Below are 135,640 nucleotides of genomic sequence, written 5' to 3'. Positions count from 1 at the left end.
GTCCTTTCCTTTTTCTTTTTGATCAAACTGGCTACTGGTTTATCAATTTTGTTAATTCTTTCAAAGAACCAGCTTCTGGTTTCACTGATCTGTTCTACTGTTTTTTTTTGGTTTCGATAGCATTAATTTCTGCTCTAATCTTTATTATTTCTTGTCTTCTGCTGTTTTTGGGTTTTATTTACTGTTCTTTTTCCAGCTCCTTAAGGCATAAGGTTAGGTTGTGTATCTGAGATCTTTCTTCCTTCTTTAGGAAGGCCTGGGTTGCTGTATACTTTCCTCTTATGACTGTCTTTGCTGCGTCCCAGAGGTTTTGGGCTGTGGTGTTATCGTTCTCATTGACTTCCATATACTTTTTAATTTCCTCTTTAACTATTTGGTTAGCCCATTCATTCTTTAGTAAGATGTTCTTCAGTCTCCAATTATTGTTACCTTTCCAAAATTTTTCTTCTGGTTGATTTTGAGTTTTATAGCGTTGTGGTCTGAAAATATGCACAGTATGATCTCAATCTTTTTGTACTTACTTAGGGCTGATTTGTGTCCCAGTATGTGGTCTATTCTGGAGAATGTTCCATGTGCACTGGAGAAGAATGTATATTCTTCTGCTGTAGGATGAAATGTTCTGAATATATCTGTTAAGTCCATCTGGTTCAGTGTGTCATTCAAAGCCAATGTTTCCTTGTTGATTTTTTGATCAGATGATCTGTCCATTGCTGTGAGTGGGGTGTTGAAGTCTCCTACTATTATGGTATTATTATCGATGAGTTTCTTTATGTTTGTGAATAATTGATTTATATATTTGGGTGCTCTCACATTTGGAGCATAAATGTTTACAATTGTTAGGTCTTCTTGGTGGATAGACCCCTTAATCATGATATAATGCCCTTCTTCATCTCTTGTTACGGTCTTTATTTTAAAGTCTAGATTGTCTGATATAAGTATGGCTACTCAGGCTTTCTTTTGTCAACAATTAGCATGTAGATGGTTCTTCATCCCCTTACTTACCATCTGAAGGTGTCTGTAGGTCTAAAGTGGGTCGCTTGTAAACAGCAAATAGATGGATCTTATTTTCTTATCCATTCTGTTACCCTATGTCCTTTTATTGGAGCATTGAGTCCATTGATGTTTAGAGTGGGTACTGAAAGATATGAATTTATTGCCATTATGTTGCTTGTAGAGTTGGAGTTTCTGGTGGAGTTTTCTGGTCCTTTCTAATCTTTGTTGCTTCAAATATATATATATATATAATATTTTATATATATATATATAATATATTATATATATATATTTTATATATATATATATTATATATATATAATATATATATTTTATATATTATATATATTTTATATATATTATAAAATATATATTTTATATATATTATATATATAATATTTATATATATATAAATATATAATATATATTTTATATATTGCTTCAAATATATATATATATATATATATTTTTTTTTTTTTTTCATCTTTTCTCCCCTCAGAAAGTCCCCCTTAAAATTTCTTGCAGGGCTGGTTTAGTGGTCACAAACTCCTTTAATTTTTGTTTGTCTGGGAAACTGTTTATCCATCCTTCTATTTTGAATAAATACAGCCTTGCTTGATAAAGAATTCTTGGCTGCATATTTTTCTGATTCAGCACACTGAATATATCCTGCCACTCCTTTCTGGCCTGCCAAGTTTCTGTGGATAGGTCTGCTGCAAACCTGATCCGTCTTCCCTTGTATGTTAGGGACTTTTTCCCCTTGCTGCTTTCATGATTCTCTCCTTGCCTGAGTATTTTGTGAATTTGACTATGATATGCCTTGTTGATGGTCGGTTTTTGTTGAATCTAATAGGGGTCCACTATGCTTCCTGGATTTTGATGTCTGTGTCTTTCCCCAGGTTAGGAAAGTTTTCTGCTATGATTTGCTCACATAACCCTTCTACCCCTATTTCTCTTTCTTCCTCTTCTGGGACCCCTATGATTCTGATGTTGTTCCTTTTTAATGAGTCACTGATTTCTCTAATTCTTAAATTGTGCTCTTTTGCCTTAATCTCCCTCTTTTTTTTTTTTTTTTTTTTTTGCTTCATTATTCTCCATAAGTTTGTCCTCTATATCGCTGATTCTCTGTTCTGCCTCATCCATCCTTGCTGCTGCTGCATCCATCTGTGATTGCAGCTCAGTTATAGCATTTTTAATTTCATTCTGGCTATTTTTGACTTCTTTTATCTCTGCAGAAAGGGATTCTAATCTATTTTCGACTCCAGCTAGTGTTCTTATTATCGTGATTCTAAATTCTGGTTCAGACCATTGCTTGTATCTATGTTGGTTAAATCCCTGGCTATCATTTCTTCCTGCTCTTTCTTTTGGGGTGAATTCTTTCATTTTGTCATTTTGAAGGGAAAAAAGGAATTAATGAGGTAGAAAAGTTAAAATTAAAAAAATTAAAATTAAAAAAATTAAAACAAAAAAATGTTAAAATTAAAAAATTAAAAACACAAACACACACAAAAATCGAATAAATGATGCTAGATTCTAGGTGTGTTTTGTCTGGGTGTTGAAAGTGGTTTGACAGATTAGAGAAAAAAGTGGGGGGGAGAAAAAAAATAAAATCGTTTGAGAATTTGAAAAAATGAATACACTGAAGTAGACTAAAATGAGATGATGGGGGTAAGATAGAATTTGATAAAATATACACAAAAGTAAAGAATAGAGTAGAAAAAAATTAAAAATATTTTTAATAAAAATTAAAAATAAAGATGAATTTTTCTTTTTCTGTATTTAAGAAAAAGAAAAGAAATGAAAAAGAAAAAAGATGAAAAAAGAAAAAAGAAATCATTTGAAAATTTGAAAAAGTGAACACACTGTAGTAGACTAAAATAAAATGATGGAGGTAAAATAGAACTTGAAAAAATTTACATAAAAGCAAAAAACATAGTAATAAAAATTAAATAAACATATTTTTAATAGAAATTGAAAGTAAAAATGAAGTTTTTCTCTTCCTGCATCCAAGAAAAAGGGAAGAAAAAGAGAAAAAAAGAAAAAGAAGAAAAAAAAGAAATTGTTTGAAAATTTGAAAATGTGAATACCTTGAAGTAGACTAAAATAAAATGATGGAAGTAAAGTAGAACTTGAAAAAATTTACACAAAAGTAAGAAATATAGTAATAAAAATTAAAGAAAAATATTTTTAATAAAAATTGAAAATAAAAATTAATTTTTTCTCTTTATGTATTCAAGAAAAAGAATTATAAAAGAGAAAAAGAAAAAAGAAAAAAAAGAAAGAAAATTGAATAGATGAACCTGCTAACAGATTGAAGTAGGACTGAAATTGCTTCGTTTTCCCCTAGAAGTCAGTCTACGTAGCTCGTTAGAGTCCATAAATTAAGCTGGCGGTGAGACATGTGTTCTTCAAGAGTTAAGTTGGCCCAGTTGGGCGGGGCTCAGTGTAACAGCTCCACTCCCCAGTAGGTGGCGCTGCTAGCCTACTGGGGTGGATTGTTGCGGTGCTTGTAGGTGTGTATGCACATGCGCGGGAGTGGCAAAAATGGCACCACCCAGCTACCCAGTCCATTCTCCCGATCAGCAATTGCGCACCCGTCCTCTGTCTTCAGCTCTCATCCACTCCCCGCTTTTTTACTCTTCATGACCAAGCCCCAGGCAGTACCTCTCTCCCGAGTTTTGTCTCAGATGCGGCTGTTTTCCCTGGCCCCTTACTTCCGAAGGACTGCGGCTTTGACCAGTTCTGCCCCTCTGCGGGAGGGTCTCACCGTGCAATGGCCGAATGAGCAATGGCCGAATATCGGCTGCACCGAGGAACGCCTGTGGGACCCTGCTGCTGCCGGTGCCCGGAGACTGCGGCCAGGTGCCAGCCCGGCCCAGAAAAAGTTCATGAGACAATGTAGCAGCAGTGTTTCAGGGATTATGGAAGATCACAACACACATCTGGCACCAGGCTTCACCCTTAATGACCTTGCCCTAGCACCAGCGAATGTGGCTGCCTTCGGGGTCTGCTGGCACCAGGTGGCTTCAACAGTCTCTACCACATGTCCTTCCAGCAGTGGAACTGCTTCTCCCTGTGTGGCCCAAGAAGCTCCCGGACCCCACTCTGTTCCTGGGGATTCGCTCTTCCCACCAGAGCACCGCCAGGTAGTGAGCCACGGAGTTGCAGCCTTTGCTCTCCCCTTGTTTACAGTCTTAATGGAATTTAAACCCTCTCCTTTCTCCTTTCTCCTTTTCCCCTTTTTAGTTTAGTCCCTGCGGCTGTTTGCAGTTTTCCACTTTCTCTCCAGCTGGTTTTGGGGAGGGGTGCTTTTCCCGTATTCTCCTCTCCTCCCTAGTCTCCGTCCTCTCTCTGCCCACTTTCCCTGCCTTTTGCGTCTTCTTGCTCCCCAAATTCACCTTTCTGCGCTGCGTACCTGCTGAATTCTGTGGTTCAGGTTGTGCAGATTGTTGTGTTAATCCTCCAATCAGTTTTCTAGGTGCGTAGAATGGTTTAGTGTTGGTCTGGCTGTATTTCATGGACACGAGACATAAAAAACTTCCATGCTGTTCCGCCATCTTGGCTCCTTCCTCATTATAATGGGTACTACTAAGAAAAGAAACAGGGTGCCTGGGTGACTCAGTGGGTGAAGCGTCTGACTTCGGCCCACGTCATGACCCTGCACTTTGTGGGTTCGAGTCCTGTGTTGGGCTGACAGCTCAGAGCGTGGAGCCTACTTTAGATTCTGTGTCTTCCTCTCTCTCTGCCCCTCCCCTGCTCAGTCTGTCTCTCTGTCTGTCTCTCTCTTTCTCTCAGAAATAAACATAAAAAAAAGAAAGTAGCAAGTGTTGGCAGGGATGTGGGGAAATTAGAACATTGTGCACTTTGGTAGGAATGTGACAGGACCCCGAGTGTTCATTGGTGGATGGATGAATAAGAAAAATGTGGTATGTTGGAAGGAGGGATTAAATAGGTGATGGGGATGAAGGAATGCACTTATGATGAGCACTGGGTGATGTGTAGAATTGTTGAATCACTATATTGTACACCTGAAACTAATATAGCACTATATGTTAACTAACTGGAATTAAAAAAGAAACTTGGAGCTCCTGAGTGGCTCAGCTGGGTAAGTGTCCAACCCGTGCTGTCAGAGTGGAGCCTGCTCTCTCCCTGTCTCTGCCCCTCCCCCCCAAAATAAATAAACTTTAATTTTTTTTTTTAACGTTTATTTATTTTTGAGACAGAGAGAGACAGAGCATGAACAGGGGAGGGGCAGAGAGAGAGGGAGACACAGAATCTGAAACAGGCTCCGGGCTCTGAGCCATCAGCCCAGAGCGTGACACGGGGCTCGAACTCACAGACTGCGAGATCGTGACCTGAGCCGAAGTCGGCCACTTAACCGACTGAGCCACCCAGGCGCCCCCAAATAAATAAACTTTAAAAAGAGTTGAATTATTTTTAAAAATGTATATATATGTAATGGCATATTCAGCGTTAAAAAGGAAGGAAACTCTAACATACACAACAACATGGATGAACCTGGAGGACATTATGCTAAATGAAATAAGCAAGTCACCAAAAGGCAAGTACTGTATAATTTCACTTATATGAGATACTTAGAGTAGCCCAAATCATAGAGACAGAGGTAAAATTGTGTTTACTAGGAGCTAGAGGGATGGGAAGTGGGAAGTTATTGTTTAATACATATAGAGGTTTTTCAAAAATATTTGTTCTTAAAAAATGTCTATTTTGAGAGACAGCATGAGCAGGGGAGGGACAGAGAGAGGAGAGAATTTTTTTTTAATGTTTATTTATTAGAGAGAGAGAGAGAGAGAGAGACAGAGCACAAATGGGGGAGGGGCAGAGAAGAAGACACAAAATCCGAAGCAGGCTCCAGCCTCTGAGCTGTCAGCATAGAGCCTGATGGGGGCCTCGAACCCACAAACCATGAGATCATGACCCAAGCTGAAGTCAGACGCCCAGCCAACTGAGCCACTCAGGTGCTCTGAGGAGAGAGAGAACCTTAAGCAGGCTCCCTGCTCAGTGTAGAGATGGACACAGGGCTCTATCCCTCCCAGGAGGGAGACACAGACCATGAGATCATGGCCTGAGCTGAAATCAAGAGTCGGATGCTTAACCAACTGACCCACACAGGCACCCCCAGTTTCAGTTTTATAAGATGAAAAGAGGGGCACCTGGCTGGCTTAGTTGGAGAATGTAACTCTTGTTCTTGGGATTGTGAGTTTCAGCCCATGTTGAGTATAGAGATTACTTTTTAGAGAATCGTTAAATTTTGTTTAATGTTTATTTATTTTTGAGACACAGAGAGACAGAACATGAATGGGGGAGGGGCAGAGAGAGAAGGAGACACAGAACCTGAAGCAGGGTCCATGCTCTGAGCTGTCACCACAGAGCCTGATGAGGAGCTCAAACTCATGGACTGTGAGATCATGACCTGAGCCGAAGTCGGATGCTCAACTGACTGAGCCACCCAGGCGCCCCTTTAAATAATCTTTTAAAAAGTAAGATGAAAAGAATTCTGATGATAGTGATGATAGGATGATAACGATTGTACAATATTATAAATGTATTCAAGTATGACTTAACTGTAGACTTACAAATGATTAAGATATATAGCTTTTATGTATTTTACCACAATTTAAAAAGTTGGAAGAAATGTTCACAGTATTCTTTTAATATTCTTTCTAGGTCTATAGACTCTGTTGTGTTTCTTCTTTCATTCCTGATTTTGGGAATATGTGTCTTTTTTTTTTTTTTCTGGAAAGTCTGACTAGAATTGTCCAATTGAAAAAGTACTTTTCAAAAAACCTACTTAGAGTTTTATTGATTTTATTTTATTTTTTCATTTTCTGTCATTGATTTCTGCTCTTATTTTTTTTTAATTTTCTTTTTTTACATTTTATTTATTTTTGAGAGAGAGAGAGAGACAGAGCACAAGTGGAGGAGAGACAGAAAGAGGGAGACACAGAATCCGAAGCAGGCTCCAGGCTCTGAGCTGTCAGCACAGAGCCCAATGCAGGGCTTGAACCCATGAACCGTGAGATCATGACCTGAGCCGAAGTCAGTTGCTTAACCGACGGAGCCACCCAGGCGCCCCTCTGCTCTCATTTTTTATTTTCTTATTATTTTAATATTAATTTGCTCCTTTTTAAAAAGTTCCTTTAGGTACATGTTTAGATCACTGATTTTAGACCTTTATTGTTTCCTAATATAAATAACTAATGTTATGCATTTTCCTCTAAGCAATGCTTTAGTTGCATCCCACAAATTTTAATATATTATATTTTCATTTTGATTCAGTGAAAAATATTTTCTAATTCCTTTGTGTTTTTTTTATTTGACCATTGGTTAATTGGGAATTTATGGTTTAATTTCCAAATGTTGGTTGTTTTTTTTTTTTTATAATTTTCTGTTCTTGATATCTAGATTAGTTCTGTTTTGGTCAGAGAATATATCTGTATTATTTCAGTCCTTTTCAGATTTATTGAGACTTGTTTCATGCCCAGAATATAGTTTATTTTGGTCATATTCCATAAAATTTGAAAAGAATGTTTATTCTGTTGTTGGGTAGACTCTTTCAGAAATACCAATTAGGACATGTTCATTAATAATGTTAAGAGGTTTTTTTGTTTGTTTTGTTTTGTTTTTTTGTCAGTTAATGAATGTCAAAATATCCAAATACAATTGCGGTTTAGTTTATTTTTCCTTTTAGCTCTATCAATTTATCCTTTATGTTTTAGAACTCTGTTATTAGATGCTTTCATATTTGGATTTCTTTTTTAATGAACTTAAATATCTTTCCCTATTCTTGCTAATATTCCTTCTTATGAATTCTATTTTGGGTATTATTCATATAACTACTCTAGTTTTTTTCTTTGTGTTTGAATGTTATCTGTTTTCTCCATGTCCTATTCTTTGGTAATGCTAGAGGAATCCTAGGTCCAGACAAAAGTCAGTAATTAATTCTGTGTTCTTTGTCCAGCGTCCTCTTGAGATCCAGAAGCTCAAACAAATCAATGCTCCAGGGAGTAGGCCAGAGTTTGTTTCAGGCTTATTTCCCAACCAGGGGATCCATATCTCAACACCTGACTTTAAGCACAGGGATTGGAGCCAGTCCCCCATGTCACATGGAATATTGTTAGTTGTCTTACTTGTAAAAAAAAAAAAAAAAAGCCAAGCTCCCCGATACCTAGCCTGCTTTGGGCTCCAGTGCTCAGCAGACTTGTACCTTCTGTACTATCTATAGTGTTGCATTCCCGTCTTGTTTTTGGACCCAAACATATATATCTTTTTTTGAGCTGACTATATCTAGAGTGCTTCTCTTTTAAAGTTTTATCTGTCATTGTTATATATTAGAGTGCTGAAGTTGGAAGAATCTTGAAGGATGTCTTAGAGTTCTTTCCTTGTAAGCTACAGAACTTACCTCTGGAATTTGCACATAGGAAGACTTAAGATGGAGCTCGTGGGGTAGAAAGACATGGCTGGAATAGATATGCAGATCTGGGCAGCAGGAACTAATGGAGACCCGGGTCCACGTTGTTCCTAAGATGAATTCCTAGATTTCTAATCATGTGCAGTCATTTTTTCACTATCCTTGAGTCAATTCCAGAAAAGAATATCTGATTGGCATTTCTTGGACCATCCATATCTTTCTTGGAGTAATTTGTTTCACAGCCTATCCAAGACCATGTGCGATGAATAGAGAAGGAACTTCAAAAAAAACTGGACTGCGGTTTCCAGAAGGCAGGAATATAGATGTTGGGCAGCACAAACTAGAGATGCCCATTTTACTTACTCTGCCATGACGTAGGTGTGAGAACAATAACATCTGGTATTTATCAAGTACTTTCACGTACTTCCTGTGTGCCAGTCATTGTTGTTGGTCTTTTCCACCTAATAGCACCTCTAAATCGTCACTATACCCCATGAGGCATGTATAACTTTCATGCTACTGATGAAGATGTTGAGGGTCAGAGAGGTTGAGTAACTTTCCTAAGGTCATATAGCTCGGATTTGTATCCAGTTGGTTGGGTCTAGTGTTCTTATCCTGAGCACTGAGCCACACTGCCTCTGGACTCAACTGCCTCTTCGTATGGTTGACTGAGAATTAAGACAATGCAGGGAGAATACCTAGTAGTGCCTGCTCAGTCTAGGGTGACTGTTCAGTGTCCAACCAAGTTGGTCAGTGTGGGTCCAATGGGGCTCACTGGGTTTCCTCCATATGTGAGGAGAGAGAGGATATGTGAGCTGCTTTTATTTTGAATCCCCAGGGCAAGTTTTGTAATAAGAGGGAATTCTCAAAATCAGAGGCCAGAGTTGAACTGTGTTACAAATTATCTGCCTCCCATGCTGTTTGTCACCTTTATTTCCAGCTGAGGTGCAAAATGAAAATACCCTGCAGTCACTTCCTTCTTAGAACCACTGGACCCAAAGGAAAGGCCAAGGAATACAGATGCTGCTGCTTTATTGCAGAGGATATTCAAAACCAAACGTCATCTTTTCCTCATGGGAAAAGAATATGACCTTTGAATAAAAGGGACACTCAGGATAATAATAAGGAATAATAATTCCTAACATTTATTGATGGCTTAACAGTGTGCCAGGATCTAGGCTCAGCTCCTTATATTCTTTCATTTTTATCCTCATAATAGTCGCATCAGGAAGGTGTTATTACCACTCCCATTTTATTGATGAGAAAACTGAGGCTTGTGAGGTTGAGTAGATTTTTGTCTATATAAACCCTAAGAGGGGGCTTCACACCGTCTCTGACTCTCCACCCCAAAGTGTGCATATGGTATTGCGGACAAAGAAAAGAGCAATCTTTTCTTTTTTCTATGCCTCCAGTCCATAAAATGATACACATGCTTTTCTTTTCTTTTCTTTTCTTTTCTTTTCTTTTCTTTTCTTTTCTTTTCTTTTCTTTTCTTTTCTATTTTCTCTTCTTTATTTCTTCTTTCTTTCTTTCTTTTTCTTTCTTTTCCTTCCTTCCTTCCTTCCTTCCTTCCTTCCTTCCTTCCTTCCTTCCTCCCTCTCTCTTCCTTCCTTCCTTCCTTCCTTCCTTCCTTCCTTCCTTCCTTCTTTCCTTCCTTCCTTCCTTCCTTCCTTCCTTCCTTCCTTCCTTCCTTCCTTCACATGCTTCTATTTGACAAACCTTCAAAGCATTTTCTTAAACACGTGTGCCCAAGGTTGTCTTGTTCAGGAAAGGGATTGGGGCATGTTTTGTTTTGTTTTTTTGCCAACGGAGATTTAATTTACACAGCAGCCACCTGGGGCCCAGTCAGAGCTGGGGAGATCTATAACCAAAGACCCCACTACCTCTTCCCTTGAAGACCAGTCCCCATAAACACTTAGATGGGGCTCCTTGGGTTGTGCAGAGAATGCTCCAGTCAAAAGGAGATTTGGAAATAATACTGTCCCCAAAGTTGGGGGAACTCTGTGGCCTGGAGATGGTTGGCAATAGGGGGTTTTGGGGGGCACCTTTTGCTGGGATCTTACAGCCTGTTGAAATGTACACTTTAAACAACAAATGCTCCATCCACGCTGTAAGTCTGCATGCCAGGGCAGGCATAACTCATGTTATGAGTCAACCTGTTTGGAAAATAGCAACAATTGCTGTGACAAACAGAAGAACAAATTGAGAAATATGCAATTTTCCTAAACATATCAACGCTACAATCATTTTTCTCAGAAAAAACTCCACAACATATATTTCTCATATATGAGACATATATTTCATATATTACCTTTGCCAAAACCCTAACGTGTTTGGACACCTTCACATCCAATGAAGCGGATCCTAATGCTCTCAGCCTCCTCCGTTGCCTCTCTCCCTTATCCATCAGCACATGGCTTGTCCATGCCAGTTACTTAGCTTAATCTGGATTGCAAAGGCAGACTAGGTTTGAGTGCTGACTCTACCCCCAGCCAGCTTTGTGGCCAGGAGCAAGTTGCCTCACTCCATGAAACGCTGTTTTAAAAGTCTGGATAGCATGGCTCGTTAGCTCACAGGTTGCTGAGAGCTCATTAACATACATGATGAGCATGGCATGGTTTCCTAACTCAAAACAGGTACCACGGTGAAGCCTCACAGCCTGTGGTCCACTTTTGCCTGGAATGGAGACAAGGAAGGAGTTTGCTGCCTGACAAAATAAGAAAATGTTTGCTTCTGTCAGGGCGGGGTGGGGGGGGGGCGGCTGGTAAGAATGCAGAACTCCTCGGGGGGAGGGGGAGGAAGAGGAGGATATGCAGGCCAGGGGAGACAGAGAAGAGCTGTGGGGAGTACAGACAAGTGATGAAGACTTCTAAAGTCATTGTTGTTGGGTATGTGATAGAAGCCCTCCCCTCTCTCCTAGAGAAGCTTCTATAAATTCTACTTTGTACATGGTCACCTCTGGGTGAGTGAGTTTGTTTGGGGGTGCCCTAAGAGGAAGATAAGGTGAGTGACAAGTCAGCTATTGCATGGGTGGGAAGGTCAAGCCCCACGCTGGAGTGGTGTGTGCCTGGAGCTGCAGGGAGCTGCCCCGGTTCATGTGCGAGAGGTGTCCCAGGCCCCTCCCCAACCCCCCAGTTTCCATTAGCTGCTGTAGAAGTGGCTATTGAATTTTTCTGAGCATGCACTGTTGTGTTTGGTGGCTGATCGAGTGAAAACCATTTTGGTTCCAAGTGACAGGAAACCAAACTCACACTAGCCTAAGAAAAGCCAATCACTGTGGCCTTGGATGTGCTGTGCTCTGACTAGCTGGACATAACATTTCAGATGCCACAGGGCAAAGGGTGGCATCCCAGTTGGGCCGGATAGACCAAGAGTAGAGGATAGGTGGGTCCCTAAAACAACAGGGCTGTTACTACAGGAAGTTGGAAGGGAGGCAGCAGAAGTGAAAAGCCACTGTTCACCAAGGTTGCCAAACGAGAGAAGTAAGTCTTCTCTGCTCCACAGTTTCAGAGATTTTCCAGCTCCCAAAAAACCTAGGGAGGCAGTTTTCTCCAGCAGGTCAACTGATCCCCAAAGGGAGATGATAAGTTGTCAGCAACAATTTGTACTAAGCACTTTTCTCCAAGGCAAGTGTTTGTTTTTTAAATTTCTACAGAAAACCACTGAGATACTATTAGGTGCTTTGGAAACATTTTTCAAAAGAAGGAAAAATAGAGGTCTCTCCAAGGATGCCTTCCAAGAAGGCACACACTGTTTAAATGCCAGTGCTCTGCCTGGCTTTAGTGCCACTCCACTGCTTGCTTCAGAAAGGACAGGGATCAACAAGCAGTTTCGGTATTTTTCCATTGTGAATTGTGGTGTTTATCTCGTTGAATCCATTTCCCCAGTGATGCTGAATTCCTAATGAATATTTAAATGACTGGAACATTTTAAGGACAAGAATCAGTCAAGCCTTGGAGCCTGATCACCGGCTGCTCTGAGCCTCTTGGTGTTACTTAGGCTCTTGCTTAATTTCGGTGAACTTTGTAATTTGTTCCATAAACGTGGTTGATTTCATATGTGCACTTTGACTGGGTTATTGTTGTCATCCACTGTTGTTGAAGTAGACTCCCAAGAGGTCAGTTTTGGGAATATAACAAAAAAAGCTTGAGTTTCATTCCAGCAAATGGTGGGTGGAGGTGGAATGCTTGGGCCTGGGGTCCTATCTGTGAGTGCTCTGCTCCCAGGTGTGGCCACCACTCTCCTGTGTAAGAGAGCCTGGCCGAGTCCCTCACCTCAGTGCTGGGACTCAGTCTTCCCACCCAGGAAGAGAGAATGCTTACTGTGTAGGGCTGTGGAAGGGTCTTTTGAGGATTAGATGAGATCAGGTAGACAAGGGGGTCAGAGCCATATATAGCATGTAGCAGAGGCTCCATAATTAACAGTTGTCTGTAAAGGAGCTCACTTTTTGCCTTTCCTTATTTTTATTGTTTCCTAACAAAATAGCAAGTGCTTATTGTAAAAAATTCAAATAACACAGGAGTGTATAGAGTATGCCTTTCTCAGGTAAACCTGGTCAAGAGTCCTGACATTTTTACTTGTGCAAATGTATGTACACACACTATACACACATGGCACAATTGTTCACGTGTATATGATGTGAACATCTTTACAAAACCAGCTCCTATAGATGGATGTAGATAGAATCTCCTTCTTTCTAAAATTGTTCAAATAGTTTGGAGGGATGGGGCAACTGACTTTTTTTTTTAATTAAAAAAAATTTTTTTAACGTTTATTTATTTTTGAGACAGAGAGAGACAGAGCATGAACGGGGGAGGGTCAGAGAGAGGGAGACACAGAATCTGAAACAGGCTCCAGGCTCTGAGCTGTCAGCACAGAGCCCGACGCGGGGCTCGAACTCATGAACTGAGAGATCATGACCTGAGCTGAAGCTGGATGCTTAACCAACTGAACCACCCAGGCGCCCCACTTTTGATAACAGTTTTATAGATGTATAATTCACATGTCATACAGTTCACCCATTTAAAGCATACAATTCAGTGGTTTTCAGTGTATACACAGACTTGTGTATAGCCATTACCACAGTCAATTACAGAATATTTTCATTATGTCAAAAAGAAACCCCACGCTCTATCACACCCTCAATCCTCCAGCCTGCAGCCCTATGTAACCACTAATATACTTTCTTTCTATTTCTCTGTATTTGCCTACTTGGACATTTCATACGAATGGAATCATATAATATATGGTGTTTTATAATTGGCTTATTTCACTTACCATAATGTTTTCAAAGTCCATCCATGTTGTAGCATGTATCAGCACTTCATTCCTTTTTATGGCTGAACAATATTCCATTATACAGATATACAAGATTTTTTTTTATCCACTTATCAGTTGATGGACATTTGAGTTATTTCCAGCTTCTGGCCATCATGCATAAATATGCTATGAACATTCACGTACCACTTTTTGTGTCAACATAGGTTTTCATTTCTCTTGGATATATATCTAGTAGTAATATTGCTGGGAAGTCTATGTTTTACTTTTTCAGGAACTGTCAGGTTTTTTTCCAAAGTGGCTGCACCACTTTACATTCGCACCAACAGTGTCTGAGAATTCTGATTTCTCTGTAGCCTCACCAACACTTGTTGACTTTTTGATAATAGCCGTCCTAATGGGTGAGAAGTGGTATCTCGCCGTGGTTTTGATTTGCATTTCCCTGATGACTAATGATGTTGAACATCTTTTCATGGGCTGTCAGCCGTTCATAATATCTTCTTTGAAAAACCCTCTGCTCAGATTCTCTGCCCGTTTAAAAATTGGAGTTTTTTTTATTATTGAGTTGTAAGAATTCTTTATGTATTCTGGGTACAAATCCTTTAACAGATTTATGATTTAAAAATATGTTCTCCCATTCTGTAGATCGTCTTTTCACTTTCTCGATGGTGTCCTTTGAAAGACAAAAGTGTTTAATTTTGATGATGTCCAATTTATTTTTTTTCTTCAGTTGCTTGAGCTTTTGATGTCATGTCTAAGAAACCATTGCCATATCCAGAGTAGTGAAGATTTACCCTATGTTTTCTTCCAGGAGTTTTATAGCTTTGGCTCTAACATACAGACCTTTCATCTATTTTGAGTTAATTTTTGTATATGGTTTGAAGTTAGGATCAAATTTCATTCTTTTGCATGTGGTTATCCAGTGTCCCAGCACCATTTCTTAAGAGAACAGAATTTTGGATCTTTCTCCCTATACTGAATTCTGTCTTTAGTCCAAACACTCTTTCAGTTGTTTTTTTTCCTTCCGGTTATTTCTTGGTTTTCATGCCTCCAATGACCCTCTGCTATGTTAGAATCTGGTTTCTCTGTTGATCTAAACCCAACTGCTTTATTTTTTTAAATGTTTTTTGAATAGGTAATATAATATATGCAAATTTAAATTTAAATACAAAGTTAATAGATAAAAAGGCTGTATAGTGGAAAGGTCTCCCTTTCACTGCTGTCCCTCTGTTACCCCAGGCCTCCCAATGTAAAGGTAGTTACTTCCTGGTTCTTGCTATTTTATGCATACACACACACACACACACATATGCTTATACATGCTTTCTCTTTTCTTCACAAGTTGTAGTATAGCACATATACTCTTCTGAGTCATGTTTTTCATGATTTTTTTACTTAAACAGTATGTGTTGGAGATTCTTCTATTACTGTACTCCAAAGATCTTTTCTAGGACACACAGGGCTCCATTGTATGAATGAACCATGGTTTATTGAATCAGTCCCTTGTTAGTGGACTTGGGTCAGCTTGTTATTATAAGCCATCCTGCAAAGAATTTTTGTACATGTAGAAATTTGTATGTGGGAATGTATGTCTTTGGGATATGAGGAATCTATTAAATGAGGTGAAACATCTTTTCCTATGTTCAAGGACCCTTCATATTTCCTTTTCTGTGAATTGTCTCTTCATGTCCTTTGCCTCTTTTCTGTTGGGTTTCTGGCCTTTTTCTCATGGATTTGTGGAAGCTCTCTGTAGATAAAAGATACAAGTTGAAAAGGCTTTTCCCTATATGCATTTTAACTTCAGTGTTATTTGCATTTTTAAAAAAAACACAAAATCATTTTTATTCTTATGGAGTTGAATTTATCCATTTGTTCTTCTACGTCTTTGGGTTTTGAGTCATACTTAAGAAGTCCTTCTTGATTCCAAGCTTAAAAAATATTTCAAGTTTGTGATTTTATTTACTACATTTAAATATTTGATCCATCTGGAATTTATTCTAGGATAAGGCTAGATAGGAATCCAGCTTTCCTCCAGATGGCTACCCAATTGTCTGCAATAACAATTTTAGAAGAAACACTCTTCTCCACTGATTGGAAAAGCCCTTTATCATACCCTACATTGCTCTGTTTGTCAATTTCAGATTTCTATTTTTGACTACAGCTTTTTTATATTTCAATATAAACTTTATAATCAGTTTTTCTTGTTTCTAAAAAGGCCTGTTGGCATTTTAATTTAATTTAACATGACATTTATAGATTAACTTAGGGAGAGTTGATGTTTTATGATGAGCCTGCCTGTAGTGTCTAGGACAAGGAGGGAGGTATGAGGAGAGGGGCTTTTGAACTGCCTAGAAATGTTCCTGGATTTACAGCACAGCTTGTCACAAGACCAGGCATGATAACCCTTCAGTGATGACTGAGACCCCTTTAATGTGTTTAGCAGACATCCTGTGAATGTCTGCTTTGTGCCCATGTGCGGCTGAGGCCTCGAATTAGCTGTTCTTCCCATCTTAGTATTAAGATGTTTTAGTGCCCGCTACTGCTTGGCTAAACATCTACATTTTCCTGTCCGTTTTGCAGCAAGGTTTGTCCATGTGAATGGAGGATCATGTGAGGCTTCTGAGAATTCTTAAAAGAAAGGGGAAAACCCTTTTCCTTGTCCCTTCCTCTGTCTGGCTGCCTGGAACACAAACCTGATGGCTGTGACTCAGAAGCCATTGTGGACCAGGAGACCCAATGCTAAGATGGTGGAGGTAGATGCAGTCAGGGTCTCTGGTGACTGAGGAGCGCCCACAGCCTGGACTACTATATTAGGGTTCTCCAGAGACACAGGACCAAGAGGAGATATATATGCATTTGTGTACATATATGGGAGAGAGAAATGTATTATCAGGAATTGGCTCATGTGATTATGGAGGCTGGGAAGTTCCACAGTCTGCCACCTGCAAGCTGGAAACCCGGGAGAGCCAGTGGTGTAAGTTCTAGTTGAAGCGCAGCAGAAGACTGATGACCCATGTCAGAAAGAGTCAGGCAGAGAGTGTGAATTCTCCTTCACCCCTGCCTTTTGTCCTATTCAGGCCTTTACCAGGTTGGATGAGGTCCACCTATGTTGGGGAGAGCAGTCCAGTGTACTCAGTCAACAGATTCAAATGTTAATCTCAGCTAGAAACACCCTCCCAGGCACGCCCAAAATGACACGTAAGCAAATATCTGGGCACCTTGTATCCCAGCCAAGTTGACGCCTAAAATTAACCACCACAGCTTCCTGCTTCTAACTCCTTTCAACTGCTGTTACTTTGGGTTTTTCTCCAATGTGCCGCTGAACTTGATTCCATTCATCTTGAGCACACAGGCAAGAAAAGAGAGTCTTCATTGGGGGGCTCTTCCTGCAGAGGAGTGGGGAGACCAGCAGGCATCCTCAGGATAGAGCGCCACATGACAGGAAACACCCATGAGGTTGTACTGCTGCTATAGGGGGCATGGAAGGCTCAGAGCAGGGCTTGATGGCTAAGTGGGACCTGAAGGCTAGGCAAGATTTCGTCAGCCGGAGAACACAGCCTGGGCATTCCAGAAGGAGAAAGAAGCACGAAAAAGGCAAAAACAAGAAAGGCGCGGTCCACGTTCAGGAACTGTGAGAAATTTGGGGTAACCAGATTGGGTGTGTATAGGCAAGGTCTAGGTCGGTGGTAGGGCTTAAAAAGCATGAAAGACCATAATGAATCTGGGGCACAACTTGGGGTACAGTAATTACTGTAGTTCAGAAATACACTTTTAGGTTTAACATAAATGTTAATGGAGAGAGAAGCACTTTATAAAACATTTCTGGCTGGGGTTCTCTAAACCGAGGTGTCCCCATATAGGATACGCTCACATCAATGTGAGAGGTTCACTTGGCTGCAATTTCCCCGCCCCGCCGGGGACACAGCATACTACGTCGGTCTCCACAGAAGGTGTCTGCAGATTGAACAAGGCACGAAGCCTGCTACAGCCTTTGGGAGGTGTGGCCTCTCCCTCACATCCTCCTCTGCCCTCAGAACCTCCTTGACTACCATGCTGGGCTGGAGCCTGCGTACTCCACCAAGTGAGGAGAACCTGGATTGATTTTTATCCAGAGTAAAAGACCTACTAACGTGAGTGTGGGGTTTTAATAAACAGATATACATAGAGAAGGGCAAGTAATTTTTATTTTTTATTTTATTTTTGTATTCATAACCCAAATGCTGCCTGCCTTTTTTTGGTTCAAGGGTGCAATTAAACTATTAGCAACAAAAGGCCAAGTTTGCTCCAAAGTGTCTTTCTGTGTGGCTGAAGGACAAGTGCCCTTCAATGTGCCCTCTTCTCTAGACAGGAGTGATGGGGGATGCACCCCAGTGTTCTCCCCCACTGCTCTGGGCCTTTAATAGGCTTTTCTCCATATTCAGTCACCTCCAGAAGGTTCCAGGGCCACTGTCTTCTAAGGCCTCTGTTGCTGCTGTACACACCTTGGGGTTATATGCCCTTCCCCCTTAACCCTCCCCGCAGCCCAAGAGTAGACACAGACTGAGAAGAAGAATGGATTCCTCTCCCTATACCACAGCTCAGATGTCAAGGGCTTGCTGATGGCTCTGGGGTAATTGGTCACACTCACAGAGTACTGGCCACAGGATGCTTCCCAGCCTAACCCCCAACCTGCTTCCATGCCCTGGAGACCAGCTTCTCTCACACTCCAGGAGTGTGAGACTAGCCCTGCTAGTCTCTTTGGACTCTGTGAGGCTGAGAAGGAAGGGAAATTCCACCTCACCTGCCTTCCTATTCTTGCCCAGCATGACTGAGGGAGGGAAGTTCCATTCCCCTCATGGGGGAGTCCTCACCTCTCCTTACAGGGATGTGGTCTCTCCCTAACACTCCAGTACCGCCTTTCTCAGAGTGCAGTTGGCTTATGTGCACTGGAATCAATGGACGCTTATGTTAAAATGCAGATCCTGGGTCCCATCGCAAACTCATTAAATCAGAGCACAGGAGAGGATCAGAGACTACAACATCAGTGGATTCCTTGAAGGAGACAGAAAGTTTTGGTTCAAAATATTATATACTGGGGGCATGACTAACACAGGCTGGAGTGAGCTTCCCCTAACTTGATACTCCCATGCAAAGCAAAGGTTGGGGCTTACCATTCTTCTTTAGTCTTCTGGGTCTCCGTTCTTGACCTCTTTGGAACAGCCGCTCAAACAGGAACACTTACTTTCAAAGAGGTCCATCGTGATGCTGGCAAAAGTAGTCCAATACCTCACTTAGAGGAGTATTTCCCACGGTAAATGTGATCGGGGGCGTGCAGCTCTACCCACAACTGGGCCCCTTGTATGTGACCACAGAGTAAGAGGCCCAGCTTCTCAAATGTCTTCATGTCACAGTCTTTGCTTTTCATTTGCGTAATCAAAGAGTAGGGTCAAGTGGTTTCACTAGGACGGGAGGGCCGTGGGCCTCATCGTTTCTGGGGACAATTGCAGCCAGACTGAAGGTGTAAATGGGAGAGTTTCAGGCAACCAGGAACAGATAGATGATCATCCTATTAATGGGCCAGATGTGGTAGTTTCTGTTTTCTTTTTGGTTTTTGGTTGAGACTGTGTTTTTCAAAGAATTAAGCCCACACTTAAAAAACTTTTTTAAGTTAATTTATTTATTTTGAGAGAGCCAGAAACAGTGCAATTGGGGGAGGAGCAGAGAGAGAGAGGGAGAGAGAGAGAGAGAGAGAGAGAGAATCCCAAGCAGGCTCCATGCTGCCAGGGCAGAGCCTGAGGTGGGGCTCGAACTCACAAACTGCGAGATCATGACCTGAGCCCAAATCAAAAGTCAGACGCTTAACCAACTGAGCCACCCAGGAGCCCTGAGTTCACACTTTAAAACCAAAAGTTTTAAATAAAAATCTAGATTTCGACTCTTCTGGGCAAATTCAGAGCATTGATACCATGGGGCTTGCCTCCGCTGGCTTCATAGCAGCATGGCCCTGTAAGGCCATTCCAGCCCTTACTCCCCACGGTGTCCCTCACAAGGCCAGTGTCCAAGGTTGTCATTATGCTGTTAGCTGTCTTGTTTCTTTTTACCTGCCTAGTGCCACTTAGCCTGTGCTGTCCTCACTCTGTGGCCTCCAGGATGGCAGTGGGGGCTGGGGGTATGTGACCTCTGGCCCACATGGAGGTTAATTCAGGTCTCCCTTCCTTTCAGAACATCCACTTACAGCCAGGACGGGAGCATCTGGTCACACTGCTATCCAAATAACCACAAATAGGTCATGACCTCATAAGCCGTGAGTTCGAGCCCAGGCTCTGTGCTGACAGCGTAGAAGCTGTTTGGGATTTTCTCTCTCCCTTTCTCTGCCTTTTCCCCACTCACATGCTTGCTCTCTCTCTCTCTCTCTCTCTCTCTCTCTCTCTCTCTCCCTCTTTCTCTCTCAACATAAATAAACATTTTTTAAAAAACCCAACCAGCAAAGGAAACAACCAACAAAACTAAAAGGCAACCAACAGAATGGGAAAAGATATTTGCAAATGACATATCAGACAAAGGGCTAGTATCCAAAATCTATAAAGAGCTCACCAAACTCCACACCCGAAAAACAAATAACCCAGTAAATAAATGGGCAGAAAACATGAATAGACACTTCTCTAAAGAAGACATCCAGATGGCCAACAGGCACATGAAAAGATGTTCAACGTCGCTCCTCATCGGGGAAATACAAATCAAAACCACAATCAGATATCACCTCACGCCAGTCAGAGGGGCCAATATGAACAAATCAGGAGACTATAGATGCTGGAGAGGATGTGGAGAAATGGGAACCCTCTTGCACTGTTGGTGGGAATGCAAATTGGTGCAGCCACTCTGGAAAACAATGTGGAGGTTCCTCAAAAAATTAAAAATAGACCTACCCTATGACCCAGCAATAGCACTGCTAGGAATTTACCCAAGGGATACAGGAGTACTGATGCATAGGGGCACTTGTACCCCAATGTTTATAGCAGCATTCTCAACAATAGCCAAATTATGGAAAGAGCCTAAATGTCCATCAACTGACGAATGGATAAAGAAATTGTGGTTTATATACACAATAGAGTACTACATGGCAATGAGAAAGAATGAAATATGGCCCTTTGTAGCAACATGGATGGAACTGGAGAGTGTGATGCTAAGTGAAATAAGCCATACAGAGAAAGACAGATACCATATGGTTTCACTCTTATGTGGATCCTGAGAAACTTAACAGAAACCCATGGGGGAGGGGAAGGAGAAAAAAAAAAAGAGGTTAGAGTGGGAAAGAGCCAAAGCATAAGAGACTCTTAAAAACTGAGAACAAACTGAGGGTTGATGGGGGGTGGGAGGGAGGGGAGGGTGGGTAATGGGTATTGAGGAGGGCACCTTTTGGGATGAGCACTGGGTGTTGTATGGAAACCAATTTGACAATAAACTTCATATATTGAAAACAAAAACAAAAAACAAAACAAAACAAACAAACAAAAAAAACCCAACCAAATAACTACAAATAGACTCTTTCCCACAAAATGTTCAAACAATCTGGGAAGAAAATTTCTCTATGCTTCATGCCAGCCACCTGGGCTAGCATCTTCTTGTCTTTTACCTGGATTTGGCCAATGGTGTATTTCTCCTAAAAGCACAGCACCCACAGGTGAACATGTGAAACCTGAAATTTTCTCCCCTGTGGTGTCTGCAAAGTGCAGGGGGATTTGTGCATCAAGTCTCAGTATTACTTTGCCTGGGATATGTGTCCACACTAGCCTTTGCTAGCAAGGAAATACAGAGGCCTTTGGGGTCCCCCCTCCATATACCGACTGCTCAAATGTCCTAGCAGCTTACTTTGGAAACTAATTTTTAACACAGTTCTCTTATATATGGACTTTTCACATATTGTCTGTCGATGTTTTTAAGGGTGAAATTACCAAGAGGGCAAATATAGCCAGTGAGGCCCCCAGCAGCAAGCCCAGAGAGGCTCCTAAAAAACCTATTCTTTTTAAATTTTAAAACTAGAAGAAATAAACTTAGAGATTCCAAATTTCACTTAAAAACTAATAAGGTGGAGCTATGCTTCTAATTTTATTAAAAGATAGTAAAGATGTCTTTTACTAAAGAGAATTTCTTTACACATTTTCATGTTATACAATGAAATTGATTTGGCATCTTAATAAAGTTAAAATGTGAGTTAACTAAGTGGCATTTTAAAAGCATTAAAAGGCACCCGAATGTCTAGCTTGTTGAAGCACAGAGGGCTTTTGCCTTCAATCAGGAGCAAGCCATGTTTCCTGTTTCTTTGCAGGGAGACAGATGTTCAAGAAGACATAAGACAGAGGAAGATGGAGGCAGATCCTAGCATATTTCTTTAGACTGAAAAATGATCACATTTCCAAAGAGGAAGCTCTTCTTAATGACAGAGAAGGGCTAGGATATATGGGCAGATGACTTTTATATCAAATTCTTGATTTTATTTTTATTAAAAAATTTTAAAGTATATTTATTTATTTATTTATTTATTTATTTATTTATTTATTGAGAGAGAGAGAGAGAGAGAGAGAGAGAGAGAGAGAAGCATGGAGGGACAGGGAGAGAGGGAGAGAGAATCCCAATCAGGCTCCGCACTTTCAGTGCAGAGCCTGATGTGGGGCTCAATCTCAAGAAATGTGAGATCATGACCCAAGCTGAAATCAGGAGTTGGATACTCAACTGACTGAGCCACCCAGGCACCCCAAACTCTTGATTTTATTTTAAATGTTTGTTTTAAAAGCACCCTCAACCCCAACACACACACACACACACACACACACACACACACACACACACACAAAGTAAAAATTCTACCACTGAAAAATATTTCTTCCATACTGGGAAGAAATGAAAGTCTTGCAGTCCCACCCCACCAAGCCTACCACACAGAGGTAACCTTGTGATTTGTTCTGGTGATGCTGATTCATACGTCATTTAACTCTGAAACTGGAACACAGCACCTGGGGCATAGGCATCTCCCAGCAGTTTTGCATGCTCGAGTTTGTCTTAGAATCATGTGCAATCTTGCCTTACTTGCCCTTCTGCTCTGGTCAGGGAGAGAAGGAGAGCAGGTGTAGGTGCTGGTGGGGGGGCTCCTCTGAGGGCACAAATACAGGCTGGGGGGGCGTGTCAGAGGAGGGCAAGGCAGCTACCTGGTGGGGCCCTTGCTCAACACGGGGTGGGGGGTGGGCTGCAGAGCCTGAAGAGGGGCCAGAGTCCTTAGAGCTGAAGTTACTGCACTGAATGCTGATGGGAAAGCTTGCCATTTTATTTCTTAGCAGAAAAAGTTATGGTAGTGAAAGTGGGAATCACTATTCAAGGAGGAAGAAATTTCCTGATTCATGATAGAATTCCTGGACAAATGTCTTAGTCACTTGGGAAGAGGGTCAACACAAAAAGCCAAGTTAAAAAATAGATACATAATTGGGTACATACAACATGGTCTTAGTGAAATCAATTTCTCTATATATCTATCTCTTAATGAATATTCAGACGTAAATGCAAGAAACTCAAATTGAAATATACCAAAATGCTATCAAATGTATACCTTATTCCCACTTGTATTTTTCCATTTGACTGTAATGAAAATGTATTTCTCTTATAGTAAAATGCTTATATGAAACCAGAATTCTACATCTTAAACTGGTCTTTAAGACAGAGAAACTGAATCTAGGGTTACTGAAGACATGTGAGAACTGGCACCAGATGCCAGGGGGAAACTTTTTTAACCTCAGGTTCTCAGTGAGGATGATTAAGTATTTCCAGAATCCTAAAGCGATCGTAATCTCTGAGTGAAATCTGGTAAGTGAAGCTTGGGCTGAAAATGAAAATTATATCCCCATATCCTCACATGCGAGAAAGAACTTGTACAGGTGGTTTCATCGTGTCCCAGATGCCTTTGAAGTTCTGGGGTGCAGGAGGTTTGAGGCCACCTGGAGTTATGGGAAGGGTGGCCTCCCCAGGTGCAGTGAAGCCGCGGGGAGCAGGGTGGTTGCCTCCCCAAAGGGGCTGCGCTGGGAGCCAGCCGGTGGCCTTGCGGAGGCCCTGAAAGCCCTTCTCTTTCACCAGGGTGCCCAGAGTCTTCTGTGAAGGAACTCATCTTTCCCCTACAAGGTGTGATGCATTTTTACCATGACTTCACATTTAACGTCATTAGATTGATATCTGCATGTCTCTATAGCTAAGAAGGGATGCTACAGTTGGTGCACAGGACCTGAAAGTACAAAAAGCATCACTTTGACACAGCTGATTTTACACTGCCCATGACTAACCTTCTTTAACCCTGCAGGGCTGTGTGTTCCTCCAGAGGGACAAGCAGCCACTTTACCCGTCTGCCCTGGGCTCTTTCTGGCCCTCTGCAGAACAGCTTGTTGGGCTGGCTCATGCAAAAGAGGGCAGATACTTTTCTTGTTATGAAGAATAACTGGCGATTTGACTTTAGGGAATTGTATTTGAACACTTAAAATATTAATGCATTGGGAGCAAGAAATCAACCTGTAGAAATAGCCAGGTTTCCAAATACTGACATTAACTCTGGGTTCAGATTTTCAAGGGCCACTCTTCTCCCTCCTGCTCCCCTTTCCCCACAATCTTTAATTTTACCTGCTCCTAGCTCTTTCCTTACTAGAGAATGGAATCTCAGATGCTCCTGGCAAACTCTTGTGTTATTAGTACAGGATGGCTTTCTGTTATTAGATTGCATTTTATTATTTCCTTCAGCTCAGCGCATACCTGATATTGGAGGACTCTCCCTGTGGGTTGAGATTGAAAGATGCTGCAAATGATGATGTGCTTTTATTATTTTTTTGGGGGGGGGGCTTGTTCCCTCGCAGCCAGGTGAGAGACCTTATGGTGGGCAGGCTGAAGGATAGGCCTGTATTACCTTAGACTGTCAGAGCCCAGCATCCTGGAATGACTGCTTTTGTTTGCCAGAGGCAGCTGCTGTGTTGTTGACTTGAGGTGCCTGTCTGGGTGAGGAGATCAGTAGGCGTTCAGGACGGCTATCCTGGCCTCTTCGCACAGTGGGTCTAGTTTACCATCACCTCCTAGGGAAATAGATACATTTTCCTTTGACCAGCTTTCTGTACAATTTCATGTCATGTGAGACACGTACGATTTCCACTAGAAGACAAGTCTCAAAGTACACAGTCACTTAAATTGTTAACTAGCCTTAGACAGAGTATAATAACAGCAAAAACTTTTACTTCTGAGCAGAGTGTGGTATGTGCGATGCCAGCCTGCCAGGCAGGAAGCTCTCCAGGGCAATGAAATCCCTAGAATGTCACTGATAATGCCATGCACTGAGGGCGTGTCGACTCTAATTGTCTTAGCAAGCCTAGGTAGAATAATCAAATGGAACAAACCTGTTTTGAAGGCAAATGATAATAAAATACACATTGTTAAAATGTGAAAATAAAAAGAAAGAATAAAAGAAAACCCCCAAACCTATTACCCCTAAGTGCCTGTTATATCATTTGAAATCTGGGGCTAAAACTTCATTTTTCTTTCTGTCCCTCTTTTGTGTCCAGTGTTCTGGGAAGGAACCCAGAGCATCAAGCACTTTGTGTGGTTTAGGATGTGCTTACTCATGTACACAGGGCTTTGAGTAAGAATTTAAGACTCAGAAAAAAGTCCAATTTGAATCTGGTCCTAACCCACTGGCCACTTCAACTAGAAATCGAGCCCACTTCAGAGAAGGCAAAATGCTGCTTGGGAGCAGTGCTGAAGGACTTACCAAATTCCAGGTCTTTGATGTTGCAGTAAAAGACGACTTCTTCATTCACCATGAGTTCTACCACATTCCAGTCTTCTATCTTTTCTAGGATGACGTTGTGTCCATCTCTGGCCAATACAGCTGGAAAAGATGGAGAGGAGTGTGGGTGGCATGAGGACAGGCTCTAGATTACCCTGCCATGCGGATGTTCTCATGGATGCCAGCAGCTGGCTTGCTTTCCAGTTGCCCATGGCTATAACTCCAGTTGCCCTGTTGGATACCTACCTGGTGCTGGCCCGGTGTGCCCTCACCTTTTCTGGAAAGCACAGCCAGAGACCTGAGCAATTCAGGTTTTGGTTGCAATTTGCCCCAGACCCATAGGATATGTGGAAATAGGAGATGTCTCTAGGAAGAGTTTTTGAACTTTTTTTTATAGAGATGATACTCAGTGCTGGAGGGGATGGGGGGAATTAGGTAACTTCTTATCCTGCTGATGGAAATATAAATTGGCCACCTTTCTGGAATTAATTTGACAATACAAGCCTCAAAAGCCTCAAAAATTTTTAGAATTACAGAATAAACTCTGGCCAGGGGATATGCGCTTATAAGAAAGCTTCCTCAGGAAAACAAAACAAAACAAAACAAAACAGAAATACAGGCAGACTTTTGTAATGAGAGGTTCCTTTCTGCAGTTTTATAATAGAAAATACTTTGTATAACCTATTGTTCAAATCATAAGAAGATGATGGGTCCACATGATGAGGTTTTTTCTGATCATTTCAGAAAATGTTTATTCATTTTTTTAATAGCAAGAAAAATATTTGTAATATGTGCAAACAATCAGGGTACATGTATAGCATATATGAAAACACATCTTCACTACTAATTAGAGTATGTATATGTAATAGGAAAAGAAAAGAAATACTCAGTGGTTATCTCTCTGGTGAGAGTGTGTGAAACTTCTTTGTCTTTATTCTTCCAGCATTTTCCAGATTTTCTATACTAAGGAGAAATAAAATGCTTTTTATTTTTTGTTTTGTTTTAAAGCTAATGAACTGAACTTTTTTTATTCACACCTTTGGAAGTTGCTTTTTGGTTATCACTTCCCTAGAGATGAGCCATGGAAAAGTTGTTAGATCTATTCTCTAACGTGGAAACGCAAAAGTATAGGAGTTTAGGAGAAATGATGTGCATGAACAGCATGGGATTCTGTTTTCTCTAACATGTCTGTCCTCCGTTTTCCTGACATGTCCACCTTGTAACATTGGTGGTAGAGTCGGTGTGCTCAGTCACCATCTTTGGTAGTCTTCATGCATCAGTGAGAATTTTGGTTAGGTTGGGATGAGGAATCCGATGAAGGGCGTGGTTTTTTTTTTTTTTTTTTTGAGTCTTAGCATTGCAATCAGTCTTATGTGCAGAAAAGCAGACAATTATGTCAGTTAATTGCACTTAATTACAGAGACAATTGCTGCTTCAAAATGTTGGCGTGTCCACTTCTTCATCTTTCAATCAGCTCAAGAACATCCAGCCCCAACTGTGAACATTTTAATTGCGTGATTTTAATTTCACTTCTGGAAAGGAACTTCAGAGAGTAACTCAGTGAGGATCTCCATCAACGAGATAGGGCTCCTTGGGCACCCAGCGGGAGCCCTAATTGACCCTGCATCGGCTAACGCCTCTCTCTCTACGAACACCCGCATCTTTTCCTCTCGCATATTTATGTTATTGTATCCTATTTAAGTGTCTTGTATTAAACATCTTTGGAGGAAGGCACTGAGCTTGGACTAATGCCTTGTTGAAACGAAGCGGTCCATGCAGTTTGGGATGGCCAGGGGACAGTCTAGGAAGCAGAAAGGCAGTCTATAGGCAGAGATTTCTGGGAAGCAGACACTCTCCCAGCAGCACCCCATCAGGAGAGGGGATGTGTAGCCTGAGAGGGAAAAGTTGCAAGTGAGTGGGTAGGGGGCAATTTGGCCTCCAGAACCTTGGCTTTACCTTGTCAGAAGATGTTCCTGGGAAATGTACTTCAATTTGGTAGGAAGAAATCAGGAACAAAACAGCTTCTCTGTTCCAACCCCATCTCTGGAGGCAAGGTGTTACCTCTATACTACTAACACACAACAGCGACTCTCTAAGGCCTGGGGGTTCTGGAGAGAAGGAAGCACAGACTGTGTCTGGAGTTGCTCACTGTAATGCAGTGTGAGTGAGGAAGGGCTCTGCACGAGACCTGGGAAGGCGCACACCCTTCGGCAGTCCACAGACCTTTCCTTTCTCAGAGGGCAGAGCCCTGTCTGACTGAGTCTCACATAGCATCTGGGTCTGGGGTTACTTTTATGAGAAAGGCAGCACTCTTTCATGGCAAAGCGAATCTAAGAAACAGGATTTGATGTACCAAATAATCCACCCTGTGGAAGTGGGGGTGCCAAATAATGAGAGTCTGCCTCCTACTTGAGCAAATCAAGCCCTACAGGGAGAGACCCTCTTAAGACAGCATACCACTTCTCACTTCACTTTCTACATGGTTCGCAAAGCATGGGCTCTCGGGGTCTTTAAGGGAGCACATCTCCCTCACTGACCCTAATCCCCCCACCCCAACCCCACCAGATGCTTGGTGTTAATATAGCTTGTTAAATAAACAAACTCAATTCAATTGTGCTGGGAATCTCCAATGACTCTCTTGGATCCTGAGTGACCTAAGTCTGATTCTTATTAAAGCGATGAGCCACCCCAGACCCCACATCATATATTCCCCCACAGGATGCCTGCCCCCTTGTCATCAGTCTGGGGTGTGTTGAGCCCAGCTGTAGGGTGGTCAGTGTGGGCTTAAGGGATCAAACCTGGAGAAGCACCAGAATTCCTGCAGCTCATCCAAATGCCGCCTCTCTACATGGAGGACCCATTCTTTCCTACGAGCTGCTGTGGGGTTGTCTATTCAAAGAAAGGTCAGATAAATACACTCCATGCAACAAAGTCTTTCCAAAGGCGGTAGCTAAACTCCAGCATAAATCAACCAGAAGCTGTAAGGCCACCCGCAGAATGCCTGCCTCTTTGAAGTGGCACCTCATCCTTCAAGGGGGATCTGGGTAAGCTGAAGGGAAACAGAAAAGCCTCCCTTTTCTCAGTGCTGGCGGAATTGGGCACCATCTGGGAGGGATTTAAACACTGCTAGTTAGGAAGTCAAGGCAAACAGACAGACAGACATCTCCCCCTTCTCTGCTGGGCACAGATGAAATGCCTATGACCATTGATGTGAGCAGCTAATGCATAGCTAGGGACAGGAGAATGGCACACAGGGTGTTGTCGCTAAATAAGCATAGATCCCATTTTTATGGGTTGGTTTCAATTCCTTTTAGTTCCTTTTAGCAGCTCATTTGGCAGACTTAAGGACAGTAGACAAGGAGCAACCATGGTCAGGAGATTACTTAGGACTTTGGTTAAGCATTACATAGTTTAGTTTCATTAATATTGAGTCCATAATAGAGACATTTTTGCTGAACCATTATAACTTGTGGGTAATAAAAAAAGAACAAAAATTTTCAGATTCCTTAAGGCACAGTAAGTTCAGGAAATATCAGGCATATTTCCAAAGCCAGCAGGACTTCAGGAAATGATAAAGGGCTATGATTTTTAAAGAAACATACAGAATTCAGATGCAGATTTTACAGTTGGGGACCTGTGAATGCACCACTCTGCTTGGTGTGATGTTAGTATTGACTCTAAATTGGTGGGGGGAGTGTGGAGCAGAATGGGGTCGCGGGGGTGGGGGGGGACCAGATACTCCCTGCTTCGCTTTTGTTAACACCCTGGCATTTGTCACCAGTCCTCAGTGAATGTTGGCTGCTGGTACGATATGAATCATCATTCAGGGATACACAAACTAACTTTAAACATCAGCCACCTGCTGATAGCTTGCAATGCACTTCTTCAACCATAAAAATTCTCCCCTTGATCTTCTCAAGATACTCCTTCCCCTCCCCTACTGCGGGAAGAACTGCTTGTGCCCTTGGCTTCCTCATCTCTCCCTGCATCTTAACCTCCTGCCAATGAAGGCTTCAGCCCACCTTCTCTTGATCCTGTGCTCTCAGAGGTGGAGAACCATCAGCACATTCAGTGGCTCACACAGTTCTCCCGCCCCTCTTAGTAAACTGATAGTCTGACTCATCTCCTTTCTTACTTCTTTTTTTAAAAATGTTTTTATTTATTTTTGAGGCAGAGAGAGACAGAGCATGAGCAGGGGAGGAGCAGAGAGAGAGGGAGACACAGAATCCAAAGCAGGCTTCAAGCTCTGAGCTGTCAGCACAGAGGGGCTCAAACTCATGGACTATGAGATCATGACCTGAGCTAAAATCAGACGCTTAACCGACTGAGCCACCCAGGCGCCCCTCTTACTTCTTTAAAATACTTCTGCTGGAAAAAAATAAAGAAACTACCCCAAACTATTTTAAACTCTAAAATTTTATCAGATTAATTTTTTTTAATGTTTACTTTTGAGAGAGAGACACACACAGAGCACAAGCGGGGGAGAGGCAGAGAGACAGGGAGACACAGAATCCGAAGCAGGCTCCAGGCTCCACACTGTCAGCACAGAGCCTGATTCAGAGCTCAAACTCATTCATGAACCATGAGATCATGACCTGAGCCAAAGTTGGAGACTTAACTGACTGAGCCACTGAGGCACCCCATGAATTTTTATCAGATTATAAATGTGATGCAGACCCACGATTTTTATAAAACCTTACAATTATAGGACAGAACATTTTAAATCACCCATAATTCTTCCTCCTCCCCCCCCCTTTGTCCTTTTCAGTGGAAGTTGGATCACAGTGTACATGGAATTCAGGAACACACCTCACTCCCTTAACATCATGTCGTGGTGATCCAGCTCTGTCAATATATACATGGACCAGCTGCACTGCATTTCATGTGACAGCTGTACTGCAATATATTCAAGCTGGTCCTTTCTCTGGTTGTTTTCAATTTTCCACTATCAGCAAGAACATTGCAGGAAACATTCCTGGGCATCCCTCTGTGTACATGTACGAGTTTATGTATACATGGGAGAGACTGAGAAATGGAATAGCTGGGTTCCACGGTATATGGTTAAATTTTAAGACATGGCCAAGTTGGCCTCTAAAGTTCTGTATCATTTTGCCTTCCTATCCCAAGTCTCTGAGAATATTTTTTTCTATGTCCTTCATTAACCATGAATTCACCTTTACTAGAAATGGCTCCTATTTAACAGTTTGGTGCCCAGTAGCCATTTTCGTCTTGAAATCATCTCACTTGCCTCTGTCTCTGGGGTCTCTCTTGCCTCTGCGCCCCTCAGAGGGGCCACTGCCAAGGTCCTGCTGTTCGCCGGTTCTGTCTTTCCTTGATTTCTCTCCAAGTCTCACCTCCTGTGGATCCAGTGTTCAGCTCCATTCAGGTTAATTTTATTTATTTATTTAATGCTTATTGACCCTTAAGATATACCTGGCACAGTTCTGGACACTGGGACACAGCAGAGAACAGGGCAGACCAGAACCCCTGCTATCCTGAAGCAAACCTCCCGGCAAATAGGTGAAATGTACGTTTCACCTAGAAAAAGATGAAGTCTTGATCAATGAGGGCCTAGAAAAAGAGTGTGCTCAAACTTATGAGCACTAGGAAGAAGTAAAGAAGGAAGGAAGGGAGATAGGGAAGAGGCAGGCAGAGGGAGGTGTTGACATTTTTGATAGGGATACTCAAGGAACGGCTGTTGATGAAGGTGACTTTTAGGAAACACCCAGAGGCTGCGAGGGAGTGAAGAGTGAGGACAATGCAGGAATCTGGAGGAAGAGCATTCCAAGTGGAGCAGCTGCCACACCTGGAGGTCAAAGTGCACCAGGGGTGTTCAAGGGCCAATGAGGAGGTCAGCGTGGCTGCAGCTGAGTGACTGAGGGTACAGAGTGTGTAGTGACAGAGGAAACGAGGTCAGGGAGGACACCTATAGGTCACTGCAAGCCTTTGACTTCTCCCTTGAGTGAGCTGGGAGCCACCAGGATGTTCTTGGAGGCACAGGCCATGCTATGACTCAAGTTTAAAGGCACCACCCGGCTTTGGTGCTGAGGACAGACTGCAGGGGACAAGGGTGGTCACAGGGAACTCAGTAGAGAGATAGGGGCACTTATCCAGGCAGGAGATGATGGTGTTTGTGATGAATGTGAAGCAAAGAGAGGACAGAAAGTTGCCTGCAAAGTTTTTGGCCTGAGTAACTAAAAGAACAGAGCTGTGTGAACTGAGAGGGAGAGAATGCAGAGGGGCTGGTTTGGGGTGGGTATTAGGTTTAGAAACTTCAGACATATTAGTCTGAGATGCCTACTAAACACCCCAGTGACAATGAGAAATCCTGATGGGAGAGAGAAATTTGGGAGCCATCAGCACATAGATGTTATTTAAACTCATAACTGCTTCTGACTCAAATCTGCCTTTGTCTTTCCCCTGAACTTCAGAACGTAATTTCTAACCTCTTAATATCTCTTAATAATTAATCTTTTCTCACTTCTCCTCCCTAAATCTCTTCCTTGAGAATTGGCCTCTTAAGGCACATCCTTAATCTCATGATTCTTTAGCTCAAGAAACTTTGCTGGCTCCCTGTTGCCAAGGGTAAAACAGTCGTGACTCTCTTGTTACATACCATCCTCCAGCCAGACCCAGTGGCTTGCTGCTCCCCAGCTTGCCCCACGTGGCTCCCTCCTTCCCTTCCTAGTAACCCTGTGCCCTGAAATAATAAGAACGAAGGCTTGTTGAACATTTACTATGTGTAGGTATGATATTCATGACTCTGCATTTTCCCACTGGAATCTCACATCAGTGAGGTAGGGATCTGCTCCCATTTTACCAATAAGTAAACTGAGGCTTGCAAAAGTGAAATAACTTGATCTTGGCTTTGGCCACAGAGCTACTAAATGGTGGAGACCCATTCAAAATTAGATTGGTTGGACTTCACAGTCCTTGCACTTGACCTCTGCTCATGCCATTTTCTCTGCCAACTGTGCCAAGAGCACAAGTAGGAGACAGGTGACCAGGTGATCCATGGGATTTGTGTACAAACTAGATGGGAAGTATCCCCCACTTCAATACCTGTTATTTGTAGGTTATAACGAAATGTTTATTTATGCGTTCTCCTTTAATATAATTCTTGGTAGGGAAATGATCTATTTGGACTCTATACAGTCATGCTGGCTATGGCAGCAGCAAGAAACATAATTAAAAAGGGTCTGCAGGCATCAGCACAATGGCGGAGTAGGCACTCCAAACTCCCATTCCTCCATAGAGACATTAACGTTCTGTTGTCAAAAAAACAGCAGAAACTGTCAGAACAAACTTTGTCAGAACTCTGGAAAACAAAGTTGGCAAAAGAGTAAACACTGGGTCAAGACAAAGCCAACTTTAAGATGCTAAGACAGCTTTGTGGCATCTTTACTTGTCCTTGCCTCACCTCCTCCCTCACTTGCTGGCAGCCTTGAAGATAATAGCCCTTGTCCCCAGTGTGGGTCCTCGTCCCCATGTCTAGAGGGAGCAAAGCAAACCATGTTTTGCAAATTCCTGTTTGTCTGTTCCTCCCTGTCTGGGGGCTCCCTAGGGACTGGCACAAGGCCCTCGTCTATGTTTCACCTAATGTGGAACTCACACAAGGTGGAAAAGCTGTGGGCGGCGTGCGGGGAAATGAAAAACGCATAGCTGTCTGGGCAAAAGACTGTTGAGACATACAATAAACCTCATGAAGCCAGGGAGGGAAAGCTGGTGAGAAGTTTCTGATGGGAAATTAGAGCATTTAAAAGCACTGAAGACTGACGACCCAGGCCTGGGCTCTCTTCTCATTCTATATGTGATCCCCAAGTCCATGACTCAGACCATTCTATCTCTAGTTCAGACTTTTTCTCTGAGCTCTAGAACTGCAGAGCTAACTCAGTACCTCCATCTACACAGCTGAAAACACATGAAGTTTAATATGGTCGAAGTGGAGCATGTTCCTCCAAATTACAGTCCATCTGTGTTGTCATCTTCAGTGTAGAGCACTTCCACCCATCAGCACTTAGATCAAGCCAGACACTGACTGGATCCAGAGGATATGCTCCTGACCCTCACCACCACTCCCCCCCCCCCCCTCCACCACCACCTCTTTCCTCTTACTTTTTTTTTTCCTTCCTCTTACTTTAATCCACTGCCCCTCTATGGCTGTCCTGGTCCAAGCTACTCTCATCTCTCCCTTGTACCACCCGAAGTCTCTTGACTTGTCTCTTCACTTCCATTCTTGGCCCCCTCTGCTCTGTTCTCCTCGGACAGCCACAGTTTGACCCGCCCCCCGCCCGGCCCCGCCTGAAACTTGCATAGGGCCGTGCAGGATCTGCCCCTGTCTACCTCTCCAACCTCATCCTTCTTGCAGTTCAACAAATACCTCATTTGTTCATGCTTCCAGCCTTTGTAGTTTCTCTGTCTGGCATGCTCTTTCTTCTCTTTACCTGGTTTTCTCTCCCTACTTTTTAAAGCTCAACTCAAGTATAATTCCAGTGAACAAACCTTTCCAGATCTTCCCCTCTCGCCTCCAATTATAGCCAGTGGCAGGCCCCACTCTGATCACATTCCTCTGTTGGAGGCTCAGCACAACTGTTAACTAGTAGTCAACAATGAGAGAGTCATTTTAAGGACATGTACCTTTGTTTGCAAGTATGTCCCCAGTACCTGGAAGAGTGTCCAACACATATTAGATGCTCAGTAAAGGTTTGTTGCATGATTGAATGCTGAAAATGTAGACTCTCCACCATTTTCCAGCCACATGACTTTGGAAAAGTCACTTAATATTCTTGATCTTCTGTTCAAGCAGGGTTATGTGATCCTTCCCATTCAAATAATTTGTATAAACTGCCTGGTACCCAGTGGGCTCCCAGTACATGTTTGTTCCCACTCCTATTTTGAAGCAGTAGAAGCCAGAGGAAGATGCTAAATCATCCTGGGGAAGTAGAGGCTCAGGGAAGACTCTCCAGAGGTTATGGTGCTTGGTCTGGGTCAGCGGAAGGAAGGAGGTATAGGCAGAGGGTACCGCCTGCACAGGTGCTCAGAGGTTGGGGTACACCTGGGCACACGCAGTTGGGTGGCCCTCTGGCGCTCGGCTGCCCACCTTGCAGGCCCTCTAGGCGGAAGGTGCGGTACTCCACAGACAGGCCGACTGCACTGTATGGCCCATAGCGCAAGATGACTAACGCGTTCTTCGGCATGGCTGCCGAGCACCCAGCCTGCGCGAAGGCGCAATACAGACTGCTAGGCAACTGCTCTGCAGGCCCTTGGGAGAGGGTGTGGCCACGGGGCAGTGGGCGGGGCCAGGGCGGGCAGGGGTGGAACTTGAGGATCCTCCCCACAAGTCCCTTCCTGAGAGTCTGTGTCAGGGGTGGGGATGAGGGTTCTTCCTTTCTGGGTGTCTGCCCCACCATCACTGGGGTGCAAGAAAGGTGCGGTGGTAGTTTGAGGCGACAGCCAGGTAAATGCGGGATTTCTACTTGGTATGGCAAGTGTTAGTGATAAATAACAAGAGCCAACATTTATAGCTAGTTACAGAAAGTATTGTCAAGTGACATGCTAAGCACTTTCCATATATTATCTCATTTAACCTTTTTACCATCCTTCTGAAGTAGGTTGTATTTTGTATTTTGTATTTACAAAACTAAGGCTCAGAGGGACCAGGTAGCCTTCCAAGGCAAGTCAGTGGTATAGGATGGATTGGAACCCCTTGTAAGGTGCCTATATAAAAGAGGTGGTTTTTGTTTTGTTTCGTTTTGTTTTGTTTTTGTTTTTTATCAATTCTTGAAACTGAATTTAAGTCCTTCATCTGTTTTCTGAAAAATGTGAGTCATTATCTCTTCACATATTGCTTCTGGTCCCATTTTCTCACTTTTTAGGGACTTCAGTTAATTTTATGTTAGACCTTCCAACCGTATTCTTCATGTCTCTTCTCTGCTGTGTTTTTCTCTTTTCAATCTTCTTTTGGACTGTATATTATGTATGTGTGCATTCATTCATTCATTCATTCATTCATTTTTACCTGTAATCCAGTTTACTAATTTTCTCTGTAGCTGTGTCTTAACTGCTATTAAAGCCATCAATATGGTTGGGGCTTTTTTTTCTTCAGTTATTTGTGTTTTAATTCTGGAATTTTACTTTGGTCCTTTTTCAAATCTGCTGTGACACTTTCTATACTTTTCAGTTTCTTGCCAAGTATTTTAGGTTTGAGGTTATCTTCTTGATCATAATAAAGATACTTATTTTATAGTCTGCATTTGAGAATTCCACTATCTGGAAACCCCATGTTTCTACTAGTGTCTGCTTATTTTGTCTAGAGCTCTTGGTTTACTTTCAATGTGTACTGGACATTGTATTTGAAAAATTATTTGTAGGAACAATTTGAGGTCAAGGGTGATGTTATCTTCCTCTATAGAAGACTTTTTTTTTTTCTTCACTGCTTGCCAATTCCCAGTAACACCAGTAACCCAGGATCATCTTAATATGACTTCAGGGCTTATGGTTATCTGAGTCATCCAGATGGCTTGAAACTGGGAGCAGGCCAGGTGGAGATTTGTTCACTTATATTTTATCCTCATTTCTGCCCTAATGAGGGTGGTTGCTTGCCAGGATTCACCCGTGGTGGTGCTGGGCTCCAGTTTTTATATGCCTAATGCTGCAAAGACAAAAATTGCATCTTGCCTTCTAGGTTGCCTATTCAAGATCACTAGACAGCTCCAGAGTAAAAACATCTCCAGTGCTATGCTTACTTACTCTCATCCTCTCCCTGATCTTGATCTAGGTTAGGTCTTTTATGATTTCAAGAAGATTTGTAAAAACAGATATGCCAGATTTTTAAAAATGTCTTCTGTAGGAAGCTTTGTCTGAATTAGCTAGTCTACCATTATTAGAGGCAGAAGATGCCCCTGTTGAAGTTTTGTTGGAGTTGAATTGAATCTAGAGATCAATTTGGGGAAAACTAACATCTTTCTGAGGCTTTCATATTCATGATCTTGAAATACCTCTCCTTTATTTAGATCTTCTTCAATGTATTTTAGTGCAGTTTATAATTATCTGTGTATAGGTCTTCATGTCTTTTGTTAGATTTATTGCTAGGTTCTACTGTAAATCATGTATTCTGTATTGTGATTTTATTGTTTGTTGCTGGTATGTAAAACAAAATTGACTTCTATATGTTGATTTTATGTAAGCAGCCTTGATCTTTTTAGTTGATTTCTGTTTATTTATATATAGATTCTTTTGGATTTTCTTATTGGCAATCACTTTGCAGAAAATGGTCGTTTTTTTTTTCTTTTATTAAGCTTTTGTTTCTTTTTCTTCTTATCTTGTTGCACAGTCTAGAACCTCTAGTTAAATGATGAACAGAAGTGGAAATAGTACATATCCTGTTTTTATTTTGTTTTATATTATTTTATTTTTTTAATTTACATCCAAGTTAGCATATAGTACAACAGTGATTTCAGGCGTAGATTCCTTAATGCCCCTTACCTATTTATCCCATCCCTCCTCCCACAATCCCTCCAGTAACCCTCTGTTCTCCATATTTAAGAGTCTCTTATGTTTTGTCCCCTCCCTGTTTTTATATTATTTTTGCTTCCCTTCCCTTGTGTTCATTTGTTCTGTGTCTTAAAGTCCTCATATGAGCGAAGTCCTGTCATATTTGTCTTTCTCTGACTAATTTCGCTTAGCATAATACCCTTTAGTTCCATCCACGTAGTTGCAAATGGCAAGATTTCATTCTTTTTGATGGCCGAGTAATACTCCACTGTATAGATATATACCGCATCTTCTTTATCCATTCATCCATCGATGGACATTTGGGCTTTTTCCATACTTTGGCTATTGTTGACAGTGCTGCTATAAACATTGGGGTGCATGTGTCCCTTTGAAACAGCACACCTGTATCCCTTGGATAAATGCCTAGTAGTGCAATTGCTGGGTCACAGGGTAGTTCTATTTTTAATTTTTTGAGGAACCTCCATAGTGTTTTCCAGAGTGGCTGCACCAGTTTGCATTCCCACCAGCAGTGCAACAGAGATCCTCTTTCTCCACATCCTCACCAACATCTGCTGTTGCCTGAGTTGTTAATGTTGGCCATTCTGACAGGTGTGAGGTGGTATCTCTTTGTGGTTTTGATTTGTATTTCCCTGATGATGAGTGATGTTGAGCCTTTTTTCAAGTGTCGGTTGGCCATCTGGATGTCTTCTTTGGAGAAGTGTCTATTCATGTCTTTTGCCCATTTCTTCACTGGACTATTTGTTTTTTGGGTGTTGAGTTTGATAAGTTCTTTATAGATTTTGGATACTAACCCTTTATCTGGTATGTCATTTGCAAATATCTTCTCCCATTCTGTCGGTTGCCTTTTAGTTTTACTGATTGTTTCCTTCGCTGTGCAGAAGCTTTTTATTTTGATGAGGCTCAAGATTGCTTTGGCTATTTGGGGTCTTTTCTGGTTCCATACATATTTTAGGATTGTTTGTTCTAGCTCTGTGAAGAATGCTGGTGTTATCTTGATAGGGATTGCATTGAATATGTAGATCGCTTTGGGTAGTACTGACATGTTAATATTTGTTCTTCCTACCCAGGAGCATGGAATATTTTTCCATTTTTTTGTGTCTTTTTCAATTTATTTCATAAGATTTCTATAGTTTTCAGCGTATAGATTTTTCACCTCTTTGGTTAGGTTTATTCCTAGGTATTTTATGGGTTTTGGTGCAATTGTAAATGGGATCGATTCCTTGATTTTTCTTTCTGTTGCTTCATTGTTGGTGTATAGGAATGCAACCAATTTCTGTGCATTGACTTTATATCCTGCCACTTTGCTGAATTCATGAATCAGTTCTAGCAGTTTTTTGGTGGAATCTTTTGAGGTTTCTGTGTAGAGTATCATGTCATCTGTGAAGAGTGCAAGTTTGACCTCCTCCTGGCCAATTTGGATGCCTTTTATTTCTTTGTGTTGTCTGATTGCTGAGGCTAAGACTTCCAATACTATGTTGAATAACACTGGTGAGAGTGGACATCCCTGTCTTGTTCCTGACCTTAGGGGGAAAGCTCTCAGTTTTTCCCCATTGAGGATGATATTAGCGTTGGGCCTTCATATATGGCTTTTATGATCTCGAGATATGATCTTTCTATCCCTACTTTCTTGAGAGTTTTTATCAAGAAAGGATGCTGTGTTTTGTCAAATGCTTTCTTTGCATCTATTGAGAGGATCATGCGGCTCTTGTCCTTTCTTTTATTGATGTGATGAATCACATTGATTGTTTTGAGGATATTGAACCAGCCCTGCATCCTAGGTATAAATCCTGCCTGGTCATGGTGAATAATTATTTTAATGTATTGTTGGATTCAGTTGGCTAATATCTTGTTGAGGATTTTTGCATCCATGTTCGTCAGGGAAATTGGTTTATAATTCTCCTTTTTAGTGGGGTCTTTGTCTGGTTTTGGAATCAAGGTAATGCTGGCTTCATAGAAAGACTTTGGAAGTGTTCCTTCCATTTCTATTTTTTGGAACAGTTTCAAGAGAATAGGTGTTAACTCTTCTTAAATGTTTGGTAGAATTCCCCTGGAAAGCCATCTGGCCCTGGACTCTTGTTTTTTGGGAGATTTTCGACTACTAATTGAACTTCTTTACTGATTATGGGTCTGTTCAAATTTTCTATTTCTTCCTGTTTCAGTTTTGGTAGTTTATATGTTTCAAGGAATGTGTCCTTTTCTTCCAGATTGCCCATTTTATTGGCGTATAATTGCTCATAATATTCTCTTATTATTGTTTTTATTTCTGCTGTGTTGGCTGTGATCTCTACTCTTTCATTCTTGATTTTATTTATTTGGGTCCTTTCCTCTTTCTTTTTGATCAAACTGTCTAGTGGTTTATCAATTTTGTTAATTCTTTCAAAGAATCAGCTTCTGGTTTCACTGATCTGTTCTACTGTTTTTGTTGTTGTTGTTTGCTTGTTTGTTTCAATAGCATTGATTTCTGCTCTAATCTTTATTATTTCCTGTCTTCTGCTGGTTTGGGGTTTTATTTGCTCTTCTTTTTCAAGCTCTTTAAGGTGTAAGCTTAGGTTGTGTATCTGAGACCTTTCTTCCTTTTTTAAGAAGGCCTGGATTGCCATATACTTTTCTTTTATAACTGCCTTTGCTGCGTCCCAGAGGTTTTGGGTTGTGGTGTTATCATTTTCATTGGCTTCTATGGACTTTTTAATTTCCTCTTTAACTGCTTGGTTAGACCATTCATTCTTTAGTAGAGTGTTCTTTAGTCTTCAAGTATTTGTTACCTTTCCAAAATTTTTCTTCTGGTTGATTTCGAGTTTCATAACATTGTGGTCTGAAAATATGCACAGTATGATCTCAATCTTTTTGTACTTACTTAGGGCTGATTTGTGTCCCAGTATGTGGTCTATTCTGGAGGACATTCCATGTGCACTGGAGAAGAATGTATATTCTTCTGCTGTAGGATGAAATGTTCTGAATATATCTGTTAAGTCCATCTGGTCCAGTGTGTCATTCAAAGCCATTGTTTCCTTGTTGATTTTTTGATCAGATGATCTGTCCATTGCTGTGAGTGGGGTGTTGAGTCCCCTAGTATTATGGCATTATTATCGATGAGTTTCTTTATGTTTGTGAATATTGATTTATATATTTGGGTGCTCTCACATTTGGAGCATAAATGTTTACAATTGTTAGGTCTTCTTGGTGGATAGACCCCTTAATCATGATATAATGCCCTTCTTCATCTCTTGTTACGGTCTTTATTTTAAAGTCTAGATTGTCTGATGTAAGTATGGCTACTCAGGCTTTCTTTTGTCAACAATTAGCATGATAGATGGTTCTTCATCCCCTTACTTACCATCTGAAGGTGTCTATAGTCTAAAGTGGGTCGCTTGTAAACAGCAAATAGATGGATCTTATTTTCTTATCCATTCTGTTACCCTATGTCCTTTTATTGGAGCATTGAGTCCATTGACGTTTAGAGTGGGTACTGAAAGAAATTAATTTATTGCCATTATGTTGCTTGTAGAGTTGGAGTTTCTGGTGGAGTTTTCTGGTCCTTTCTAATCTTTGTTGCTTCATATAAATATATATATATATATATATATATTTTTTTTTTTTTTTCATCTTTTCTCCCCTCAGAAAGTCCCCCTTAAAATTTCTTGCAGGGCTGGTTTAGCAGTCACAAACTCCTTTAATTTTTGTTTGTCTGGGAAACTGTTTATCCATCCTTCTATTTTGAATAAATACAGCCTTGCTTGATAAAGAATTCTTGGCTGCATATTTTTCTGATTCAGCACACTGAATATATCCTGCCACTCCTTTCTGGCCTGCCAAGTTTCTGTGGATAGGTCTGCTGCAAACCTGATCTGTCTTCCCTTGTATGTTAGGGACTTTTTCCCCTTGCTGCTTTCATGATTCTCTCCTTGCCTGAGTATTTTGTGAATTTGACTATGATATGCCTTGTTGATGGTCGGTTTTTGTTGAATCTAATAGGGGTCCACTATGCTTCCTGGATTTTGATGTCTGTGTCTTTCCCCAGGTTAGGAAAGTTTTCCTCTATGATTTGCTCACATAACCCTTCTACCCCTATTTCTCTTTCTTCCTCTTCTGGGACCCCTATGGTCCTGATGTTCCTTTTTAATGAGTCACTGATTTCTCTAATTCTTAAATTGTGCTCTTTTGCCTTAATCTCCCTCTTTTTTTTTTTTTTTTTTTTTGCTTCATTATTCTCCATAAGTTTGTCCTCTATATCGCTGATTCTCTGTTCTGCCTCATCTATCCTTGCTGTTGCTGCATCCATCTGTGATTGCAGCTCAGTTATAGCATTTTTAATTTCATTCTGGCTATTTTTGACTTCTTTTATCTCTGCAGAAAGGGATTCTAATCTATTTTCGACTCCAGCTAGTGTTCTTATTATCGTGATTCTAAATTCTGGTTCAGACCATTGCTTGTATCTATGTTGGTTAAATCCCTGGCTATCATTTCTTCCTGCTCTTTCTTTTGGGGTGAATTCTTTCATTTTGTCATTTTGAAGGGAAAAAAGGAATTAATGAGGTAGAAAAGTTAAAATTAAAAAAATTAAAATTAAAAAAATTAAAACTAAAAAATGTTAAAATTAAAAAATTAAAAACACAAACACACACAAAGATCGAATAAATGAGGCTAGATTCTAGGTGTGTTTTGTCTGGGTGTTGAAAGTGGTTTGACAGATTAGAGAAAAAAGTGTGGGGGGGGGGAGAAAAAAAATAAAATCGTTTGAGAATTTAAAAAAATGAATACACTGAAGTAGACTAAAATGAGATGATGGGGATAAGATATAATTTGATAAAATATACACAAAAGTAAAGAATAGAGTAGAAAAAAATTAAAAATATTTTTAATAAAAATTAAAAATAAAGATGAATTTTTCTTTTTCTGTATTTAAGAAAAAGAAAAGAAATGAAAAAGAAAAAAGATGAAAAAAGAAAAAAGAAATCATTTGAAAATTTGAAAAAGTGAATACACTGTAGTAGACTAAAATAAAATGATGGAGGTAAAATAGAACTTGAAAAAATTTTACTTCTTTTATCTCTGCAGAAAGGATTCTAATCTATTTTTGACTCCAGCTAGTATTCTTATTATTGTGATTCTAAATTCTGGTTCAGACATCTTGCTTGTATCTGTGTTGGTTAAGTCCCTGGGTGTCGTTTCTTCCTGCTCTTTCTTTTGGGGTGAATTCCTTTGTTTGGTCATTTTGAAGGGAGAAAAGGAATTAATGAGGTAGAAAAGTTAAAATTAAAAAAAATTAAAATTAAAAAATTAAAAACAAACACACACACACACACAAAATCGAATAAATGATGCTAGACCCTAGGTGTGTTTTGGTCTGGGTGGTGAAAGGGTCTTGATAGAATAGAGAAAAAATGGGGTAAAAAAAGGATATCAGTTGAAAATTTGAAAAAATAAATACACTCAAATATAATAAAATGAAATGATGGAAGTAAAATTGAATTTGAAAAATTTACAAAAAAGTAAAAAATATAGTTGAAATAATTAAAAAATATATATTTAAAAAAAATTGAAAATAAAAAGATTTTTTCTCTTTCTGTATTCGAGAAAAGAAAAGAAAAAGAAAGAGAAAAAAAAAAGAAAATTGAATAGATGGACCAGCAAACAGACTGAAATACGATTGAAATTACTTTGTTTTCTCCTAGAAGTCAAACTATGAAGTGCTTTATAGTCCATAAACTAAGCAGGCAGAGAGATTTGTGTTCCTGAAGAACAAGGCTGGCCCAGTTGGGCGGGGCTTCGTGTAATGGTCCATTCTCCACTAGATGGCGCTGCTTAGCCTACGCTTTGGAGGGAGTGTGTATGCACATGCGCGGGAGTGGTGAAAATGGCTTCACCCAGCTACCAGTCTCTAGTATTGGAACTCTGTTCTCCTCAATCAGCAATCAAACACCCATCTTTTGTTGTACTTTCTGTCTGGCTTCCATCCACTTTCCGCTTTTACACTGTCCATGACCAAGCCCCTGGCAGCACTTCCCTCCTGAGTTTTATCTCAGATGTGGCTATTTTTCCCAACCCCTTACTTCTGAAGCACTGCGGCTTTGACCCATTCTGCCCCTCTGTGGGAGGGTCTTACCAAGCAATGGCCGGGTGTCAGCTGCACCCAGGAACGTTCACAGGACCGTGCTGCTGCAGATGCCTGGAGACTGCAGCTGGGCACCAGCCTGCCCCAGAAAAAGTTCGCGTGATGGTGGCAGCAGCAGTGTTTCAGGGATTATGGAAAATCACGGCACACATCTGGTACATGGCTTTACCCCCAGTGACCTTGTTCCAGCCCCAGCAAATGTGGTTGTTCTCCCAGGTCCGCTGGGGCCTTTGGGGGAGCCACACAGCCTCTACCAGGTGTCCTCCCAGCAGGGGAACCACCTTTCCCCATGTGGCCCCGAAGACCTCTAGACTTCATTCTGTTTCTGGGGATTCGCCCTTCCCACCAGAGCACCACCAGGTATCAAGCTGCAGGGTTTCAGACTCTGCACTCCCCCTGTTTATAGAGTCTTAATGGAAGTTAAGCCCTCTCCTTTCTCCTTTCTCCCTTTTTAGTTCAGTCCCTGTGGCTGTTTCCACTTTTCCACTTTCTCTCCAGCTACTTTTGGTGGGGGGTGCTTTTCCCGTATTCCCCCCACCCATCTCTGTCCTCTCTCTGCAAGCAAAAACAGCTCCCTGTCCTCTGTGGCTTCTCTCTCCCCCAGTTCACTCTCGGCGATGCGTACCTCCTGAGTGCTGTGGTTCAGGTTGTGCAGCTTGTTGTGTTAATCCTCAAGTCAGTTTTCTAGGTGTGCAGGATGGTTTAGTGTTGGTCTGGCTGTATTTCATGGAGGCGAGATGCACAAAAAACTTCCATGCTGTTCCTCCATCTTGGCTCCTCCAGTGCATATCCACCTTTATCCTACATTTCCCTACTTAGGATGATGTATATTGTATGTTTTATGCAGATGTTCTATGTTGCTAAGTTATTTTCTAATTCCTTTTACTATGAGTTTTTTAAAATTATGAATGACTGTTAAATTTTACTGAATGCATTTCAATGATCTATTAGAGTGGTTCTGTAGTTTTATTCTTTAAGCTATTCATGGGTAAATGACATTTAGCTATCTTCTTTTTTTTAAGTTTTAATTTTAATTCTAGTTAGTTAACAGCATCATATTAGTTTCAGGTGTACTATACAGTGATTCAACACGTTTATACATCGCCTGGTGCTCATCATCTTCTAATATTAAACTACCTTGCATTCTCAGATAAACCTGACTTGGCCATGGGTGCAGTACTGTTAGAATTTGTTTGCTATAGTTTCATTTAGATTTCTGGATATTTATGCATGAGGAAAGTGGGCCTTTAGTTTTTCTTTATTGGATATCCAAGTCTGGTTTGGATACTAAAGTTATACTAGCCTCAGAGAATAAATAAGGGCGTTTATACAAAGAGGGAATATTCCCTTATTGGTTTTATATATGATTGAAATGATCATTTCTTTGAATGTTTGGTAGGAAATGTCTACAAAATTTTACATTCCTCTTCCCCCACCATACTTATTTTTCTGAGTGGGAATATTTTATTTTATTTATTTTATTTTATTTTTCTAAGTGGGAAGATTTTAAACTACTGCTTCAGTTAATTTAAGATTTATAAGGCTATCCAGAAATCTTATTTCTTCTTTTATTAGTTGTAGTAAGTTATACTTTTCTAAGAATTTTTATCTAAGTTTTCAAATTTATTGGAATAAAGTAGTTGATATATTCTCTGGTTACCTTTATAATGTCTACTACAGTTGTATCTACCTATTATTAATTATATATTTCTGAATTTCTCATTTTTTCATTGTTTTTACCAGAGCCTTGTCTATTTTGTTATTGTTTTCAAAGAACCAAGTTAAAAAATATATATTTATCACACTGTATTTTAGTTACCAGTTTATCAGTATCCCATTTGACTGGGGGCTCCTTGAAAGCTAGAGAGTGTCACATTCATTTTGCCTTGAAGTAGGCAACAGATTATTTGCTAAATGAATAACAAACAATATTTCTATTCAAATTGTGTGTATTTATCCATGATTATTGAGTGTTAAATCTCCAAATATGTATGTAGGTAGGTATGTATGTATTTATCTATTTATTTATTGTCAACTTAGCTAACATACAGTGTAGTCTTGGCTTCAGGAGTAGATTCCAGTGATTTATCACTTACAACACCCTGTACTCAACCCAACAAGTGCCCTCCTCAATGCCTTCCACCCATTTTCCACACCCTCCCAACCCTTCATGCCCATCAACCCTCAGTTCTCTGTTTTTAAGAATCTCTATGGTTTGCCCCTCTCTCTTCTTGTATCTTATTTTTCATTTCCTTCCCCTATGGTCATCTGTTAAGTTTCTAAAATTCCACATATTAATGAAATCATATGGTATCTGTCTTTTTCTGACTGACTTATTTTTCTTAGTATAATACCCTCCAGTTTCATCCACACTGTTGCAAAGATTTCATTCTTTTTCATTTCCAAGTAGTATTCCATTGTGTATATATACATACCACATCTTCTTCTTCTTCTTTTTTTACACTTATTTATTTTTGAGAGACAGAGCACTAGTGGGAGAGGGGCAGAGAGAGAGAGACAGACAGACAGACAGAATCCAAAGCAGGCCCCAGGCTCTGAGTTGTCAGCACAGAGTCTGACGTGGGGCTCGAACTCACAAACTGTGAGATCATGACCTGAGCCAAAGTTGGACGCTCAACCAACTGAGCCCCGACATCTTCTTTATCCATTCATCAGTTGATGAATATTTGGACTCTTTCCATACTTTGGCTATTGTTGATAGTGCTGCTATCAACATTGGGGTGCATGTGCCCCCTTTGAATCAGCACTCCTGTATCCTTTGGATAAATTCCTAGTAGTGCAATTGCTAGGTCTTGGGTAATTCTATTTTTAATTTTTTGAGGAACCTCCACACTGTTTTTCAGAATCCACAAGTATTCTATAATCTGATTTAAAATCCTCAAATTCAAAGAAGAAACTTATACCAAAGCTTTGGCTCAGCTTGTACTAAATCATTTAAAAAATTTGTAACTTTGAGGCATTTTATTATAAGAAGCTGGCACTCATACATAAACTAACAAGAACTTAAAATTCATTACACATTTACTTCATTTTTTTAGCTTGACTGTGTAGTAAATCTTTAGCTTCCTTGATTTTGGCTGCTATATAAGGAGATTCTCCCTTGTCTGGGTGATTTAAAAGGATACTTCATCAACAAGCATCTCTTTCCTTTATTGGCAGTAGGGCTTGTGCCTAATATTAATGCTGCTTCTCATTTTGTCATTTTGGGTTCAAATGCACCTCTATAATAGCCACCACTGAAAGCAGATTTTTGTAGACTTTGAAAAATTTGTTATGCTTGAGGTTCCATATATTTCATGGCTTGAAGAACATAGCAGCCTGCAAATCCTGCAGCAGCCATGGTCAGTCCAACTGCTGCCCCTATACTGGCCATGATTCTGGCTCAGCTCCCTGACCTCCACTGAGCACAAGCATGTGGTCAAAGAACCAACTTTTGCTTTTTTTTTAGCTTCTCTGTTATTTTTTGTTTTCTCCTTCCTTGATAGTTGTCTTATCTTGGTTACTTTCTTTGAGTTTACTCTTCAGCTCTTTTTCCTACCTTTTTTTTTTAAAGTTTTTTTTTTTTATTTTTGAGAGAGAGAGGGAGAGAGGGTATGTGCATGCATGTGCATGGGGGAGGGGCAGAGAAAGAGAGAGAGAATTCCAGAAGGTTCCACACTGTCAGCACAGAGCTCGACGTGGGGTTCGATCTCACAAAACACAAGTTCAAAACCTGAGCCAAAACCAAGAGCCAGATGCTTAACCAACTGAGCCACCCGGGTGCCCCACTTTTTCTTACTTTTTAAGAAAAAAGTACACTGAAGTGTACACTTAGCTCATCAATTTTCAGTCTTTCTTCTTTTCTGATGTATTTTAAGGTATAAATTTTCCTCAAAGTATCACTTTTTCTGTATCCCAGAGATTTGGTATGAAGTGTCTTTATTATCATTCTGATCTAAGTATTTCTAAATTTTCATTATTGTTTTTTCTTTGACCCAAGAATTTTAGAATAATGTAATTCTTTGATTCTGGAATATTCCTAATTATTTTCTCTTTGAATAGTACTTTCCTCCATTGTCTCTAACCTCTTCTTCCTGAACTTCTACATGTATCTTCCTTGTATTTTTATTTCTTTCTTTATAATATTAAACATATCTATTTTACAGCTTCTGTCTGAGTCATCTTTTCTTTCCAGTCTTTGTGGTATTCACTCTGATGTTTGCTTTATCTGCTGCTTTCCCTCTTGTGAACTATTTCTTGTGCTGTTTGTATTTTTTGACTGTGAGCTCATCTTTAATAGAGTGTTTTCCCTCTGTCTCCCCTTTGTGGAAGGTGGTTTTGTATTGGACTCTGCTGAGTCCCTTTGGATCTTACTGACCCAGGAAATTAAAAAAAAAAAATTATTGGCTTAGAATTCTTGCTTTGCAAATAAGTTGTATAAACTCAGGCTCCACATCTACACATGACACACATTTATAGTTTAATTTCTCATGGATGTCTTTTTTCCATCATCTATAGCCCTGAGTGAATGGCATGGTTCCTCAGTGCTCCCCTAGGATGATAGGAAGAGTTTTTCTAGTCTTTTTATTGTTGTTGTTGTTGTTAGAGTTGGGACACTTCTATGAGGTTTGGATTTTGTGCAGGGAGTTTAGCTGCATCTTCTATCTTGCATGAGCTGAGGTCATGTTCTCTCAACTTGCAGCGGTGGTAAACCCTGCTGTTAGCCACTGGAATTTGTGTCTTGTCTGACACATCTTTAACTCCTGCTCACTGTTCTGTTTTAGGCCTTCTTCTCCTTCTCCTTCTCCTTCTCCTTCTCCTTCTCCTTCTCCTTGTGCTTCTCCTTCTCCTACTCCTTCTCCTCCTCCTCCCCCTCCTCCTTCCCCTCCTCCTTCTTGTAATGTGAGGATTTCTTTTCTTTCTTTTGAATTTGACTATATATTTCAAAGAATTTTCTCTGTGCATATGTTTTTATAGGTAGAAGGGCCCTTCTGGATCAGTTCAATCTCCCGTTTTGTTGTTCTTTAATATAAGAAATAGAGACAGGGGCACCTGGGTGGCTCAGTCAGTTTAGCATCTGACTTTGGCTCAGGTCTTGATCTCACGGTTTGTGGGTTTGAGCCCCACATCAGGCTCTGTGCTGACAACTCAGAGCCTGGAACCTGCTTCAGATTCTGTGTCTCCCTCTCTCTCTGTCCCTCCCCTATTCATGCTCTGTCTCTCAAAAATGAATAAACATTAAAACAAAAAGAAATAGAGATCAAGGACAGAACCCTGGGGTCCAATATCACGTAAGGGACAGAAATAGGAAGTGAAACCCCCAAGGAGATGGAAGAAACAGAAGGAATAGAACAAGGAGAGACCTGGCCCTTAGAAGAAGGAGAGCAGTTTTTAGAAAGGTTCTCTTATTTGATATGAGGCCAGCTTTCCCAGAGATGGCATATTGTTTATCCTGCAGACTCAAAAGGCCTCCTTGGAAGGAAAACTCAGAGAACTATAAAAGGAAGGAGATCAGCTGAATTTATAAAGGGAATGAAGGGCACTAGTTCCCGCCCCCCCCCCATCAGGGATTAATTTGGAAAATTCTGGTTCTTCTTGTGAACCTGGGAGGGACTCTTCTCTGCCTTTTTAACTAAATGTACCAACATCCACCTCACGGAGACTCCAGAGACAACAAGGAGGGAGTTGCATTAGTTTGTATGTTGGGGGCTGGCTTGCCTGTTTGTATTCTTCTCTCTCTATTTTCTTCATCTTGTTATTTTAGGGCCACGTGTGATCTGTGTGCTAAATAAGAGCAAGCTGACATTACTCTGACCCTGTTCGTTCCTAACCCCACCATTCCTCCTGGAATATTCTTAGCCGTTGTCTTTTTGGATAATGCCTTTTCTGCTTCCCAAGTATACAAATTCAGACATGTTAAGGTTCCTTTTAGGCTCTGATTGGAAAGCATTTGGAAACCCAGTTCTGGTTCTGTGGATTTTTGTGGCTGCAGAGGGGATCTTGCAGCTTGGAATGTATCTTTGGGCTGTGCAAGGTGAAGGAACCTGTGTGCAAGTATCTGTGAGCCTGCAGTGAGCGATTTTTACGTCACTTTCTAAGTTTTCAAACAAGGACCATCTGTGTCATCTCACCACAGTCCTGGAAATGGGTGGTGCTGGTGTCAACATCCGCACTTCACAGATGAAGAAACAGGGCTAGAGAGGTGAAGCAACATCCCCAGCGTCCATGGCAAGTTAGAGATAGAATTGGATTTACAGTCTAGGCATCCCATCTCTGAGTCTGGCATTTCCCCCTCCATTCCATTCTGCTACGCATGTTTGTGGAGGCTTAAGTGGAGACACTGATCTCTACACCCAGGTTTCTGCCAATGTGATCACAAACAGCCCGTGAAGCCCCTCTGCCCCTCACCCTTTCCCCATGCCACATGGTAGGAGAGACTCAAGTTCCTTCCTCCCTTTCTCTCCTGGTCCCTGTACCTTTCAGACATCCACTGCTGCTGCTGACGGACCTCAGACAATGCCAAATGAATTGTTAACCCAGCTCACAGAATTTACAACAAAATTTTTATAGCATTTCTGGGTAGAAACAATGGCTAACACCATCTTTCTTGGCATTACTTTTTATTGAATACAGGCTTACAGTCTTTAAATATTTTGAATATAGTACTTTCAATATACAGTCCTTTAGTCATACATATATTTCTTTAAAGCACAAAACTATAACTTAAAATTGAAAGACTATAAATACACATGTATATATTGCCATAAATCTAGAACAATTTTATAAAAATAGAACTCAAATGTCAACTTTATATATTTTGGCAACTTAGCAGTATTGTAAGGTGGCCACAAGCATTTTTATTATGCATCACTGCCCTGAAATGACTGTCTTCAGATTTCATTCTCCATCTCTCTGGGGACACTTGAAACAGTCTCCATTACCAGGGTCCCCCAGAGATGCCCATGGCGATGGCTCAGCATTGCCTTTGCATAAAGACTCAGGGCATCCACCTGTTCTTGGAGGGGGAAGACCAGCTTCCAGATTCTTCCTCAGAAAGAGGAGGTATTCCCTCCTGCCAAATGTCCACAATCCTACACTTCTTAAAGCCCTCACAGTGTATGGTTGATATTTGAATATACAGACTCAGTTTCCTTTAGAGAATGACAGACGTGAGCTTGGTTCTTTCAAACCAGTGTAAAAGTTTGAAATAACTTCACCTGAACAATGCCTGCTGGGGTAACATCATACTGACAGTGGACACCAGAGCCCAACTGCTTGTGCAAGGCCCTTTACAGACATGATCTGCAATCCTCAAAGCATTGCAAAGTTGGGACATTCTTGTCCCCATTTGATGATGGAGGGAATTGAGTCTCTGGATATTTAGGTCTCTTGGTCAGGTCAGTGGGGTTGCCAGACCCCAAAATCAAATGTCCAGAAATCCGTGGAGGGAAATCAGAAGAGAAATCAGATCTGTACTGTGGTCATTTGGTGAGAACAGACAAGTGGTTTTGGGTCAACTTACATCAGGTGGACAGAAATTCCCCAGACATTCTCAGGACTCTTAGAATGCTACTTCCCAAGGGGAGCAGGAAGGTGGAGGTCTGTAGGAGTATGCACCTACAGACCAGTGACTTTGAAGGGCAGTGAAGAATCTCCTAGATTATCCAACAGAAATCCTCAATCTAAAACCAGGGCTCAAGGAATTTACTGTTCTGGGCGGTTTGTGTTTTCAGAGCTGAACAAAGGTCCCCCATCGCAGCCCTGCCTACTTCAATACTGGTCAAAGTGCAGAAAGCTTGCATGGTTGTCCAAAGGGACATGTGCAGGGTCCCTGGGCTAGAGTGCAGAGCTCAGAATGCCTCAGAGCACAGTGGGAATGGGGCGAGGGGTATTTGCAGGAATCTCCTACTGGTTGCACAGCAGAAGTTAGTGGTGAGAGCCAAGCTCTGTGCCTCCTCTGGACAGAGACAGGCTGCCTCATCTGTTTGCAGTGTGGCCTTTCTACTTCCTTGCCTTTTAGATTTACTATAAAAATAGTCCCCAACAGGAAGTGATTCTCATATCTTCTTGGTGATCACAATCTCTCGGGACCACCTTAACTTTGGCTTTGTGCACTCTCCACCCCTCCATCAGGGTTGTCTCTGGATACAGCCATTCCCTCCTCCTGGCCCCACTCCCCACCAGCTGTCTCCTCTCCCCACCCTCCCCTGCTGGGGGCAAGGAGAGTCCTGTTCTGCACTCCTCTTCATGGGGTTTAGTTGGAATCCCTGGGTAACATCCTCCACATAAAGGGGCCCAGCTGTCTGCAGGTGTCCTGCTTGGATCACTGAGACAATTTTCTGAAATTAATTATACGGTAGTTTTCTTAAAATCCTCTCTTAAAAATGAATAAAACAAGGAGTGCCTGAGTGGTTCAGTCGGTTAAGCATCTGATTTAGATTCAGGTCATGATCTTGGGGCTCATGAGTTCAAGCCCCATGTCGGGCTCTGTGCTGACAGCTCAGAGCATGGAGCCTGCTTCAGATTCTGTGTCTCCCTCTGTATCTGCCCCTGCCCTGCTCACTCTATCTCTCTCTCTCTCTCTCTCTCAAAAATGAATAAACATTAAAAAAATTTTAAAGATGAATAAAACAAAACAAATGAACAATAACAACAGAAAACCCCCAAAGTAACCCTCTCCTCTGTAGAAGGCAGATCACCTATAAGGGCATGATTCCTGTGAAGGGGAGTGGGGAAGGAACCAGAAAAAAAAATGTGAGTGGCAGGATCCTTGGGGACGTAGACTGGTTCTCCCCCCCCATCCCTGCTGCTTGGTGGGCACTGTGCTGCTTACTCTGCTGGACTGTCCTTAATGCCCCCCCACCCCAGGGAAGCAGAGAGCAATACCACTCTAGGGCAATGGCAGATGGTTCTTTTTCCCCTTTCAAAATAGCAGGACCAGATTTTCCAAACTCAATGGAAGACTGCCCCTAGGAGATGAGATGAAAACCAGGAGACATGTGGTTTTGGGCCTGGGTCACTACATTTTAAAATAACTTGGGCTGTGTGTGTGTGTGTGTGTGTGTGTGTGTGTGTGTAGGGGAGGGGGTGTTTACAGCACTGTCTGGCTCAGTGCAGGCCACCCTGAATGCCATGATCAGACTGCTGTGAATCTGAAAACAAAGGCCCCTACTCTTCCCCCCAAAAAAGAGGTAATGACCTGGAGTTAGCCTCTTTCTTCATGATTCATGTAGGGACACTGCATGTAATAGGTTGACTCATTCTTTTTTGGGGTCAAAAATCTCACCTGGACATACTAGGTCCTGCTAGGGTAGCAAACACCAACATTAAGCTTCTGATACCACACAGGGAAGGCAGTGTAGACTTCCCCATCTCACCAAGGCTGCCTCAGAGCCAGGCCAGTCTTATTTCCCAGTACACAGGCTAGAGGTAACCTTGGTAAATAATGACAATTCCCATGAGTAATGAGGGACACTTTCCTCCTAACACTCCTGCTTTGTGTGATGCCTCAGTGTGGTCTCTGTGTTGGGCCCTGAGGATGGGAGCTACTAAAAGCTGGGGAGAGGGTGGGAAGCAGGGGTTTGGCAGGGTCTAGCAGCGGCAGAATGCTGGGTTTGGGGAGGTGAAATCTAGTGGCAGGAGTCAAGGTTGGTGCCCTTGAATGGGCCTTGTTGCTTTTTCTTGTGTTGCCAATGGCTTGCCCACCATAGACTGTGACAGACTACACAGGTCCCGCATTTCAATGAGGCTTTCTTCTACCGCTTTTGCAAACTTGGTAGAAGATGTCTCTTTGCAGCCATGAAAGCTGGAGATGCAGAAAAGGATGCTCTCTGGCTGGGGGTTGTAGCAGGCCCCGTACCCGTCAGGCACCACGGGACCATAGCAGCAAAACATCTCCATGGTTGTGGGCACCTAGAGGAGAGGACAGGTCAGAAGTTGCTTGTCCTGAAATGTAACCTGCGAACTTGCTAGAATGCAGGGCGTTTCAACAACCCAGAGGCCTCAACGGGATATTTGCTTCTCTTTTCCACCTGGGCGTTTGACTGAATTAACCAAATGAACCAATTGCTTCAGCATGGTTGGCCACAGGCAGAGTCATAAAAACAAACCTATCTAACCACACGATGTCAGAAGAAGAGGGTCCATAAGCCACTCCCTGGTAGGAAATGTGCTGTACTTGTAGAGTCAAAATCTCCCAGAGTGACCTGTGCTGGGTCTCAGGCTGAGACTCTCCTTCACCGGGAAGGCTGTTTGAGGCACTGAGGCAATCAGGGTAATTAACTCAATGGGACCCTGGTGGTACCCAACAGTTAGATGGCTTCCCAGAGGGAGTAATTTATGAACAGAAGGAAATCTGGCCTGTCTTCTTTGTCGATTTTCCCCACATCCTTAATTACTGTCAGTATTGCCTGGCTGGTCTGATTTTCTCCCCATAGCCCCGCCATGCACAATTACCCAGCATTGGGCATTTCAAAGAGTGCCATCAACTGGAGTTTTAGTTATGCACCTAATACATTTTGAATTCAGAGTGCTGAGATTTTGTAATCGGGATCACAAATCAGGAAAATGTGTCTCTGAAGGCCTTCAAGCCATAAATGTTCATTTCTAGTTGGGAGGGAAAAAACACCAAACCACCACACCCCAAATTAATTTTATTAGCTGGTCTTACGGGGAAAATAAAACACATTCTTGAGTACTTGCAGGATGGGGTTTGTTTTAAACCTAAGGTTTCTGGTGCTCTGTAGTTGGGCCTTCAGAAATGACAGCGGCCATTTTAATGGGGCAGAACAAACCATTAGTCTTGCTAATAGAGTCACCTCATTGTGAGATAAATTTGCCGTGCAACAGCTGAAGGCCGTAAAACCATTCCAAAGCACTTTTTCCCCACGGATGGTTTCCTGAAGAATTTATGTTGTTGCGTCCTGCCCTCGTTTATTCACGTCTACGAGCTCACTGCCGTAATGACAAAATCAAATTACTGAGTGGGCTTTTATCCTCAAACACAACTTTGTCAGCCCCTTTTATTGCCCATGTCCAGCCTTTAGCAGATGAGGTAGAGTTTTAGTAAGCTGACTTTTGGGGGTTTATTTTCCTTCCTAAACTGCTGCCTTCTCTAGTGGATTTCATTCTCTCCAACAGTGGTCCTCCAACAGAGGGAGGATGTAGCACTAGTGAGGAGATGCTGGGATGGCAGCCAATCACCTGCTGTTGGCCACACAGACCTTTATAATAATGTCTGTGACCTGATTAGAGGATCCTGTCCATGCCAGGCACTGGGCTAGGCTTTCTACCCACATCGTCACCTCTTGTTGAGTCAGGACTTCACTCTAGTCCTATTGGGCTTCAGAACCTGTGGCCAGCATGGTGGAACACTACCCCTCTAGTAACAGATTAAAGGTAATAAGCAGTAATGATTAGGGCACCAGTACCCATCCAATCCACCTCTGCCAAGGTGGCGCCCATGATTACACCCATTTAGGCAGTGGGGAAACCAGCACTCTGAGCATTTAAGTCATTTTGCAAAAGGTCATGCAGCTTGTAAGAAGCAGATCTGGGACTTGCCTGACTCCAACCAGTGAGCTGTAGTCACTTGGTTACACCAAGTGGCTTTTTAGAAAGCGCACTGGTTACACTAAATGGCCCCTTGGGTGACAGCTGCACTAGGGCTGTACCTGGCTGGTTGAGAGGATGAACCGGTTACTCATCAGGTATGTTTCATCCGTGAACATCTCGGGCAACTCCTTGCACATGTCCCGGGCCAGCTCCCGCAGCCCCAGCAAATGATTGTCGATGGCCATCCCTGTTATGGCCTGGGTAGTTAGGGACAAAGAACAGGACATAAGAATGGGCTCCCCTGCCCTCCCCCTTCTCTCTAGTCCACAATGCTAATGGTGACTGCAAGGGTCAAGGCTTGCACTTACCCAGTGCTTGCTGCAGACGGTGGGTGTCAGTGGCCACCCAGGACTGACCACTTTACTACTCAGCCTCTGCTTCTTGGACCCTTCCTATGTGCACAGGGCGAGTCCAGAGCAGGCTGGGTTCTAACATGAGCATGTCTGAGTTAAAGGTCTATGAGTCTGAGTATCCCTCACCTCTCAATCCCAGCATGGTCACCGCTCTAAGTGGAAGAGGTGGGCCAGGCCATCCCCAGTAACTTCATAGGTAGGAGAAGAGTTTGGGGAGAAGGATGGGTTCTGTGCCCTGTGGACGGATGGGGAGGGGTGCCCTGGGATATCACTGGACAGACTCTCACCACAACTAATACTTTATCCTCCAGCAGAAGTCCAATGAGTGAGTGATAGAGGACATTAAGGTCTGTTTCTAAATCTTGGTTGCTATTTCATGGGCCCAGAATCAGCTCAACTAAACTGGATTATAATCTAAGAAATCATTTTGAGACAGAAACTAGACATCTTAGCAGAGTCTCAGCTGATGTTTGCAAGAGGAAAGCTTGTTGAATGTAAAAAGATTTTTTTCTTTTTATCATAAGACACTTGAATTCTTATCAAAGGATAAAATATAGCAGTGGGGACTCCAGGATTTCTACGGAAGAGGAACTCAGAAGTGGTGGTATGGCCGGTAGTGGGGCCGGGGCACTCATTTCATATCCTTCCCACTTGAGGTGGCATGTGTAGCATGCACGCTCGTTTCACTTGGATTACATGTTTATTTGGGGCAATTATGGGAAGTGATGGAGACTTGGGGGCCACTTCTGGCCTATAGTAGTGACCTCTGGGTCCACATCAGGGTAATTGTAAATCATAGGGGGTTCACAGTTGCATAAGATGCCCACTTAGTTGTTAGAGCCCCAGCGAGGAGGAAACCTCCATCACAATGAACTCTGTTCAAGTTTACAAGGCACGCTTTGGGATTTGACAACTGTTCTTTCTCAGTACAGAATGAACGCATAAAGATGACTCAGAGGCCCCAGTCTCTTCCAGTGCACCTAATTATAGGTTAAAAGACATGTCACACAACCTCAGCTCACTTTAGACGTGCCCTGTTAGAACAGAGGGGAAGAACTATGAGCCTATCTTTGAAGTGGGCGTACTTCTAATTTCTCTGGTTACCTCTGTGTCATCGCTGATTGGTGGCAGATCTGGAGAAGCAGCCACTCTCTGCAGCAGCCACCCACCCATCTTCACCACCTCAAGCTCACTGTGGCAACTGGGGTTGATTTAACAGATTGTTTGGATTAAGGCCACAAGTAGTAATGAGTAGAATGATTCATCACTCAGTCTTTCTTTCATTCATTCAGGGAATCTTACTTGAGCACCCACTGTGTGCCCAAGCTACTGGGTGCTGGGAGTGTGCGTGCTACAAAGGAAAAGCATAAGGTGCTGTGAGAGTCTGTGATGGGGCATCTGGCGCACACCTGCTCCTTCACTGGGATGTCCTTTCTCCACAACCATTCCCAAATACACCTGCCAGGGAGCTGGAGCTGCCTTTGCTTCTTTCCCCCATCCCTTACCCCATGTCACCAACCAGGCACCAGATTAACCTTCAAAGCATCCTTATAGCTCTTTCCTTCCCACCCCATCTCTTTTATTTAGCTGTTCCCACAACTTAAAATAGTTAACACAGCAGAAACCTAGGGCAATGCTCTAGAGGATTTTTTTAAAGTTTTTTTTTATGTTTATTTATTTTGAGAGAGAGAGAGAGAGAGAGAGAGAGAGAGAAAGCGAACAGGAGAGGTAGAGAGAGAAGGAAAGAGAGAATCCCAAGAAGGCTCTACACTGTCAATGCAGAGCCGGATGCGGGGCTCGAACTCACGAACTGTGAGACCATTCCTTGAGCCAAAATCAAGAATCAGAGGTGAGGCACCTGGGTGGCTCAGTTGGTTAAACATCTGACTTTAGCTCAGTTCGTGATCTCATGGTACATGAGTTCTAGCCGTGCATTGGGCTTTCTACTGTCAGTGCAGAGCCAGCTTCAGATCCTCTGTGCCTGCCTCTCTCTGCCCCACGTCTGCTCGACTTTATCAAAAACAAATACACATTAAAAAATAAATTAATTAATTAAAAAGGAGTCAGATGCTTAATTAACTGAGCCACCCAGGCACCCCAGAATGATTGTCAGTTAATATATTGATCACCAGTGCAAGTAGTAGTTTATCCTCTGTTGTTTGTATGCAAATGATGGCTCTGCCATGCTAGAAAATAAACTATTTCTCTAAATAAGGGAACATTTTCCTTAAAATTTTGATTTCACTATTAATTTTCAGCAAAGCCTTTTTATTCATAGGCAATATGAATAAATAGAAAATAAGAAGGCAAAATCAGCCCTTGGTGGGAATAAATACTGCCTCACCTGCGATCATGCAAGGTGTGCAAGCCACCCCAGTTTGCCAGGCTTGGCCACCATCTCTCACATTTGACTTGTCTTGTATAAACTCTAAAGTGCTATAACATATTTGCTATTATTATCATTTTTTTTTTTCAAAGACCATTCGTCGTATTCTTGTAAAATCCATGTAAAAACAAGTGCTCTGTTGGGGCGCCTGGGTGGCTCAGTTGGTTAAGCATCCAACTTCAGCTCAGGTTATGATCTCGCAGTTTCTGAGTTTGAGCCCTGCATTGGGCTCTCTGCTGTCAGCACAGAGCCCACTTCAGATCCTCTGTCTCCATCTCTCTCTCCCCCTCCCCAACTTGTGCTCCATCCCTCTAAAAAATAAATAAACATTAAAAAAAAAAAAAAGAGTGCCATGTTATCTAGTATCTAAAAATAAGAAAAAGGAGGCTCTGAGAGGCATGGCCTTGGCCAAGCCACTGGGCCCAGCTCTCACCCAGGTCCTGTGCCACGGCCCTACTCTTGAAGGCCCCGCTCTGGGCACAGCCCACAGTCATGAGTTCACCTGAGAGGGGGCGCCACATCACTCACCATGACTGTGTACTCAGTCTGGGCTCGGATGGCATCCTTCAGGAGCAGCAGCTTCTCCGAAGCCTGTCGACAAACCAGAGATGGGGCTTTAAAGGGCTACTCAGTGGCAAGCTAAAGGAGCTGGTTGTCACGGAGCCCAGCCAACAGGCAGCCCACCGCTGCCCCTCTGGCCTCCTGGAGACTCTTTAGACAGAGCAGGACTCACCGGCACAGCAGCCTTGTGGTCAGTGATGGCTCTCACAAAACTCAGCGCCTCTGGAGTTGCCGATCGAATGTTGTCCACGCGGCCCTCCTGGAATCGGCGAATGGACGCGCTCTCATAGGTGGGGACGAGTCTCCTGTGGAGCCTGCATAAGATGCAAGATGAATGGCAAATGGTGATGCAGTCTCAGGAAACCATAAACGTTGAAAGAAAAATAGCCTCGGCAGGCTTTATTTTTACAGTCCTGACTCTACTTGGCATAGTATTTCATTTTAATGTTAATAGAATTCTGGAGGAGATTTCCCAAAGAGGAGTGTTGGGGAGTTGCTAATATGACTTTCATACATTTGGTGACACTGTGTGGATATAAAATAAAGAAGTGACTGGTAACTTTTCAAAAAACCCCAGTCTGGTGGGGAACCTAGAATTTTCTTCAAGATCTGATGAGTGTTTGATTAATAGCATAGAATGGAATAATTGTGCAATTAATCATTCACACCCTTGAGGGAATCCTGTTTTATTTAGAACAATTCAAGCGTGACCTATGGATGGAAGCAGGGAGGGGGCTTCAGTGGTCATGAGTGGAAACTGCAGCACAGGCCCGCCTGTTCAGGGGCAGCACCTGTGGGCACCATGGCTGTGCCTCTCCTCCCTGACGTCTGGGACAGGAGCCGCTCCCCACACCAGCCAGGGAAAGTCCTTTCATTAGGCATGGGAGCCGTGAGCACTCCTAGGCTTGCATACCTGGCTGGCACACATCTTTCTCACCAGTCAGTAAAGTCTTTGGTGTTGGGGGTGGGGAGGAGAAAGACACAGAATCACAGAGGGGCAGTGACAGCCCAAAGTCACATGCAAGTCATGGTCCTGCATCTTGGCCTTGTCAGGGCATGTACCTCCCATGCTGGGTAAGCTCTAGGAGGAGAAAGGCCAAGTCTGATTCAGCACAGTGCTTTGTCCTGAAACTTGGTGAGAAGGTCAATCAACTTCCTGTACATTTATGCCTCATTTCCCCAAGGAGAAAGGACTCTGGCAGGGAGCTCATTTCTTCTATCTCTATGGCCCCAGGAGGCAAATGCCATGCTGAGCACAAAAGTAGATGCCATCACTGGCTAATCACTGATCAACCCCAATTTAGGCAGCTTCCAGGCTTCTGCAGACTCTAGGGGCAGATTAAAAAAATTTTTTTTGTTATGGCTTAGACTCTTGAAGAATGTTCTCCATGAGAAGCAGATCCTATTTGGGCTACTCACAGGAGCCTTTGGCCACATCCACTGCTGGCCACATCCAGTGCAACAAAGATCATTAAGGGTGGAGGAGGCGGAGCTTTGTACAGGGTCCACTAGCCCCCTCCTAGATTTGGGTCCGAAGTGCTCTCTGAACTAACACCTGCCGCATCTCTGGTTGTGGTTCCAGCAGAACCTTGACCTCATGGCCCATTTGAGCCATGTTCCAGTATCAGAATGGCGACCGCGGTTCCAGACACCAGGACCTGCCACAGCTCAATGCCAGCGAGGCCTTTGTGTCCCCTCGATGAGCACAGACCTCGTGTGGGGTGACATCAGCCTTCCCCAAGGAGTCCCAATGCTCTGAATGGCCGTAGCCACTTTCCTTCCCTGTGAGTTACCACCCCTCCAGGGGAAACTGGGATCTGGGTTGCTGTGTCCACACGAGTGCTGTCAACCCTTGCCCCAGCCTTATCGCAAGGTCACTTTATGCTCCCCCCCCCCCCCCCCCAGTATATGGCAAAATGCAGGCAGGTCCTGGTGGGGTAGTGCTATTTATCACCTATGCTGGCTGATGAGTGCTGCTCCAGGAGCACTGGAGCCTGCAGGAGCCGGCCTTGTCTTTAGGATGATCCACTTTGCATTTTAGTTTCAGCCTCCTATCAAAGACTGCTTGGGCTCCCTGCCTTCAACCCTTACTCCCTTACTCCCTACTTTGCTGCCAACACAGGGCTACCACCACAGGGACTTCTCTAAGCTGCAGACCTGACTGTGCCGCCCCCCAGATAAAACTCCTGTCGTGTATTCTCACATCTGTGACTCAGCCCCTGATGCCTACTCTGTGCCGGGTGTGTGAGAGATACCCAGAGTGTCAGGCTTGGGAGAGACAGGCTAGAAAACAAAAATCAACAAATCAACAAAGAAGGTAGCTCACACAAACAACTGCTATGAAAGAAAAAGAGGACACAATGGGATAGGCTAGAGAGCTGGATGGCGAGGGCCTGAGGTGGCTGCTTTAGATAAGGGGGTCAGGGCAGGCCTCTGAGAGCTGACACCAGAGCAGACCCCGGGAGAGGGGAGGAGGTGGCATGTGAAGAGTGGTGATGGCAACAGGTGGGTGGGCGGAGGCACAGCCAGAGCAAAGGGCTTGGGAGGAGGGCCCCAGTAGAGGCCAGTTCACAGGGAGACTTTCTAAGCCTGGACTTTGTTCTAAACATGGTGGAAAACCATTGGGAGGGTTCAAGGTGGTGAGTGATAGGATTTGATTTGCATATTTCAACGTTTTGCAAAGATGGGAGTGGAGGCAGAGACCCTGGGGGAGCATGCTGCAGTTAAGCAGCACCAGATGATGGGGGCGGGGGAGGGGCCGATGGTGATGGAGAGGGAAAATGGGGGGTGGGGGGGAGAGGTTCTGAGAGACATCTGGAGGATGACATGGTGGTGTCACAGGTGGGGAATGAGAGACAGGGACAAATCAAATATGAGTTCAGATTCTTTGACTTGACCCACAGTGGGCAGGGGTGGGGGGTATGCTGGTTCCATGTCCTTATAAAGAAACAGGGCACAGCCAGAGGCTGGGTGAGGGCAAGAGTAGGAGCGGCCTCCATCACCCGCGTTGTTAGCTCAGTATTCTGGCGCTTTGAGCTCTGTGCACCTGTGCCATCACTCGGGCAAATTCCTGACTTGATGTCTTTCCTTCTCTTTTCTGAGGCTGGATTCACACTTTGATGAAGTGGCACCTTCTTTCATGCAGCCTGCTCTGGTCCTCCCATCTCCTAGGCCCGCAGGAAGTCATTCCTCCCTCTAGGATGCTTCTAGACCCTAGAGTCTAGGGCAGCTTGTCAGTTAGCCTGCCTGTGCAGTGTCATTCCGCCAGCAGGCTTTGCTCACCTGTAGAAGGCCAGCTGGAGGGCCACCTGAATGAAGGCATCAGGACTGCATTTCTGCTTCTTAATGAATGTTTTCCCAAAGATGTCAAACTTATAAACAGTAAAGTCGAGATTCTTTACTATTCTGTGGCAGAAGAAGAAGAGGTGCTATTACATGCAAAATGGAATGCACACACCACAAAGTCTAACCAAGTTGCTCAAGCTTGGTGTACAACCTAGTGCTCTGGAAGTTGAGGACACAGTCCTTGCCCACCAGGAACATATCGGGTGTCAGAGACAGGCCTTGACATACAGAAGTGGCAGAGGGCATGCCAGACCAGGGATCCCTGAGCTGAAGGTGAGGCTTGGCCAGGCAGGGCAGTGGCCCTGTTCTGGTGGTAGGGGAGGGGCCTGGGAGCACAGGGGCCTGAGAGGCATTTGCATGGGCAGGGAGAGCAGTGTCCTCAAACAAAATCCTAGAAGCCTCTTGCCCACAGAAGCAGGCCTGAAGGAGGCCATTCATTTGACCTGTTTGGGAAGGTGTGTCCCACATCGTCAGACTCTTTTGGCATCCTGGCTATTCTGCCAGACTGGGCATGCCACCTTTGCCCAGGGAAAAGCCTATTTCTGAGATGGCTGTAAGCCATGTCTCTTCACAGAGACTCTTCCCTGTTGTGCTATGAGAGGAAGACCTGGGGCCTCCCTGTTGGTCATGGCCACCCCAGCAAGGGCTGCTCTTCTGGGCTTGGCCGCTGACTATAAACCCCAGGAACTATTACTGAGCCTCTCATGGCATGCCCAGGTCCTTACTGCCCATGAGTCACTGTCAGAGTAACAGGTAGATTCCCTGAGTCTACACTGAGACCCTTGAGTACCTGTCATCCCCTATTGACCAGTCTCTTCCTTCATGAGTTTGGGGTCTGGGCTGATTGTCCGTTGCAACATGGTCCGGCAGGGTCCACACCATCTGTCCACTGGCCATAAGTGAACACAGAGCCTTGGGCAGGCAACCCCAAGCCTCCATGCACATACTTCCTCAGGTCACAGATGCTGCCTGCCTGCCCTTCCTTGAGCTATTCCCCCTTCCTCATGGGAGCTCAGCTCTCAGTGGGGCCATGTCAGGTTCTGGGGACCCATGGAGGCCCACCCCTCAGTCCAACCTGTTAGTCAACTGTCTCTAGACAGGCTGAGTTCATGGTCACACAGCCACCTGGAAACCTCTTGCCCAGGCCTTGCCCACACAGACACTGCTCCCTTCCACAGGTGGCCCAGGACCCCCAAGGCTCCTCCTGCTTTCTCAGCTTCAGGCCTCTCCTGGTTCCCCACTTCTGAAAAGAAAACTTCAGGGGCCCCATTCAGATCTCTGAAAATGAGTGGGGGTTTTCTCCACCCAGGACTTGCCAGTCTACCAACTCACTCTCCTAGAGGCCTGCTCACCCCAAGAACAGCCCCGTAAGGTTGTGATATCAGCACCATTTGTACATGAACACCTGGGGCTTCTCCCACTCTCCTGCCACAGCCAGTCATCCTCCACAGCAGCCTGCAGTGGCCTTGCCCTTTCTACCCTTCAAGCCTGGCCATGATCTGTCCCACTCACCCATGCGCTTCCCATAATCTCCTCACTGGCCCCCTGAACCCCCCTGCTCAAAACCCTCCAGGGGCTCTTCACCACTGAAGGACAGCTTCCAGGTCCCATAACACAAGAACAGCAATGTATTCACAATGTGGCCTCAACGTCCCTTTAGTGCCTCAGTTCTGCCAATTCTCTCAGTTGCTGGTTTCCAGGCCAGCCTGGATCTTCTATGAACCTGTACAAGCTTGAACAAGCTGCCTTTCTGCCTCTTCTCCCCTGCCTGCACCATGAACTCCTATCCACTCTTCAAGGCCCATCGTTGCAAAGCCCTCCCACCATGTCCTGGTAGAATTCCACTCCTGTAGCCTCTGTGAGTTTGGGTCTGTATGCCTTTCCCTGGTTTTGGCACTTTATTGTGTCACACGTTTTGGTCTGAGGGTCTACTTCCTCCACTGAAGCATGGACGGCAGGCTCCGTGGTATATTCATTTTGGTGTCCTCAGCCTTTCCACAGTCCTGGCACACTTAAAATTCTGTACATGTTTAATGAATGAGTGAGTGAGTGAGTGAATGAATGAATCATGCTCACTTACCAAATGAGGGAATGAACAACCAAGGTCCGGACCTAGTTGCCAGCCTACAGCTCACTCCACAACTTGCCACCGTTCTAGTGCTGGCCCACCCAGAGATGCCCAGACCCATCCTGGGCCCTCCTGCACGGTCCCGTTAGGGCCTTGACTGCCTCCCTCCTCTTGGGAAAAAAGGCCCCCTTGTCAAGTTGCAGTGTAAATTCAAGCAAATCAAAATAGCTTGGATTCAAATGACCTATGCAAACCAGTTGTTTACTACTCCCCCCGAAAGCAGGGGGATGATTTCCCCGTCTTGGCTCTGCTCAGTCAGGTGAAACCCACGAAAAAATAGCTCCATGTTTGCATTTTATGGAAATGATGGATACTCCAGCAAGGTTATTTCCCAGAGAGTTGTAACTCCCCTTTAGTTTGAATACATTTCCATGATGGGGGTGGGAGGGAGTAGTGCAGGTGGGCAAGGGGAGGCAAAGAGCTGGGGTCTTTAGAAACTTCAGGCTGCCTCTGGATATCCAGCCTGGATAGAGGGGGTTGTGGTGAGGTGGTAGCAATCACCCTAAAAGAGACTTGGACTTTGTACCGTTGAAGTTTTTCTGCTGAGGAGGCTAAGAGGCCTTGAATTTCCGGGGAGCATTTCCAACGCAGCCTCCTGGGGGCCGGGAGCTCACTGACGGAGTCGGCTCGGACCAGCTTCTGGCTGCTCTTCACCCTGCAGACAGAGAGAGGTGACCTCGTGCGGCCCTGCCACATGCTGCGGGCTGCCGGCAGCATGCGTCTTAGCTGTTGGAGTTTCAGTGGGTATGAGCTGTCCCTGGAAACACAGACTGAGGGTCAGCAGAGCCACTCAAATGAGCACGTGGCAGAGCCAGGATTCCAGCCAGTTCTGCCTGACTCCAGAGCCCCGTATTTCTTTTCACGCTTTTCCACTCCACCGCTTTCCACCACTGACATTTATGAAACACTTGGAAGGAAATTGAAGAAGCAAATTGTGTTGTTTTGTCCATGAGGGCTTTTAGGGATCCTAAAGAGTTCTTAAATCATGGTAGAGATTTAGAACTTAGATTCAGAGAGAAGATTCTGGAAGGAGAGAATGGGTAAACCACAAATAGAGGAAAGGGGTCGGTGTGTTTAAGGGATAGAGAAGCACTCAGTCTGGCCGGCTTGGAAGCTAGGGAGAGAGATGCAGCCCAAGGGGATGGAAGGAGGTGGGACCTGCCCTCCTCTGTGCTGGGTCAAGCCAGCCCAGCCCTGACTCTGAACAGCACTAGATGTTGCTCTGGGCTTCACTGGGCCAAAGCAGGTGTTCCTTTTTGGCTGAGAATCCTTTGCCAAGCTTTTTTCTAACCGCCCAAAACCTGCTGTCCAGTCTGCCCCCCTCTGTCCATGGCAGATAAAGTGTATGATGTCAAGCGGGTTTTCAAACCCATCTTTTGCTAAGACACTTTCCGGACAAATGTGGCCCCCCCGACGGACACCCAAATTTTTCTTGGCCTAGCTTGGCAGCCCCTTGGCAGTCTTGCTTTGACTTCTATGGCTGTTGCAAAGGGGCCCCGCCCCCAGACTCACATGTGCTTGAGCAGATGCTCTGTGCACTGCACCAGGACGATGCCGTCGAAAGGGGAGTGTTCGCACACCACACCACAGGTGCCGTCTCGGCTCACCACAAACTGCAAGAAGAAGAGGTGAGGCACGTCTGGTAGCATCTGCGTTTCAAACTGGCCCCTTGGCTCCAGGCCAGGCATCCTCAACCTCTCAGGGACCTCTCCTCCAGGGACACCAAAGCACATGATCTCCCCAAAAAGAATGCTTCTGGAAATTGCCAAGACCTGAGAATATGGGGGCCTCAAGGCAGCTCTGTCGTGTGACCTCCTTCCCAGAAATGCTCTGGGCAGTGAGGATGGAGCCCAAGGTTCCCTGGCTGAGGTAGCCCAGTGATTCCTGAGCCCTCACACGGAAGCTGTACATACTTTGCTCAGGTCATGGGCAAGTTCCTTCAGCTTCTGTTAAGCCCTGTTTCCCCATCACAGCGGGCACTGGGGCCACAAGCCTGTACAGCTTTGTGTGGTTATGTGTCTGAGTCCACCCTGTGTGTCTGGTACCTTGGATTTTATTCCCAGGATCTAAACCAGTGTCTACCCCATAGTAGGTGCTCAGTGATTTTGTTGAATGAGTGACTGAAAGATAATGATCCAATTCGGATGGTGTGCAGATTCCCAGGGAGAAACAAATTGTCTCTTGGTGGGAGTGAAGGAAGGGTGTTCTGAGGATGCTCTGCTCCCTGCTGCCTGGGCTTCGAGTCAGGGACCCGGATTCCAGGTCTGCCATTGCCACCTGCCAGCTGGGAGACCTTTAACCAGACATTTCAGCTCTCTGGCTTCAGTTTGCTCCCCTTTAAAATGGATGCAATAAGGCCCAGTTCACAGGATTGCTATGAGGATTAGAAAGAAGGTATAGGAAGGGTCCACAGGCACTGTAAAGATTTTACCAAGGCTGTACTTAGCCGACTTAGAAAAGGAACATACTCAGCATGTACAGAAGTGCTGGCAGAAAATAATGAGATTGAGATTTGATTGTTAAAGCGTACCCCAGATAAAGTGGGGCTGCCTATAGCGGCTCAGCACAGCATCACACTCAAGAGAGTCTGGTCCACCGCCCATAAACAAACAAGCAAACAAACAAGCTATTGACATTTTTTACTGATACTCTTCCAGGATGCTGTAACAATCACACGTGAGCTGACTCTCCTCATGTCTTGCCCAGTCTCTCACATCACGTGCCGGTGACCCGAAGCTTTCCTCCCATTCTTCAACTTCCCACGTCATCTTTCTCAAAACTCAACCCTTGCAGATCCTTTTCTCTTTTCCCCAACATCCCCTGCTTTCCTGTCCTGAGACCAGCTCTTGATCCTTTCAATTCACGTCCCTGGGAGCCTGTTTGGCTCCTCCAGCTCACCTGATCATCCGTCCTGCCCGTGGAAAGAGCCCAGAGGTGGGCACAGTCACCCATGTGAGGCAGGAGGGGAAGGCTGTGCCCACTCATGCATTAGTGATTTTCTGTCCCTGTCACTAAAAGAAAGGAAGGAAAACGGTGCCTTTTAAAAACCACTCCCAAGGCTTGCTATGTTTCCGGTCCTGTACATCCATTATATCATTTCTCTCCCACAGCTGCTCCATGAAAGATTACAAGCCATTAGCACCACTGGTGGAGGCTGAGACAGCCAGCACAGCAGCAAGAGAACTCATCAGGAATAGCAGAACCAATATGCAAACCAATAAAAAAGGATAACCAGAACGTAGGGGCCAGAGAAAGCGGAAAATGAGATGTTGCCTAGAAATGCTTCTCAGTGTGAGCGATGTTAGCCCAAAGCATAGAGATCGCTGGCTATTTAATATGGTCATTATGAAAGTGATGTCCCTCACCTTATAGTGTGTGAAGGGAGATGGGGAGTGAGCCCCAGGTCTGACCCAGAGGTCCCACATGCCTGGCACAGGCTGCAGGAAGGTTAGGGGTTTGAGTTGGGTTCGGGCACTTGCTCCAGAGAAGCATCCTGGCCAGTCCAGGGGCTGACACCAGCAGCACATTTCCAGTGCCTTCAGCTCCCTTGGCCCCCGATGCAGCATCCTGGGTAGCACAGGCCAGCGAGCCAGCCTGCTGGATGTGAGCATGTGCTGGCTCGGGCCCCTGGCCACGCCACTGGGGAGGCTTACCTGCAGGGACTTGTCGTACCAGCGGTTCGCCCCATTCTTGCTACAGCCTCCGCCGTGAAGGAGCTGAAGTGCCCTGTTGGTGTCGCTGAGCTCCATGCCTCCCGGGGCATCCAGGCATACCAGGCAGATGCAGCGTTCAATCATGTCCAGTGCGTCCCGGTTGGTGGAGTCTGCGGGCCAGGCAAACAAGGCCTTATCACCTACCCCCAAACCCTAGGCTTGAGGTCCCCTCCACGGAGTGTCACGTATCACAGGCAGACACCCAGCCCTTGAGCCAGTCCCGACCCCTCTTTGAACCCCAGCAGGTGGGCGGTGAAGTCAGCCAGACTGTCCTGAGCTTCTGTGCGAATCCCAGCAGCTGGCTCACTCTCAGGGTCTCTGCGAGAGTCCCACTCACTCTTCATCTGTGGCCAGTTCTGCCCCTGGATGGGTGGTCACTGGCCCTGCCTTCTAGGATGAGGGGGTTCATGCAGGGCTTTCTCCACAGATGTTAGACCCACTGGCCAGATTTTGCCAGGGGAGGAGCTCTAATTCCCCCATCCAGCCGCACCCCCACCCGCCCCACTGTGGCACTGAAGAGCCACATCTGGCACATAGGCATGTTTATTTGTCCTGAACTACAGTTTTTGAACATTAGTTGCTGAAATTTAAAAATCAGTCAGTTTCACATGAAAAGCTGAAGGGAGGGATTCAAGGTGTTGCCCTCCCTGCCCCCTGCCACCTCAGCAGTTATTTCAATGCAGAGGGCAGATGGAAGGGACAGGCTGCCCCAAAGCCATATGCGGGTGAGCCCATTGGGGCCATTTCAGGCATGTCACTAAAAGCCACTGAGTTGTGCAGGAGACATGTCACCAAGGCAGCTCAGCTTCTCCATGGGGGACATTGGGCATGGGGTTTCTCTTGGAGTAGAGCTGGCCCGGCCAGATGGGCTGCCCTAGGCAGCCTCCTCTGCTTCCACCACCTCCTCTATCCAGCCTTTTGGGCTGGATGCTGTAACAGGATGAAGTGCAGAGTTACCCCTCCCTCCAAGCCCCAGAGTATTCTATGCATGGAAGATGGGGTGCAAGGTATTTGGAGGCAAAGGGGCACTATGTGGCAGAGATTGATAGCTGCAGATGGCAATATCCATTCTCCCTTTAGTCACAGAGTGCCTGGTTTTTGGTTGGCACAGGGAGAACCAGAACTCAAACTACATTGCCCACTGCCAACAGCATTTAGAAACACAACGTGACAGCTTCTAAGAGAGCTCCTTAAAGATAACTAGCACATGCTCTTTGCCCCTCTTCCCACCTTCCTCTATCCACTGCTTGGAACACTGGTGTGATGGCTGGACCTCTAGCCTCCATTTGGACCATATGGATGCAGGGCCGCATCCTTGCAGTGAGATGGAAGAACCCTAGACGCCATGTATTAGCTTTGGATGGCTTACTTCTGGTGTACACGAGAGAGAGAGAGAGAGAAACCTGTTTTCTTTAAGCCACTATTATTTTGGGCTTTCTGTCACACATGGCCAAATCTAATCCTAACTTATACCATCTGGTGATGTTGGGTTCAGATTCTCACACTGCAAGAATTGGCTGGAGCTTAGAAGCTGCACCCTTGGTTTATCATAGTCCTTTCTCATTCATTCAACCCCCTTGATCTCTGTGGGTATTGAAATTTGAGGTCCCTGTCCAGGAAGCTATTTGTCAGAGAGAAACATTCTGGGGGCCAAGGAGCCCTCCAAGATGACAATCAGGACCACCCCCACCCTGCTCCCTCTTGTCCCATTAAGGCAGGCACTTGGGCAGGCCCTGGTCCTGAGTGCTGGCTCTCCTATTTCCTGTAGTCAGCTGGAGTCCAAGCACACAGCCCTCTGCCTGTCCAGCCACACATACCTCTCTGCTCCTGCCCTTCCCCTCCTTATTGGGATCCATTTACTGATAGATCAGAATTCTCTCTTTCAGAGCCCTTGGCTCTGGAAGCTTCTCTTCTTCTAGAGCCTCAAGCCAAAAATTATGCCCATCATCTCTCATAGCCATCTGGAAACTGCTTTTCTGAAGTCCAGGGAATGTGTGGGAGCAGGTGTGGCTTAGGTTCAGGATCTCCCCACAGCCTCTGTCCACCAGCCAGGTCCTGCCTGTGGGTTGGAGCCAGGCCAACAGCACCTTCCCCAGTCAATAGGAGGCGGAGTCTATATATAGCCTGATGCTGCCAACGGTAGTTTGTCCTTCCTTATATCCAGCTAGCGACCTGGGGTGGCCCTCAGTAAGGTTCTGTCTGTTCCTCCTTGCTCTGAGCCTCACTCCAACCTTTCTGGGCTGCACCCTCACTGGGGTGTGTGGTGACTCTCCCCCACCCCAATGCAGTAAGACTTGAGTGGGGCCGTTGTGCTGGGCACACAGATGTCAAGGCCACTTGGGTGTTGTCTGCTCTGCCCACATGATTTCTCCAGTTCATGAGAAGTGTCCACATATAATCTCATGTGAAGAGAGTCTGCAGTCCCCCCCCATCCCCTCCCTCCCACTTCTTGCAAATCCCTCTCACAGCAAGTCTTCCACTCTGGGAAGGAGGTTGACAGGCAAGCCAGCCCATCCTTGGGTCATCTGCTCCCCACTGCCTATCTAGATGAGGGCTTGGAGAGCACTGCACTTTCAGCACCCCTCTTGATGCCAATGGTGCCAGGATGACTCATCATCTTCCACATGGCCTCCTGGGATTTCCTGGATTCTGATCAACTTAAAGGCTTTAGGCCATGCCCTGAGGATCTAAAGATTTACCAGCTGAAGCCTTCGGGAATTGCCCTTCCCTCTACTCCTCAGTGTGGTACTGTCACTGGGTTACCCTCTTCAACCTGAAATGACTTCTATTGCTCATGAAGTTGAATCTAAGTATAGCCCTTTGGGCCCCATGGCTCATCAGGTTGCCCCTCTGGGGATCACTTCCCCTGAATCCCTGCATGGACCTCATACCTCCTGCTACTCCCTAGACACCTGGGCTCATTCATCTCTACATCATAGCATGTATGGGGGTTCCTCTCCTACTCCGCCTATCAGAGCTCCATTCATAAACACCTCCCAAGCTCCCTGATCCTCTAACAGGGCTGGTACTGTGCCTGGCATGGGGGGTGCAGCCCAGACAGAGTTCCTGCACTCCAGAACTCCTCATACCCAGAGCATGCTAGCTCAGCTGCTTGCTCAGGGAAGACAAGGAACCTCTGCTCTGTCCACCAGGCTGGCCTCATATGGTGCCTGGGTTCAAGGCTGGACTGGTCCCCTCTATACCTGTTGTCTCCTATTGCACTGTGCATGACCCTACAGCACAAGGCCCTGCTGCTGACCTCAGACCTCCCTATACTTTAAGCAGTCACTGCCAGTCCAGCTCTGGAAACCCTGATCTAGTCCACTCTCCCATGTCTGTGAGCTTGTAGAGGGTGAGGCCTGGGTCCCTAGTCCAGGTGGGCACAGGAAAGTGTCCATGGCTGACAGTGGACTTGAGAGTGTATATAGACAGGTGAGGCTGAGATCTGTGTACACAGTGCAGAGTGGGAGCCTAGAGGAGTCCATATGGCTAACAGGAAAGGTCCATGGCCTCTTGAGGGTGAGAAAACCACTACCCTCAGGGCATAGAGCCTCATGGGATGGGGGAATGGTGAGAGATTGGGAGGGGATGGAGATATGGAAGGGATTCCTCATCCTTTGCAAGGCTCCCAGGCCTGCCCTTCTCTGCTCCAATTGGAGTCCCTGCCAATGGCCCTGGTGCCCGGCCCTGCCCTGCCCTGTGTGCTATTCTGGGGGTTCCTTTTGGCTCCCAGGCTGGCTGGTGACTTCAGAGAATGGAGAAGCCTTGGCCAGGCTAGGATCAGATTTAAACAGGCAGAGAGGAAGGGAAAAACATGTCAGGGGGGAGATAACAGTCCTGGAAAAGGTTCTAAGGGCTGGGATATAGACACCCAGGCTTATGGGTGGAGCTTTTGAGTGAGCAGACCACCCCAGGCTGCAGTTCATCCCCAGATTATAGGTAAAGGCATGCAAGATTTAGGTGAGGCTGAAAAAATGCAGTGAAGTGATGCTATTAGCTAACCTTTGTTGAGCACCTACTATGTGCCAGGCATCTATTGAAGCCCTCATATTGACGAACATGAGATAGGCATTTTTATCATCCCCATTCACAGAGAAGCTAAATGTCTTGTCTAAGGTTACCCAGTAAATGGAGGGAAATAGACTTGATCTCAGGTGTGCAACCACAACGCCCAGGCTGGGAATAGATCATCAAGGGCTGTGAATGGCAGGATCCGGAATGTGGGTTTCATCTAGAAACAACAAGGAACCACCAAAGGATCTTGGGCTGGGGTTGATATGGTCAGAGCAGAGTCTAGGATGCCCAGCAGCTTGGGAAGGATGTGGGTCTGGAGGTCAGTTAAAGGGCCATGGGAATCCCCAATGCTGCATACCTTGGCCCTGTTGGTCATGTCTCAGTGAGCTCTGAGAGCCCAGGCTGGGTATCTGCCTACACTAAAATTTCCTTGGAAATACCCCAAAGCCAAATTCCTTAGAATAGCCTCGAAGCTATTTCCTTAGAATAGCTCCCAAAATGGAGCGGGCAGGCTATAGCTCCCCCAGGAAACTCAAGGCAGGCCTGTCCATCCAGGATGCTGGGGAGTAGGCCTAACACATCTGCTCAGGAGAGTGGAGGCTTTGCACACTCCTTCCCAGATGGACAACTTGAAGCAACAGACAAGGACATCTCCCCAGGCATCAGTGCCGTAGCCACCTCCAGGCAGGAGAGATGGGCCCCTGAGGAGGGGCTGAGCATGCGGGTTGTGCAGGGCCCCAGAGCTCAGCGCCAACCAACAGTAACCAGGTCCTGGCTCATTAAACAGGGTGAAATGGGAGCAGGACAGCAGAGCTGGGATGCGGGTGGCCTTGTAAATGAACTCCTGCATACAAGTAGCTGATCGGTCAAAGGCTGACAAGTTTATCGTGTAAGGCAGAAAATGAACTACACCCAAACTCATCCACCATGACTCTGGCCCAAATGTAACGGAAACGGGGGGCTGTGGGCTGGAGGCATGCGGCAGGAGCCGTTTGTCTTGTGACATTCTCATCGAGCACATGGAGGCTCGTTTAATGTGGTAAATCAATCTTCCTCAAGGAGCCCCTGCTTAATAGTGAGAAGTCGGAGTTGAGTAATAGGAGGAGCTTGCTCTGCCACCCACGCCTGGGGAGTTGACAGCTTCGGTGACACGGAAATTCCAGAGGCCACAGGGCCTTGGAGGGCCCTGGAGCTTCTGTTAGAGACTGAAAGCTTACAGACTGTGACTAATGTGAGCAAAAATGAAAGGAACACAGCACCCCTGTTGTGGAGGGCTGCAGAACTCAGGTGCTGCTCCCCAACACCTCCACCTGTGCACATGTGTGCACATATACACAGCTCTATCTCAGACACTTGCCTTCTCTGTTCTACACCCTGGGAAGGTGGCTTAAGTCAGATCCCTACTGTCTTGCCTCACATGGTCCAGGGAGATGGAGACACTGGCTCGTTTTCCGAGGCTTAGAGCTTCTAAACCTTTGTCAGTTCCATCTGAGCAGATTTTCTGCCTAGATAAAGGGATTGTCTCTCCTTTTGGGATGGAAATTTGCCATCACACATCCCATATTCTTCTCTACTCTATGGCTTATGGAATAATATTTATGCTCCCAGTTCCCAAAGGCTATGAAAATTCCAACAAAAGTATTTCTTGCCCAATAAGACCTGGCTCTTGCACAGCAGAATTGCTTTGACTTGAGTTCCAAAATCCTCTTGAAAGAGCTCAAAAGGAAGGACTTCTGCTTCCAGGAACATCAAGTTGACTTTCCCCAGTTCCTTCTACTAAAAACCCTGGATATTATATTTAAAACAAACATCAGAAGACTCTGAAAGATGGAGAGAGATGGACAGGCTGAGGCTCTCAGGACCCAAGGAACAATATGATGGTGAATTCCCTGCCTGTTCTGGACTAAATTGTGTTCCATCAGCCCTGAAATTCACATACGGAAGCTTTAACCTTCAATGTGACTGTATTTAAAGATGAGGCTTTATTTAATGAGGTAATTAAGGTTAAATGAAATCATAAGGGTGGGGCCTTAAACGTATATGACCATGTCCTCGCAAGAAGAGGAAGAGACACCAGAGATGTGTGTGCACAGATAAAAGACCATTTGAGGATGCAGTGAGATGGTGGTCATCTGCAAGCCACAGAGAAAGGCTTCCGGAGAAACTAATGCTGCCAACAACTTGACCTTGGACTTCTAGCCACCATAATGGTGAGAAATAAATTTATGTTGTTTAAACCACTCAGACGAATACACTGGGTTTTCTGTTTTACCTAAAATATGCCAGGCTTGGAGCTCAAATAGCCAATAACATAAAACACAAACAAGTGTAGACCAAAAAGAAAAAAAAAAGCCCAATAAAAACCTACTTTCTTTAGCCAAAGGACCAGGAAAGAGGCATACTAGCAAGACAGGAAAGCTTTTAGATAATAACCTTCCCCCATGCCAACAAAAGCAGAGTGGGGAGCCTAGACTTCTACCATCAGCAGTCTGTACTGAAGCATGTCAGCTTCTGAGGGTATCGGAGAAGGCATGGTCTCAGATAGAAGCTGGGACATCCATTTCCACTGGGCAATATCCACCACCTCAGTTGCTCCACACACAGCATTAGTCGAGAATATGCGGGATCTTGAATTCCTACTCCCACCATGAGTAACAAGGAACACCCTCCCCTGGGGTGTTAATATAGGTCTCATGAGAAACTTGGACTTCTATCTCCACCTGGTTGCATCAAGGCAGAACCCATTCCCTGCTTCTGCTGGAGTGGTGTCAGAGAAAGCCAGCTAAAACAGAAGGTTTAAATAACATCCAGAGTTTTACAATATAACACATCCAGGTTTCAATAGAAAATCACTTATACCAAGAACCAGGGAAATCTTAGCTTGAATGAAAAAAGACAATCAGTACATGCCCACTACTGATATGACCAGAATGTTAGAACTATGTGACAAATATTTTAAAATTAATCATCATAATACTGAAAAATCCGTGGGACAAAAGACCTTAACAATTATGTTATTGGAGTCTCAGAAGGAGAGGAAAAAGAGCAGAGCAAGAAAGTACTCAGAGAAATAATGGCCCAAAACTTCCTAAATTTGGCAAAAGACATAAACTTAATCCCACACAGGATAAATTCAGGGATTCAGTTAATCCCACACAGGATAAATTCAAAAAAATCCACATCAAGACATTATCATAGTCAAAGTTCTGAAAACTAAAGACAAAGAAAAAATCTTGAAAGCAGAGAGAAATGATGCTTTATCTGTAGGGGAAAAACAATTTAAATTACTGTCTATTTCTCATCAGAAACCATGGAGGCTGGTATGAAGTGACACAAACTTTTTCAAGTACTGAGAGAAAACCATTAATCCAGAATTCTATATATAGCAAAAATATCCTTCAGGAAGGAAGGGGAAATCAAGACATTCTTAGATGAGGAAAAACTAAGAGAATTTATCCCCAGAAGACCTGCCCTAAAAGGAAAGCTAAAGGAATTTCCCCCCAAAGAAAGGAAATTATATAAAGAAAGGAACATGGAAACATTAAGAAGGAAGAAAGAATAACAGAAAGAGTAAATATTATAGTAAATAAATTTTCATTCTCTTTTTGAGTTTTTAAAATTATATTTCCCTACTGAAACAAAATTCTAATGCTGCCTTATGTGGTTCTAAATTTGTATTAGAGGAAATGTTTAAGACAATTATATTATAAATGGGGGAGAGTAAAGGGTAATAAACTTTTTACATTTCACTAGAACTCACAAAATTTCAACACCAGTAGATAGTGATAAATTATATATATATACATATATATGATATACTATAATATATGTATAATTTATCAATATAATATATAAATACCTATAGAAACCACTAGAGAAAACTATACAGATACACTAAAAACATTACAATAAATCAAAGTGGAATTCTAAAAAATGTTCAAGTAACCCATAGGAAGGAAAAAGAAAGCAAGAATTGAAAAACAGAGGTGATTGGGAATGCAAGCTGGTGCAGCCACTCTGGAAAACAGTATGGAGGTTCCTCAAAAAACTAAAAGTAGAATTACCCTACGACCTAGCAGTTGCACTACTAGGCATTTACCCACGAGATACAGGTGTGCCATTTCAAAGGGACACATGCACCCCCATGTTTATAGCAGCACTATCAACAATAGCCAAAGTATGGAAAGAGCCCAAATGTCCATCAATAGATGAATGGATAAAGATGTGGTATATATATATATATATATATATATATATATATACATACATACACATACACACAATGGAGTATTACTTGGCGATCAAAAGGAATGAAATCTTGCCATTTGCAACTACGTGGATGGAACTGGAGGGTATTATGTTGAGTGAAATGAGTCAGAGAAAGACAAAAATCATATGACTTCACTCATATGAGGACTTTAAGAGACAAAACAGATGAACGTAAGGGAAGGGAAACAAAAATAGTATAAAAACAGGGAGGGGGACAAAACAGAAGAAACTCATAAATATGGAGAACAAACTGAGGGTTATTGGAGGGGTTGTGGGAGGGGGGATGGGCTAAATGGGTAAGGGGCATTAAGGAATCTACTCCTGAAATCATTGTTTCACTCTATGCTAACTAATTTGAATGTAAATTTAAAAAAATAAAAAATTAAATTAAAAAAATAAATAAAAATTAAAAAAAAGAACAACAGAGGTGACGAAAAATAAAATGGCAACATGAAATCCCAGCATATCAATAATTACAGTGATAGAAATTGACAAAGTAGATTTAAAAAGACATCCTGGTTATATTCTATCTATAAGAAACTCACATCAAATATAATGATATAGACTGGCTGAAAGTAAAAGAAAGGAAAAAGATATATCAAGCAAACATTAATCAAAAGAAAGCAGGAGTTGCTGCATTGATATCAGATTAAGTAAGCTTCAGAGCAAAAAAAAATTACCAGAGACATTGAGGGGCATTACATAAAACAAAATGGTCAATCTACCAGAGCACCATGTGGCTCAGTATGTTAAACATCCAACTCCTGATTTCAGCTCAGGTCATGATCTCACGGTTCATGAGTTTGAGCCCCACATACGGCTCCACACTGATAGTGCAGAGTCTGCCTGGGATTCTCTCCCTCTCTGCCTCTCCCCTGCTAGTGCTGTCTCTCTCAAAACAAACAAACAAACAAACAAACATTTTAGAAAAACCTAAACATGCAGATATCAATTTTATTCCTGGACATTTTTCCTAAAATGAAAATTTATGATTGCACAAAAACCTTTATATATAATATAAATATATATAATTTATATATAATATAAATATAATTATATATCAATTATATATTAACTATAATATATATATATAATTTTTGGCTATTCAAATAAAGCTACTATAGTAATAGCTACTATACATTTTATAGCTATTATATACGATAGTAGCTTTATTTGAATAGCCAAAAAGTAGGAACAACTCAGATGTCCTCTAATGGGTGAATGATATCAACTACATACCAAGGAATAAATAAAAAGGAATGAACTATTGAGACATGGGACAGTGTGAATGAATCTCCAGAGAATTATGCCAAGTGAAAACAAGCCAGTCTCAGAAGGTTACATACTGTACGATTCCATTTGTATAACGTTCTGAAAACAATTACATTATAGAAATGAAGACAGATTCTGGTTGCCAGAGGTTAAGGAGGTATGGAGTTGGAAGGGAAATGGGCTGTGATATCCTGGTTGTGATATCATGCTAGAATTTTACAGGATATTAGCACTGGGGGGAAAGGGTACAAGTGACATTATTTTTATTTTTCTAGTTTTTTTTTTCTTTTTTTTGAGAGAGCAAGCCAGGGAAGGGCAGCGAGAGAGGGAGAGAAAAATCCCAAGCAGGCTCCAAGCTGTCAGTGCAGAGCTCGATGTGGGGCTTTAGCTCACAAACTGTGAGATCATGACCTCACCAGCTGAAACCAAGAGTCAGACGCTTAACTGACTAAGCCACCCAGGTGCCCCCCTGGGGGAGATCATTTTTTACAAGCGTGTGTGCATCTATAATTATTCCCAAATAAGTTTGATTTAATTAAAAAAAACCCCTCAAGAACCAAGAGCTGCTCTTTCTTCTGGGTTTGAAATACCCTTCCCACAGAGGCCAATTTAAAGAGCTATCACACTTCCAGAATTAGGGGAGAGGTGGTGAGTTGAGAAGGGCAGGAGATTAAAAAAAAAAAAAACCACTTCCCATCTGCTTTGTACCCAAAATATCATAAAATGGAAAGTGAGAGCCAGAGAGACAGCATCTGAGAAGAAAGGAAATAACAGAGGTGTCTGAGTGTGAGCACACAGAGTATGTGCCATGTGGGGAGCCCAGGGGAAGCACCTCCAAGGGTATCTTGGAGTTAATAAGGGTTAGAGTTCCGAGGCAAGGAGTACAGGCCATTCAGTCTAAGGCCATGGGTCACTGTCACTGACCAAATGGACGTTCAACAGGTATCCATTTGTAGTTCACCAGATTTTTCCATAAAGTGTGTGGGCCTTGGATAAATATCCCCAGAGTGTTTTCCCAAATCTAATAAGAGTTATCATTTAGCAAACAGCCTCTATGCGCCAGGCACAAGACCACCTGCTTTGTAGTCCCTCTGCAAACCCTCGGTCCTGTCTGCAGGGCAGGGTGGCCGTCCCCATGTCCTGGCCTAGGACACCAGGCTTCAGGGCACAGCAAGGAGAACCAGGTCAAGCCCAGGCCTCTTGCCCCTGACCCTGTGCCTCTCCCTGTCTGGATACCCTCATCCACAGGAGCCGTCATGCTTCCACTGTGGGAGGACAATGGCCCCTGCAACACCACCCTCCTACCCCCAAGGAAGGAAAACAGCATTCAGCCTTGGGAGTCCAGGAGGTATTTCTGGGCCAATTAAATCAGAAAGGCTGTTATTGCTAATGTGTAATTGGTTTTAAAATCAGCAGACTTGTCTATCCCTGGATGACAATATTTAAATAGCAAAATGCCCATCCCGAGTGGTTCTTGTAAACCATGACTGAGGCCTTCTCCAGACGCAGCCGCCTTCTGTCAGTTCCCTCCTTGAAAGCAATGGCTCAGCTCTAATTGGCTGCTGGGGATAAATATTTACGGCGCTGTGTAAACAGAAGCATCTGCCCAAAGTCTGTTCACAGGATCTCCACGCAGCACCCAGGAAAGCCAGCGGGCTCCAGGGTGGGGGTGTGGGCTCTCTGAGTTGGCTATCCTTTTCCTACAAATTGACAAGTGCTGTAGTCTTCCAGACTCAGGGCAGAATGTCTAATTGAATTTCCAGACCAGGATAACAGTGTTGGACCTCCTGGGTTCAGGAAGGCCAAAGCTTCAAGGCTGTGCAGGGAGGGAGGTCCTGAGAGGTTATGCATGACCTTCCTGAGGCCCCAAATCCCACCCTGCCTGCCGGGCCCTGAGGATCTCAGGCTTGGGGGACAGATGCCCTGATCCACCACTGACCACCTGTAAGGGTGAACACTACCTCAACCTGTTGGAGACACAGCCTCCTATGTTCTGTGGGGATGAAATCCCACCTCACAGGCTATACTGAAGACTGAAAGCAAGGGACAGAAAGGGCCCAAGATAAGGTCAGCATCAAGGTGGACCTCCATACATAGTAGCTGCTAATATCTGCAGAAGTTGGTCCCAACCTGAATTGCATTCAAAGGTATTTTAAAAATATAGATTCCTGGGACACCTGGGTGGCTCAGCTGGTTAAGCATCTGACTCTTTGTTTTGGCTTAGGTCATGATCTCACGGTTCATGAGTTGTAACCCTGTGTCGTGCTCTGCGTGGACAGTGTGGAAACTGCTTGGCATTCTGTCTCTCCCTCTTTTTCTGCCCCTCCCTAGCTTATATGCACTTTCTCTCTCTCTGTCTCTCTCTCTCTCTCTCTCTCAAAATAAATAAATACACTTAAAAAAAAAAGAAAGAAAGATGTGGTCCAAGGCCATTTAAAAAATATATATTCAGATTCCTAGGGCACCTGGGTGGCTCAGTTGGTTAAGCATCTGACTCGGTTTCCGATCAGATCGTGATCTCACAGTTTTGTGAGTTCAAGCCCCACATCAGGCTCTGCCAAGCTTGGGCTCTGTGCTGGCATTGCAGAACTTGCTTGGGATTCAATCTCTCTCCCTCTCTCTGCCCCTCCCCTGCTTGCACTGTCTCTGTCTCTCTCAAAATAAATAAATAAACTTAAAAACAACAACAACAAACTCCTTGGCCTCACTCCTATCTCCCTGCAAAATCCCTGAGACCCCAGAATCTTTTTTAAGGGTCTCCCTAGATGATCCTGATGTTGTTGGCCAGCCCCAGTCACACACACCTCAACCCACCTGGGCTTAGCATCATGTCCCACTTGGCAAAGGAAGCCCTCCTGAGCTATGACAGGCAGATGGGTAAGGTCCCCAAATTCCCTCTGGACACCTGTTGGAGGCACTCCTTTGGTTTTATCCTGTCCACTTTTGTTCTAACCATTCTGCTTATTCCAGTCTCCCAAAAAGACCTCAGGCTTCTGTGGGGCAGTGATGGTCCTGCTGGGTTTCTTAGCTCTTGGACCCCCAGGAGGGCATTCTGTGTTGGCTGTTGATGATTAGGCTGAAGATAGAGATGACAATACACACACTTGTCTTGTAACATATTCTCAGAGATTTCATGTAAGAAGTGCTGGGGGAGTGTCAAGGGGGTGTGGAGACATGGGGTACAGAGAGAGAGCATGGGCTTTATGGCAGACAGGTGGCTCCACTGCTCTGTGAGCTCCACCTTCTCAATGTCATAGCAGAGGATTGGGTGGGGGAAACTGGGCTGGCAGTGGGAGCTGTCTTGGTTGGGAGGCAGGGTGAAGGATCAGGGTCCCGTTTTCTAAGGAGAGAATTGATAAAATCAATTGCCCCACTGTGCCTCAGTTGACCCTATGACAATTCAGGGGCTGATTTTGTCTGAGCTCAGGTGCCTCCATCCAGGCCTCCACCATGACAAGAGGAGCTCAGCTTGGCTGAAGCCTTTTGTTAGACAGCACCTGCCTGGGCCCAGTGCCCATGGGCATTGGTCTCTGCCCAGGTCCGAGGAAGGGAGGTGGAGACCTTGGGACTTGGGCTTTCCATTGTGCTAGTTGTGATGCTGTTGTGGGCCAGTCAGATGCCCACCCCAGCTCCCACAACCACACTGGAACCAGGAGAGTACCTCCACAGAAGTTGAGGATTTGAGAGTGTTGTTTGCAATGATCACCACCATCCCTGGGACTCTCAGTAGCACTCCCATGCCATGAGTCCCCTCCATGGGCTCATTTTTCACCCCCCACCTCTCCCCCTTCCTGAACCCCTTATGACATCTGAGTAGTGATGGCTAGTCCCCTTGCATTCCCAATCTTTTCTGAAAGTGTTCTGTTCACCTTCTGCCTCAACAGGAGGGGGCACCCTCTGAGGGAAACACTTCCCTATGTCCTCTCACGGGAGACTATTTTCCTTCACACTCATGCACCCCAGTGCCAGGTGGGGTAGGTGGCTTTCTTCTCCCTGTTCCTGCTCCTGAACACGTCTTCACTGCTTTTCATTTGGAGCCATAGCTATTAGACTTCTACCTTCCAACCCCCATCATTATCACCCCTCTGTTGCTGTGTTCCCCTGACTCCCTCACAACACCCCCTCATGCAGATCTGGGCTCCTGGTTCACCTTCTTCCTCCCCATAACCACTCCAGTCATCTTTCCTACAGCCTGAACACCTGTGCAGAGGATCCGGCCCACAGGGACCCTCCTTTCTCAGTCCCTCAATCTTCCACGTTTGACAGTCCAACCTTGGCATCCACTCCCACAATCACACCTGGGAGCTCATCACTACCGGAACTGACGCCTTTGAAGTCTCAGTCTCAAGCATCCCACACTCAGACCACACTCTTGACTTTCTGATTCACAAGGTCTGTTATTCCACACTCTGCAACATGTCTTATCTCACTGACCCCTAAAAATCATCAACCCCACCACCTATTTCCACTATCAATCATCCACCTGTGTTTTTTACTTCCCTCCTGTCATGGGCTGAACTGTGTCCTCTTGAAGTCCCCAAGTTAAAGTCCTAACACCCCCCCCCAATATCTCAGAATAGGACTGTATTGGGAGATGGGGTCTTTATTGAGGTAGTAAAAGTAAAATGAGGTCCTAATCCAATATATCTGGTGTCCTCCTAAGAAGATATTAGGACTCAGACACATACAGAGGGAAGACCATGGGAAGACACAGGGAGAAGATGGCCATTGACAAGCCAGGGAGAGAGGCCTCAGAAGAAACCAACCATGTCCACACCTTGATCTCAGACTTCTAGCCTTCAGAACTGTAAGAAAATACATTTCTGCTGTTTAAGCTACTCAGGCTATGGTACTTTGCTAAGGTGGCCCAAGCAGACTACTACACCTCCTTACTCATTTCGGATTCCAATACTGTAACTATTCCCTTGCCCTATCTTCCACCTCTCTCCCTTGGTTATATTCTCCTACCTTAGGTGAATCTGATGACCCACTTCTCTTTGCCTGAACCTGAGGAGCTGAACATTGTAAGGAAAAAAAATGCGAAACAATACTAATTAGTTTCTCTTAAAATGTATGGCCCTCAAGCCCTCAAATATGAGCTCAACACAGTCCATAAATCTCATCAAGTTTTCCAAGAGGCTACTTCTTGCATTCTTTTTTGCCTTCAGAACCCACCCTGCCTCTCTCAGCTCATGGCCATAGCTCTGCTGATCTGAGACTAGAAGCCACCAGTCAGGTACCTCCTCGTATTCCTACCATCACAGCTACAGACCCATGGACCACGGGCCCAGCTTTTGGTTTTCCCGGTACCAACCAAAGCCTCTTATTCTCTGGGTTCCATCTCATTTTGCCTTTGCAAGAATCCCATGCCTCTGTTCATCTCTTCTGTCCTCATTAATGATTTCTCTTACCAAAGTACTTCCATACATGTGTGTACATACAATGATGCATTTGCCTCTCCTACTAAAGACATTTTCCTTGACCCCCATAAACCCCCAGGAACAGCCCCATTTTTCTGCCTTTTTAATACCAAAATGTCTGAAAAGAGTCATCCACACTTAACTGATTCTACTCATTGACAGTGTCATCAACAATTTCTTCCTGCTGTTAGATTGCATTCATCAGCATGCAACCATTTGTTCTTCCTACTCCCCAGCCTGACTTTGGTGAAGGTCACCGATGACTTAGGGTTGCCAAACTCTGATGCCCCTCTTGTCCAGCTCTGCTTGGAGCCATCAGAAGCATTCCAAGTAGTTGGCCACTGCCTCCTTCCATTTGAATCTTCGTGACTCATCTCCTGGTTTTGCTCTTGACTTCATGGGCTGCTCTTTCTCAATCCTCTTTGTATCTTTCCCTACCTGACCTCCGAGGACCCATTCTGCTGTTTCTAGATGATCTCACCCAGGTCCATGACTTTAAATGTCACTTATGTGCTGATGGTTCTCAAATTTATGTCTCTGTACTGACCTCTGTCTTGAGCTCCAGACACATAGATCTAATTTGACATCTTCACTTAGATGACTCAAGGCATCTCAAACCTGACACACTTAGAAAGGACTTCATTCTGCAGCCACTTCCCCAAACTGGTTCCCATCTCGGTGAATGGTACCACCATCTACTCAGTTGCTTGAATCAAAAACCTCGGAACCATTCTCTTTTCTTTCCCTCCTTGTTACTTCTACTTTGCAATATATCTGGACCTCACCCATGTCTTTCCATCTTTACTCTCAACCTTAGTCCAAGCTGCCATGATCTTTCACATCTATACTGAAATCATTTCCTAAATGGCTTCCCTCCTGTGGGTATGGGATGCTCCAGGGAGGGGGTCTCTGTGAAGGACTGGTTTCCTGCTGTGCAGATGACACAGTCAGTTCTAACCAGATTAATTGGATTTCCTAAGGGAAAGCGTGTGGGCCCCTCTTTTCTGTCACACTTCCCTCAGAAACAGCACTTCCATTCAGAAAGCCAGATCAAGTGCCATTAACAAATTAATTCCGATTAGCACAGCCCAAGCACTTAAACCTCAAGGCAATCCCGGTCAGTACTGCAGGGAGATAGCTTGGCCTGCTAATAAAGTGGAAACTGTATTGGAAGCAAAGGCGATTGTTTGATGCCTGTCTCTGTCCCTGGAGGGGAGGAGAGTGGGATCTGATTACACTATGGTCTCCTGAGGGAATTAACTCACTTCCCAATGACAAGTTATTAATTCCCCCATTTGGTGGTCAGGTCTGTGAGAATGGGGTCAGCTCTCACACCCTCCTGTGTCCCATGCATCCCCTGATTTAGGACTGAGCATTCCTTGGGTACCCAATAATTGAATGAAAAAGAATTAACTGGTAGGTAGGCAATAGGTCTAGGGCCTAGTATCATTAGTAACCCTTCATTCTTTTATTTAACAAATATCATTGGGGCCCAACTGTGTTTGGCACAGCAGATTGAAAAGTTAATCCAAACAGATGAGGCCTCTGTTCCCCTAGAACTCATAGACTAGGGGAGGGAGGCAGATAATCAGCATGCATCAAACAGATGAGATGCTGGTTTCAGAGAGTTACAAATGCAAACAAGGTAAGAAAATAGGACAAGGTGACAGAGTGTGCTGAGTTGGGGATGCACTAGGAGGGTCTGAGCCAGTGACACCTGAGCTGAGCTCTGGATGGTGCAAGGAGCCAGTTAACCCTGGCAAAAGAACTTTCTAGGGAGAGGGATCAGAAAATGTAAGTGCCTACTGCCCGAGACCCAGGCCCTACCACCTTTTCATTCTCTCAACACGTCCAGCATGGCCATCTTTGCTGGCTGGTTGGTCTCCATGTGGAACCAGGCAGGGCAGACATGTCTCTGCTGGGCAGTCGGCTTTGCCCACAGCCAGCCTGCTATCCCTCCCTCCTGCTCTTCTCACTCATGTCTAAGAGCTTTGCAAAATTCGCACCTCTTCCAATGAAATCTTTCAAAAGCTTCCCAGGTGGAAGGGCTCCCTCTCCTCGCTGAAGTCCCGGAGCACTTATTTGGTACCTGCTGTCTCTATTGCTTTACATGGGTAGTGCTGCCTTACTGTGTACCTGAATCTGCTCCCCCATGCCTTCCCTTACCCTGTCCAGTGAGCTGCTTGGGGGCAGTAGCTTCATCCTCTCTGCCTCTTAGACTTTCTAGGCCTAGCCCAGACCCTCAGCTGACAGATACTCAGGGAGTCTGAATGGACATCTGGCCAAATGAGAGCCCAAGGGGCAGATGGAGGTCCACAGAAGCCTCCCTTTTATTCCCCAGTCTCTAATAGAGGCAAAAAAGGAAAACACTCCATCCAATTCCTGGGAATAAGGCTGGCTTTAGCTTTGAAAATTAGTTTCCGGAGGATGATTTAAAATTATTATGACTATTACCAGCTTTCTTGTGGGAATGCTTGGAAACTTTCATAAAAGCAGCAAGCCAGCCACAAGGATAGGTCAGCTTGAAGATGAAAAGTTCTAGGACTGAGAAATCACATGAAGGAGGCAGCCAACCATGCTCCCAGAGCTGCGCTCCATCCCAGATCTCCAGGTGACAGGTCTCCCAGTGACTCAGACCCCTAAAATGGGTACCATTGCTGCCCACCAGTAAAACACAACTGCTTAATTGTAGCCAGCCTTCCTCCAGCTCAACACTTCCGTCCCTCAATATTCCCAGACATTCAAGGATTCCAGTGCTCATCAGCCTCACCCAGGAAGCTAGAATATTGTCAGATGAAAAACGAGGTGCCTGTAACTTCCAGGTGCCTCAGCTGACTTTCCGTAGGGTCCTGAGTTGGAGGGAGGCCTGAGCTCCCCATGCTATGGCAAATGGGGATGAGGCATGGTGCCCAACCCTGGAGGAAGGAAAGCCAATGGGCATGAGGATGAGATGAGCGTGGAGACGCGCTGGGCACTGCTGCTAACCTTTCACGAGGACCGTCCTGGCCTCAGCCCACTCGCTCCTCCCTTCTGACGTCAGCAGACCGATTGGAGGCAAGCGTTCATCCTCGTTGGAAGCCATTTTGACTATCTTTCTCAACTGAGTGAACAGATCCCCCTCACTGAGACGGCGGAAATTAATGACAACATCCAAGACAAAGAACTGTGGGGGAAACAGGTCAAACACGTCACTCATGGCAGCCGGCCCAAGGTGAAGGGCCTTCACTGAGCCTTCACACGTGCGTATAGATAGGGGATACTCAGGCTCAAGGTATATGATGGTTCCCTGAAAAGTCCCATGTTGGGGACCTATCCAAATGCTGTTGACTGGGCTGGACTCTAAGCTTCCCCAAATCAAAGAGGGCCAGATTAACCTTAGCTAAAAATAAAACCTGTTTCTATGGTTCCTACTTCATGTAAAACTATTATGTTTGTGGGGAATTAAGTATAAATTGGTACAATTGCTATTGGAGGGCAGTGTCTATCAAAACTGAAAATGTGCATAACTTATGATTCAGCAGTCACTCTTATAAATGCATACTTTAGCCTTAGGCTTGGAGAAACATACACTCTTGTGCCCAGATATGTGAAGCAATGGCATATAAGCCTTATCTGCAATAGCAAAATGGTAGAGACAGCCTACGTGTTCTTCAGAAGGGGAACAGCTAAATTAAATGAGTTTATTTATCTAATGCATGTCTACTCATTGGTAAATAGGAATGAACTAGCTCTAGATACAGCTACGGAGATAGATCTCAAACACACTGGTGAGTGGAGAAAAAAAAGCAAGTCAGCAAATGATAAGCAGAGGAAGATTAAAATGGAAAAATAACACACAAAATGCTCTATCCCTTTGTGTGCACATATACAGGTGTACATGCATGTGCTTTGTATGTGAGACCTGTGAGCTATCATTAGTAGCTTTGAAGCCAGAGTCTTGGGTTTTGTGAAAGGTCTTATCTAGCCCCAAGTCAAGATCCCTTTTCTGCTGGTTGACATAAGTACCTGGTCCCATGTCCTGAGAAGCATACATGTGGCCGTTCTGAGCAGGAGCCCCAAGAGCATTTCTGAAATGGATGGATACTGCAACACGTAGGGGCTGGGAAATGAGTTTGACTTTTGAATGAAGACGGAGAAAGTTTCTTGTTTGTGGCTAAACTGTCATGTGGGCTTCCAGTGGGAACGCTAACCTAGGATGGCAGACTTTCACTGAGCTCCTATCCTAGAAAATGTCAGATGAACCCAAGAAGAAAACATTGTAGCACAAATAGCAGGGGAATCCTGGGGGGTAGGTTTTTAGCAAAACCAACCACACAAACAAAAAAACAAAAAAAACCCACCAAAACTCAAAAACCAAAGCAAACCCAAACAAAACAAAACAAAACCAGAAAAAAACCAAATCCTGAACAAAACCACTTTTTGTCAGATGAAATCATGAGGTGGAGGCTCAATATACAGACCAAATCACCTAGTGGGCACTGGTAAGGGGTCAGGAGCCCTCATGCTAAGACTATCCCCTGGGGCCCCATGGGTCCTTGTTGGTTCCTGGAACCCAGTATGAAGACCTGAGCTGCAGGAGATGGGGCATTGGCCAGGCCTGGGAGTCCTTCTCAGCCTTGGACAGGCCACTCAACTTGTCTAAGTCCCATTTCCTCTTTTTTCAGATGGAGATTTCAAGGCCCCTCTGCAAGGTTACTATAGAACCAGGTGGGGTGCATACATGTAAGTGCCAAGCCTAAGGCCTGGACACAGAGGTCCCAATGGGCAGTCTGTTAAGCTGTCCATATGTCTGCATGTGGTCTCCAGGAAGGCCACAGCCTGGGTGATTCATGAGGAGTTGCTAAGGCCATGCAGGGTCTCAGTCCATCCAGGAAGTTCTTTTGAGTTGACCTGGCTGGTCAGGGCCCATATAAGAGCCCACATAAGTCATTCTCAATTGATGACTCTCCTTGTTCTTAAAATCTAACTCGTGGAGAGAAATGGGACTGAGTAGGAATCAAGAAACCCCACTTTGGGGTCATGCTGTCCCAGCTCACTGTCTGCCTCTGAGAGCGGGCTGAGCATGCCTGGTGAAATAGGAGTGGGTAAGTACTCATGCACCTTCCCCAAGCCTGAGATGCAGCAGAGAGGGGCGACTGACCTGGTTGCAGCAGGCCACAATGACATGCTCTGGCTCGGGCATGACACTGCTCTTCTGGGCCACCAGTGTGTCCTGGATGTGGCCAGGGAGGCGGTAGGAGGAGAAGAGCCCGTAGTATTGCTTCATACAGAGCGGCTGCCCTGACAGCTGGCCCTTGGCACAGTCGGTGGGGATGGAGTGACTGGAGAAGGAGAGCAGGGAGGGAGGCAGGGAATCAGAATTGCTTCTACTTGACTTGATCAGGCAAAGCAGGGCACAAAAACCAGAACTGCGTTAGGATTGTAGTAAGAGAGCTGGATTTCTCACTTTTTAAAGTAGTGGAGTGCCCCATTTCCAAGGTCCATGGACACCCTCAGGGTTTGCTCAAGACTCTGATAGTTTCCCTCACCCCTGCCTCAGGGAGCCCTGTGCCTTCGCTTCTGCTGATCTTTGCCTGGCATGCCTTCACCCCACCTCTGCACTCAACTAATTTGTTTAGGAAGACTTCCACTCCTTTAAGAGCCTACTCTTCCATCGCCTCTTCCAGAAGCCTTCTCTAAATTCAAGGTAGAAAGTTCTCTTTCTCCTGTGGTCTCAGCATATCTTGTGTCCTTCTTTACTTCCTCCTTGACCTTTTACTCCTCCTCCTCCTCCTCCTCTTCCTTTCTCTACTCCTCCTCCTTCCTCCATCCCTCTCCCCCCTCCTTCATCTTTCTCTGTCTCCCCTTCCCTCCTTCCTTCTTTCTCTTCCCTCTTTCCTTCCTCCCTCCACTTCCTCCCCCTCCTCCTCTCCCTTCTCTCTGCTTCTATCTCTTTCCTCTGTCCTTCCTTCTTCCGTCCCTCTTCCTCTTCCTCTTCCTCTTCCTCATCCTTCTTCTCTCCTCTCTCCTTCCATCTCTACTTCTCCTCCCTCCCTTTCAGGTAACAAATGTTATTTAGCATTCCTCTGTGCCAGGCACAGGGGTAATAGTGGCTGGGATTATATCATTATATATATGATCTGGGATCTGGGATTATAGTGGCAAGCAAAACACGAGTCTCCTGTTCTAATGGGGCACAGGTCCTGGGATGTGTAGGTGGAGCACAGGCAATAAGCAGCAAGCTGATAGATGGGAAGGTTTTGGGTAATGAGACAGGGTAATAAGGACCAGATATGTAAGCTGAGCCTTGAGGGGAAGAGGCAGCCCTAAGAGTAGCTGGGACAGAGTGAGGGTAGGGTGTTCCACGGCCCTGCTGCTCAACGTGCAGGTGCCACACTGAACCATAGGAATCAGTGGGAGCTCTCAGAAACTTCTACAGCAATTTGATGGAGGAATTTTATGTCTATTGAATCTAGAGTAAACATAAGATATGTGGTTGTGTATTTTGTACCTCTGTATCATTTTTCTGCAAATTCATTTTGGTAGAGTGTGTGAGTGGGGGTGCATTTTAAAGAGATCAAGGAAGGAAAGTGCTTACCCTAGGAAGAGGAACCACTAATGGTTGGGTCAGCTGGGATAAAGGTTATCCTGATGCTGTAGGAGTTGGGGCGGGGGCGGGGGGGGGGGGGGTTGGTCCACCTGCTCTATGACATGAGCCAGGAACACAGAGCTGAAAAAGACAAGGTCTCTGCCCTCTGGTTGCTCCTTGACTAATGTAGCAGAGAGACAGATGACTTAACAGGCTGTGCCAAAACAGGGCTCTGCCCTTCCCAGCCTGGGCCCCATCCTACCTGTCCAGCAGGGTCTTGTAGCTGAGCACGCCAGAGATGAGGTTGGCTGCGAACCTGCAGAGACACATGAAGCCTTAAGTTCTCCTCTCAGGGGCTCAGGCCCCTTCCCTTTCTCCAACATTCCTCTCCCTCCCCTCCACCTCCTTTCTCCCAAACTCAAGGACCACCCTCCAGATGCCAGGCCTCAGTGGTACACTAATCTGATGGGATTCCTGCTGCCTGCCCACCCCCCTCCCCCGCATCATGCTGTCAGTCCTTCACAAGCCTTGGATTAAAAATGGTCCTGTGGAGATAACTGGGAGGAGGAGAGGAAAGCAGAGGGTGAATGAGAAGGAGGACGAGGAGGAGGAGGAGGGAGAGAAAACGAGCAGAGGCCACAGAGCAGGCAGGAGAAGGCTGGATGGTCAGGGGTGGGTTTCGCCCTAGGAAAGGCCAGTGCTGGGGCTGAACTGGACCAGTCACCTGGGTTTGGGGAAATCCAGTCTCCCAGGAAAAGTCAATTTCATTCGGTGCTAATGAAAATGAAAGTAAGTGCCAGGGGGAAAAGAGTCACCAGAGAACTGTGCCACAGGGCCATGTCATCTTAACTGCCCATGGGTGATGGCCCTGGCTTAAGGAGGAAAAATGTCCCCTTGTAAGCAGTTGGAGAACTGTTTTCAGCAGCTGCTCATCCATTTATCTGCATACTTCCTGCTGGCATGGGAGGTCCAGGCTTGCAGGCTGCCTGACCAGCAGTCAGTTGGGCTAGTCTCAGTGAAGAAGGAGGGGATGGAGGTCTAACTAGCATAGCTGAGCCCTGCCCACAGGCCAAGGTGGGCCCTGCCTCTTTTGTTTGGTTGGTTTTTCCTCTCTGAACTGTCCCGATGCTGTGCCACATTGGATTTGGCTCTAAGAGACTCCTGTAGGGAGACCTTTCCTCCCTGCCACATCCCTGTGTAAATCCCCCCCCCCCATCAACATCAGTGGGCCCAGAGGCCATTCCCGTGGCTCAGTGAGCCCTGAAATTGCAGCAGATGGAAAAGGCTCTGGCGGCGGCAGCTGGCAGGAAGGAACCATTTCCACCCCCTTGGAGCCTCTGTTTAGATAGCCTGGTGCAGTGCATCCCAGTGACAAGCCCAAGACTCAAGTACTGGTAGGGCAGAGATGCATACCTCCTTCCAGGGCCTCAGCCAGGTCAAGAATGCCATGGGGACACCTGGGGGCCCATGACCTCCATTTACTGCCCACTCCACCTCAAATAAATATATTCCGAGGGAGACCCTGTGTTTGTCACTCATATTGTAGCCTCATCTAACCAATTTCCCAAACCCATGGCCTGGACTGCCTCTGTCTCAGAGGCATTTGGTCTCAGAAATCTCAGCCAAGGCACAAGCGTTGACCTTTCCTTCCTGCTACTGGAGCCAGGACCCCAGGCAGGCTCTCAAGCTGTGGATTCAGGAGCATGGTGGCCTCCTCACCTTAGCTGGTCATTTGTATCTTGAAAGTGCTGGCGGGCAAAGATCACAGCTGGACTGGAGTTTACAGGCAGGGCCAGGCGGTTATTGAGATACATGTCATTCAGCCAGTACTCAGACACCTGTTGGGGAAAACGGGAGGGGTGCCATTACCCCGCAAGGTCACACACGCCCCTCTGAACAAAGGCACCTTGCCTCGAGAGCACCCAGTCCCATCCTGGCAGGCCCAAGGGACAACCGAGACACTTTCTTGGACCATGGGCTTTGTTCATTCATTCCGCAAATGCACATGGAGCCCTAGTGATGCGCTAGGGCCTGTGTGCTCTCCAGCCCACCATGACTATCCTTCATTTTTGCCCCATGCCATCCTTCTCTTCCATCCCAGTTTCCCATTCTGGGTGTTTGATACTTCATCCCTGTTCCCTGCCCATCTTTATGTGTGTCTTGTTCACGCTTTTCACCCTTCTTTGTTTCCCTGAACTTACCTCTATCTTCTGCCACCCCATCACTATCTGCCATCCCTGTCCCCCATCTGTCTCCATGTCTGTACCCTGTCTTTCCCTATTGCCCCATTTCTATCTCCTGCTGCCCCCATCCCTGTTCCCCTTCCCTATCGCCCATCTGTCCTCCATCCTTGTCCCTGTCTGTCCCCCATCCGCAACCCCTAATGTCTTCTACCTGTATATCCTGTCTCTCCCCAGCACTCTATCTCTATCCCCATCTGTCCCTTTTTGGTCCCCATCCCTATCTCCCATCCCACATCCTGTCTGTCACTTGCTGTCCCCCTGTTTCTCCTCTCATCCCTATCCCTTCATCTGTCCATCTTTGTTACCTACCTGCCCCTCATCCAAATCCCTGTCTCCGTGTCTGCTCCCTGCCCCCCACCCTGTGGGTCCCTTGTCTGCCCCCACGCCCTAGTCTGCTCCCTCTCAGCAACTCTTACCCAATTGGCTGTCTTCTCCTGTCGTTCCAGGAGCTTCTGCTGCAGGGTCTCACCAAGGCCACCAGGGGCCCCAAACCGCTGCACAATGGCCTGGCTCCTCTTGAACTGTTCTTCAGGTACTAGGTGCTGCATGCACCGCAGGTAAGTGGCCAGGGTCTGCTGCAGTGGGGGCACTGGAAGTTTGGGCAACTCCTGGAAGAGAGAGTTCACCAACACTTGCTATGCCTGTTCTTGTGTGGGGTCCATGCCTGTCCGCGAGATGATCCCCATTGTGTGTCTCCATCTGGCCTTATCCTTGTTCTACACTCTGGGTCTTGCCTATTTCCAGGGCTCAGCTCAGCAGAATTATGAACTTAGGAAACTTCTATTTGTTTTTTTCTGGTACCCTAGTCCTGCCCCCACGAGGGGATAAAGTGTAGAGGAAAATACCTTGATGTTGGCACCAGACAGACCTGGGTTCATGCACTGACCCTGCTGCTGACCAGCTGTGTAATCTTAAGCAAACCACCTCACCTTTATGCCTCAGTTTCCCCTCCTGTAAAATGGGGATAATAACCTCCACCTCTCATAGGATCAAAGAGATCCTATGTGAAAAGTGCTTTTAAATCACAAAGAATGGGTCTAAGATGAAACAGATCTGTTACTGATATTGGATACTTATCACTCTTAATTTAGAAATTGTTTCCAGCTGGGGCTTCAGAAGTCAGTTGACCTCTGGACCCAAAGGGTATAATACTAATGGAGAGATTTGGACAGGTGAAAGATGGCGGGAGGCATAGTTCAGAATCCTGCAAGTTGTTTCCTAAGAAGGTGACTCATGTCCTGGCTCCTTACTAAGCCCTTCCCAGTTATGAAAGCCGGGGAGCCCCATTCTGCTCCATGTGGGTACAGGGCGGGGAGGGAGAACAGAGAGTGCTGTGGATGTTCTTCCTATCTTAGCCTTTCTGAGCCCCAGCTTCCTAATCCATAGGACATAAATAACAATTCCTACCTGAGTGGAGCACAGACAGAATTAAATGAGAGAAACCACTGGCCCCAGATAAGCACATCATAAAATGTTATGATGTTACTGTCCCCCTCTAAAAGGGATTCCTAAAAGGAAACCCATAACTTCTGGGGACTCCCAAAGTGTGGAGAGAGTCTGAATAGAACTCTCCACCAATGTCTCCCCTTTCTGGATGCCATGCTTCCTAATTTACCAGCTGTGTTCAGCCAGGGATCTCATGCTTGTGTTCAACCATGTTACGGCTGACCTGGGAAGGGATTTTCCTTCCATTTTCAGATGAAACTGAAGCCCAAAGAGTGGAGAAACTAGTCCATGGTCACCCAGCAATATGATAGCAGAGTTGGGACCTGAAATCAGTGTTCATCCAACATCCACTCTGCTCCTTCCTCCTAGATTGTTCTCTCCCTTCCTCCTTGGTCCTTTTTCCATTCCCTCCTTTTCCTTCTTCCTCACTAAGCTAGTTACGGTCAGAAACCAGGACTTTTCATATTACCGATAAAGTTTACAAAGTTGGCAGTAGGTAGTCACCTTCTTTCAGGGTTTTTTTTTTCCCCTTGGGGTGGGGGTGACAGTGAATTTCCACCCCTGGCAGGCTGGGAGTAAAGGGGCCCATTCAAAGCTTGCCTCTGCTTTGCTCCTGCCGCTGCATGGGCTGAGGCCCTCCCCAAGCGGCCCTTGGCAGACAAGGACCAACCACGGGAGCCTGTGCTGATGAATGAATGAGAATCTTGCCTGCCTCATCCTGTCTTTAGAGCTCACTACTCTAGGGGGAGGGAGGAGGGTGTCAGAGCCAACTATGGGCTATCCTGCCCCAGGGAACTCTCAAGGACCAGGGTGGTCTGGGTAGCATTCCAGGTTCCTCAGCCCACTTCAAGAGAGCCAGGTCCAGACCCCCATCCAGCTGCTCTGGTTCCCCCTCCCCTGCCTTGGGGTCTGGAGGCCTGTCTGGTGGGTGAGTGGGCAAGTACCTGCAGAAAGCCAAGCCCAGCTGGTGGCCTTTCCAAGAGTGCCAGCAGGCCTGGCTGGGGCCCCAGCTAGAAACAGGTCACTCTTCCTCAGGGCTCTGACAGGGTGCTGGGACTCAGAGTTATGGGGAATCAGCGATGGGTAAAATGGAATGAGGCAGAAAATCTCTGCTCACATGTTGTAGCCCCATGGGGCTCCTCCCCAGACTCTCCTAGGCTTCTGGCCCACACCTCGGGCTAGTTAGAGGCAGGGAGGTGTACTAATGAGGGTCTTTGGACACTAGGGTCCCAGGTCAGTACACATTTCCTGGGAAGTTCATGTGAACCAGGCCCTAGACTGGACTTAGGGACAATGGAAAGAAAAGGCCTGCTCCCAGGGAAGCCACATTTCAATGGGAGGCACATGCCATGGCAAGACTCAACAACAGAGATGTTTGTGGGCTGCAAAAGTCAGGACAGACAACATGGTGAGCAACTTCATGGGTAGAAGCCTAAAAGTTCTGATTAGGATTTCAAATGAAGCCCTGGGTAAAGAAGTGGCAAGAAGACCAACTTAGCAGAGGGGCCAGCACTGCAACAACTCACAGACTAGATAAGCTGCTCCATCACTTAAGAAGGTAAGGAAGGAGGATGCCTGCCTAAGGAGGGGTGGCATTGTCTTAAACCAGTGGGGAAGATAGAGCCTAAGGCTCCAGGGCTGAACCAGTAACAGTAGCCAGGACTGGGAGGTGACCTGGCTTAAAGTAGAGAATTCAGCCTCACCCTAAGGCAACTCCACTAGGCTCAAAGCCATTGGAAGTGGAACTTGGGGAGGGGAAAAAGCCCTGGGAGAAGAGAGAGTACCTGGCCCAGGTCAAGGGCTCTTCCTGGCTTTGGGGTTAGGAAGTGTGGCTGTCAGAATTCCATCAGCATCCCCTGAAACCACTCCCAGCCCTTCAAGGAGTTCCCAGGCTCCTCAGTGGGCTCAGAGCAGGACTGCAGCCTGGACTTCATGCCCTGGAGACTGCAGGGTTGGGGGCTAGTGCCACACAAGACTGTTCTGGAAGCAGGAGTATGTGAGTAGGGAGAACAGGGATGAAGGAGAGAGCTCCAAAAGTCACTCACAGAGTCCTCCTCACTGCTGGGTGGTTTTGCTGCCATCTTATGGGGAGCTTTTTCCAGTATGGGCATCTTGGTGACTCCTGGCTGGGGAAGCAGAGGTGCAGACCTGGGGACCAAGAAGCAGAAGGGCATCAGCACAATAGCCACATAAAGCTACATGGACCCTTCACCCCCACCCTGTGAAGAGGCTAGAGCTGGACATGGACCCCAAATACACAGGGCCTCATTGTAGACCTGGTCCCAATCTCCCAATCTCTGGACCAGCCCCCCCTGACCACAGTGTCCTTTCTGAGTCCCCAGATGGGATAGAGTGGGGTCTAGAGTGAGCCTTTAGGTGGTCCCTACTCCATAAGACTGTCACCCAGGCTCAACCTACCACCCCAGAGCAGAGTGGGAGGGAGCGAGGCTGGACTCGCTCACTCCAAATCCATAAGGGGGTGTTGGCAGAACACTTGCTTTGTTCCTGCCTTGGACCCAACAGATACCTGTTTTGCTGATTAAAATCTCTCTTTCCCACTAGTCTGTGAGCTTCTCCTGTTGTGTTCAGTGCTTCATCTCTGGGACCTAGCTGCATGACTAGCATGGAGTAGGATCAGTGCTGGGTAGCTGAGTAAAAGGAATGTACGCATGCATCAGTGCATGTGTAAATGAACACAGGTCCTCTAAGGCTGTGGGTTCCAGGAGTACTCTGGGCTGACTGGGAGCCTGGCCTCTGGCCAAGGCAGGGGTGGGAGTGGAGGACCCTGGGGCCTGCTGGACAGACTTGGACTTAGGCAATCTTTGGTTCCCAGGCTCCTAGAGCAGGTGGCATGGGAATGCTGAGGGAGATGGGACAGGGCAGCTGCACAGTCCAGGCCCCTAGGGACCACCTGACTCAACCTGGAGAGAAGAGGATTAACTTTTTATTCACAGTACAAGTGAACAGGCCAAGAGGGGGCAAAGGCCTATTTTTAAGGCTACCTTCTACCTTCAGAGAATGCGCTAAGCATAAGCCTCAGAGCCATGCACCCATGATTTCCACTCACCCATTGCCTATTCTCTCCCAAGAGCAGAAAGCTGATGCTTAGCCCATTTTATCCCCTGCGCCCTCCCCCACCCCCCAGGCAAGCATGGCCCAGGTGGGAGCCAGGGTCCAGGCCCAGTTGACCCAAGGGCAGAGCATCCAGAAAGATGGATGAATCAGGCTCCAGAATGGAGGAACCTAGCCTTCCTGGCAGTGCTAGGCAGAGACTATAGAACTGATGTGAACACTTTGCCAGGATGCTACAGACTAGGTGGTCCCTGGACCTTCCCTGGAGGGTAGTAGCTGCTCCCACTCCCAGTGACATAAAAGCAGCAGCATCCAAGTTAGGGTCCATCACAGCACCGCGGAGATTGGAAAGGTTGTTGAGGGCAAGGGCAAGTTGGTAAAGGCCCTAGTGCTCTTGGAGACTCCATATCTTGGAAAGGTGTAAGACTGGAGCAGGGACAGCTTCCTGGGGACCAAATGGGAGGGCCTGGTCCTTGTGAGGCAGCGGCTGCTTTCCCTCCTTGGGCCATGGGCCCACAACAAGGAGGCGTATGTGTGTGTGTCTTTCTGTCTCTGGTGCTCTCCACTCTCTGCTGCCACCAGCATGGCTTCCGAGGACTGCCAGGAGGGGTCTCTGCTCTGCCCAGGAGGCCCAACCCCAGCTCCACCCGGGGCAACACAGGCAGTCCGTGCTCTCTAGAGACTCCTTGGGACCCAGCTCATACTTGCCACCTGCGGCGGCTCCCCCACCTCCGCCTTCGCGAGAGTTGGGTGCTCACCCGCGATTCAGAGGGGTCTGGCTGGGTGAGATCCGCCAACGCCTTGACTGGGCACAGAAAGTGCAGACCTTGGCATTTAGCAGATGGGGATCTAGGAGAAGAGAGAAGTGAGGATACGCACGTGGAACCTCGGAGCCTGATGGTCAAGTTCTCTCCAAGCCCTTTCCCCCTAACTTCTCAGCGTTCAGCTCCCTGTCCCCCTGCCCCCACTCCTGGTGGGGAAGAGCCAGAGCCGCGGAAGCCCAGTCTCCTGGCAGTTCCCCGACGGCCGCTTCAGTTCAGGGCTCGGAAATCCCGAGGATCTTGGGGTCTCTCGCCCCCGGCGCGGTCCTTGGACGGAGCCTTCCTCCGCGGCCCTCCGGTCCCTGAGCTTTGCTTGCTCCCCGCGCTGCGGTCCTCCAGCCCAGCCCTTCTCACCTGCCCTCCTCGGATCTTCCGCCTCTGCCGCCGCTCCACGGCACCAAGCAAGACTGGGGGCGCGAGTGTGAGCCAGAAGGGATCCAGGGGCGCGTCAGCAGTACGGAGGTGGGGGCCTCTGTCCACCTTAGAGCCTCCGACGTCGCCGGGTCCCTGCGGCCTCCCTACTGGCTGCCGGCGAACCGGCCGCTCCTGTCTTCTCCTTCCTCCTGTTCCTCCTCCCTCCCCTCTCTCCTCTTTCCTCCCTCCCTCAGCCCCACCCCGTCTCTCCCGTTCTTCCTCATTGCCCCCGCCCCCGCGGCTCCCTACCGCGATCCCATCTCCCGGCCCCTAGCCCCGGCTCGGACGGCTTCCCGGATGAGTTTGTGTAAGAGCAGCGGAATCCGGGCCGGGGATAGGTGTGTAGAACATTGCCCCCCTCCCTTGCCCTTTGCACCCCGCCCAGCCATCCCCAGTCGCCGCGCTCTCCCAACTCCATTATCCAAGCCCCGGTTGCGTCCGCACCACCCTGGGAAGGGTTGGGTCTGGAGAAATCTGCCCTCCCCGCCGTCTAGGCCAGGCTCAAACCGTACAACTTCTTTCAAAATCATCATCATCATCATCATCATCATCATCATCCTGTTTGTTGATCACTGCAAGGTCCTCCTTCCTTTTCTATTCCCACCCCATCCTTGCTGGCACTATGGGGTGAGGGAGTGGAGATACAGACCTGGGGATGCTTATAGACACACAGCCAGAGGCAGACACTCCTCCCAGACAAAGCACTCCTCCCCCCACCCCAGATACAGATCCTTACACACCAACACGTACAGACAGACCCACAAAGACAGACCCTGCCCAAACGCATGCAACACAGCCCAACACACAGACGAGGACAGACGTGCACACACCAGCAGTGAAGACTCTTGCAGGCATTGTTTAATACACAGGCGTACCCCAACTCTTCTGCCTCTCCTTGCCAGAATTGGAGGGCTCTTTGGCCTTCATCAGGCCGCAGGCTCCAGGACTGGGAGTGGCTTGCAAACGGGGGCCTGCGGCTCCGGAGACCTGCGATCGAGGTGGGGAGAATTCTGACAGCCTTGGCCAGCTGCTTCCACCAAGGCCAGGGTAAGGGTGGGGGTAAGGGTGGGGGGTTGGCACCAGCTCCCACACTGGCACCCTCTTCAGTCACGACTCAGACCCGCACAGCCAGGACACAGCAGACACATCAACAGTTCCCCCACTCCTCGAAGGATAGAGCCTAACTCTCTAACGAGCACACACGACACAAGCGCTTTTCCAGAGAGCGGATCTCTGCCCGGAACAGCTCGGCCCCTACTCCTCACCGGAGCCTGGACAGGGCAGGATGCGGGGCTCTGGCGTTTCAGAGCTCAGTGGCTGACACTGGGAGTGTCCTCAAGGGGCGGGGACTAGCGTACCCGGAGGGAGCGGATCCTCAGGCTCCCTCGGGCGGCGCCCTGGGGCGCTGCGTTGGGACTGGGAGGGAGGGGCTGTCTCGAGGGAAGAGAGCCGTGTACTGAGGTGTCTGAGGGTGGGATCCCTAGTTGGTTTTGCTTCTTTCGTATCTCCTTTACCAGGTAGCAAGAGCCACAGGCTTCCCGAGTGCTTGCCAGGCTCAGACCTGGATCGGGGCTAGACTCAGCTCACCCTCCCCTCTGCCCTCCCCTCTGCCCTGGCCCTGTGCCGGGCCGCCCACCCTCATCAGTAAAGAGACTCGGTCTCGAACAGATATAGTTTATTGATTCGGGCCAGAAGCACCGCGGTGCTGGGGGCTAAGTTGGCACTGAGAGGAACGGAAGGAAAGACAGACAGACAGACGGACGGTTCTACACAGGGGAGCCCCCAGGTGGCGGCTTGCGCACCTCTTTATCTCTGCCAGGAGTGTATCGTTTTGTATGCTTCCGTGCTCCACGTCCCACCGGACTAGAGGGAGGGAAACACAGAAAGGGTCAAAGTGGGGGGATCCCGGCAGGCAAGTCAAGATGGGCAAGAGTGTAGGATACTCGTTGGAGGGGTGGGCCTTGAGTCTAAGCTGGCCAGTACTCTCACAGAGTAGCCACCTTGACCCGGGGGGTGGGCGGTGAGGGGATGGCTCCGGGAGAGTAGCTGGGCTGCTAGCTGTGGGTGTAGTAGTTGTTGTAGACGTCCTCGCACTCGTCAAAGGGGCCCGAAGGGCTTCGAGGGGCGCCGTCTGGGTCGGCCACAGGGCGCTCACGCAGGCGCACAGCATCATACAGACCCTGCGGTGGCTCATCCAGCAGCACATCGCGCTCAGAGCGGGAGCGCCTCAGGAGGCCCACGTTGCGCAGCAGCAGCAGGACTGGCGCGTAGAGCAGGTTGGCCAGGCCCATGCCAAGGCTAAGTTGCACAAAACCAAGCGAGTGCACTATGTGCCCCGCCACTATGGGCCCGAGAGCATAGGCCACGGAATAGGAGATGTCGGCGATGGCATAGACGCTGCCGTAGACCGAGACGTGGCGCACGTCCACGAGAAAGGCGAGCGTGGGCAGCAGTGCCGTGTCAACTAGCGCAATGCCGAAGCAGAGGCCGCAGAGTGAGATCACCAGTGGTGCGAAGGAGCGGCAGGCAGGCACCACGCAAGAGCTGGCGCCGATCACTACCAGCCCTAGTGCTCCGTACAGCCACTGCAGGTGTGGATAGCGCGCCGCCAGGCGCACGGTGAGGTAGACACCTAGCACATGCGGCACGAAAGCTGGCAGCCAGGCCATGCCCGTCTGCCATTCAGACGCCGACATCGTGTGCTCCATCCACGTGGCGATGGTGGGCTCGAGGAAGGCGAGGGGGATGTTACAGGTGGTGAGCGCCCCGGCCACCACGGCGATGTAAGGGTCCAGCATGAGGCGGTGGATGGGTGTGCCCACCGGCAGGTTGGCCCGCGCCCGCGTCACGGCCGAGAAGGGCTTGGCCACCACCAGCAGCAACAGCGCGTCGAGCAGCGAAACAGCGGCGAGCACCAGAAAGGGCACAGGCTTGCCCGCGAACCAGTAGAGGAAGCCCCCGAAGGGTGGCGCCACCAGACTCCCGAAGCTGATGAAGGCCAGCGCCACGCCCAACGCACGACTGCGCTCCGGCTCTTCAGGATACTTGTCGGCGATCATGGCAATGCCGGACGTATCCGCAAAGGCTGAGCCCAGGCCCTGCAGGCTGCGTGCAGCGAAGAGCATAGCATAGTCCTCCGCGAACGCGAACAGCACGGTGGAGGCGAACAAGACGCCCAGGCCGATAAGCAGCGGCACGTCGTAGCTCATACGGTCAATGAAGGGCCCACTCAGGGGGTTCACCAGCAGCTGCAGGATGGCCTTGGAGGCAAACAGCACCCCGATCTTCACGTCCTCACTCTCCGTCGGGGACTCTGAGGTGTTGCCCATGTTGTCACTGCCACTGGCTGGAGTGGGCGCCTGCAGGGTGTACACTTTGGGGCTCGTGGTGGGCCTGCCGGCCTTATGCATGTGGGCAATGTAGTCGGGCACGATGGGCACGATGACCATGTACAGCATGTTGTCCAGGAAGAGAGCCACGCACACGATGACCAGCACCAGGCGCCGCTGCCGCCGAGGATCCTGCAGCACTGCGCCCATCGCCTCCGACAGCTTGCTGGCTGCCGCCCGGGCCTGGCCCGCGGGCGCCGCGGGTTCCATTGCCTCTACTCCGCCGCTCTTCCGAGGACGCCTCCGCTGGGGCCGCCTGGGCGCGGGCGCCCTGCAGTGCAGAGCCGAGGGCACGGAACTTCGCGGGCGCGGTCCGCGCGGCGCAGCGCCCCCTGTGTCTCAGGTGGCTGCAGGGCTCATGGCCCGTTGTCCCGGGAAAGGCAAAGACCCTGTCCGGCGAGACGCCTCCGGCCGTTGACAGTCAAGCCCGGACCCGCCGCTGCTGGGCTCGGGGGCTGTCAGGGAAGGTGGGCGCACCGAGTGGCTGGGGCCAGAGACTGAGCGCGCGGCGCCTTGGGCTCGTCAGGCGCGGTCCCCGAAGCGTTGAAAGGCCGCCCGCGCGGGCCGAAGGGCATGCTGCTGCCGCCCGCCCGCTGGCTCACTCGCCCCGCCGCCGCTCTCCCCTCCCTTCGCGTCGGCTCTTGCCTCCTCCTCCTCCGCCTCCTCTTTTTTTCCTTTCCACTCGGGGCTGTGACGCGGCGAGTCTCGGCCCCCGAGTGGTGCCCGGGCCACTTGCGTCGCTCATGCTAATGCGACGTCGGCGGGGCGGGGGCCGGGGGCGGGGCGCGGCCGGGCAGGGGTCCCCTTCCCAGAGGCGCCAGGACTGGAAACCCTAGAAAGGGGTCTTGGTGTGAAGAGAGTACTGGTCAAGCCCTGGAGGATGGATGCGCCGCGCGAGGAGCGGGCTGTCTGTTCCTCCGCCCCCTCTCAGTTCTAGGACCCGAGGGGTTTGCACCAGTTCTTTTCCCCCCTCCCCAGAGGGTCGCTCAGCGGCCGTCCCCCAACCCTCCAGCCGTGCTGGAGAGGAAGGCGCCGGGGACTCCAGATCTCCGCCTCAGCCTGGATCTCCGAGCACAGCCGGCAAAGAGCCCCCGAGGTGAGCCGCCGCTGCGTCCATCTGTTCTCGCAGCTGGAATGTGGGGCTGCTATTGGTGGGGGGCCCGGTATAGATCCCCCCCAACCCTTTCTCCGGCCCCACCCCCTTGGCCCCTTCCACCTTCGGGAAGGGAGGGGGAGACGCAGAGACTGCTGGGCCGGGTTCCGACAGACCGGCCCTTCGGGAGAATGTCATAGCAGAGAATTCCTGACTATTAGCTTCTGGGGATCGAGGGGAGAAGTCACCCTCCTCCCACCCGGGGCCCCGAATATCAGCCTTGCCCCTCCCATCCTCCCGTACAGCTTCGCCACCCTCTCCCAGCCCGTACTCCCCCTTTCAGCTTTAACTGTCCGGGTTTCCCAGCTCCGCCTCTTCTCCTTTTCCTCCTCCTGACCCCTCCCCATTCTAACTCCTCCCAGCCCCTCTTAGCACTGGAACAAGTCCTCCCTCAGTTTCAGTGAGGTCCCGCCCCGCGTCTCCAGAGCTGCCTCCAAGTCCCAGGTGGGCTCTGGGAGTTACGTGGCCGGGGTCCTCTCTTGGCAGCTGTAAGAAAGCCCGTGGGAGTGGGTGCGGCGCCCACTCCCATGGCAGGACCCAGCAGCTTTGCTCTCATCAGAGGATGGAGGGAGGCTCACCTGCCGAGAGGGCTGCAACGCCCAGACACCTCATTCTCTGCAGACTGGCTGAGCCTCCCTGGCTGTGCGCTGAGCCTAATGTGTTCCCCCAAAGAGCGTGGACCCTAGATGGCACACGGAGTCCGTGTTCCAGTCTGCGGGCTGGCAAGGGAAAGGCTCTGAGGCAGCTGGGACTGGGGGACTTGTGTTGTTGAGATTACAGTGTGTCCTTTCCAGAGTCAGAGAGGAATTTTCCCGTTCTTCTGGTCTCAAAAGTAAACTAGCATTAGATCCATCTTCTTTCTCTACCGTGCTCCCCACCCTGAGGGAGGCACTGGTGATGCAGTGCAAAGAACTTGGGCTTTAGAGACAAATGGCTGAAGATGGCTCCCACCTCTGCCACTTACCAGTTAGGGCGTCAGAGAATGACTTCACCTCTCTGTCCCCCTGTTTCTTTATTTGTAAAACGGGGTAATCATTGTATCAACCGCCCATAACATAGTAAGAGTGATGCAAGTGCTTGCTATTGTCATTATTATCTGTAAAATGTGTTCTTTTGTCTTCCTTTCCCACAGTAGTGGGTCTTGTAAAGAGCAGGTAAAAGATACAGGGACACCTTGGCTTCCTGGCTAGTCCTTGTGATTAGGTGGGCGTTGTGATTCCAGGTTCTGTCCTAGCTGATGGGAGGCCCAAGGGCATTGGGAAGTTATCTTCTATCCCTGAGATGACTGTGGGGTGAGATGATAGAGACCAGGGTGTCAGGATGACAGCCAGCAGCTTTGGTACCTGTTACTCAATCTCTCCACCTACCCAGGCACCCCAGAGAGGATGAGAAACCCTTCCACTTCAGGAGTTCCCAGCACGTGCTCTGCAGTGGCCAAACTGCCCTGTGTCTGAGACAGGAAAAGAGCCCCTTATGGAGACAGATCTGGCTCTGATTGACCTTGGGCAAGTCACAGCCTCTCTCTGGACTCCAGCTTTTGTCTCTGTTAAGTAAGGGGTGAGAGGAAAGCCCCTCCCCCACTGCATTTCCTGGGGAAATGGGTACTAGAGAAGGGCTTTTCAGGGTGACAGAATTATTTTAAATTTTATTTGAAGGCCTTGAGTCAGCACACACTCTTCAGCTTATCACAGTGTCCCTCCGACTGATTTTGTTTGCACATTTAGGTCACCTACTTGCTTGTCCAGTCATTTGAGTTTGAAACCTGGGGATGAGAAAAACAACTTTTGTTTTTCTAAGTTGCTGCTTAGGCATTTTACAGTTTGATAGCCCTACTCATACCCAGAATCTGGACATTTAAACACTTAAAAAAGTTTTCCTTAATGTCTGTTTATATTTGAGATGGAGGGTGGGGAGGGCAGGTGCAGAGAGAGACAGAGACAGAATCCGAAACAAGCTCCAGGCTCTGAGCTGTCAGCACAGAGCCTGATGCAGGGCTCGAACTCATGAGCCAAGAGATCATGACCTGAGCCGAAGTTGGACACTCAACTGGCTGAGTCACCCAGGCACCCCCAGAATCTGACATTTAGATAAGGACTTGAGTTTAGGATTTCTGACTTAAGTTCTCACATGGCTTTTCCTGGGGCACCTTTAAAAATAACCACTTAAAAATAAGCACACAAAATGTTAGTGACCTCTGCCTCAACCACTTTATAAGTAAAAAGTGCTTGCTACCCTACTGTCTATCTCCTGCTCACTGGTGACCTGGGACAGAGTCTGCCCTTCCCCCATTGCTCTTCGCAGCCTCCCCTCTGCTTCTGGGATCTGTAAGTAATATCTGTGACTCTACTTCCTTTGTATGGGTGTATTGAAATTGCACCTTCAATTGAGGTGATCCCATGGGTTTCACTTTCCCAGAGTGAGAGCTCAGATGCTGGGGAGGTGGGGGGTGGTGGGTGGGGGGCTACCTGCTGCCCCTGAGTGGGTGGCTTACACTTCCTCATTCAGCAGATCATAATCTGCATATTCTCAGTTGAGTATACCACCTCCAGCTTCCCAAAGCAGACCTCTGGCCTCTTCTGACTCTCCCATTGTGAGGCTTTTAAAGGGTCAGATGGTTGATGGGTGAGGGGCAGGGGAAGGGAAGAAGGGTGATGGACATTGAGGAGGGCACTTATTGGAATGAGCACTGAGTAGTTGTATGTAACCAATGAATCACAAGAATCTGCCCCCAAAACCAGGAGCACACTGTATACACTGTATGTTAGCCAACTTGACAATAAATTATATTAAAAATAATGAATGAATGAATGAATGAATAAATAAATAAATAAATACAAATAAAGGGTCAGTCTTCCAGCCTGCAGAGCAATTGTTATTTATGCATATATTGTTTGCCCTGTCTGCTTTAATGGGGGGGGGGGATGGTTTAAAGCAGATGTTTTTCTGTCTAGTGGCTGAAGAATTTAGAACTTAGAGGAATCTTAGAGAAAGGAAACTTTTCCAGAGACTTCAAGGTGCAGACACCTCTCCCAGCCCACTGGCCCTCATAATTCATGACTCTTCTTGAGCATGGAGCCAAGTTATCTCTGAGATCATGCCCAACTCTCCAGTCCTCCGTTCACCAATGGGAGGAAACAGACTCATTTATTGAGGACTCTGTGCCAAGGGTATTATGTGTGCTGTGTTATTTAATTTCACTCAGTCCTGGGGCAGTGCAGGTAGCAGGTGTTCTTTTCCCTGTCTTACTGATGAGGAAGCTGGGCAGAGAGAAATCAGGTCACTTACCTAAGGTCCCAACAGTAGAGCCTGGATTTAAACCACCTGTCTTGTGATTTTCATGATGCCTTCCTATTTCCTGTGCTTCACTGTCCCTCTGCTGCTCCAACTGCAAAGCAGCCACACCTGGCAGTGTAGGGGAGAGGGACAGATCAAGATCCATGGGAGGAGGAAGGCTTGGCTGGTCCCTAAAGAAACTCCTGGGACACTAAACTCCTTCACCCTCAAACTTCCAGTTCAGAAGGCAATCCCCTACCCCTTTGATCAGCAGCCCCAGTAACTAGGGAGCAGGCATCTCTGGGAGTTGAGGACCCCCTGCCTCAGCGAAAGGCTAGGGCCCTAGCCTTGGCAGAACTTGGGAAGGATTCCCTTCCCTGGCTGGCAGGGAGCTGTCCAGGGTGCTGGTCCCTGCTCCGTCTCTGGCCAACCAGCCTTACACAAAGGCCCTGCTCCTCTGGGCTTCCTGTGTCTGTGGCTTGCTCTTCAATAGAACTCTTGGTAAATTCCTTTCCAGAGACTTCTCTATCTGACCATAACTTGCAGGCAAAAGAGAACTTCCCATCCAATCCTGTTGGAGAAAATGGCAACATTTTCTTCTCTCCTTTCTCAATTAGATATAGGAACTGTTGCTACAGAGTACCTATCTGCTACTCAATGTAAGTCAAATGAGGAAAGGAAAAAAAAATATTTTTTAGACACACAGAAGTACTTATAACATTCTAGACACTGTTCTAAGCATTTTACAACATTAACTCATTTAATACTCTTATCAAATTTCATATTGCCTTTTTACAGGCAAGGACACCAAGGGACAGTAATTTACCCACAGTTGGAGAGTTCATAGGTGGTGGAGACAGGATTCAAATGCAGGCTATCTAGCTCCAGCATCCAGCTCTCAACTGCCATGCTGTCCTGATCCAGGGTGGCTGGAGATTATGAGTCAACTTACTTGAAAGTATCTAGTTCAATGCCCGATACTTAGTAGGAGTTTAATTATTATTATTTTGTGTAGATAGAGACAGTTTGGTGATTTCCTGACAACTTTTCTTCTCCTTTTATCCATTGGATACAGTTGTGGCCTCTGTCTGCTAGAACATAGTCCTTTCCTCGAGCTTGAACTGGTGTCCCAGTGTTGCTTGCTGTGGACTTGGGGAGTAGTGGTGTCCATGAGGAAGGTGTGGAAGGATAGCCTTCCTGCACCTGTGCCTGGGTGAGGTATGGCGTGTGTATTCCAGAATGGATCTCAAGGGACTTGTAATGTGGGTGCTGCTTTGGAGGAAGGCATCAGCCCATCCTGGAATCTTTTATAGAAGGTCATGGGCCAAGTTAATTCCAGGGCCACTCCATTTATTGTTTCACTGAGACATCTGGACTCAGAGACTCAAAATGACCATGTTTCTGTAGAGAAGCAGGTTGATAGTGGTGGTGGCGGTGTGTGGGCGGGGCACCTGCTTCTGATTTATTATTTCTTTGTCTCCCTGGAACCACTTAAGTGCAGGCTTAGTTCCAATGAAGCTCAGAAGCCTCTTTGGATTCCAGTACTGGGGGAGGGGTGCCGTTTACCCTGATCTTACTACTCACCCTGTGTGCTTCCTCAGGAAGGCCTCAGAGCCTCAGAATCACTTAATTAATTTAGGTTTCCTCAGTCACATATTCTCAGATTCAAAGGAACAGAGCAGTCCCTGTCAGCCTTTCCTGGAAGCCTGTGAGTCTGGTGGCTAGAAGCCAGGAGGACTACGTGCCTGCCTGCCTGCCCTTGGCTAGTGTGTCCTCAGGACTCAGACCTGTCTTGTGCACTGCACATCTGGGTTCTAATTGGGGAATAAGGGGGCTGAAATTCCTGTACTGTGAGCAGGACTTGGAACACCTCTCTACAGCTCTCAGAGAAAAAGCTGCCCTTACCTGCTTTCCTTGTGGCTCCTGACACTTATGAAGTGGAAGCAGGGCCTCAAAATCACTCCGTTTCTTCTTCCTCCTGTTTTCTCATCACAATCCAATGAGTCTCTCAGGCTCATTTCCCTCCTCCATTGAGGCCATCCCTGCCCAGACCCCTAATCTTCCCTTAAACCTAATCTTCCCCCAAACTGTGGAAGTCAGTCACCTCCTAGTTTGTCCCTTGCCTCCTGACCTGACCAATCCACCTGTGCATGGATGCCAAACTTCTTTTCTGTAAAGTTTCAGGCAGGTTCCCATGTGATTATGGACCTTGCAGGGCCCCCTGCTGCTTAGGACTGGACTCCAGCTTCTTCTTCCAGCATTGTGGCTTTCCACAATGAGTCCCCAACCTTTCATGTCTTTCTTGTCTTTCCTAACAGCCCCCTGAAACTCCTGCCTCTGCACCTTTGAAACTGCAGTTCTCTTAGCCCATGCCCAGCTTTGCGTTTCTCTTTCTTTCTTTCTTTCTTTTCTTTCTTTCTTTCTTTCTTTCTTTCTTTCTTTCTTTCTTTCTTTCCTTTCTTTCTTTCTTTCTTTCTTTCTTTCTTTCTTTCTTTCTTTCTTTCTTTCTTTCTTTCTTGAAAGACAGCGAGAGAGAGGGAGAGGGGCAGAAAGAGAGAGAGAACCTTAAGCAGGCTCCATGCTCAGTGCACAGCCCCTTGTGGGGCTTGATTGCATGATGGTGAGATCATGACCTGAGCAGAAATCAAGAGTCTGACACTTAACTGACTGAGCCACCCAGGTGCCTCTAGCTTTCCTTGGTTGCAATAGATGCTTCCCTGATTCCTAATATATTGTGAACACCCTCTCCTTCCCCCCACCATGACTCCTACTGCATTTTCCTACTCCTCTTCAGGAATTTTATTCCACACAGTGCTGGACCTATTCCCTCTACCCTCTGCCAGCCTGAGAGCTTCTTGAAGGCATTATCTACCGAGTGTGTCTAAAAACAAGATTTGCTTGTCATGTATTCTGCAGAGCATCAGCCACAGCACTTTGCACAGAAGTGGATATGTCAGTGGTTTTTAAATCTATCTCTATGTTTATTAAAATGAAAATTAACCATGTAAGTATATGTGAATAGAAATTGCTCATAGAGATACTCATAGAAATTAGAACATTGTGAATATTTGTTTGTGGCCCCCAATCCTGGTCCTCTCTGCCCCCCTCTCAGAAGCTACTACCATTAACTGTTTTTATGTGTATTTTCCAAGATCTTTCTAAACCCTTTTCCAGATTTATCTATGAACACCTATAAAATGCAACATAAGCAGCCTTTATGTTTAAACATGTATATTTTGACATAAAGGTTGTTATAAATGTGTCATTCTGCAGTTCTCTCCTTTTCCACTCAAGAATATTTGTTCATAAAATTTAGTCCATAAAAACTAACTCAATTTTCTTAGCTGCTGCAGAGTATTTTTTGTTATGAACATACCCCAGTGTTTACAGCTATTTCCTTATGATAGACATTTCAGTTATTTCTTTTTTTTTTTTTAAGTTTATTTACTTTGTGATACAGAGAGAGGAAGGGGCAGAGAGAGAGAGAGAGAGAGAGAGAGAGAGAGAGAATCCCAAGCAGGCTCCACACTGTCAGCGCAGAGCCCAACATGGGCCTCGAACTCACAAACCATGAGATCATGACCTGAGCAGAAATCAAGAGCCAGACACTTAACCAACTGAGCCACCCAGGCACCCCCATTTAGGTTATTTCTAATGTTTAGGCATGATGATGTTGCAATGGATTTCCTTGTGTTTGGGTAGAGGTGCTTCCTCAAGAGATACCCAAACACTTTGGTCGATCCCAGAAGTCTATGCACATTCTAAATTTTGAAAGAAATTTCCAAATTGCCCTCCAAAGCATCTGCAAAAATGTATCCCCCACAAGTAGTACAGAAGAGTACACAATTCCCAACACCCTAGCACATTTGTTCTTTTTTGTCTTTTTCCCTTTTGTCAATCTAATGGGAGAAAAATGGTGTTCAATATTGTTTTAGTTAGAGGATTATTTTAACTGGCTGAGTACCTTTTCTTATGTTTATTGGCCATTTGTATTTCCTTTTTCGTAAATCGCCTCTTACTTTCCCCATTTTTCTATTAGGTTGTTTGTTCTTTTCTTCCTGAGTTATAGGAATGTTTGTTATGTAGAATATCATTATTAAATAGAATAACTTGATTAAATGAAATATATTTCCCTTGGGCATATCTATTGTGGCTGAAAACTTTTGTTACTTCTTCCCTACTGGAATTGATGGTGGATACTTATTGGGAAGGATAGTTTGGGGTGGATATGAAGTTGCAACATCAGTTAAAACCATTCACAGCCTCCTCCTCATCGGTGGGAGAGAGTCCAAATTTTTTAGCTAGACCTAACAGAGCCCCTGTAATCCATCTACTTCCACGGTCACCATACAATACCCAGATCTGATTCCTGATTCCATCACTTTCCACCCATCTAACTTGGAGCTCATTTACTTAAATGCTCTGGATTTAGGTTCTGTCATTTAAAAAAGCATACAATTGTCCCTTCTTTGCAAGTTTCTAACTCTCTGACCTTGTGCAAGTCACTTAACCTCCCAAACCTTACTAATACATCTATAAAATGGGTGCATGGACAAGGTCGCACAGGGTTTAGAATGAGGTTCCTTGTGAAGTAAGGTGATGCTGCTGTGAGTTATTCCCCCTTCTATTTGTCTGGATGCCTCTTACATATCCGTTGTGATCAAATCAAGCCTCTTTGTCCTACTTCCCAAATAAAACAGTTTCCTCTCTCCTTTGTGCCAAGACCATGTGTCTATCACTATATTTGTCACACTGTATTATGAGGGTGTGTTCACGTGTCTGTTTCCTCTACCAGAGGATAGGGTCTGAGGTGGGTGGGTTGCACTCGGCGCCTGGGATACAACACCCCATAGATGACTGTGCAATGGAAGAATTAGCCTGTGTGCCACTTTTGGGAAAAAAAAATAGGGCTTCCTCATTTTGCCAAAATTTTGTTGAGCTTGGAATGGACAGAGGCACACTTAGGGGAAAGCTAAAGTGTACCTGAAAAATGCCCTAGATGTACCCTGGGAGAGCCAGGAAATAGATTTGCCTTAAGGCACACTGACACTGCAGCCTAGCCTGAAAAGCTCCCCTGATTGACTAGTTGGGTAGGCAGAAAGATATTTAAGGGAAACTACATTTTACAGTCAGGGTTGGCATGACTGGGAAAATCAGGAAGAGAGATGAAGGCTGCCAGAGATCCCTTTTGGTTTTTAGAGGCTTGTCGTGATCAGAAAAGCAAGCACTGATCAGTCAGAGTCACTCCGATTTTTAGACTTGAAAAGTGTAAGGTTAGGGCAGGGAAATCTCAGAGCCCTGAACAGAAGGCAGGCAGACGACTACTCCAGAAGGATGTCCCTTGTGGACACGGGCTGTGTCAGTATATCCCCATCACCCAGCGCATTGTCTGCATTTAGAAAGGTTCAGTGAGAATGCAAGGGGGATACTTGTTTGGGAGTGAATTGTTCTGAATGGGTATGTAGCGACCGCCTACACTGAGAACTGTGGAAACGTTCTGTGCTTGTGTAGTGTGGCCACAGGTTCAAGATCATTCATCTTGAAGCCTCTGAAGACAGAGTCCTTTTCCGAGGGCACCCAGGTACAGACAGCGGAGATGCACGGAGGAGGCCCATTATGGTAAGACCGCTGGCCCTTCAGGGCCTGCCTATTGTTTGCCAGCCTGAGTCTCCACGTCATTGCAGATGGATGGGTCTGAGTTTCGACATGGGCCTGGAAGGGGCAGGGACACTACAAAGTCAGCCCAGTCTCTCTGACTTGTGTCTGAGTGGCCAGAAGTTTGTTCTTTCCCAGGCTGCTTGCCAGGGCCTTTTCCAGGCGTGTCTGTGACGTAAGAGAGAGGTCAGCAAACAGCCCCAGTGCGAGCCCTGGCCTTGTACCAGACACTGCAAAAGGCTTTTACCATTATTAGCTTTCAATATCATAAAACTCCTATGAGCTAAGTCCTCTTCTGGGCCCCATTTTATAAGTTGGCAGTGTAGGGAGTTGACTAATGTGCCAAGGTCACCCGGCCGTCTGGTTCATGTCCATGGGTTTATCCATTTGGCTATGTGGCTTCCATTCTCTGGAGACCTGTGGAATTTCTCTGTGGTCTTCAAAGCACTGCTCTCCCACAAATCCTGTGTGCAGGGTCATGACTACTATCCTCCTCTGGGTATTGGGGACCATCTAGCTCCAGGCACAGAGGCTGTATCTGTTTCCTCCTTCCTGAGACATTCTTACCTCTGTCCTTATTATTTCTTGCTAGGACTATTGCAGTAGGCTCTTGGTAGATTCTCCCTGCCTCTGGTGTTACTTCAAGCTCCTGACCCCCTTAACTGCTCTCACAGTCAAGTTTTTAAAACATAAATCTTCCCCACAGTAGGCATTTAATAGATATTTGTTAAACTGGCCATCCTCTTGCTTTAAATTCCCATTGCCTATGGCCAAGTTCACAAGCTAACCATGGCTTTCAGGGCCCTAAGTGTATGTCCCCAGCTCCTCCTCACGCTGCTTCTACTAGCACTCCCTGCCACATGCACATGGTGGCCTGCCCAGGACACCTGCATCTTGCCATGCCCAGTCCCACTGTTGTCCATGTTCACTTTCCCAGCAGAATGGGTTACTAACCGTGGGGGACATCCTGGCCCATGTACACATACCTTTACCCTTGCATTGGCAAGAGGGATTGTAGGGCTTGATTGCATGTCTTCTCCCCACCTTGGCCTATATTCAATCCATCTAACATCTCCCAAGTCCACCATGGGGCCTCACAGGAAGAAAAGCATCTGGGAATAGTTTCTGCCACACACACATATAGATGTGTATACTGACCTACTACCCAAAGTGAGGCATACTCTTGTTTCTACTATAGTTATGTTAAGTGCTGGTCACAACCCACTAACTTGGTTTTATAACCAGCAAATGGTTGGTGACTCGTGGCTTGGAAAGCTTACGCTGGCTCACTTATTCCTCACGACAACCTTATCGTGCTGGTACTATTATTTTCTTCCATTTCATATTTGATGGAAGAGAGACACCTCACACAGCTAGGAAGCAAGAGCCAGGCTTAGAACCCAGGCAGGCGGCCCTAAGAGCCCATGCTCTCAACTTGCACGAATGTAGCTTTGCTGATGGATCAGGGCTCCAGGGGCTGGGCAAACGTGGTGGATAGGAGGCCACGCAGAGCCCACTGCAGGAGTGAGTTCCAGCTCCCTACACACCCTTGGGAAGTGACCAACAGGAACGTAAGAGCTAGAGCATCACCTCCCCTCTAGGGTTGAGCTATAGCTCCGGGGTGACTCTGTCCAGAACATTGGTCCTGCACTTCCAGGAGTGAGAGGGAAGTTAGCTTGTGCCCGAGTGAGGGGCATCAGGATTCTCTCCTCCTCTGTGGTCCATGCTCCGGGAGTGAGCCTAGGGATCAGGTAGAGAGCATGGATGCCAGGGAGGATTGATGATGGCTAATGCTTCATATACATGAGCATTAATAACCCCCTCAGGTCTGCCACCACCGTGTCCCCAGCAGCGGGCACCATGTCTGCACACGTGGAACAAATGAATAAAAAGTGACTCTTTCTGGAGGTGTTCACAGGGAGGAAAGTGACCAGAGTTCTGACCCCTTCTTGTTGAGGGACAAAGATGTTAAAACACATCTGAAGAGCCTCCGAGGCCTGCTCTGTGGCCCAGTGCCAAGATGAGGCCCCAGAAAGAGGTCTTTGTGAGAGAGCAAGTCTAGGCTGGGAAGTTGGGAATCCCATCCCTCAAACTCCCGGTGATGTCATGGCAGGTTCTGGAGCTAAAAAAAAAAAAACTATATTGCAATGGAAAGAACTGGCCCCATGAGGTGTGGGCAGGTGGCAAGGGACACCTCTGATTGACCCTAACTCTAACCATACTGGCCACATGAGTCCAATTCCATAGTGAGGTCTGACTCAGGGTTGTGTGAGAGGGAGAGGGGATCCCCTGACTAGTACTGGAGCTCCAGGTGGTGACGTGGGCAGGGACACAGGGACTTTGTAGGTGCAGATGTGGTCTCCTTCTCTCCACAGGTGTGTGGGGACTAGGCAGCCAGGAGTGGCAGCTGTGGGGAGGACAGCGAGGCACTCAGATTCAGTTGAAAACATGATCAACTCTGAGTGTAAGGAAGACAAACCAGAGCATTGTTTTCTTAGGCAGTAAGATGCTAGTTTCTTAATTTAATTTTTAGTTAAAGGAATTTTTTAAATTGTATTTTATTTTTGAAACAGACAGAGAATGAATGGGGGAGGGGCAGAGAGAGAAGGAGACACGGAATGTGAAGCAGGCTCCAGGCTCTGAATTGTTAGCACAGAGCCCCATCCGGGACTCGAACCCGCGAACCTTGAGATTAAACCTGAGCCAAAGTCGGATGCCCAACTGATTCAGCCACCCAGGCGCCCCTCAAACTAATTCTTGATGAGAAATGCACACATCCCTTATAAGGACTATGCCCGTGTCTTGTGTCCTGTGAGGCCTGAGCAGTGTTTGGTCATCAGCAGGCTGCATGCTAACAAAGAGCGGGCAGTCTGTGGGTTTGTAAATGGACAAGAGACAGGAGGACAGGTACCATTTCCTCACTTGAACTTCTCCGATGCCATCTGATAGCAGATTGAATGAATGTACCTCTTGTCTGACCCCAGGTATTGAGCAAACTCCAGCCTCCTTTGTGAGTTAGTCTGCAGGGTTGCTGGGCTCAGGAAGCCTCTGTTCTTCCTCTAGTGGCCAGAAAGAGAATAGCAGGCCCAGGCGTTTCTGTGAATAGCCCTTCTCAGCCATCCCTAGTGAGCCCTGGGACTCAATGAGCACTCCCAAGGGGCTCAGGAAGGGTCCAGGCTATACCCCACACAGGAGACCCCTAGATAAGATCCTCTATTTGTGGTGAGAGTGAGAGATGCCCAAGTTGTCCCCTCTGCCCCTGTCCAACAGGCCCAACTTCAGACCCTTGCAGGAGGGATGGAGAGATGCCCCTGTTACAAGATCAGTTCCGGGCATTTTGGAAAGAGAGAGGAAGAGAACTCATTCCTGAGCGGGGGTGGAGCATGAGTGGGCTGTACAAGGCCAGAGGTCAGGGGATAGAGGCACACCCTGAGCAGTGCTGTCCAGGTAGAAGATGGAGACCACATCTGGAGGAAGGTGCCTCAGGTGGGAGGTCATGTGTGGGAATGGGGAGGGGATGAGATGTTGGCGTGCAAAGCCCTGGGACTAGAGGGGCTGTGTGCCAAACCTCTGGGAGCCAACTAGCTTTCTGTGGCGAGTTGAAAGGAACAATATAAGAATCCCTATACAGTATTTGTTGTTTTTTTTAAGGGTACAGTCCCAGATATGAAATGACTCCTCCAATCAGTAGGGCATTTTTACATCTCATAGCACATAAAGCCAGATGGCTTTCTACAAGTATGATGTCACATTCCGTTCCCATTAACCATGAGGTGACTCTTTTCCCCCCAACTGCACCCAGAGTTATTACCTTAAAAAACCAACAATCCTGGGCACCTAGATGGCTCAGTCAGTTGAGCGTCCAACTCTTGATTTCGGCTCAGGGCAAGATCTCACAGTTGTGGGATCAAGCCCTGCATTGGGCTCCGGGCTGAGTGTGGAGCCTATTTGAGAGTCTCTTCCTCCCTCTCTCTGTTCCTCTCCCCTGCTTCCTTTCAATCTTTCTTTCTCTGTCAAAAATAAAAATAAATAAAATTAAAAAGAAACCCTAACAATCTAATAGGGGAATGATGTCATCTGTTTAATTATTGCCCTCTGATGATGAGACATCAGGACCATGTCCTTCCAGTGGCCTCCAGGCTCTATGGTCTAGATCCCAGCCTTACCTCTGCAGGTCCTCTGCATGGCTGCTCCACCCACCTTGGGTCCTTTTCATGTGCTCACCCCTCTGCTTGGCAAGTAATCCATCTGCACATTTCATTTCCTCACCTTGTGATCTGCATTTGTTAACAAAGCCTTCCCAGACCACCTTGCTTAAAATTGCACCCAGCACTTATTATCCCCCTTGGTTGCTTTTATTCTCTTCCAGTGTGAATCCTCATATGCATAGTTTACAGATTTTGTCTACTATCTGTCTCCCCTCCCTGGAATAGATGCCCCCGGAGGACACATGAAAAGGGGGAAAACTGACTCGTGTTTGGTTGCAGTTTCCTGAGTGGGCATCAGAGTTACCAGGAGGGCTTGTTAGAATGCAGAATACTAGGCCCACCAGTTTCTGAGTGGGTTTGGGAATCTGTATTTTTAACAAATTCCCAGCTTTGTTTGCCCTTGCCTGAAATTATCTTAGACCGTTCCTGAACAGGCTGCTGGTTCTGAGACCGTACTTTGATTCCATTACTGGTCTTTGCTGCCACCGCCTGGTGACTCTTGAGAATGGCACACTCTTTCTCCCACGTGCCAACTATGCATCCATTCACTAGCTCTTGGTTTTAATGTTTATTTCATTGAAAGTATCTTCACTGGGATGAATTATTTTCTTGAAAATTCCTTGGTGATTTTATTTATTTTTTACAAAAATTTTTAAATGTTTTTATTTATTTTTGAGAGAGAGAGAGAGAGAGAGAGAGAGCAAGCAGGGGAGGGGCAGAGAGAAAGGGAGACAGAGAAACCGAAGCAGGTCCAGGCTCCAAGCTGTCATCAGAGAGCCTGTCATGGGGCTCGAACCCATGAACCGTGAGATCATGACCTGAGCTGAATTTAGATGCTTAACTGACTGAGCCACCCAGGTGCCCCAAGATTTTATTTACCCACTGGGCTTTAATAATCCGTATCAAATTTCACCAGTATGACTTCTACCTCTGTGAATTTTCTTTAGGGGAGGATTAATCAATTCTTTAATCAATTAAAATTTTTATCTATGTTGTTTTACCAATTGTATTTTGTGTTGACTATTTTTCACAAATTTATCCCTCCCCCCCCCCACCCCCGCCAGAAATTTGGTCAAAATGTGGCTGAAGTTAGGGGCACTTGGGTGGCTCAGGCGGTTAATTAAGTGTCTGGATTCAGCTCAGGTTATGATCTCACAGTTTGTGAGTTTGAGCCCCACGTCAGGCTCTGTGCTGACAGCTTGGAGCCTGGAGCCTGCTTCGGATTCTATGTCTCTCTCTCTCTCTCTCTCCCTCTCCCACTTGTGCACGCTCTCTCTCTGTCTCAAAAATAAATAGCTTAAAAAATGTGGCAAAAATTAAATGGGCAGGGTCAAAATGTTCTGCTTTGTCTGGGTAATTTCAGAATTATAAAATGACCTCTTTCTGAGATGACTCAGGAAATCTGAAATCATCACAGTTGGAAGACCTAGTTTTGAATTTAGGATCTGCTGTTTGCTGGTGTGATTTTGGGTGACTTATTGATATTCCATTTCCTGAGGATTTAGTAAGATGAGGTCTGTCAAGCCCTTGGCACATTGTAGGTGTTTTAGGATCTGCAAAGGCCTGGGCTGTGTCTGTCCCTGCCTGGGCTGGGCTATGTTCTGATGCTTTGTTCTCCCAGAAATGGGAACAGCGTATCACCTGGAGACCAAGTGTAGTCTGAAGTTGTCACTCTTGCATGCCCAGACATACATAGTACCATGTAACATCCAGGCATTATCTCCAGGGACAGCTCAGATTCAGAGACAATCCACACACATGGCTCTGGTCTGCAGAACTGGTCGGGGGGTTGCTTGGCAATGGGCTGGGGTGGAGGGACTCATTGGGTTTTCCTGTAGCCCTAGTCAAGTCCCTCTAAGCAGCTGTTTCAGCAAAAAGTGGGGATTGTTCTGACCAACATCACCTTCTCTGGGGCAGAATTGTAGGTCCACAGAGACAGCTATGAGACATCTCCTTAGTTCTATTAGGACCATAAAGAAACAAGTTCTTTCCCTAATTTATTTAAGACATATATCAAAATAGTAAACAAGCATGTTTTTAAAAATGGATTATGTATGTCTTTATTATATGTAACACATTCAAACTGGTCTTTAAACAAAACAAGCAGGGTTTTTAAAGAAAGGAGCTTTCAAACATCTACCTGAAACATAAGATAGGTGTCCTCCTCCCTCAGACCAGATTCATAGACCATTTTTCTTTCAGAAATCACAGAGGTCTTGGTAGGTGTGCTTTGATGAAGGACAAAGGACACTCTACTGTCCATCTATCCCCATGAGCGGGAGGATCACTTCCCAGCTGTGCTCAGCCCCAACCAAGGCATTTTCCCAGGCCTCTCAGAGCAAGGACCATATTATTTTATTTAGGCTTGGGGAAATGCTGACACTAAATGCCCAACTATTTCGTGATTGAAATTTGACTTTTGCTTGCCTAATTTCTAATTCCCTAAGTTCTTCAACTTCTGTCAGTGGGTGCATCATTTTATGAAGATATTTCAGATTGAGAATGAGGAACAGGGTCCTGTGCTACATTAAACAAATTTAAACTTGGATTTGGAAGCCTTACTCTTATTGTTGTGACGTATTTTACTGCAGAACTTCTTGGAAACCTTAATGAACTAATCTGCTGTCTTCTTTTTTTTGAGAGAGAGAGACAGAGAGAGAGAGAGCAAGTGCACCAGTGGGAGAGAAAGTCAGAGGGAGCGAGAGAGAGAGAGAGAGAGAGAGAGAGAGAGAGAGAGAATCTCAAGCAGACTCCACGCTTGACACAGAGTCTGCCATGGGGCTCGATCCCACAACCCTGGGATCATGACCTGAGCCAAAATCAAGAGTTGGATGCTCAACCAACTAAGCCATCCGAGTGCCCCTAATCTAGTGTTTTCTAAACTTATTTGATCGCTAAGCCTTTCTACTTTTCTTGAGGATCATTTTAAGGGATTAAATGTTGGATAAGTGTTGGTGTGTTAAAAAAAAATGACTTGGGGATTGTTGCTTTGGGACCCTTCTGTGTTCTGAGGTTTCCAGTTTGATCCATGACCATTCATAGATCATCCCCAGCTCACACCATGGGGCTCTAGGGAGGATCTCACACTATGGGAGATGGTCAGAGGTTGGGCTTCAAAGGACAGATGTGTTTGATGGTCCATGAGGAATGAGTCTTCCCAAATAAGGAAGCAGGACTTTATTTGTCTTTGTCTGAAAGTATCTTTTACTTTCATAAACACACCATGAGCAGAGCACTGAGTTAGGTGCTGGGGGCGAGGGTGAAGGTCAATAAAAGTGTGTGATGTGTATATCTCTTCACACAGTCCCACCATTTAGTGGGGTTGGTAAGGCTAGCTCTTTGTTGAATTCTGTGTTTCATGGTACTATTTATGATCTGTCTTCCCCCATCCATTCTTGTCATGGCTCGCTGGTAGACTGTATTTCTCTGCCCACCCTGAGGTGAGGTTTGGCTGATGGAACTGTGATCAGAGGCTTTCATGTGCTTGCATGATGTAGTTGAGAATCTTGTGCTTCTGTCTTCTTCCTTGAGAAAATTGTGCCCCAGTGACATTTGTCCTAGTCTGGAGCCAACCCTACCCAATCCCAGATAAGTCACAGATGCCCACCACCTGGAGGGAGAAATAAATGCTTTATGCTGTAAGCTGCTGAGCTGGGCTGTTGGTAAGCAGAATGGCTGTGGTGGAAGGTGCTAACCCCTCCCCTCCATGGGTCCTTGCAAGTGCGACAGGAAGCACTGTTACTTATGAACCGAGAGCCCTTGGTCTCACTTTGAATCGACTGTGGTCCAGATCCTGGCCATGCCACTCAGAAGCTGTGGCATAGGTGCTCAGATGCGGAGAGAGCAAGTTGTTGAGTACCACAGAAGGGGCAGCTACTGCGGTGTGAGAGAATCATGGATGGTTTCCATGAGTTGAGACTTGGTCTGCACTCTTAAGTTTCTAGTTCTGTCTGTTATGCACTCCAAAATTTATTTTCTAACAAATTCTCCGGTGATGCAGAAGCTGCTGGTCTGGGGCCACTTTGAGAATGAATGCCCTAGTTTCATAATTGAAGCTGGGTCCCTGTCCCATCTGGGTTACAGTCTGTGGGAAGGTAAAAGAGCGATGCTTCCTCTGATTCCAAGGCCCCAGTCTCTCTCTCTCTCTCTCTCTCTCTTTTTTTTTTTTTTTTTTTGCCATTATTCTCCACGACCCTGTTGGGCTCTTAAGAGGATGGTTCTTCCCAAAAGGGGACTGCCCATGAACCTACACAATCCTCCAATGAGAGAACACATTGGCAATTACACATCTAGTGTATTCAGGGGTCACTTTTACTAGATGACCAGGCATTTTGTACCTTCTGTTAATTATCTCTCCTTTTTGGTTCAACATAGTCCAGCCATTGGTGGTAGTGGGTGCAAAACTATGAAATATTGAAGATGATTACGTTCTTCTGTATGTGAACCTCATCTTCCAGGCTTCCTTTAAGTTCTTAGTCTGGGACAGGTAGGGCCTAAAGTAGAAGGTAGTTTTAAATTGGATGACTTCAGAGGCGCCTGGGTGGCTCAGTCAGTTAAGAGTCTGCCTTTGGTTCAGGTCATGATCTCATGGTTTGTGGGTTTGAGCCCCACATCGGGCTCTCTGCTGTCAGCATAGAGCCCACTTCAGATCCTCTGTCTCCGTTTCTGTCTGCCTCTCTCTCCCCCTCTCTCGAAAATAGATAAATAAACTTAAAAAATAAATTAGATATCTTCAGAAATATGATTGTTGCACTGTAATGAAATGGACTACTGGGACTTATTTTATAGCCCAGAATGTTTTGGTAAATAGTTCCATGAGCACTTGAGAAGAATGAATACTTTGCTATGGAGCATTCTATACATGTCAACTAGGCCAAGTTGGTTGAAAATGTTCAAGTTTACTGTATCTTTGCTCATTTTCTGTCTGCTCTGTTTATCAATTATTGAAGGAGGAGTATTGAAATTACTGAGTAGAATGTGGATTTATCTATTTCTCAGTAAGGTTCTATTGGTTTTACTCCACATATTTTGAAGCTCTCTTATTAGGATCATGAATGTTTATGATTGTTTTGGTCTCTTGGTAAATTGACTTCTTTATATTTATGAAATGACCTTCTCCACCCCTGACATTATTTGCTCTGAAGTCTTCTTTGTTTGATATCGATATAGCCAACTGAAGCTCTCTTTCATCTAGTGTTATCTTGGCATATGTTTTTTCTCACGTTGATCTTTAATCTATTTCTGTCTTTATATTTAAAATGCATTTCTCTTAGTATGTAGTTTTGGTATTGCTTTTTACCCAGTCTGACAATTTCTGTCTTCTAATTGGAAGTGTAAACCGTGTACATTTCATGTGATTTTTTTTATGTGGTTAAGTTCAAGTGTATCATCTTATGATTTGTTTTCTAAGTATTCTTTGTTCCATTTTAACTCTTTTCATGTTTTCTTTGGATTGAATGTTTTCTAACATTCAATTTTATCTTCTCTGTTGGCCTATTAGTTCTTTGTTTTGTGACATTAGTAGTTGCTCTAGGATTTGTAATATACATTTTTAAATCATCAGTACCTTCAAGCGATACTAAACTATTTCACATAGAGCGGTGGTTTTGAATGAGAGGCCATTTTGTGCTCCAGAGAACAGTTGGCAATGTCTAGAAGGTAGAAGACAGGATGCTAAAAATCCTTCAATGCACAGGAAAGTACCTCACAATGAAAAATTCCCTGGTCCAAAATGTCAATATTGGTATGATTGAGAAACTCTGACAGATAGCATAAAGAACCTCATAACAGTGTATTTACTGTCTTCCCTAGTCTTTGTGCTATTGTCATATACTTTACATATGTTATGATTATTATAATACATTATCATCATTTTTGTTTAAACTCTGTTATCTTTTAAATCAACTTAAATAATAGAAAAAAAAACATTACACACATAGCCATATAGTTACCTTTTATGACATTATTTGTTTCTCTGTATAGATCCAGATTTCTATCTGGTATTATTTTACTTCTGTTTGAAGGATTCCCTTTAACATTTCCTATATTGCAGGTCTATTCATGATACATTCTTTAAGCCTTCCTATGTCAGAAAAAGGCTTTATTTCACTTTGGTTTTTGAAGGATTCTTGTGTTGGGTATAAAAATCTAGATTGATGTTTTTTTCTATCAGTACTTTAAAGATGTTCTCCACCATGCTCCTGTTTGCATCATTTCCAAAGGTAAATCTTCGGTTACCTTTATTGTTGTGTCTCTGTACATAACATGTTTTTGTTTTCCTCTGACTGCATTTGAGATTCTCTCTCTCTCTTTTTTTTTTTTTTTTACTTTTTTGAACAATTTGATTATAATATGTCTTGGTGTAGTTTTCTTCATATTTCTTGTGCTTGGGTTTGTCAGGCTTCATGGATCTGTGGGTTCATTGTTTTCATAAAGTTTGGAAACTTATCAGCCATTATTTTTCAAATTTTTCTGCTCCCCCACTCTTTCAGTGACTCGAGTAACACACAGATTAGGTTGCTTAAAGTTGTCCAATAACTCAGGGCACCTGGGTAGCTCAGTCGGTTAAGCATCTAAGTTCAGTTCAGGTCATGATCTTGCAGTTCCTAAGTTTGAGTCCCACGCTGGGCTCTGTGTTGACAGTGCAGAGCCTGGACATTTCTTCTCATTCTGTGTCTCCCTCTCTTTCTGCCCCTCCCCTGCTTGTACTCTGTCTCTCTCTCTCTCAAAAATAAATAAACATTAAAAAAATTTTTTTTAAATTTTCCTGTAAGTCAATGATGCTCTTTTCATTTTTAAAGTTCATTTTTCTCTGTTTTATTTTGGGTAGCTTTTATTGTTTACAAGTTCACTAATCTCTTTTCTTTATAATTTATATTCTTCCATTAATCCTACCCATTGTATTTTTCATTTTACACATTGCAGTTTTCCTCTCAGAAATTTAACTTGGGTCTCTTTATAACTTCCTTATCCTCATTACGGATCATGTTTTCCTGCTTCTTTGAATGTCTGGTAATCTTTGAATGTCAGACATTATGAGTTTGCCTCCTTGGGTGCTGAATGTGTTTTATTATTATAAATCTTCCTGAGCTTTGTCCTGGGATGCAATATGATTTACTTGGAGACAGTTTGATACTTTAAGTTTTGATTTATGATTTGTTTGGTGGATCTGGAGTAGTACCCAGTCTCAGATTAACTATTTGGCATTATGAGACAAGACTATTCTCAGTACTTCTATCGTGAATTATGAGGTTTTCCAGTCTGCCTGGTAGGAACAGGCGCTATTCCAGCCACTGTATAAGCATAGGCATTATTTCCTCCAATCTTTTTGGATGGCTTTTTCCTCAGACCTGGGTAATTTACTTACACAAACATGCTGGTCAACACTGTGCTAAATACTCAAAGGAGACTGTAAGTCTGTAAGTCTCTGTAGTTCTCATCATTTTCTGGTACTCTGCCCTCTAAATTTTAGCTGCTGTTGTTGTCCCAGATTCTCAGCTCCCTGTTGTCAAATCAGAGAGTCTTCTGGTTCTGTTTGGGCCCCTCCTCTTTGTATTACAGGCTGGAAATGCCCTCAAGGTGGAAAGCTGAGGCAAGTTTAGGGCTCATCTTGATTGTTTGCCACTTCTTAAGAATTTCTATATTTCATTGCCTGGTGTCCAACGTATTAAAATTCATTGTTTCTTGTTATTTTGACTGGAGTTTTGGCTGTTCCATTTGAGAGGGTGAATATGGTCCTTATTACTCCCTCTCAAAATCTAGTTTTGTTATATTCTGATTTTCTCATTATTTCTGACTTCTTAGCGTCAAGTATAGGATCTGGAACTGAGAAAGTGATCAATAAATGCTCACTGGATGGACAGGTGGGTGGATGGATGTTGTGTTGTGTATAGGTTAGTGAATAATTGGTTGACTAAAAGCAGAACATGGTCCAATTGAGCTGCCAGGATCAGCACAGGGTGACAAAGCTGAGAACCAAAGACTGGGAAGAGGCTAGAGACCACTGGACAGTCAATAGAGTCCAGTGTAATGTCAGAGAAAAAGCCCACTCAGACCCAGTCAAAGAGCTGGCATGGACATGAAAACTAGCCAGGTAGCTCTGTGGTATTTAACAAAGGAGCAAGGCAAAGGAGCAAGACCATGAGAGTGTAAAGTCTGTGTGAAGTTCTGATGTGATGGGACTGTTCCACAGGCACCTCTGTGCTCCCTCTCAAGGTGATAGTCAGTTTAGCATCAGCAAGAGGTATAAACCAGCTACTAATTCTCATCTTTGGCCATGGTTCTTTTATTTATTATATTTTATTTTTTAAGTTTTATTTATTTTTTTAGTAATCTCTACACCCAACATGGGGCTCGAACTTATGACCCTGAGATCAAGAGTCATAGGCTCTTCCAACTGAGCCAGCCAGGTGCCCATGGCCTTGGCTCTTTTAAACAGATCGTATACTGGGGCTAGCTTGGGGTCTATGAGAATGCAAAATAATCTGCATTATTTAAAAAAAAATAACGACTTAGGGGCACCTGGGTGGCTCAGTCGGTTAAACATCTGACTCTTGACTTTGGCTCATGTCATGATCTCACCGTTCATGGGATCAAGCCCTGCATTGGGCTCTGCACTGACAGTGCTGAGCCTGCTTCAGATTCTCTCTCTCCTCTCTCTCTGCCCCTCCCTTGCTCTCACTCTCTCTCTCTCAAAATAAACACATAAACTTAAAAAAAATTGAATGAAAGGCTTTAAAAAATAGCAATTTATTTGTGTTTTCTTTTTTACTTAGTATAGGGAATATGATGTAGGACCTTGTTTAGCCAGAAGGAGTTGTATCTGTAATGTCAAATTTTAAAAGCCATTGTACTTTGAGAAGGAGAGAGAGAGGGAGAGAGGGGTAAAAGATTTAAGCAGAAACATCTTACACAGTATTTCACACAGAAATAGATTTTCAAAAGATTAATTTATCCCCCAACATGACTCTCTTTTGTGAATTTCCTCCCCTCTCCTGTACACACACACCCACACACCCACCCACACACACACACACACCCACACACACACACAGAGACACTCACACCACACATGCGAGTCGAGTACTTAAAGCTCATGGGTGTTGTTGTGAACAACATGTGTTGTTAAAGCTCAAGTGTTCTTGTTTTCTTGTGGTTTGTTCAAGACATGGAGGAACAATAGAGATGTTTGGAAATGACTGGGCTATTTTACCTGTTGAAATAATGGTTTCAGATTGCATGCTTTTTTGCAAAATGTCCAAAAGTTACTGACATCTCGGTCAACCCAACTACTTTATAGACAGCCTATTTTATCAATCAATGTGCAATCAGGACTAATGTTTAGTCTCAGTGTCTTTTTTTTTTTAATTTTTTTTTAACTTTTATTTATTTTTGAGACAGAGAGAGACAGAGCATGAACTGGGGAGGAGCAGAGAGAGAGGGAGACACAGAATCCGAAATAGGCTCCAGGCTCCGAGCCGCCAGCACAGAGCCCGACACGGGGCTCGAACCCACGGACCATGAGATCATGACCTGAGCCGAAGTCGGACGCCCAACCGACCAAGCCACCCAGGCGCCCCGGTCTCAGTGTCTTAATGAGGCTTAGAATGATCCTTTACTCTTTCTTTGGCAAAATTTGTTTTCTGCATCCTTGGGGAAAATTCCGGTTCTCAGGCATGATCTTTGAATTTTTATGTATTTCTGTTTTTATTTTTTTATATTAAATATGATTTATTGTCAAACTGGTTTCCATACAACACCCAGTGCTCATCCCAACAGGCGCCCTCCTCAATGCCCTTCACCCACTTTCCCGTCTCCCCCACCCCCCATCAACCTACAGTTTGTTCTCAGTATTTAAGGATCTCTTATGGTTTCAGGCATGATGTTTATAAATTCATTCCTCTTTCCATTCTCCTCTCTCATTTAAACCTTCTGGGTCATTCCACTGAAAGTTTCTTGTTATCCGATGATCACTACAATTTCTCATAGTCCTGAGGGATACAGTACTGTGATTGTCCTTCCTTGCATAAAATCACTGGCAATTTGGGACAGAGTGGCCCACAGGGACACAACAGGAACCTCATGAGAGGCAGACAACATAGGGCCTTTTAATAGTAAAAGGTGGACATTTGGGGCATGGCCCATAGGGGCTTTTGCAGACACCATTCAGTTCTTGAAGCAGTACTATGAAGTGGGTGCTATAAAAACAATGGACCAGTCCCTAATTCTTGAGATACTTTCTTTCCTGGCTTTTGTGACATTTTCTCCTTCCCATTTTTTCTCCTACCCCAGTTTCTCAGTCTCCTTCGCTCGTTTGTCATGCTTGACCCGTAAATGTTGGAGGCTCTAGAGCTTGAGCCATCTTTTTTTTTTCTTAAATTTTTTATGGTTTATTATTTTTGGGAGAGAGAGAGAGAGAGCACGAGTGAAAACAGGGGAGGGGCAGAGAGAGAGGAGACACAGAGTCCGAAGTAGGCTCCAGGCTCTGAGCTGTCAACACAGAGCCTGATGCAGGTCTTGAACTCACGAGCCGTGAGATCGTGACCTGAGCTGAAGCTGGATGCTCAATGGATTGAGCCACCCAGGCAGGCACTCTGATCCATCTTTTCTATTTATATATTGCTTTAGCGCCCTCGTGTTGGATCTCATGGCTTCACTTTCCATCCACCACTTGAAGACTTCCAAATTTAAGTTTCTTTCTATTTCAGACCTCTTTTCTCACCTCCAGGGAAGCAGAGATTGTATCTTTGTTACTTGCTGCTGTCTCCTCAGCGCCTAGAACACAGCAGGTGCACAGTAGGCATGGTAAATAGTCATTGAATGAATAAAAGATGAGGAAATCAAGGTTCCAAGATATTAACTCTTTTCCCAGGGCACACATCAGTGACTGAGTCAGGACATCAGGCCAGTCGTGTTGTCATATGGCCTCAAAGTCTGTGCCTTTTTATATATCAATGACTGTCATGAGGAAGCGTCCCAGAAACCCCTCCACTAGTTGCATGAATGGACAGGGAGTGTGCACATGCCCAGGAAAGTGGACCAGATCTGATGTCCTTGCTAAGGATTCTGGGATCGGCCACTGGAGGTGGGGTGGTGGTGTGTGCCCAGAACGCTGTGTGCGGCAGCTGAGTCTTGCGGAATAAGCTAGGCATCTAGCCACACACAGCATGGCTGGCAGTGTGTGCAGAGGACTGGAGAGGTCAAGGTACCGGTTCAGATGCCAGCCCTGGAGTGACGTGGTGTGGTCCCTGCAGGGAGGACACTGTTCCCACAGAACCTAGCTGTGCATAGTAGAGGGGCCTGGCTGTTCTTTCAGGAGGCTTTAACCATGGAGGGACTTTCTAGGACTGATGGGAGTGTGCGGTCCACCATCAGCATGGAATCCGTCAACAGAGAAAAGGTGGATTTCAGCTTTTCAAACCGGGAAGTTTGGAAAGCAAAGAAGCTTTCCAAACCAGGAAGTACCTGGGGAGTGGATGGTCAAGAGGCCATGGTCTGGCTTGCCATGCAATCATGATTCCCTGAGGAGGAGGTTTGGTATCTTGATGGCTAAGGGTGGCAGGCGAACGATACCTGTGGCACAGACTACCTTCCAAAACAGCCTGCGATTTCCAGACAGCACATGGCCCTCAGCTTCTTCCTGATCGAGTCTGGGGATAATCAGACTGCAAAGGGAGAGATGTGAAGAGATTTTCGGGCTCAAGGGAAGCAAGGCTGTGTGTGAGCAGGTGTGGGTGCACAACAGAGAGGAAGGGCTAATTCTAGATGGAGGCTGCCCACAGGATCTGATGACAAATGGGAGTGGAGAATCGGCAGCTCGGTTAGTTAGACACAAGGCTGTGACAAACCCTTTTCTCTGGGGGCTGGAAACTTCTGAAGGTCCTGCCTCATGGAGATCCTGTCCTGGCCACGCTCTGTGACCCTCCTCTCCCCAGGCTCCCAGCTGATGCTGCATCGCAGGAAATCCCGGGGGATGATGTGTTTGGATGGAAACACCGTCTCCCTGGGAGCTCCGTGTGAATAGAAGGAAAGGGATCCCTGAGGGTAAAAGGTGCATGAACCCCCACATCTTCAATTTTCTCCACCCCAGCACCCAACCCCAAGTCTCCATAGAAACAGACCTATGCAGGCCCAATGCAGCCCTTTTTCTATTTCTTCTGCTGTGCTAGGCCAAATATACCCAAGAGCTGCCCACCACCGTGCACTTGGGCAGCCCCCATTTTGCTTCTTCCGAGCATGCACAGATCTGACAAGCTACAACCTTGTATTTTTCAAGTTTTATGATGTCAAAGATGACTCATTAGGTCGATGCTAGCTTTACTGATTAATCTTACTTATGCACATGTCTTAGTTCTCCCTGAAGGTTTGCCGGGAGCATTTATTTCTGCTACACTAGGAACAAAATCACAGGCAGGTCTCTGGAGCATTGCATATTGCAGACTCCATCTCTTTGGCCCCCACATTAATTTCCTTCAAATGACACCAAGGGGCCAATATGTTGCACACACACCTTTGCTTTGATGAAATTTTTGCTTTCATTTCTAATCATTTGTGTTAAAAGCTCTGGTTTGGGTTTGTTTAGACCATTTGGGCAGGGAATTGATCTCCAAACCATTTCCAAATTGCTTCCATTTTGGAATCTTGCTGAGCCTGGCATTTTCTCCCCTGGACCAAAGGCCTCAATGCCTCTATCAGTCAGAAAAAAACAAAAAGAAAACAAAAAAAACCAATACGCATACCACTCTGGCTGTGATTCCCAACTCCCATCCCCAGTAAGGATTTAAAAATTATAAATTAAAGCTGTGATCCCAAGGCATTAATTGTTTGAGAGGGTTTTGCATTCTTTTCTTGAATGTTATTTTGTTAAATTTGGGATTTACCCTGGGACCTTTGCTAATTTCTGTACCTTTGTTCCCTGGATCCCTACCTGTATCAGTTCTGTACTGACTCAGGCGGGAATAGCCAGCTACAAATAAAACACTACATCTCTTGAGTGGGAAATGTGACACAGTGTAACTTTGTGAACCATATTACCACTGGACTTCACAATAGTTTGGTGTGATAGGAGGGAGATAACCCAGAGGTGGGGGAAAATGTGAGGAAAGAAAACAGCCGAACATGGGAAGGTCTCAGTGAGGATGAGAATGAAGGAGGAGAGGAATTTCCCTGAGGGTGGAGGGTTCAGAAATGGCTCCTCTGGTCTGGAGCTCTGGAAGCCACCACTCAGCACGTGCCAGGAGCCACAGGAGCCAAGGAGCTGGGAGACAAGCCTGTTCCCAGCCCCCTCCTGGGGATTCCAGTTCCGGTGGCCTGAAGGGAGCCTGGGAATCGGCCTTTAACAACTACATCCACGGAGCCTGGGAATCGGCCTTTAACAACCACATCCACGATGCTGATGCAAGTGTGCCTCACGCTACATTTTGGGAACCACTCTTCCAAGCTAAAAGAGTGTGCTAGACTCAGGAGGTAGAAGGAAACCCTGGCAGACAGACCCCTTTGGGACCCCACATGCCAGCTTCACATCCATCCATCTCATGAACACTAAACAGAACCACATCTGAGGCATTATTAGGCAGGGAGGATGTGGAGGTACAATGGGTTCTTTTTGTCCCTGCCTTCAGGCTGAGTAAGAAAGGAACACATTTGCAGGCCTTATAACACTGTGTGATCCATGCCCACACTAATAAAGCCATCATGCTGTATTTTTAAAGTATTATTTATGGATCATGGAAACAACTATTAATCAAGAGAAAAAAAGAAGTGCCATGCTTATCTCCTCTGTTTCTTAAAATCCAGACTTCCAAATACTTGAAGTGTGAGTGGCAGATAGGGATATGGTTTGGAGCGTTTGGCAGGTCCCAATGGGCGAACTGAAATGCAAGCCCTTGGGATTTGGGGGCAAAGCCCTGCCATCCTCCACAGACAACTACTCTCTTCTTGAGAGAAAGCTCTTGGCCTGTTACTGGGTCTTAGCAGAGACTGAACACTTAACCATGGGCCACCAAGTTAGCATGTGATCTGAGCACCTAGTAAGAGCCAACCAATTTCCTTGTCTTTATGATCACTACTTCTTTTGAACTTCTCAGAATCCCGAGACATTGCACCTGTCATATCCTTTTCCCACTGTCCCATTCCAGTGCAGGACTGGTGAAATTTAAAAATTGCACTGAGTGAGCACGCTAGGGATTGTCTAATCCTCCTGACCCAGTTATGGGGTCCTCATTGTCCTAAGATCCCGTTTTCAAGTCTGCTTCCTTGAACAACTCCTGAACCTGACTGTTTTAGGTCATGATCCCTGGGAACCAGACTCTCAGGCAGAGGAAGTTTATTGGAAAGTACTCTTGGTAACCCCGCAGTATGGAAGTGAGGGAAGCAGTCAGAGGGAGGCAGTTCAGCTGGAAATGCATTTGCAAGAAAGGCAGCACTAATCCCTTCAGAGTTCTGGAGGTGGGCTGGCCCTTTGCAGATGTTTTGAACTGTGGCATAGAGGCTTTCTGTGCACCTGTATGAGTCAGTCATTAGACGTTGGACAAAGTAGCTCCTGTCAGCTAAGCGGACTATTTTTGTGGAAGGACTCACAGACCCACCTGGCGGTTATTCCCCTAATCCCCAAATGCATATCTGGGAAGCATATACTTGATGGTTGATGAAATTCCCACAGTGGTTCCTTGGCCTATCGAGTACTAAGAGCTCTTGCAAAAGGGAAGGCCAACTAGGGATTTCTGGAACCGCTGTCCTCCCACCTCCAGGCAGGACAGTAAATCAAAAACAGTGTTGTCCCCTGAGGGAAGAGGCAAAAGGTAGCATCCCAGGGCCTCAATCTGGAGGGCTATGCCAACCCCAAAGCTCCATGTAGAATAAGCCAAGGCCCATGTTGACACTGCACTGTGGTCCAGTTTTTCCCTCTGCCCAGTCTGGTTTCCTTCATTCTCTGTAAGTCTCCAACGCACAATCTCTGCTTTAGCACCTATTTCCTGCAGGACCCAACTTAGGATACCGCCCATGACCTTTTACCGAGAAAAGCAGTTTGTATAATTGTACCCATTGTAAAATCCCGTTTATGCGAGGCAGTAGAGAGGTACCAGTTAAGACTCCGCTTCTGGAGTCCAACTGCCTGAGTTCCAATCCAGACTTGCAGCCGAGTGACCACGGGAAAATTATGCAGTTTCTCTGGGTCTCAGTGAATGTGCTGTAAAATGGGGATAAGAGCTATACTTCTCATCGGTACATATGAATACGTAAGTACTCCTAAGCGTGGTAAGGATTAAATGTTAACATGTGTAAAGCGTTTTGCATAGTACTGACCCATGGCAAGCCTACAACTAAAATTAATTGTAATTATTGTGTCAGATTGTTTACTTTCATATTGCATAGGTACCCGAAGGGTGTAAGCGAAAGTTGACAATGGTTGTCTGTCAGGGTTGGGATTTCTGGGTTTTTCTTACTACTTTTTGGTGTTGACTTTTCCATAATAAAGGAAACATTTTATTTTATTTTATTAAGTTCATTTATTTTGAGAGACAGAGAAAGTAGGGGAGGGGCAGAGAGAGAGGGAGGAAGAGAGCATTCCAAGCAGGCTCCACATTATCAGCATGGAGCCCAACTCGGGCTGGATCTTACAAACCTGGTGATCATGACCTGAGCAGTAACCAAGAGTCAAGCGCTCAATGCACTGAGCCACTCAGGCGTCCCTAAAAGGAAACACTTGCAAGAGAACTGACCCCTGCTTGTACCCTGTCAGTGTGGTATACATTGGCTGGTTCCCCCCCACCTCCACCACAACTTGGACCTTCCATCTTCCTGGCCTCTGGTTTCTGCCTCCGCCAGGTGCTGACTTGAACGCCTCACAGGCACTACTTTTCAAATCCTTCTTCAAATATCTTGCTCTGTTGTTGTCAGGAAAATAGTGCCTGTCTGCATTAATTTCCTATCGCTGCACAAAAAATTACTGGATTTCTAGCAGCTTAAACAGCATCAACTATCAGCCACTTCTGTAGGTCAGAAGTCTGGCACAGCACGACCAAGAGAGCATGACTGTGCAGAGCATCATGGGCTGAAAATCAAGGTGTCAGTGGGATGGAGTTCTTGTCTGGAGGTGCTGGGGCAAACATCCACTTCTATGAACATTCTTATTCTTGGCAGAATTCAGTTCCTTGTGGTTGTAGGACTACAGTCCCTGTTTCCATGCTGGAAGTCAGCTGGAGGTAGCTCCCAGTTCCTAAACACCACCTGCATTCCTCAACATGTGGACTCGTCCACATGTTGGATACAGTAGTGGCAGGTTGGGAATCTCTGATTTCCCCTTCTGCCACCAACCAAAGAAAACACTGCTTTTAAAGGGTTCAGGTGATTATATCAGGCCCATATAGAAAATCTATCATAATGTCAGCTGTGCTGTATAACATAACCTGCTCGCATGGGTAAAATCCAGTATACTCACAGCCCCGGGGACTATGCAGGGCATATCCAGCAGTGTGTTGGGGGAATCATGGGGGTCATCTTGGAATCCTATCCTGTCACATTGTCCTGGTGTCCAGGCTCAGTCTGGGACTCCTACCTCTATAACCCCAAACTTCTGGACATAATAGTGAGTGGAAAAATAAGGAAAACCAAGTAAAGAACATTCTTGGGCTTCTTCAAGAGTCATGGGAGCTGGATTGGGTGTAGGGCATGTGGGGAGAGCGCTGGGGAAAGAACTGAGCGTGGCAGCCAGCTGGATAGAGGGTTTAGAGTTGGCACTACTTGCCAGGCTGACGAGCTGCTCCAGGGCCTTGGAAATGACTTCAGGAAGTGTCCTCAAACTTGAATCAGCTCTGATGAGGTGGTGGGGACAGGGAACAGAAGGAGCAGTGGGAGAGACACTCTCCAAAATTCTCTCAACCATCTTCACACTCACATGTTGGCAAGAGCAGTGGTTCTCAAAATCTCAAACTCATCTGATCTGAAACACCCATTTCTTTTTTCTAATGTGTATTCATTTATTTTTGAGAGAGAGAGAGAGAGAGAGAGAGAGAGAGGAGAGAGAGAAAGAGAGAGAGAGACAGTGCTCGAGCAAGCATGAGTTGGGGAGGGGCAGAGACAGGAGGAGAGAAAGAATCCCAAGCAGGCTCTGCACGGTCAGCACAGAGCCAGACTTGGGGGTCCAACCTATGAACTGTGAGATCATGCCCTGAGCTGAAATGATGAGTCAGACGCTTAACCAACTGAGCCACCTAGGCACCCCCAATGCACCCATTTCTGTAACAAATATTTCTTCACACCTCCTACACACAGTGTTTAAAAAATTGGTATAATGCCCGAGCTGGGTAAAATACAAGGGAAGTAATTCATAATAAGTTAATATTCATTTCAACATGGAAATACCCCGGCAGGCCTACACCTGGACACAAACGAATAGTAACATGCTTATACCTGTGTGTGGAATTGCCTTAAAAGTGACAGCCTACAGGAGAACTCATGTAGGTGTTATACTTGAAATATAGAAATTAAGAGGGCTGTTGCCACTGGGGATGTGACTTTTAAAATGCTGCCAAGCAAAGTCCTAGCTTACCTCACTTACATGGTGGTAGCATGTCCTCAGTAAAATTGTGCAAAAAAGGACTTTATGTTTACATGGAGCTCAGGTAGAAGCCCAGATAATTATAAATAGCTTTTTTTTTTAACCTACACAAATCTTTGGGAGTGTATTCGAAAGTCAAGTGGGATGGGGCGCCTGCGTGGCTCAGTCAGTTAAGCATCTGGCTTCAGCTCAGGTCATGATCTCACTATTTGTGAGTTCGAGCCCCATGTCACACTCTGTGCTGACAGCTCAGAGCCTATAGCCTGCTTTGGATTGTGTGTATGTGTGTGTGTGTGTGTGTGTGTGTGTGTGTGTGTCTGCCCTCCCCCCACTCACACTCTGTCCTCTCTGTCTCTGAAAAATAAAGGTGAGAAAAAATTTAAAAAAAAGAAACTCAAGTGGGATGTAGGACAATTCTCCCTTTTATGTCCCACCTGCTGAGAATGTCAGAATTCCAGATCCCTGCCCCTGAAATGCCTGTCGTGCCCCCTGCTCCCCTCCACAAGGACCAGGACATTAAGGAGTGCCCTGTGAAAGCACGTGCCAAGGACACACAGAGAATGCACATCCTGTGTGTTACTCTGTTCTTTCTTTCTTTCTTTCTTTTTTTGAAAGGCCAGAAAACTGGAGCAGTTTCTGCAGAATTAATTAATAAGACACACTAAAATGGGGTTTCCACAAATTTGCAAATTGCACCTTGGGTGGAGGAGCTCTCTGTGGCCTCGTTTCTGCTGGCCCTACACTTCTGCTAAAACATCTCACTCGCTGTGTGACACTTTCATTATTTACTGCTCCGAGGCTCAGAGAGCAACGCGGCCAGGCTGGTCTCCGCTCACTCATTCATTAGTTTTAATTAAACCCTCTAATTTTATTTATGCTGCCACAAACTGATTAACAATTTGCCAGCCAAGAGCAGGAAGTCTTAAAAAGCATCTTGAGGAATCTGTGGGTCTCTAAACACAGACCTCACAGAAATGAGATGGGTTGTGGGTAGGGGCTCTGCCAGGCGGGAGGAAGCGTGTTTTTGAAGCTTCACCACTTCCGAGACGACCTGAGAACAGCTGTTGGCTCTGGGATCTGTGGTCCCCAAGGGGCTGCTGCATTGAGAGTCAGCGGTCACGTCTCTTTATCTGTAGCACCTGACGGTCCTTGTGGCTCAGAGAGAGAGGACAAAGCTGGGAGTGGCATCTGTGTCCCTGGAGGGAAAGGGTCAAAGTTGCAGGAGCAACTGAGATAGAGATCTTGGGAAACGATGGTGACCCAGCCAATTACAAAGCTATCCTGGGGGGGCGGGGGCGCGGGGCGGCGCTGTGCTGAAGTTGAGGACAAAGAACAAGGAGAATTTCCTGCAGATTGAAGTTGGGCATCAGGAGAGCTTTATGAAAGGGCTGAATTGAGCTAAATCATGGAGGACTCGTAGAATATCCATCACCACAGAGGAGAAGGACATGAGCAAAGACTCAGACATTTATTCCTCTGCTTTCTAAGGGCCAGGCACATGGCTAGCACCACATATTAGGGAGAGAAAAATGAGCGACAGAAGGTAATAGGCTGAATTGTGCAGTTTTAACTTAGCAAGGTACAAACGTGATTTTTGCTCCCCCTCTGATCACCATTACTATCAACTTTGCATTTTCAGGTTCTTTTGCTGTTCCTGAAAGTGGAGAGAAAGAGAAGGTGGTCTCTTGCCAGACAGTATTACCCAGGTCACATCTGGCCCGTATTCTAATGTGGCGTTAAAACCGTTGCGTCCTTTCGGGTAAATATGCAGGTTATTTGGGTGTTAGGATTCTCTGCCCAGGTCTTCAGAAGCAGCGTGCTGCTGGCAGAGGAAAGCACGTGGCATCCCTCCCTCCCGGCCTCCCCTCCCGGCCCCAGGTGTCTGCGCCCACCAGGCACGGCACAGGCATATGCCTGTGCATGGAAGGGCCCCCCTTAAGGACCACCTGCTCTCAGTAGGGGAGGAGTGGTTCTCTTATTTTTTGCTCATGCCTGCATCCCCTTAGAATGTCAGCGATCTGTGCAGCCTTTGGAGTCCCCGTGGGTATGCTTGCTCTATAGGTAACAGTGCAGTGACCTGCGGGCTGCCTTTGCCTTTGTGTAAATGACAGGTCCTCTCTGCTATGGTGAGCCCTAAGAAGCACAAAATTGTGCAAACATTACCATTACCACTAATTTCAGAACATTTTCATCACCCCCAGAAGAAACCTATACTCTAGCAATCACTCTCCAACTCCCCTTTCCCCCAGGCCTTGGCAACTACTAATTAAAATGGTTTTGGGGGCACCTCGGTGGCTCAGCTGGTTAAGCATCCGACTTTGGGTCATGATCCCATGATTCATGAGTTCGAGCCCCACATCAGGCTCTGCACTGTCAGCGTGGAGCCTACTTCAGATTCTCTCTCTCTCTCTCTCTCTCTCTCTCTCTCTCTTCTCTGTCCCCTTTCCCCCCCTCTCAAAAATAAATAACCATGTAAAAAAATAGTGGTTTTGATTTGCCTTTCTGAAAGGACTAATGATGTTGGGCATCTTTTCATGTGCTTCTTGGCCATTTATACATACATTTTTTGAGAAATGTGGATTCAGATGCTTTGCCCGTTTTTAATTATTTTGTTGTTGTTGTGTTGGAAGAGTTCTTTATATATTCTGGATTCTAGTGCTTTATCAGATATGATGTGCACATATTTTCTCCTATTCTGTGGGTTGTCTTTTTATTTTCTAGACAGTGAGTGTTCTTTGATGCACACAAGTTTCAAATTTTGATGAAGAGCAATTGATCTAGTTTTTCTTTTGTCGCAGTGTTTTTGGTGTCATATCTAAGAATCCATTACCAAATCCAAGGTCTAAGCTTTCTTCTAAGAATTTATAATTTTAGCTCTTACCTTTAGGCCTTTACTCCATTTGAGTCAACTTCTGTACATGGGGTGAGGTAGATTCCAATGTCATTCTTTTGCATGTCAGTATCTAGTTTCTCAGAACCATTTGTTGAAGAGACTATTCTTTCCCTATTGAATGGTCTGGGCACATGTACTGAAAATCAATTGACAGCAGATATGTGGGTTTACTTCCGGATTCCTGATTCTATTCCATTAATCTATATGACTGTCCTTATGCCAAAATAATACTTTTAAAATGTAAGTTTATAATGTCACTTCTTTACTTAAAACCCTTCAATGGATTTGATTTGAATAAAATCGAAATTCTACTCTTTAAATTTGCTAGGTTTGTGCCTGTCTTAGCCTCTTTGCACTAATGCTTCCTGTGAAGAATCCTCTTCTACCTAATACTCAGGTAGTGATGTTTGTTTTGTCATTCAGATTGCAGCCAAAATGTCTCCTATTCAGAAACTATACCCACTAAAGAGGTATTCCAGTCACTCTCTCACACATAATCCTATTTTATTTTCCTTAATAGCATTTACTACTTTGTATTTTTATCTGCTTAATAAACTTATTGGTTTTTTTCCCCTCTCTGGTAGAATGGAAGTCTCAGGAGAGCATGGCCCTTGTCTGCCTTGTTCACCTCTGTGTCCCCCACAATAACAGAACACCTGGCTCAGAGAAGCGGCTCAATAAGATGCATCTCTTAGAAATGACATTACTCTAACCCATTAGTTGGTGCTCTGCTTTCCCTAGTGGCCATTTGTTGAATAGCTCTC

At 45.7% G+C, this 135,640-nt stretch overlaps 3 protein-coding genes, 1 long non-coding RNA gene and 1 pseudogene across 4 annotated transcripts; all 5 read right to left on the bottom strand.

Annotated features, from left to right (window-relative positions):
• Window positions 1–24,506: 24,506 nt before the first annotated feature.
• Window positions 24,507–34,681, bottom strand: CUNH10orf53 (chromosome unknown C10orf53 homolog). The gene is made up of 3 exons (XM_019444217.2): window positions 34,585–34,681; window positions 25,467–25,586; window positions 24,507–24,777 (listed from the first exon to the last, which is right to left on the bottom strand). The coding sequence occupies exons 1-3, from the start codon at window positions 34,679–34,681 to the stop codon at window positions 24,713–24,715; spliced, it is 282 nt and encodes a 93-aa protein (XP_019299762.1). The 3' UTR covers window positions 24,507–24,712.
• An 11,471-nt stretch (window positions 34,682–46,152) lies between these two features.
• Window positions 46,153–46,504, bottom strand: LOC109264256 (mitochondrial import inner membrane translocase subunit TIM14-like; annotated as a pseudogene).
• A 3,209-nt stretch (window positions 46,505–49,713) lies between these two features.
• Window positions 49,714–94,567, bottom strand: CHAT (choline O-acetyltransferase). Its single transcript, XM_019444913.2, has 14 exons — window positions 94,487–94,567; window positions 91,412–91,603; window positions 90,472–90,590; window positions 89,015–89,068; window positions 87,325–87,505; window positions 85,170–85,347; window positions 67,150–67,319; window positions 65,009–65,109; window positions 64,023–64,151; window positions 61,306–61,428; window positions 58,196–58,337; window positions 57,991–58,053; window positions 54,783–54,920; window positions 49,714–53,022 (listed from the first exon to the last, which is right to left on the bottom strand). Exons 1-14 carry the CDS (start codon window positions 94,550–94,552, stop codon window positions 52,753–52,755), a joined length of 1,926 nt encoding a protein of 641 aa, XP_019300458.1. The 5' UTR covers window positions 94,553–94,567; the 3' UTR covers window positions 49,714–52,752.
• Window positions 94,568–98,410: 3,843 nt separating this feature from the next.
• Window positions 98,411–101,047, bottom strand: SLC18A3 (solute carrier family 18 member A3). Its single transcript, XM_019444910.2, has one exon. It carries the CDS (start codon window positions 100,345–100,347, stop codon window positions 98,803–98,805), a length of 1,545 nt encoding a protein of 514 aa, XP_019300455.1. The 5' UTR covers window positions 100,348–101,047; the 3' UTR covers window positions 98,411–98,802.
• Window positions 101,048–132,826: 31,779 nt separating this feature from the next.
• LOC109264283 (uncharacterized) lies at window positions 132,827–135,248 on the bottom strand. The gene is made up of 2 exons (XR_002078677.2): window positions 134,865–135,248; window positions 132,827–133,179 (listed from the first exon to the last, which is right to left on the bottom strand). It is a non-coding gene; the product is annotated as an uncharacterized LOC109264283 (long non-coding RNA).
• Between the last annotated feature and the right edge of the window lie 392 nt (window positions 135,249–135,640).

Source organism: Panthera pardus, unplaced genomic scaffold (genome assembly GCF_024362965.1).
Source record: "Panthera pardus isolate Hobbes unplaced genomic scaffold, ASM2436296v1 HiC_scaffold_22, whole genome shotgun sequence".
NCBI classification, from domain to species: Eukaryota; Metazoa; Chordata; class Mammalia; order Carnivora; family Felidae; genus Panthera; species Panthera pardus.
Note: the sequence above shows the minus strand (reverse complement) of the source record. Positions and strands in the feature narration are given on the sequence as shown.

Bases quoted from the DNA above. Each gene is read 5' to 3' on its own strand.
- CUNH10orf53 (XM_019444217.2), bottom strand. From the start codon at position 34,681: ATGCCGAAGAACGCGTTAGTCATCTTGCGCTATGGGCCATACAGTGCA. The intron at 25,587-34,584 runs GTGGGCAGCCGA...CATCTTTTCCAG, and splicing joins CCGCCTAGAGGGCCTGCAAG to CTGTATTGGCCAGAGATGGA. The intron at 24,778-25,466 runs GTAAGTCCTTCA...CTATTTCCCTAG, and splicing joins CATCAAAGACCTGGAATTTG to GAGGTGATGGTAAACTAGAC.
- CHAT (XM_019444913.2), bottom strand. From the start codon at position 94,552: ATGCCCATACTGGAAAAAGCTCCCCATAAGATGGCAGCAAAACCACCC. The intron at 89,069-90,471 runs GTGAGGAGGCCA...GTGTCTCTGCAG, and splicing joins GATACAAATGACCAGCTAAG to GTTCGCAGCCAACCTCATCT. The intron at 64,152-65,008 runs GTGAGTCTGGGG...CTCTGTCTGCAG, and splicing joins GAGCATCTGCTCAAGCACAT to GGTGAAGAGCAGCCAGAAGC.
- SLC18A3 (XM_019444910.2), bottom strand. From the start codon at position 100,347: ATGGAACCCGCGGCGCCCGCGGGCCAGGCCCGGGCGGCAGCCAGCAAG.